Here is a 121,896-nt window from a genome sequence, read left to right as displayed (position 1 = left end):
GATTCGAGCCGTCCAAAAATTTTAAAATAAAAAACCGAGGGGCCTCGCGTAGGAATCAACGGCATCCGAGGTGTTTAGAGTGCTTGATTCGAGCACCCTTTTTTCGTGTATATACACGAAAAAAGGGTGCTTGTAGAGACCCGTATTAATTTGGTTTTTTAGGCTATATTTTTTTTTTTTGTTAATGTATAGCCCGTCGAGATAGACAGTGCGGATATTCGGTGTGACGTGTTCGTGGGAGGATATAAGGGTAATTGTGCGAAAGGTGCACGTGTGTGTGTGTGGGGTGGGAGCATGGGATTACTCCCCATGCCAATAATTTTCCCCAGGAGACTACTTTCTCCCATTTCTCTTTTCTCACTCTCTCGGCACTCTCTCCTCCGAAACTCTCCCTCCACTTCTCTCCTCGATTTCATCTACTTCGAGCGTGATTCCAAACAAAGCCCAAGAATTAAAGTCGTTATACGAAGCATGGGCTTTCCGAATATCCAAGAAAAATCATGATCGGACCGCGTGGGAGCTTGGTTGACTTGGTCAAAGGTTCGGGTTTTGCTCAAAACCCATGAGGTAGGGATCTCTTACTCTTGTTATGCGTTCATACGGTGTTTATGTACCTAGATCGTACTTTGTTTCGTTGTTTGAGGTTGGTTGTTCCATTTCCGAAATTCTGCAGAAACAGGGTCTTTGTTTTTGGGGTTTTACGCCTTCTTAAACTCATGATTGAATTTTGGTTCCTTCGTATGAAATAGAGTAGACTTAGAGCCCGTTCTAATGCCGCTGGAATCACTCGAAACCGTTGAGAATTGAATTTATGGTGATATCTAGAATACTGGTCTGCAATCTGTCTCGTTTTCTGGGTTTCAGCCCACTTCGAATGACCATAACTTCCTCGTCTGATGTCCGTTTTATGCAAACTTTATATCGGTTCGAAGATCTTGAAGTCAGCTTTCATTTGCCACTGGAATCGTCTTAAAACTCTTAGTACACAAAAAGTTATGATCGATTGAGTGGAGGTATGTCAATCTGTCAGGCAGATTCGTGTAGCCTCGGTAAACCCCTGTTTAACCACCCTTGGAGTGCAGATTTGACTAGGGTTCCTTTGCGTCTTTCAAAGTTCATTCAATCGCCCAAGTATTGGGACTGAAATCACTCAAAAATATTAAGAACTCGATTTATAGTGATTTTTAGAAGATTGAACTGAAATCTGGAAATTTGGGCAGCATACAGGGCTGCGGGTTTTTCATCGTTTGTTATAGCTAAATGATGCCATTGGTTATGGGTCCTTATGGGTTTTAAAGATTGGTAAGTTTGTGATCTTTTGGCGTTGGAATCATTGAAAAATATTGAATGTGGAATTTTTAATGAATTGTCGAACACTGACTGCTCTCTGGGACAGTTTTGGTCCGTTGATTCTCGTTCATTTGTTTTGACTCTCAATCACTTCTAACACCTTTTAAACATCGTTAAACCATCCCTAAGCTTGATTACTTGAGTTCCGATGAGTTAATGATCATTCAAATTCCTTCGATACCCATTAAGCGTAATCTTAGTGTTGTTGTAAATGGAATATGTGATTTAAGGTTGTTTAGGAGTACCGAAGGCTAAGTGAGACATTGTGGGAAGTATAGTTGGTGGACGCGAGCTTGTCTAGTGATCCGATGGGTAGTATTGTGACTCGTATTCTCGTGCTTCATCTTGTTGATCTTTCTAGGTTCTTTGGGCACCCATTCTAAAAGATTCTCGTTTAGAACCTAGCGGGTAGCGTGTCGTGGAGTCATTTGTGGTTTCGAGTTGTAACACGGATCGCTTTGAAACGTTATTGATCAATCGATATGTGGATATGACGAGATTGTGTGGCATGTTGTATGAATGATATAGATTGGTTATATATTATGCATGAGGTCATTAAGGAATGTGAAATGAGAAACAAGAAATAGAACGGTACCACGACTATAAAGAAAGCCACGGATCCACCGGGTGGTGCGATGCCGGAATGAACATGGGACGCATGGGGTTCCGAATGCCCGGACAAGGTTGAAAGAATTTTAGAGGACGCACGGGGTCCCGAATGCCCGGACATGAATGAAAGGATTTTAGAGGACGCACGGGGTCCCGAATGCCCGGACATAAATGTTAGAGGACGCACGGGGTCCCGAATGCCCGGACATAAATGAAAGGATTTTCGAGGACGCACGGGGTCCCGAATGCCCGGACATGAATGAAAAGATTTTAGAGGATGCACGGGGTCCCAAATGCCCGGACGTGAATGAAGGGTTTTTAGTGGACGCACGGATCCCAAATGCCTGAAATTGCATTGAAAAGGAAAATGGCTAACTCTTGAGAAATACAAGACAAATTAATTATGTCCTAAAAGAAAATTCAGTGATATGTCTGTATTGTTCTGCAGGGTGATATATTCATTAACACTAGCTCCTTTGGGTTCGTTGTACGCATTTATTGTTGCTCTTATGTTATGGTTGGTGCGTAATCATCATTTATACTTAATGATTGAGGCGGAATGGGTATCATACATGAATCTAAATTTGCATAGTGTTGGACAAGTGACGGTTAAGAAGAAACGGGAGTTCAATTAGAATGATTCGAGTTGGATCCTGCCCCTAGTTGACGTGTGAGTTATTGAGGATACTCTTATAAAATCTTGATTTCCTTTTTTTTTTTTTTGATTGCTCCTTCGTGGCGGAAGACATTTATTTCTGTGACATTCTATTGTATACTTTCACTCTAGATGCATAACTCATCATATTTTCTTATAACTTGCGTATAGATTTCTCTACTGGGCTCGTGTATGCTCAAACCCTATCATTTTCAGGTACAAAAATAAGGAAGTTAGGCATGGCGTGCATATCGTGCTTATTGATCATGTCTTTCAAAGGTATAAAAGAGGCGATTATTTGCATTTGATTCGAAAGGAGTATTTTTGGAAAGACATTTGTTAGAACTGTAATATTATTTTCTTCGGACATTGGTATTTCTATAACTTGGGTTCTCGAGCCAGGGATGTTCTCATTGAATTTTATTTGAGAACAGTGAACAGAAAGGTCTTTTGGGGTATTATTTGTATTACAGTGAGGACTTTATTTATTAAAAGTGTTTATTATCTATGTCGAAAATCGAGGGCGTGACAGTGCTCGGATCAAACACTCTAAACACCTTGCCGGAGACGGCCCTGCGCCGGTCGATATAATTTCCCTCCCTGGCCGTCGGTACCTATATCATTAGCTCAATATATTCGATGGATCAATATTTCTCCGATGACCGCTTGACTACTTTTGATGCTCTACCATAGTCTAGTATACTACAGGCCCGTTCCGCAACGAGAATTTTTTTTTTATTTTTTAAGAAGGCAATTTTGAGCTTAAAAATTATAAATTTATTAAAATCTAAAAATATGAAATATAGATCTTATTTGAAAGATCTCATCGAGATATTTTATACGATGAAATATGGATCTTATTTGCCTAACTTTTTACGGGTTTTTTTTTACACCTTTTGTTCTGTATTGTACTTATTTTTATAAATTTGGATCAAATATTTAAATAGTATCGTTTCGTGTTGACGGAAAAATATAAAAATACTTACCAAGGTTAAAAAAAACATATAAAATGAAGAAAAAGACATAGAAAGACTGATTTTTGGGGAAGCAAGTTTAATCCAAACAACTAGTCTTTTACTCCAACACAACTTTCACAAAATAATCAAACAAGTGTAAAATATAAATTAATATTAAAAAATGTCCACAAACCAAGTATACGTTAATCCTCCCTCTTAGCTAATTCCTCCTCACCGCATATCACCTCTTATCACCATTGTTTATTATCTATCCAAAATCTTATGTCGGACTAACGGGTCCTAAAAAAATATAAATGTTTTTAATATGGAAATTGAATTCTACACTCCCTTTTTTGACATCTACACTCTTTTTTTTGTCTTCTAGCAAAAAAATTACACACACTTTCAATACTAAAATCCAAAAAAAGGAGTGTAGATGTCAAAAATGGGAGTGTAGAATTCAATTTCCTTTAATAATTTTAGTATTTAATGATCTATTTTTAATTTTGCTTTCTGTTTTAAAACTTTTGATTCCTTTCGTCACAAACGAGAAATCCAATAAATTCAAACCTAATCTGTTAAAAATTACAGTACTAGAAAAAAACCCAAAAAACCTATGTTGAAAAAGTACACTAGTTTATTTCACTAACATTCACATTTTTTGGCCCAATAAAACTATAACCACACACAAACATACAAATACTTACACATACTCGCAAATGGGGTGGGTCCCACAATGTATGTGAGATCCATCCATTTGTGAGTGTATATGTGTGGGGTTCACCTTTTTTGTGAGTGTGTGTAAGTATATATGTGTGTTTATAAAATTATTGTTATGTGGCCTCCCTATGTATGGAGTATTTAAATAACAGAAAAGTTATGTGCATAGCATGTTGTGCACAGATTCTTTTTTCTCCCGCTTCGAGTAGCACAAAGATAATCGGAGTCGCTCATTTTGTTCAAAATATGTCGTTTAAGGTCTTTATAAAAAATGAGCTTCGTTCGATACCGTTAAAAGCGTTAACAAAATACTCAAAATCACTTTAAAATTTAGGCCAGCTGCTGTGCACAGCATGCTATGTACGTAGCACAACTTTTTAAATAAAGAAGCAAAATATTTCCGGACTTCAACCCAAAACTCCAATTCAACTTTGGAAACCCTCCCCAAAAATCTGCTTCTTCCCGCTTCAACTTCCCTTCTTCAAAACAACTTCAAAAACCCTTCCTCGCCCGCCACTCTCTCTCTCTCATTCCCGACCCGCTCGGAACCCTAAACTATCCTCTTCGCTACCCGCTACCCATATTCTCTCTCCGCCACGCTCTCTCTCCTCCCTCCACCACAATGCCTCACAAGCGCGAGTTGAGCTCGCCTTCGAAAGCAGCGTTGTCGTCCAACAAGAAGCTCAAGACAGATGAAGAAACTCAGACTCTCGAACATCCTGACGCGGCTGTTGCTCCGCAACCCAGTGAAAAGCCGGAAGAAGACTGTTGCCGGTTCGTAGGAGACCCGGTTCCCGACGATGAAGCCCGGCGTAGGTGGCCTCATCGGTACGCGGGGAAGGTATAAGTCGTAACTCTTTTGATGTGCTTAGATCTGATCCTATATACGCCAAGTAAATAGCTTTACCATTGTTTGTTAATACGCATAGACGTGAATATATAGTGTATATAGAAAGCTAAAATCAACTCCTTTGATGTGCTTAGATCTGATCCTATATACGCCAAGTAAATAGCTTTACCATTGTTTGTAAATACACATAGACGTGAATATATAGTGTATATACAAAGCCAAAATCAACGCAAAAACATGATGCAAAAGGGGCCGAAAAAACACCAATGTGCTACGGGGCCGAAAAAACACCAGTGATCTTTTCAGCCTTGTGCATTGAAAGGGCAAAACATTAGTACTCTAGAACCAAGAGAAATTGAGTACCTGAAGGTGATTTTTGAATTGTGTGTGCCCCGACCTCTAGTATTGTATAATTGGGCCCTTGAGTGTCGTGAGCTCCCTATTGTACAAATGATGGGGCACATTCGTCATCAAATGTCATCTTGGTTCGCCGAGCACCGTTATTTGGGAATGAGATGGAGGTCCGTTCTCTCACCGTCGCAATGAAGCAGTCCAGATTTTGTGGGTCCTGTTCTAGCATGGAAGGGGATGTCAAGTACAATAGCATCCCTGCCGTAGAAGCATTCAGCTCGTTAAATGATAATAATCTTAAACAATTACCTACGAAAAGCTGATTAGAGAAGCAACCATTTGGGGGTGATTGTAAAAGTCTAATTCTTCCATATAAGAAAGAGGATAGAGTTGATTAATGATTATGTTAATATCAGTGAAGAACTTTGGCAGTTGGCAGCTAAATTGCAAGTCAATTTGTAAAATAGCCGTAAAGATTTCTTAGGGCTTAATTTGGGAATGAAGCTTCAAGCAGAGTGCCGAATGGCATTCAGTTTCTCATGTTTGGGTACCATCTCATCTTCTCAATATATAGTGCAGTTTTACAATGTGGGGATCGTTGAATCCACATGTTGCATTAATGTGATCGTCATAGCATTTCTCTTCTTCGGCAAGCATGGGTAAGCAAGCTCAAGATTTTGGGCGAAAAACGGTGACAAAGTACCCAAATAAGTTCAATTGAAAGCATGGGTAACCAAGATCTAGTGTTTTTGGGCAAAAAACAGTGACAAAGTACCCAAGTAAGTTATGGAACATGGAGAAACAATTCTGATTAAAACAGAAAGAAAAGAAAAGAAAGTTGAAATTATGCTACCAACTGCTAATGTGGTGTAGGATTGAGAACAACAGATTTGAGAGAAAGAAATGGGTAATAGATGGAGCTTACCTTAATTAGGGCTTGCGATGCTAGAGAGAACATTGGGATAGTTTTGGGCGGGGTATAACAACAACAACAGTCGCCTCCTCACCATTCTATCTCTCTCTCAAGTTGTAGCCTTGAGGCCGGACCAGAGTTGGCCGAATGGAGATAAGCAAGCAAGTAAGGTGGGGCCCTGGGGGCATCGTTTGCTTTCCAAAGGCTGAGAGAGAGAGAGAGAGAGAGAGAGAGAGAGAGAGAGAGAGAGAGAGGTTCTTCCATGTGGCAGTTACGTGTGCATATGCAGTTATTGTGTTTTTGTTGCACGAATTTACCCTTGAGAGTTAGGTTAAGAGTTGTGGAACTGTAAGGATATTTAGGAAAGTACTTTTGTGACACAGCTTCAAAAAAGTGTTCACACCAAAGGCTCCTCTCCCTTTATATATTAGAATAGATGCTTTCATTCCACATTCTAAGGTTATTGAATGTTTTTTGGAGAAATCCCTACGTATGTAGTGCGGAAAACGAACAACATTGTTGATAGTAAAACTGAATGTGAAATATTTTTTATTTGCATGCGTTGTCCATGTAATAAATCTGTTATGTTGCAGGGCAAGGAGAAGGAAATTGCTGAGTCTAAATGCTCAAAGCTGTAAGTCTATTGTTTCCAATATGTTGAATACATCAAATCGAAAAAAAATTGAACTATTGAATGCATGCATGTGTGTTAACTTTTTCTTGATTTTATCTACTTTTAGCTTCGTTACTGCTCCTAAATTTGATTGTTTGTTTCCTATCTATTACATGAATTGACTTGGTACAGAAATGCGAATTCTGAAGAAATTGTACAAGCTAGATGCCATTACACAATGGCTGAGGTCGATGGGCGAGTAGTATTCAACCTAGAGGATGAAGCCCACGTTAAAGTAATATATTTTGAATTCTATTTGGCTTTTAAATCATCGTAAAAGTCACAAGAAATTGTAGTTCTTATGGGTTGGCTACTGCATTTGTCATTACTGCTGATGCATAGCAAACTAGATCAATAAGTTCATAAATATGAGCTCAAGTATAGAAGCAGGATGCACTTAATTCGATTTTTATGCACATTAATCGAATCTCAAACACATAGCTTACTTTAGCTAGTTATGCAAGTCATGCATGCATTACTTTTCTCCTCTTCAACTTGTTACCTTGTTTATATGAGTTCAACTGTCTTGTGCTATTTAGGCTGACGAAGGTAAAGAATACTTTATCTGTCGGATTATAGAAATGTTTGAAGGAGCTGACAACGGGCTATATTTTACTGCTCAATGGTACTACAGAGCAACGGATACGGTATAATATTCATATCTTGTAATGTGATATGGTCCATTATATTTTGGATTAAATGGTCTTCTTATGACACACTACCTTTTCTTTGCAGGTTATTCAAAATAGTTTGAAGTCCGTTCAGCTTATTGACGCTATAGATGAAAAGCGTGTATTCTTCTCCGAAGTCAAGGATGACAACCCTTTAAATTGCCTTATTGAAAGGATAAGAATTGTCAAAATGCCTTCAAATGTAAATCACTTTGGCTACTTGAAAAGTTGATGTATTTTTTTCTAGATCTCCACAAATATGGTAACTAAGTGGTAACATCTTTGCAGGTGGATTCATTGGCGAGGGAGGGTGAAATTTCAGATTGTGACTATTATTGCGACACAAAGTATCTAGTGCCATACTCTTCATTTGTTAACTTGGCACTTGGTATTTCTTCCCTTTGTGGCTTCACTTTAGATTATATACTAATTTTATTTATCTTGATAGAGAGAGATTATTCAATGCCCCTAGGGCATGACCAAGCCTCTCCTCCACCGTTGATGTGGGGTCCATTAACTAGGACTTAGGCCCTACACCAATATGTAGCATAGAAGGAACTTGGGGCACCACGTGGCGGTGCCCCAAGGCAATGAATAATTTTTCCTTTATTGGAATCATATTATGCATAATAAGTTGACAAAAATTGTTCCCACTGCAGATAATGTCATGAGTGGAAGTGAATCCGGTTCAACCCTTTCTAGTGACTCTGATGTTGCAGCAGTAGGGGGCGGAACCAAGATTGATTCTGAAGAGGTTTCAAAATATGAGAACAAGAAAGTGGAGATGACGCTTTTGGATCTCTATTGTGGATGTGGTGCGATGTCAACGGGCCTTTGCCTAGGTGCCAACATGGGTGGTGTTAATCTCGTTACTGTAAGTTTTGAGTTAATTGTTGCACAATTGGACTTTCTCTTCATATTGTTCCTCCAGTTAAAAATCACTTCTTGGTGTCTTCAAAATCAGCACGACTTTTGAATGACAAGGGCAAGCTTAAAACTAAGGCTAACCTATGAGATTTCGGAAGTATTGATAATTCAATTTGCTCTTCTTGCATGCAACAGATGAGAGTGTGCTGCATTTATGTTTAACTTCTCGTTATCCTAGATCAGAATAGAGCTCTATAATGCCTACCAAGCCTTGGCATTAATTCTTGGCATATTGAAATCAATTAAACTTCATTGGGATATTTGGTGGGAAACAATTCTCCAATCGCCTAAAGAATTGGGCCATGTCTTGCACGGTCTGCTCTTTTGTAGGAGAAGAACTTCAAAACTGGCAAAGGATGGATCACTGAATTTGCTTTGTGGTTCCAATTAGACACGCTGTTATGTTGGAGGTTTGCAGTTTTCACCTGTGGAAGCAACAAATGTTCCCTTTGTTTTGTGTCTTAATTGGCGCATCTCCAATTATTTTAGCACCACTTGAGTTGTTCTAGCTTTCTTTGCTTTGTTTCTATGGGTGAAAAATTTCTCCATCATATGTATCCTTTTGCTAGTTGTAAAATCTCGCATGTCAAAATAGGAAAAGGAATAATGGTTGATGTAGTCATCAACAACGAATTGGGATAAAGATGAATTGTTGGGAGTGCATCTGACATAAATGCTGCTGCAGCAGCTCATTAAGATTAAGATTTGTTGAATCCTTGAAGATTTAGTGCTGCAAGAAGCCAATCATCTTGCTCAATGGTGGAATTTTGCTCAATTCCAATTTGAATGTGATATGAAGGTTGACGAAAAGCTATCAAGAGAATGTGACATGTCTCCCTTTGCATAGCATTGTTGGTTCAAGAATATGGAATTACTCTTTAACAATGCACTTCTTATGCGTGTCAAGAAAGTGTTGTCTCTTCCAGTTGGATGGATAATTTTCCATCCTGTTGTTGTCAACTCTTGGACTATTGTTGCTGCTTTTGGGCTTACTAGTATTTTATGTTTTGTATTGGAAAATATAGCTGTTTTTCAATCTCTTTGTGCGTCATATTTACATATTATGGTTAAATTAGGGGTCATTTATTTTCTTTCTACACTGTCCTTAGTTCTTCCTGCTGAACTTCTGCCATTTCTTTCTTTGTGTAGAAATGGGCCATTGATCAGAACTCAAATGCATGTGAAAGCCTCAGATACAATCATCCTGAGACTGAGGTATAGCCTCTGAAATGATTTTTATCTTGTTCTTTTTGTCACTTCAAGTGGCTTTTTCTTGACTGATTATGGTCACTTCACAGGTGCGGAATGAGAATGCAGAAGATTTTCTGGCTCTTCTAAAAGAGTGGAAGAAGCTCTGCGACTTGTTCCCCTTGATAGATAACGAGTCTTCGAAACAAGACGATGATGACTGTCCAAATGAGGAAAGTGATGATGATGATGGATCTGATGATTCCGAAGAATATGAAGTTGAAAAAATTCTGGCCATATGTTATGGGGAACCAAAAGGGAGTAAGAAGCCGGGACTTCATTTTAAGGTGGCTGAACTTTCATTTCAAAACCCAGGTTTACATATGATTATCCCTGCATATGAAATAGAAGAAAGAAACTACTTTCATTCCGTAAGTGTGTGACGACAAATTAAGTTCAGTAGATGAATATTAGGTACATTTTGCATTTCTACATCAGTAGCACTGCACTAAAATTCTTTCACCTATAGAACAAAAGCTGTCAATATTTGTTAATTTGTTATGCTTTGCTTGGTTGTGCACCAGCCATTCAAAAGGTGTTGGAACTATGTAGATATAATGTCTTATGCATGCTGAAGCTTTGACAACTAAAGAATTGCTTTATATCATTGAATGTTGTCCGTATTCTACTATCCTTAGTACTTATGTAGCATTATACGGACAGAGACACATGATTTTCAAAAAAAAATGGAGACATGGTGCTTCATATCTAAGTACCATATGGTCAACAAAAATCTTGATTAGGTCACTTCAAAATGCGACCAGATTTGCAACTAATCAGTTTACAGGTCCCTTAGTTTCTAGTAACTGTCTTTTCTTTGGAAAAAGTAGTAGTTCCATCTTCAAGTTGTTTTACTCTTAAGTTCTTGATTTTATAATTTTTTGCTTGTTTTTATTGATTCTTTTTTGGTTTTGCATTTTCAGATCCACTGGAAGGGCTATGGGTCTGATGAAGACAGTTGGGAACCTCGAGATGGTTTGGGGTATGATAACACAAGCAAAAGCAACCTTAGCTAATTTTCATGTTGGTATTTTTTGTCATCTGACAATCAAATTCCTTACCAGTGCTTGTAAGGATGCGATGAAAGAGTTTGTACATAAAGGCTACCGCTCCAAGATTCTGCCTTTACCTGTAAGTTTCACATGTCTTAATTAATCTCGCTATTGATTAATCTTGCCTTACTCGATGGTTTAATTTTGATTCAAACATTTAACTATTTTTTTCCTTGAATGTAGGGTGATGTTGACGTAATATGTGGAGGTCCCCCATGTCAGGGAATTAGTGGATTTAATCGTTTCAGGAACAAAAATGATCCCTTACAAGACCCGAAAAATAAACAACTTACTGTTTTCATGGACTTTGTAAAATACTTGAAACCAAGATTTGTATTGATGGAAAATGTAGTTGACATGTTAAAGTTCGCTGGTGGATTTCTTGGACGATACGCTTTAGGACGTCTTGTTGGCATGAACTATCAAGCTCGATTAGGAATTATGGCAGCTGGTGCTTATGGACTTCCCCAATTCCGAATGCGTGTCTTCTTGTGGGGCGCTCATTCTTCAGAGGTGATTTAATAAGCCACCAACATATTACATACTTGCTCCTTATTTTTTACTTTTAAACTGAATAATTATATGTTTCGATGTGCAGAAATTGCCCCAATACCCCTTACCCACACACAATGTTATTTTGAGGGGTGGTGGTCCAACTGAATTTGAGGTAGATTATGTTATATCCAAGCGTTTCTTGCGATTTCAGAATATGTGCTGATGATTACTCCTAAAGTTTTAGTGTTTTACCTTTTCATTTATAGGGGAATGTTGTTGCATACGAAGAAGGTCGACGAGCTAAACTTGAGAAGGAACTTTTTCTCAAAGATGCCATTTCTGATCTCCCACCTGTATACAAACAAACCGATTGATATTTCTTGCTTTTATGTCATTATTGGTTGTGGCCTAGGCTTTTCAATTAATTTGTCTGTCTTCAATTTGTTCTTAAGGTTAAGAATGATGAAGAGAGGGATGAAATGCCATATCAGAGTGAAGCCATGACAGAATTTCAGCAATTTATTAGAATGGGGAAGGATGGTGAGCTTGCATAACTTTTGGCAAATTATGCTAACGAATATTAGTTTAATTTTTAAACTTTCTGTTAATCAAAAGTGTTTTTTTCGGTCATTCTCAACAACTTGACGTTCGAAAAAACGCTTCATGTGCTGCACTTTTTACCTTTCAGCTGTTTGTCTTGGTATCACTATCTGTGGTTTTAGTTACTCGTTAGTTGTTTTTCATTATCAATTCAAAAAACAATCCTGTTTGTTAAACTAGTTTCAAGGTTCAATTCACTTCTGGCACTAACATGTTATTCATCTTATGGGAAGGGTCAAAGGGGAGTTCCATTATCAGCATAGTTTGCTTAATTTAAATATCATGAGCAAATTCCATCCTTTTGATATTTATTCTTGGTTATTTGCTTATATTACTTGGTTTTCTTATTGTCCTTTGTAGAGCTTTTGAGCTGTTCAGCAGCGCGGTGTGAACCGTTGAACCGGAGTCTCTATGATCATCGTCCTCTTCGATTGAGTGTTGATGATTACCAACGTGTTTGTCAAATTCCAAAGAGAAAGGTTTTCTAACTATACTAAATACTATCCAGTAATATGTATCCTGTGAAAAACATTTGAAACATCGTATTGGTTTATTTCTTTGTTGTTTCAGGGTGCAAACTTCAGGCATTTGGAAGGTGTTAGGGTTTGCGCTGATAATAAAGTTGAATGGGACCCTGATGTTAAACGGGTGTATCTAGCTTCAGGAAAGCCTTTGGTAAGAGTGCTATTTTTTTGGTCATTCTTAACATTTCTACTAGTTGCTGCTTGGATTTGATTGCGTCAATGGTATTTACAGGTCCCTGATTATGCAATGACTTATGTCAAAGGGTATTCATCTAAGTAAGGGTTTCTTTGTTATTTGTTTTTATTTTTCACTTTTTCCTTTTGTTTCTTGAATACCCATGTTGCGAAATCATGCAGACCATTTGGCCGGTTATGGTGGGATGAGACGGTGCCGACAGTCGTCACGAGGGCAGAACCTCACAATCAGGTCACTTTCCTCCCCTTCTTGAAATGGATAGAGCTCGTTTGTTTCATCGGATAATATTAAGGGGATAAGTATTACTGGGATTGAGTAATGAGTCATATGTTTGGGAATTTATTGGATTAGATGGATGGCCTTGTGTCATCCTGTATAATCTAGTATCCCGTGTTTAATTTAAAAGACTCAAGAGAAAGTCAACCTGTGTTCAGATGGCTAAATTAAAAATCCAACTAGCAAAGAAAATCAAAATTGGTAAACAATTTAATGTTGTTGCTTGTATATTTATGGAGTTAAGAAAATTGAAACGATAAGAAGAGAAAGAAACTAATGTTGCTACATTTTCTACACGGAAATAAATCTTTGAAGGGTAATTAGAACTTTTTCCATGAGAATCCCATCATCCCATTTCCCGGATTAGAACTCCCAAGTCTCCGGCTGGGACTCAATAGATACTAACGAACATAGAACTATCATCTCGGAGTAACCTGTTAAATCCCTTGACCTAGATAATGCTCAGATATGAAAGTATCCGATTTCATTTCTTCTGATTAACTGAACAAAACCGGATACTTCAAACGAATATGTATCAAATTCATTTTCATCTAATTAAGCCAAATATGTGAGAAGATATTTAAGTTCTTCTAGTCACATGTTATTTTCGTTTCTTTTCTCTTCGCATTTATACACATCCTGGATACAAACATGCAAGAAATATGTAGGTACGTTTTCCATTTCTCTAACCCAACACCTTTTCTTGATTTTTTTGTCAGGTTATATTGCATCCGGAACAAGATAGGGTTCTCACAGTGCGTGAAAATGCTAGACTACAGGGTTTTCCAGACTACTACAAGCTATTTGGCGCTATCAAAGAAAGGTATCCTCTATCGTGGAGGGCTAACGAAACTAATTGCCCAATTTCATTGCCTTGCATAATTACATTAGACTTACCATAACTGCACTGTAACAAGGCCATGAAAAGTTTGGTATTTGATCTCTTTCTAGTCTGAAAACAATGCCATCCATGTTTTATGTGATGTCTGATTCCTTGACTAAGAAAAAGATGAGAAAAAGGTCAGATCAAAAAGAAAGAGGTGAATGTTTCTATCTGAGATGCATAGGGAAGCATGATAAAAGACACAGCTAAAGGTCGACCAGTTTTGACTTTTGTTGTGTCCGTGTCTGAAAGCATTGTAATCATATACTGTGATGGTGCTGCGTTCATGCTCTACGAGAGTCTCCAGCAGATGCATCGGATGTCAAATGTCAAAAAAGTTGAACATCTAGATTTTAGGTGCTCTAACATACTCTTTAATGAACATCACATCATCATAAATATTCTCTCTCTATCTCTCTCTTCAAATTTTAGAAACCAAATCATGCTACAAAAGGTGATTTGGTATTAGAAGAGTAAATCAGAGTCACAATGAAGGTAGCAAAATGTGAAAAAGTAGTAGAACAACCTAATTTTGTTGAGGGTTGTATAGTTTCTTATGTGTCTCCGCGGTAGCCTCATTTAATAAATATGCATCTTATAGAATTTTTTGCTTCAAATGTTGGACAAATATTAGTTGTATTCTAGATGAGTGCTTGAATAGATTTTGAGTAGTCCTAACAGTTTTATAAAATTGATGTGTGCTTTTTCTTTTTACTTGCCTGAAAGCACTGTAATCCTATTATGTTATATGAAGTGCCAAATTCATTGTCTTAAGGCACGAGGATATCGTAAAAATTTTAAGTTCTGTATATTCTTTTATTGTACTCTATATGATGTGAAATAAACGGCTTTTACATGCATGGAACAGTTATGCGTAGATGATTGTCTCCCTGTCTTGTGTATAGAACTTTTAATGTGTCCAACATGTGATGTGACACATTCCACTACATTTAAATGTTGAATTTGTGCATTTGAACGTTAGTGTAGCTATGGAAATTGAAAGCAAAGAAGCACAAACATGCACATATGACCTCACTTATCAATGCCAAAATGTGCTGGACATGTATTATACAACACTCCAGATATGTCTAAATGCCCATTGAATTATTTTTATTGTATCGTTTAGTTGATGCACCGGGGACATGTCAAAGCACGTTTAGAGAATGCTAGGACGAGTTGGGGACACATCCGGAGATTAGAATAACATTAAAAAGTTATGTAAGGTCAAAATAGCTATGGATCTTAGTCTATTAGTAAGTACTTATTCGGTCATTTTACAAATTCTGACTATTAACATTCATTTGTCACATTTCGTGTCCCTGTTTGTATGTGCTTTTTTTTAATGATAAATGACTTTTTTATTTAACTTTGTTTTTTTTCCTGGGCTAAATTAAAATTTATTTTTTCTTGAAATTACCATTGTTTTCCTGTCTTGTAAGTTTATAAAGAAAACAAAAAACAAAGCCTCCCTTATTTCCCTTTTTAATATTGTTCTTTACGTAATCTAACTCGTGGATGCTCCAGGTACATTCAAGTAGGGAATGCCGTTGCAGTTCCTGTTTCTCGGTCATTAGGATATGCCCTGGCTATGGCAGCCCAGGGCTTATCCGGGGAAGAACCTGTCTTTACTTTGCCGGAGATATTTTCAAGAATGTCAGCTGCGCTTCCAGTTGTTGAAGATTCTATTTAGTTTCTGTAATTCAGTACTTCATTCATTTATGTTCCCAGGGAAATCATTGAAAGTGGGTCAAATTTGGGGTTATTCTTGGAATTTACACCTTATTCTTGGCCTTTTGGCCTTTTAAGAAATATGGTTGCTGCTACTTCTCATGTATTCATCTTATTACCCATTTGATTCTCTTTCATAAACATCGTAGTGGGAAGTTCTGTTTTTATGCTACTATAAATATGTATTTCTTGGCTTATTTCTTCCATGTCTATTTTCTATGTTTGCTTACCCGATAAAAGAGGTGTGATTGAGTTTATTGTTGCAGATTTTAATTCCCATATGGTTTTCGCATAATGATTTGCTTCATGGTAGACATGCTTGATAGACGCTGCTTCAAACGCCTCTATTATTGAGCTACAATCAAGTAAAATATTATCAAGTGGATGATTTGTCATATGCTTATCATTCAGAAGCTGAAGTACACCGAATGCATCCATCTCTATTTCTAGATTCCTCACATTTTCAGCTTTTTCAAAAACGAGCCCGTCTCGCAAGGCCCAAACTTCAACCATCAGGCTCGAGTTCGCTATCACGGTTCTATGAAAACATCCTAACCTTCTACCAAAATGATCACGTAATAACACTGCTGTACATGTCATGTCATGCCCATTGTCGGTTTGAAAGCTCCATCCATATGTGTTGAGCTATACAAATTCTCCCTTGGAGGAACCCATCCCACCAGAATATCAATTTTGTGGCCGAAAGCTCTCTGTATACAATGTGTATCAGCTAGCCTAGAGGTCCTAATAGATGACGGGACCAAATTAAGCAATTGAAGCCCCATTACATTTTCCAATTAGTTGAAAAACTTCACGATCGAAACCAGACCCTCCCCTGTTTAACTCCAACTCCACTTTCGTTAACAAAATACAGAATTGAAACCATCAGGCCGAGGAGTTTTGTCCCCTTCTTATAGACTAATATGGTACTAGTTCTAGCCTTGTGAGCATTAATTCATTTTCAGATCAAAATGTTGGGCGGAAGCCAGGTGAACCAAGTTTAACATCCTGTCAGGCCAAAAGCTAGGTGGGCCAAGTCCCACCTGAGCCGTTGGCACTTGTCATTCTGCTGAGCGCTGGATTCTTGTCCATTGAAATATGTGAACCCCACCTTTTTTTTTGATCCGCACGTGAACCCCACCTCGTGACCTTATTATCTTCATACTTGTGGTCCTAATTTGGACTAGATTTGGGATTAATTGCACTTAATTATCTTGGGATTCTTCCCTTTTTAAGCCCAATATCACGAAACTGTTTTGTCTACAATTGCCACAACAATACATAAATTACTAAAGAAGTCCATTGAAAGTTTTTAAACATGGTTTCAAAAGGTCTCAGTCCATATATATATATATATATATATATATATATATATATATATGTGTGTGTGTGTGTGTGTGTGTGTGTGTGCGTGTGTGTGTGTGTACCAAATTTTAATCCCAACAATGGACAACTCTAATCAATAAGTTCGGATTAAATCCGTGTCGTCAGTGTCAAAATGGATGGCCAAGTTGGTCGCCTTACACACCCTGTAGTGCAACCCCCACTGCAGGATTTCCCAATCCAAATAATGTGAACCCCACCTTATCTTCACACTTGTGGTCTTGATCATTTGGACCGGACTTGGGATTTATTGCCAATTATGTTAAGAATCTTCTTTTTTTATCGCACAATAACGGATTATTCTTTTCTATATATGCCACACGAATAAATAAATTAAATAATCCTATCCCTAGCAATGCACAACCACAACCACTGCCGCACATCCATCTTGACCACCATACCCCATCTTCCTTGACACCTCCCAACTGGCAAATACCATAGTCGTCACCTGACCTCGATGTCTAAAGCTCTATTAATCAAAAGAAATTTAGATTCATGCAACATCCCTTTGAAACACAGAAAGTTGCCATATCTGCTCATTCTCACGTTGTCTATTCGCCATTGCTGTTTCGATGACCACCATTTTTGTCGGTTCAATCGTGTTTTGCTTGAATATGTGTGTGTCTGATGTGCGGGCGGCATCGAAAGGCAAGGGGAACAAGCATGGCAGCTGGTGTGAATGGGGAGTGATGACTGGTCGTGTGATGTCCTGGTAGCTGAAGGTGGAGAACATGCTGGAAAGTAGTGGCTGGTGGTAATGGTAGCCGAGATTGGGTTAGGATTTTGATTTGGATCCTAGGGGTTTTGCAAATGGAGAAAATAAGTGGTGTTTAGTAATTTGTTTGATAAAAAACGTGATTTGTATGTTGGGGACCAAATTAATATTTCGCTAATACTTTGAGGACCATTGGTAAAAATAACATTGAGGGTTTGACGATAATGCCCTTGTAATTGATGGTAAATGTGGATGGATGTAGCTCTGGGGATCATTTAAACGTGCATTGTAAACGTTGGGGATGCAATAGACACAATTTATATATTGAAGACTAAATTGATATTTCAAAAATACTTTGGAGACCGTCCGTACAAATAAGCCTCCTTTGAAATAATAAGATTCAAATACAACACGAGAATCAAGATGCAGCTTTAGAAATCAAGCTTGGAATATTAATAATATAGTTGCAAGATAAATAAAATTGTTCACGTCTTATTACGCACGACAATTATTCTAGTTGTTTAAATCAATCATTTCAATAGTGAAGGGTAGCAAAATAATACTCTAGGGTAGCATCATGGGAGGTGGCATTGAACTGGTACGTTTTCATGGTGACGATTCCTCGTGCAAGTCGAAAAACACCGGTCCCTTCGACAATGGACAATTCACGATACGGATGGAAGACCGGGTTCTGCCCCAAGAGGCTAAGAGTGCTGCTACTAGGGGTGTAAATGAGCCGAGCCGAACCAAGCTTCGGCGAGCTCGAGCTCGGCTCGTTTACTTAACGAGCCAAATACTCGAGCTCAGCTCGAGCCTTAAGAGCCGAGCCCTTAATAAGCCGAGCTTAGTCATTTACTAAACGAGCCTCTTTAATCGAGTCGAGCCTCCCTTAACGAGCCGAGTTTTTATCAAACGGCTCGTTTACCGAATACTCGAGTTCGAGCTCGACTCGTTCTCTAAACGAGCCGAGTCGAGCTGGACCAAGCCGAGCTCGCGAGCTGCTCAGTTTATTTACAGCGCTAGCTGCTACCCTTGTGGCTTGTACTCCTCGCTCGTGAAGACAAAGTTGAAGTTCATATTTAGAGAAAATTCCTCCAGCCCACCCGATAGATAAATTCCCTGGTCCCGGGCCATGACCGCAGAGTGGGGCTCGGGCCCAACTGTCAACGGATCGTCGATCACGACGATTGTCCCGAAAGGGGTGGGGTCTTGGAAGTGAAGTTGGCTCAGGCCACTACAACTGCAGTTGGGTTCTTGCCACTCACATGGTCATGCAAATACAATTTAAACGTTGCTAACTTTGCCTTCATATGGCCCAAGTTTTGGAACCATTTTGTCACCCCTTCAGGTCATTCATCGATGCAACTGACCGCCGCTGCCGGGACGGCCATAGCTATGACGATTGAGTAGAGGTAATATTTACACCTATTTTTGGCCAAATTCTAAAAAGGAATTTCTTAATGGATTAGTGGCCCAAAATAACATTTTGGGCCTTTGTTGAATTAGGCCTCGATTGATTTAGGCCTTTGGTCGAATATATAGTGTGCCTATTCTTAGGTTTGTTCGGCCCAATTGAGTTAAAGCCCAGATTAGGTTCAGGCCTTGGCCCAACTAATCAAAGCTCATACTAGTTTTTCCGGCCAATTTAGCCCAATCAGGCCTAAAAATAGAGAAGTCAAAAATGCCATAAGCTGCTTAGTCATGTTTGAGAAGCAAGTTGCTCACAAGCAGCTCAAAGGCCAAGCTGCTCACAAGCAGCTCAAAGGCCTAGAAGGTTATCTCTAGCAAGCTGCTCACAAGCAGCTTAAGGCTTGCAACCATTTTCTTTTAGCATGAAGCAAGGACACATGGCATTCATGCAACCCATGTGGCCCAAGCAGCTTAGTCAGGCCAAGAACGTGTGGCATGCATGCAAAGCCGCCAACACAAGCTGCTCACAAGCAACTCAACTAGGCCTGCTGTATGAAAGCTTAAAGAGAGCAAGTGGTAGGGCACAAGTCCCACGAAAATCTCCCTATTCCATATATAAATGTGTGTGTGTGTGTGTGGAAATACTTAAAATAGCAAGTGGGGAAAGAATCTAAAATGGCCATAAGACACATAAAGGTTACGTTTTTGGCCTTGGTGGGCCCAAATATCCCTTTTTACAAGCATCCCATGCACACAAATTGCTCACAAGCAGTTCAAAGGGCCTAGGTGTAACAACTCGTAATTTTTAACAATAATAATAGTATTTAAAAAGCTTTATTCTTAATAATAAAATTCTCTTTATTATTAAATATATACAATTATAATTAATTTATCCTAATTACCTTGTTTTTATTTTATTTCTTTCACTACAAATTACGTGCATGCATAATTCCGAAATTCCTTCCATCTCTCCCTCTCCTACTCGATCTCTACTTCCTCCCTAACCCTATTTTCCGTCCATCTCAGGCCCTAGAGTTTGATTCCTCTTGAAACTCAATTTTATCACTTTTATCAAATAAATTCTCTTATATATACCCCACTACTCCGACCCTAGGGCATACCACAAAATTCCCCACGCCCCACCAGTCCACAGAGAGAGAGAAATCGGAGAAAAATCGAACTCCAATCCATGGAGTTCTAGAGAGAGAAAGAAAGAGAGAGAAAAGTGGGTTTCCATTCCAAAGCCAATCGAAACCCGAATTGACCATTCCAATCTGTTTCTACCACTCCTAGCATCGCCAAACGTCGGTCAATTCGAGTCCAAGGTCCCCCGATCGCCAAAACCGAAGTTGTCTTCTCCAAAGTTTCAAAATTCGTTTTAAAATCAATTCGGCCCGAACCAAGGTATTATAATCCATTCCAAATACTCCTCTAAGTATATTTATTGTTTTTATGCGTAACCCAATAGCCCGAACGAACCCATGCATCGAAAACCGAGCCCAAAACAAAAAAATACGTTTCTGCCTTCAACCTTGCGGCCGCAACCTGCGGGCCGCAAGAACCAGGGTCAAGTATGCGGCAGAAGACTCCATCGCGAGGTTGACCGGTCAGACCTTGCGGTTTGACCTGTTTCGTTTCGAATCGACTTTTCGACCTTCCGAACATCGTTTTCAACCCCCGAACTATTTTTCCTAGCCTTTTCACACCTCAAAGATCATAACTTGTTAAGATCACATTTTTTTTATTTAATTATCTATTTATTAAATTATTTGTTCGTTATCTATCAAAGTTTACAAACGAAAAATATTTGCGACCTTTCAAATAATATTTTTAATACCCAAACTATTTTTCCTTGATTTCAACTTATCAATGGGCGGTATTATCAATTGGCGGTTGGAATTGCTGACGATATTTCTTCCACGATTTGCTATCAACGTGAATCTACATCCTCTCAATTGTGATGGGCTTTTCAAGGGATCCAGAAAAATCCTCTCAATTGTGATGGGCTTTTCAAGGGATCCAGAAAAATCAAGGTGTTGTTCAAGAGGCTGTCTTCCTCTTTGTTTTGTCTTCAGCACAGTTTCTGCTTTACAACCGGGTCTCCATTTTCCGTGGCGACGATGGATCGGACGAGTAATATTGGTCGTGTTTATTTCTGATGGGTTTTTTTTTTATGATCTCATGTTCTCATGTTCTTCTCTATTTCTTATATTTAGTACATACGTATATAGCGTATCGGTATCTGTTTCTTCTTTGTTATTTGTTTTACTGGATTATTTGTTTTAATGGAGAGAAATCTGAAGTAATAAAAACAAAAAATATAATATTATAAGAATGTTGATCCGGTCTTTTGTTTGTCCCGTGTCCGGTTATCATCAGATTTGAAGGTTTCTGAATAAATACATAAGGTTATATGTGTGTTTTTCCTAGGGTTAGAGATTTGAAGTTTTTTTAATAAATATATAAGGTTATATTTATGCTTTTCATCAATCACTTATTGATTTGGTCTGCGTAGCGGCCTCTTCAACTTGCTTCTGATATATTTGAAGTTTTTTGAATAAATATATAAGGTTATATGTTCTGATTTTTTTTTTTTGCGATATTTGGGTATTCAAAAATTCACATATAATGTTATATGTTTTGTATGGACCAACATATAATGTTAAAGACTAAAAACAAGAAAAATAAAAAAGAAGTGTTGCATGTTAGAAATTTTTTGCCACATATATAATGTTGTATGTTAGAAATTTTTTATCACTCATATAACTTTAAAAAATCAATACAAAAAAAAAAGGAAAAAACAAAAAGAGGTCACATATATAACGTTAAATGTTAAATGTTAAGTGTAGCGGGTTCAATAAAAAGAATTGAGAAAAATGAAAAAATACGTTTTTTGTTACACATATAACGTTATATGAGGCGTGATGGCAGCGGCGACGGTGGTGGCAGCGGCGGCCGCGGTGACAGTGGTGGCGGCGGCAGCGGCTTGATTGCAACATAAACGAAAAAAAATGAAAAATATATATTTTCGTGTTAGCCAAACAAGGCACATGTTTTTTAGGTGGGATATTTTTGTCATTAAAATTATTAGTGGACTTTAATGGGTTATGAAACTTAGAAGTGGACTAGATGGGTTTGGAAAGTGATATAGTGGACTTATGAAAAATTCTCCCATAAATAAATCCTTAAGGAAATCCCTCCACATTCTAAGCACAATCTTTTTCTCAATCCTTAAGGAAATCCCTCCACATTCTAAGCACAATCTTTTTCTCTTTTAACATACATTAATCCAAGCACAATCTTAAGGATCTACTTAAAAGAGAAGTTTATTGAATCACCAAATCTCATTGCCTTTCACAAGAATGGAAAAAAAATAAAAGCATTTTGTAAATTCATACCATCTTTTGATTTTCCTCGTTGCCATTTTTCATTTTCTTTTTCATTTTATTTTTGCATAGATAAGCTCCAAAGAAATGGATGCAGCGGTGTTAATTATCCTCTTATAAGAATTAAAACCTGTCATCGTAATTGATAACATTATTGTCTCATCATTATCGGCTATGATTTATATATTAATTAATCTTAATTAATCTTGTTGGAGTAATTTGTTACTCAATGAATTTCAAAGTTCATTTCTTGATATATTTTTCTACTCTATCTGTATTATTACTATTATTACTAAAAATAACATTCTGTATGATTGTATCCTCCCCTTAATAAAATGGATGGATTTTTTTTGGGATGTCAATTTTGGTTGATTTTTTCAATTGTGCCACTTGATTTTTATACATGCAGTGTTGGGTGTCTAGAATTGTAATTTTGTGTTCGGCTGTGATAGCGGACCAGCTGGTGTGATCTGGGTGTTTCGCGGGATACGTGTTGTGTTTTAGCCGTTGATTTGGGTGCTATCATTTCCTTCTCCTTATTACGCCAGCAGTTGGTACTCTTGAATATTGTGCTGCCTTTTGTTAGCATAAAAATATGCTAAAATTGGACATACGTTAATCTTTTAGAAGTAGTCAACCGTAATTACCCACTTAATTAATACTATCGTTAACCGCAAATTACTCAATAATTCCGGAGTATCATGTGGGGCTGTTTAAAAAAAAAAAGAAGATAACCACCACACAATATAGGTTGTTTCTTGTCTTCTAGTCGACCAACAAAAGTGAGTAATCGTACTCCTATCGCAAAATTTGTTGTAACGTAAATGGTTGGGAGTACCATGTAGACGGCGGGAGTGCTGAATAATTACTCACTGTTAACCCAAATTTGAAATGCGTCTAACACGCGTAATTAAAGAGTCCTCCTTCAGGGCCAATTCTCTCTCTCTCTCTCTCTCTCTCTCTCTCTCTCTCTCTCTCTCTATATATATATATATATATATATATATATATATATATACGAATCCAGATTTACCTCGTCGGTTTGATATACAGAGTCCCTCTTAATATACTCCCTCCGTCCCAGTTTGTTTGTCCCATTTTTGACTTTTTGAGAGCGTTTGACCTCTCAAAGAATTGGCTATAATTTTCAATTTGTAATGTTTTTAATATGCAATATGGATCTTGTTTAATAGATCTCAATTAGTTTTATTATACAAAATTTTCAAAAAAAAAAAACATTATAAAATGTAAGTTATAAGTATATTTTTGAAAGACACGTATTTCGACAATTGGACAAACAAATTGGGGCGGCGGGAGTATATATCTCGTCCTAGGGCTCAAATCAGTCGCAAGGAAAAATGGGAGGCGGAGGGGCCATGAGAGGAGCATCAAAGGTGGCCAGGAAGACCGTCGCCAACACCGGCCTTCACGGCGTCCCGTCGCTGCATCCGGCGGAGCATCCGTTTGGCGCTGCCTCTCGCAAAGCCACGCGTCCGGCGTCGTCGACCGTCTCGTTTTCTGACAAGGCGAATGAAAAGTTTTACGAGTAAATATAGACCGTGACCTATTTATGTGCCGACCTACACGTATCTCTTTCCTACGCATGGATTAAGGCACTTTTTTTTTTGTCCAAAACAATTTTTATAAATTTACGGCCGCTATGACTGATTACTGTTGCGTGCAGGGGCTGCTGCATGTTGCGGAAATAAGGATCAAACCAGAAACACACACACCCAATTGAACATAGAGACAACGGATTTACGTGGTTCCCCAAAATCGAGTACGTCCACGGGAGAGGGCCGACGAATTTCTATTATAGAGGAAGAGGAGGATTACAAAATCACTCAAACTCACACTCACTCATAGACTGATACAAATGCATACATATGCTGCTCTCAAACTCTCTCTGATTTTCAGATGCTCTATCATTCTCTTTTTGACAGAGCCTCATAGGATGAGCTCGGCTCCCTCCCGAAGGAGGAGCCCTCACGTTGCTCTACTCTCTCTACACTACCTCACTCTCCTCTCTGGTCTCTCACTCAAGAGAGATACAAACCCCAAGCAGAGGACTCCAATTTATAGCCAAAACCTGGAGCCCTATTCATGAGCCACGAGAGGCTCATTTACTGCAATCCCATGCCTGGGATTTTCAAGATTTAGGCAAATCTTTTGAAGTCTACAAAGGCTGCCAAGGCTGCCATCTTTGACCAATGAGAGAATTGGAGCCACACTTCAGCAGCCTATGTGCTGATTTCAACAATCTCCACCTTGACGACAATTCTCCAAAAAGTCCGATGCTGCCCCCAAATACAATCCAAAAACAGAACAAACAGACTCTCTACAAACTCGAACAAACAAAGAGAGACAAGAGAGCAAACTATAGAAGCAAACAACAGTGCTCTCAAAACAGAACAAACAAACAGACTGACTGCAGATAACAGATGCTCTTAACAAATTCAAAATACCGGAACAAACCAACAGAAGAGCCAGATTTCCGAAGTCTTCGAGTAAACTTCAGAACAGATTCGGACAAGTCGCGCGACAACTCAAAAGTCCCGGCAACAGATTCATATACAAATTCAGATGCTTGACCCACATCAAGCCAAATGCTCAACCTCGATTGAGCCAGGCGCCCCAGAGGCGCATGCACCCCGAAGGTGCTTAACATTGAATCAGGTGGACTGAGCTTGAACCACCATCAAACTCACTCCCAATAACTTCAGCGGACAGATCTGCAGTAGATTCAAAATCAAATTCCCCAATAACGGTGGCAGCTCCACCTTCAGCTTTACTCACACACACACAGTGCACACACTGCACTTTTCATATAACAAGGGGAAGTGATCCCCTGTGGTCACACCCCTGCCCCCTGGATGCTGTAATCCGCGTTCGTCAATCCCGTTCTGCCCCTCTAGTCAAGCGCCTGTGTCACTGCTAGCCATCAGAAGTTTCACCACCCCCACACCGGAAGTGTATCTACCAACTGACCGAGTGTCTCCTTGCAAGACCAGATCTTCCGCGACTGAACCCCGAACGCACCGTGCCCAATCACAGAGCACAAAATCCGATTGAACCAGACTGCTTCCGATCACTGTCAATCATCTCCGCAAACCAATGCACTAGTGAGCGCCTGTGTCACTACCAACCCGAGTGTATCCTTGCTCACTAGCTCCGCGCATGTTTGCCTCGATCAACCTCCGATCTCTGCAAGTCTGCTCCGCTAAGCGCTCGCACCGGCCTAGGAGCCCCCAATCCGAAAATGGAGCCCGCGGTTGCGTCCGGAACGTCGAGATAGTCAAAATCGACTAATCATACGCGAAAAACGGAGTCCGAATGGCCCCGAAATCGCAAAAAACCAAAACTGGCAGTTTGACCATTGACCAGCCACTGTACCGCTGACTGGACTGCCATGTCAGCGTTGACCTGCTGACGTGTCACCAAAATGGGACATTCCTGCTGACGTGGCACCGCCACGTGGTCGCTGACGTGGCTGCTTACTGGGCCGCTGACTCATCGCCTAGTCAGCGTTGACCGCCCATGTGGCGTTGACCGGCACACGCTCTCCACACGCCAGCGTGTGCTCTCCGCGTGCCAGCGTGCGCTATCCACGCGCGCGCGCAGATCTGACGCGCTTCGCACGCCCCACCTTTGACCGGCGCGTGCTCGCTCCTCCGGCCACCTCCGGCGACGTTCCGACCACCGTTGTGATCGTCTCTTCAAGCCCCATCCGACCCTGTGCTCCAACCTTCAATTCGAGCAACCACAATATCGGGCTTTTCAAAACAGCCTCTCTGCCCGTCGCCGACTTCGCCCACAGCGATCGAATGGCTCCCGAGCCTTCATCCGGTGACGAAACTCGACCCCGTCACCTCCTATAGACTCGTCTCAGTGAGGTGCACAACCCTTACTGGTCCGATTGAGTTTTCAGACGGCTCAACCGAGAACCCAGCTTAGGCCATGCTCCGTGCTTTCTTCCGATCGTGCTGTCCGTGCTCCTCCGGTGATGTCCGCAGCCCGAACCCGGCGCTTTGATACCAATTGTTGCGGAAATAAGGATCAAACCAGAAACACACACACCCAATTGAACATAGAGACAACGGATTTACGTGGTTCCCCAAAATCGAGTACGTCCACGGGAGAGGGCCGACGAATTTCTATTATAGAGGAAGAGGAGGATTACAAAATCACTCAAACTCACACTCACTCATAGACTGATACAAATGCATACATATGCTGCTCTCAAACTCTCTCTGATTTTCAGATGCTCTATCATTCTCTTTTTGACAGAGCCTCATAGGATGAGCTCGGCTCCCTCCCGAAGGAGGAGCCCTCACGTTGCTCTACTCTCTCTACACTACCTCACTCTCCTCTCTGGTCTCTCACTCAAGAGAGATACAAACCCCAAGCAGAGGACTCCAATTTATAGCCAAAACCTGGAGCCCTATTCATGAGCCACGAGAGGCTCATTTACTGCAATCCCATGCCTGGGATTTTCAAGATTTAGGCAAATCTTTTGAAGTCTACAAAGGCTGCCAAGGCTGCCATCTTTGACCAATGAGAGAATTGGAGCCACACTTCAGCAGCCTATGTGCTGATTTCAACAATCTCCACCTTGACGACAATTCTCCAAAAAGTCCGATGCTGCCCCCAAATACAATCCAAAAACAGAACAAACAGACTCTCTACAAACTCGAACAAACAAAGAGAGACAAGAGAGCAAACTATAGAAGCAAACAACAGTGCTCTCAAAACAGAACAAACAAACAGACTGACTGCAGATAACAGATGCTCTTAACAAATTCAAAATACCGGAACAAACCAACAGAAGAGCCAGATTTCCGAAGTCTTCGAGTAAACTTCAGAACAGATTCGGACAAGTCGCGCGACAACTCAAAAGTCCCGGCAACAGATTCATATACAAATTCAGATGCTTGACCCACATCAAGCCAAATGCTCAACCTCGATTGAGCCAGGCGCCCCAGAGGCGCATGCACCCCGAAGGTGCTTAACATTGAATCAGGTGGACTGAGCTTGAACCACCATCAAACTCACTCCCAATAACTTCAGCGGACAGATCTGCAGTAGATTCAAAATCAAATTCCCCAATAACGGTGGCAGCTCCACCTTCAGCTTTACTCACACACACACAGTGCACACACTGCACTTTTCATATAACAAGGGGAAGTGATCCCCTGTGGTCACACCCCTGCCCCCTGGATGCTGTAATCCGCGTTCGTCAATCCCGTTCTGCCCCTCTAGTCAAGCGCCTGTGTCACTGCTAGCCATCAGAAGTTTCACCACCCCCACACCGGAAGTGTATCTACCAACTGACCGAGTGTCTCCTTGCAAGACCAGATCTTCCGCGACTGAACCCCGAACGCACCGTGCCCAATCACAGAGCACAAAATCCGATTGAACCAGACTGCTTCCGATCACTGTCAATCATCTCCGCAAACCAATGCACTAGTGAGCGCCTGTGTCACTACCAACCCGAGTGTATCCTTGCTCACTAGCTCCGCGCATGTTTGCCTCGATCAACCTCCGATCTCTGCAAGTCTGCTCCGCTAAGCGCTCGCACCGGCCTAGGAGCCCCCAATCCGAAAATGGAGCCCGCGGTTGCGTCCGGAACGTCGAGATAGTCAAAATCGACTAATCATACGCGAAAAACGGAGTCCGAATGGCCCCGAAATCGCAAAAAACCAAAACTGGCAGTTTGACCATTGACCAGCCACTGTACCGCTGACTGGACTGCCATGTCAGCGTTGACCTGCTGACGTGTCACCAAAATGGGACATTCCTGCTGACGTGGCACCGCCACGTGGTCGCTGACGTGGCTGCTTACTGGGCCGCTGACTCATCGCCTAGTCAGCGTTGACCGCCCATGTGGCGTTGACCGGCACACGCTCTCCACACGCCAGCGTGTGCTCTCCGCGTGCCAGCGTGCGCTATCCACGCGCGCGCGCAGATCTGACGCGCTTCGCACGCCCCACCTTTGACCGGCGCGTGCTCGCTCCTCCGGCCACCTCCGGCGACGTTCCGACCACCGTTGTGATCGTCTCTTCAAGCCCCATCCGACCCTGTGCTCCAACCTTCAATTCGAGCAACCACAATATCGGGCTTTTCAAAACAGCCTCTCTGCCCGTCGCCGACTTCGCCCACAGCGATCGAATGGCTCCCGAGCCTTCATCCGGTGACGAAACTCGACCCCGTCACCTCCTATAGACTCGTCTCAGTGAGGTGCACAACCCTTACTGGTCCGATTGAGTTTTCAGACGGCTCAACCGAGAACCCAGCTTAGGCCATGCTCCGTGCTTTCTTCCGATCGTGCTGTCCGTGCTCCTCCGGTGATGTCCGCAGCCCGAACCCGGCGCTTTGATACCAATTGTTGCGGAAATAAGGATCAAACCAGAAACACACACACCCAATTGAACATAGAGACAACGGATTTACGTGGTTCCCCAAAATCGAGTACGTCCACGGGAGAGGGCCGACGAATTTCTATTATAGAGGAAGAGGAGGATTACAAAATCACTCAAACTCACACTCACTCATAGACTGATACAAATGCATACATATGCTGCTCTCAAACTCTCTCTGATTTTCAGATGCTCTATCATTCTCTTTTTGACAGAGCCTCATAGGATGAGCTCGGCTCCCTCCCGAAGGAGGAGCCCTCACGTTGCTCTACTCTCTCTACACTACCTCACTCTCCTCTCTGGTCTCTCACTCAAGAGAGATACAAACCCCAAGCAGAGGACTCCAATTTATAGCCAAAACCTGGAGCCCTATTCATGAGCCACGAGAGGCTCATTTACTGCAATCCCATGCCTGGGATTTTCAAGATTTAGGCAAATCTTTTGAAGTCTACAAAGGCTGCCAAGGCTGCCATCTTTGACCAATGAGAGAATTGGAGCCACACTTCAGCAGCCCATGTGCTGATTTCAACACTGCACTAGGTTCCGAGAGGGTTCAAGCGAATGTTCAGAAAATATACTTATTATTATTATTATTATTTCTTACTTCTCTTTCAATATAATTTGATTTTTCTTTAATATAGTACTGAATCATAAGTAAATGAAAATCACTTAATTTTATGGATTAATACTTCATATATCTTAACAAAACAAAATAAACTAGGCCTAATATGATTATCTTATATACAATCTTTCAATATTCTTGACAACCGCTAAACTAAAATCGTGGAGCCGCCCATTATTACTACGTGTCCCAATTTCCGTTGTGTAGTCACTGAATTGGAGATTCCTCACATGTTCTCAGAACAACTACCTGATCGAGGCGTCGGCTCAGAGGCCGTGTTGGGAGTTCGACGACTGGGAGTTCGCTGACGGCGAGCAAGAGGTGATCGGATGTCCCGGTGAGCCGATACCGAGGCTCGTGTTTGGTGCAGTGCCGACGATTGAAGAAGCTAGAGAAGCCACTAGTCAACTAAACGACGCTCTCGACAAGTATCATTTTTTTCTATCTCGAACTTGTGATTTTCATTAATATTTTCAAATTCCTATTGGTGTAATTTTGTGCTTATCAATGAGCTTCCATTCGTGGTTTTAGCCGTTACATATTACAGACCCGTTCACAACCATTACGGGTGATTTAGACACTTTAAACCTTCTATATTGTTTGATACTCTTGATACCATTCTACTGCGATAGTTACTGTACATATCCCGATACCATTATTGAAAGCCTGCCTTTCATTGTATTCTTACTTGGCTTGATATCTCTTTTGAGTTTTGTCTTTTGTCTTTTGATAAAAGAATTATCTGGAATGTTAGAACTTAGAACATGTAAGATATTGAATACGACAAGTCAAACAAGAGAGTATGAAAATCATAAGTAAGAAAGTGTAATAATAAGTGGCATGCTAAACATGAGTGGCATGCTAAACAGTGGCGGAACCAGAATTTTGACCCCAAGGAGGTCGGCTTAATAGACATATATTTTTTATCGAAACGTATGTTTATTATATATCATAAGGTTGTTGGAAGGAAAATAGTTATTTTGGTAACGAAAGTGATTACGTTGGTGCTTTGCAGATGATGGAGAGAAAGCTTCATTAATTATACCGTTGGTGTTTGCTTTGATCACTGTTAGTGTTCCTTCTGTGTTTCCATGAATGTATAAATTTGTTGACACGTTTACGGGAAAAAAATAGAGGTTTTGTTGAAGTAATCTTGAAAAAATAGCGGTTTTGCATTTGCTTTGATTCTTTGGGTAATATCTTCTATTGAGATTAAGCAGCTTTAGTGTTGAGGGTGCATGAAATTTTTTCATTATTTTATGTCAATGCTTTTGAATTAGTGCCTTCAGGTAGGGGCACACAATTGCACTCCTCAGATTTCAGATTGTAGAAGTTGATTCATTTTAGTCGTGTTCAAAAACGTGTTGCACTTCTTAGATGAAGTTAATTCATTTTAGTCGGGATCCAAAAGTGTTGCACTTCAGGCACGGACAATTTCTAGTACTTATTATATCATAAGATTTTTGCTTTCCAATTCATTACATTTGTATATTGAAACGATTCTTTAGGCTACTTCAACTATCACATACTTATTTTTTGATTCAGTACATTCTGGCATTGTAGATTACACCAGTAGTTCTTTTAGTTTCATTCAAACATTGTGACATTGTAATCTATGGAAGCCTACTTCTTCTGTACCATGATTTAGGACATGTGTTCATGTTTTCTACATGGGTCCGGAATATCTTACAGCCTAGAATTCCTCCTTTCAGTTATTGGTTGTTTGCTTTTCGCAGCTTGCTAATAACTGATAAGTTGGCTAGATAGCCTGGATAGGATTCTCCTGTAGCCGTATGACTTGAGTTTGCTAATAATTTTGTTGGATTGTTTCCTACTTTTTTTCAATCTTATATTAGTCCGCCTTCTGGGACTTGATGTATAAATTGTGGTTGTTATCTGTAACGAATTGTCGTTGATATGTAATGTTAGATCATTCTACTGGTTGTCAGTTGCCCATATTGTAGGACATGTTTCTTCGCAGTTGCTTAATGTTCCAAGGATAAACATGATAAGCGTGAGTTGGACTTCACAGGTGGTTTAGAAAGCATAGTGTACTGGGCTGAATCATCAGGTTCAATTGGGCCTAGCGGATTACCAGACATTTTGGGCTAAGCGTTCAGGCTGAACTGTGTATGACGGGCCGAAACAGGGCCAATCATATGGCCTGAACGTGTGATCCAAACTGAATCATGCTGGGTCGAGTCCAGTCCTACCTAAGCCACAGTTATATGATCCCCCCATCTCACGAACGGACCATTCGGCCATGTCAGCATAACTGCCTGGTTTACTATGTCATCCATGATGCCACACTAGACGGTTAGGGTATGTGCCTAGCTTAAGACAAATTACAGTCTCACAACCTAAAGAGGTATGCTGTTACTATTCACCTAAAAGCTCTATACTTCGCATTCTGAATCAAGGACTTACTTAACCATTGGTCCAGGTCGTCACCTGTGTTAGGCGCTGATGGTGGTTCTTTGCCTTGAAAGACAAGCGGACTAGGTTTGAAGGCGGAGCTCCGGCTAGATCCGAACCAGAGAACCAAATAGGGGATTCCTGAAGAACACCACCCCACACCTAGTGCTTAGTCCTCTTTTACGGATGTTATTTCTTCAGGATACCCTCTAATTTGTTCGGCTGATTTTTTTTTTTGCTCTCTTGTTTGGGATAACTTTCAGGGTCTATCTGTCCTCGCCTTATTCTACTGGCTCTGGTGATCCGTATGCTGGTGATCATGAGTCTGATTTGTTGCTTTGCAGTACAGGTTAGGCCAGAGCAAAGTCAGTTCCGAAAGATGCTATTAAAGCATTTAGGCTTCTCAATGAGAGTCAGGTAGCTCAGGTACTGAGAAGAAAATTTTCTTTTAACATCTCCTTCCGAAATGTAGCTTCTTAGTTACTCATGTTTATGCTATTTTCCCACAATGCTATGAAATCATCGAATTACATGTCCAGTGTATGTATGTGCTCTTAATTAGTTACACTGTGCTTGGGAGATTAATTTTTTTGTTCAACTTGTGTTATTAATGTATGTGTGCTATAGTATTGTACAACTTGCTATATATTCCACTCAATTTACTTTTTTGAGCAATTTACCTACTCGAGAGGTATCCATTTGGCCGGTTTATATACTTTATATTAAAGCTGGAGAGTATCTCAACTGGTAGCAAGTGTGACTGGCCATTTCAACTTCGAGCATGCAGTCATTTGTTTCTACTTCTTAGAAATCAACCGATAATAGGTCAAATATCACAAATGACAAGCGCGTGCTAATGATGTTCTTCACAACTTTCGAAATAGTTGGGGACATTTTGTGTGGTAGCTGATGTTTCTGACTTCATCATGTCATTTTTAAGATCTCTGTTATTGATTATTTGACTCCCATTTGTTCCATTCTTTGATCCACCTCCTAGTTTTATAACCTATAGAATTAAAAGATAATGTAACGGATACATCCAGATTGTGGTGCGTTCTGTAGTCTGTTGTTGATTCAATTGCTAGTGACCCAAAAATAGGGGATGATGTACTTGAAAACGAGTCGGTGGAGAAGTTTTTCAAGTCCCATAAGTATGGTTTCTGATGTTGGTGTTTTCTGTAGTCTGTTGTTGCTTCAATTGCTAGTGACCCGAAAATATGGGATGCTGTACTTGAAAACGAGGCACTGGTGGAGTTTTTCAAGTCCCAGAAAAGCAGTAAGAACTTTTCCGCCTTCCGTTCCTCTTTTTTTTTTTTTTGGGCATTTGTTACCACAAAGTTTCATGTTATTCATCTGTGCAAATAATGCCTTCTCAGATATGGATCCAGTCATGGAACAATATGCTGCCGATGCAAGTTTTCTTGATCGTCAATCATCAGAAATCGTCGATGATTCTTATGATTCCGCGCAATTTGCAGATTATGCATATGAGCATTATATGGATTATTTTCAGGGCGTGAAGAGTAAAGTGGTTGAAATGATGAACAAATTATCTGATTACTTTCAGGATCTATTTAGAAGCCCAACAGCAGAGACCGATGGAAGTGCCGGAACAACCTTTTCTGGTGGAGCTGTGGCGGCATCCTTCATGGGATTGGCAGTCATGGTTATTATGTTGGTTGTGATGAGGAGGGGTTAGGACTCATTCTCTCTGGATGAGTGCACTGATGGATTAGCTAAGCTTGTTAAAGTTTTTTTGTAACGGGATTTTGATGTTTCTTATAGAGTGCACAGATGGATTTGGGTAGTTGCCAAATAAAGAGTTATGATAACTTTCAGCAGATTTTAAGGAAACTAGTGAATTGAAATATTGAATTGCCAAAATCAAATTTCTGTTGGCCGTTGCACATCATTACAGGTTCGGATCAATGACATTCTCTTCACCGGTCTTCGCCCTAGCTTTTGGTGTTGGTAACAAACTTCCTGCCTTGCTTCAATACAAATATGTGCCACAGATTGTAGTCTTTAGAACAGGTATTTTATAGCAGCAACTGAGAAAACCAAATTTACATTGCATCAGTGTGATCATACATGGCATTGCACTGCGTGTCAATGGCTGTGTGAAATCCAAACCAACTACGGATTGGATTACTGCAATTGTACATACAACGTGATTTGCCCTGTCAATCTATAGCAAACTCCCTGAAATGCATCCAACACCGTTTGATTGTCTTCGGCTCAGGGTATTGCAACGCTTGATCAAATTTCAGTGCCAACAAAAATAACTTCTTCTTTGGATACATGGTATTGGCAACAAAAATTTATTTTTTGTTGACAACATTTATTAAGAAACACAAGAAATAGACAACATGCACCACAACGGATGAAATTGCAAAAACAAGGCCAAAAACAAAACAAACTATACGATCACCTCCACATCATTTATTTATCCAACAAAGCATAGAAAATGCATCAAGTTTTTCCATGAACTTGAAACCTAGATGGTCACTTGTATGGAATTTCGCTCTGTGGGTATTGCTTTTAATGGTACTAGCTTCCTCAATCCCATCCCCGCCCTTTCGGTCATGTCAATTTCTGTAGTCAGAGAGCTAACCTCCCAATCAAAAGAATGTATGAGGGAGGCCAGAGCAAGGTGAACCACCCGTTGAGCTAACGCACATTCTTCTCCCAGATCCAAACGGGATGAACTCTAAGTGTTGCCCTTTGTAGTCAATGTTCTTGCCCAGAAACCTCTCGGGCTTGAAAGACAAGGGGTCGTCCCAGGACTCTGGGTCTCTCCCGATTGCCCATGCATTCACAAGCACTTGTGTAGTCTTGGGTATTTGATACCCCATGTAGCTAGAATCGTGCATTGCATTCCGTGGTAGAAGTAATGGAACTGCAGGGTGTAATCGGAGGTTTTCCTTCACTACTACCTGCAAATAAGGGAGCTTATCCATATTCTTCTCTTCAACCTTCCCGTGGACTCCAACGACGCTATGGCCATTGATCCTTGGTTGTAGTTCCATGATGTCTGTGCATGGGGGACTCTTCGGTCGCAGAAGGTGGAGTCGTGGTTCTTGAACGATTCTGCAGCTGCCTTGGGTGATTGTATAACCATGGTATATACCGATCCGAGCTTTAACCAAAGTACTGGTCCATATTTGAATCTGAGCTTGGACAGGGTTATGCATGTGTGGCATAGTTCCAATATCAAACATATTTCCATCCACTGGCCATCCAGCTGGCCCTGGTGGTCTCTGTTTGGTTGCCTTGTTCTGCGTCCAAATGAGCAGAAGAGGAAGAAGAAGAAAAAGAGCAAGTGGTAGCGCGAAACGCGACTCAACCAGGTAAATGAAAACCAACTGGCCACCATTTTTTTGTGTTTGAGCTTTTGTTTTTTTGGTGTACTTTTCTCTTGAAACTTTGTGTTCAAAATACTGTATATATAAGAAATCAAACCAACTTCAAATCATCTGAGAGTTGGGTTCTTGGGAAAAGGGTTGAAATTAAGAAGTGTGTGTGTGTGTGTGTGTATATATATATATATATATCAGGCGGTTCCGGGGACCCTTATAAAAACCCCCAAGTTTTCGATCGAATTTTGATGATCCGAGCCGCTCAATGTAATCAGAACGTGATTTTAAGGGTACTCATGAGAAATCAGCAAAAAAAATGACCAGAAAGGGCTTCATCCGAATAATTTTTTATTAAACTTTATTGAACGGTTCAATAAAAAACTGCTCAAATTAAACCCTTCCCGGTTAGTGTTTTTGCCAGTTTCCCTTAAAATCACGTTCTGAACACATCTCCGGAACCGCCCCATATATATATATATATATATATAGTTCGTCTCCCGTAAGGAGTACCTCATTTTAATAAAATGCGGACCTCCCTTTCCCGATTGAATTTCGATAATCCGAGCCGCTCAATGTGTTCAGAACGTGATTTTAAGGGTATCCGCGAGAAATCAATAAAAAAAAATGACCGGGAAGGGCTTCATCCGAATAGTTTTTGTTTGTTTTTTATCGAACGGTTCAAACAAAAACTGCTCGGATGAACCCCTTCCCGGTCATTTTTTTTGCCGATTTCTAGCGGGTACCCTTAAAATCACGTTCTGAACACATTGAGCGGCTCGGATTATTGAAATTCGATTGAAAAATGGGAGAAATAAGGAGGTCCGCAATTTAACTAAAATAAAGACTCCCTCATTTGAGACTGACTGTATGTGTGTGTGTGTGTGTGTGTGTGTGTGTATATATATATATATATATATATATATATATATACACTCAGGTTCATATAAGGGATCCCTTAAATTAGGTTTCGTGCGGGACTTTCATCTCAGCCGTTGGATCTAATCCAACGGCTGGCGTTTTAAAGAAGGGATTCGCGGGTAATAGCCGGGCGGGTCACGGGTAAAGTTAACACGCGGGTCATTCCGCCACTGCATCGGATCCTTCTTTCCCCTTTTTTCATTTTGATACGCAGAAGAGAGAGAGAGAAGCGAGACAGGCGATTTGAAACCAGACGACGACCAGACGATTTCAAAGCCAGACGACGACGAAGAAGAAGAACACCACGCAAGGTCTCTCTCGATCTCTCATTCTCTCTCCCTCTGTCTCTCTCTCGTTCCGTACAGAACCGTAAACCCTAACCCCTTGTGTTCGAACACAGGAGAACGAAGAACGATTTTGATCCAACGACGAAGTCAGACGACGACGAAGAAGAAGAACACCTCAAGGTCTCTCTCTCTCTCTCTCTCTCTCTCTCTCTCTCTCTCTCTCTCTCTCTCTCTCTCTCTCTCTCTCTCTCTCTCTCTCTCTCTCTCTCTCTCTCTCTGCTCTAGATTTATGGCTTTTAGGGCTTTGCTTGATTTGAAGGGTTAGGGTTGTTGCTCCAAAAATTGTGCTTTATTTTTAAGCTGGTTTAGTGTTGAATTTTTGTTTTGCTTGATTTGAGTCTTGAATAAATCTTGAGTATGCTGAAAATTTCGTGGGTTATGGTAATCTGTCTTTTGGGAGCCCTTCTGCTAGGAATCAATTTTTGATGTATTCATAAACGTTAAAGTACGTTTCAATACGAAGATTTTGGTACCAAGATCATGAAAAACCGATAATCACACAATTAGTTATGAATTTTTGTATACCGGCTGTTTCCTGAATGTGCGAATCTGTGCGTGGTTGTCTTCTTTTACCTTTCTGGGCATGATGAACATTATGGGTGGCTTTGGGTATGCTGAAAATTTCGTGGGTTATGGTAATCTGTCTTTTGGGAGCCCTTCTGCTAGGAATCAATTTTTGATGTATTCATAAACGTTAAAGTACGTTTCAATACGAACATTTTGGTACCAAGATCATGAAAAACCGATAATCACACAATTAGTTATGAATTTTTGTATACCGGCTGTTTCCTGAATGTGCGAATCTGTGCGTGGTTGTCTTCTTTTACCTTTCTGGGCATGATGAACATTATGGGTGGCTTTGGGTATGCTGAAAATTTCGTGGGTTATGGTAATCTGTCTTTTGGGAGCCCTTCTGCTAGGAATCAATTTTTGATGTATTCATAAACGTTAAAGTACGTTTCAATACGAACATTTTGGTACCAAGATCATGAAAAACCGATAATCACAGAATTAGTTATGAATTTTTGTATACCGGCTGTTTCCCGGATGTGCAAATCTGTGCGTGGCTGTCTTCTTTTACCTTTCTGGGCATGATGAACATTATGGGTGGATTTGGGTATGCTGAAAATTTCGTGGGTTTTGGTAATCTGTCTTTTGGGAGCCCTTCTACTATGAATCAATTTTTTATGTCTTCATAACAGTTAAAGTACGTTTCAATACGAACATTTTGGTACCAAGATCATGAAAAACCGATAATCACAGAATTAGTTATGAATTTTTGTATACCGGCTGTTTCCTGGATGTGCAAATCTGTGCGTGGCTGTCTTCTTTTACCTTTCTGGGCATGATGAACATTATGGGTGGATTTGGGTATGCTGACAGGAGCTGCATATTTAAGTTAAGAAGGGATTGGCGTTGGAATCAAGTGATTCGGTTCGGTTAAGTATACAATTTTGGTGAATTTCTAAAGCGGGGTTGGTCGACTAGGGCGGAAGAGTTATGCTTTTTCAATCAATTTTACTTGTTTCCATCCTTGAATTCACGTTGTTTAAGTGGATATAGTCTAAGGTAAATGATTAACTTCACCAATTTGACATGTAGGGATGACTAGGCTATTTTTTGTTGCTTATAAATCGTAAACTATGCCCACTAGCTATGGAATAGGCATAGTAGTTTACTGAATATGAATCTTGCACTCTTGTACAGATCTTATATGTTTGAACCAGAAATGGAACATGAAGAAATTTCTAGCGTCAATGAAACCCCTATGTTTCAACCACCACCTCAAAGGTATATCTCTTTCTCTGGTGTAGACAAATAGTGTAGAACGTTGTTTTTCTAGTGTAGTTACCTAAATAGCTATTGTTGTCTTTTGGTGTGTAGAATGCTATCTTTGGATGATATACCACTAGTCTCACCATCACCATCCTCACCGTCACCATCTCAACCGTGTGTGGAGTCTGGTAATTCTACCCAACGACTTTTAACTCCTCAAGTGAAAGCCGAATTGATACCAAAAATTGGACAACAATTTGATAACTTAGACAAGGTTTTCAAGTTTTACAACAATTACGCTAAGGAAGCTGGTTTTAGTTTGCGAATCTTTTCTAGCAAGACGAATAAGAACAAGGAAACCATTAGGAAGGAGTATGTTTGTTTCAAAGAAGGGGTGAGGAAAAATTCTAAAGCCAATAATCGGCGTCGGGGTTTAACTAGAGAGGGTTGTCGTGCAAAACTGTCAGTCGTGAAAAATCGGTTAGGTGAAGGGTTTGTTGTGAAACAATTTGTTGAGGTGCATAACCACGAACTTACGACGCCAAAGAAGGTGCATTTGTTGAAATCTCACCGTCGAGTGTCGGATGCACAAAAATCATTATCACAACAACTTTCAGCTGCAAATGTGCCACCCTGTCAACAAATGAGTTTTTTTGAGGTGCAAGCCGGGGGTTTTGAAAATGTTGGATTTACACGACGAGACCTTTACAACTATGGGAGGGATAAGAAGGCATTTGTTGGTGGACATGACGCCAACATGTTGTACGAGCATTTTGAGAGGAAAAAAGCAAAGAATCCCGGTTTTATGTTTACATTCGAGAGAGATGATGAAGATAGAATGACTCATTGTTTTTGGGCCGATGCAACCTCTAGGAAGTTATACCAATATTTTGGGGACGTGGTGGTGTTCGATACAACATACAACACAAACAAATATTGTTTGATATTTGCACCTCTATTAGGGGTTAATCACCATGGGCAAACAACGCTTTTTGGGTGTGCATTCTTAAGCGACGAATCAAGTGATTCCTTTGAGTGGCTTTTGAAGGAATTCTTGAAAGCGATGCCTGGACCCCCGCCCAAAATCATCATTACTGATCAAGATCTAGCAATGACCAAAGCAATTGCTTGTGTTCTTCCAACTACGTTTCATAGATATTGCATTTGGCACATTGTTAGTAAATTTTCTGAAAAGATAGGTGCATTGGCATATAAACAATATTATGAGGAGTTCAAAAAATGTATTTGGAATTCCGAGAGCCCCGAAGAGTTTGAAGCAATATGGGTAGATCTTGTCGGAAAATCTATGCTGTCCAACAATGAATGGTTGCAGGGCAAGTACGAAATTCGTGAGAGATGGGTGCCAGCATTTACGAAACACATTTTCTCCGCTCACATGACAAGTAGTCAAAGAGCTGAAATTTCTCATTCATTCTTCAAGAGGTATGTGTCTTTGGATAATTCAATGTTGGATTTTGTGACACGGTTCAATAGTGCACTTTCACGTCTACGACATAATGAATTGGATTTGGATCACAAGGATGTAAATGAGAAGCCAATCTTGAAAACCTCGTATTTGATGGAAAAGAGAATGAGTGAAATATACACACTAGCTATATTTAAGAAATTTCAGGAGGAAATATTTCAAATTGGTGCCTATGTGCTTACGCTTACACATGAGGATGAACATCGATGTGTGTGGGAAGTTCAAAGGGAAGAAATGGAAAATTCGAGAGGTCGTAAGGTTTCGGTAGACAAGTTATCGAACCATGTGACTTGCAGTTGTAAGATGTTTGAATTCGATGGAATTCCATGTCGCCACATGTTGGCGTGCTTGTCTAGAATGCAGATTAGGGAACTCCCTACGGAGTACATTTTGCAGAGGTGGACTAAAACAGCAAAAGCGGGCAGAGTTATGGATGACTTGGGCAGTGCTGTGAAACAAATATGTGACCATTCGATTTTCGTGAGGCGAAAAGGTCTGTTTGAACAAGCTCATGATGTGATTGAATACGGTGTAATAGATGAAGAAGGAACTGAAGTGGTATCCAAGCACCTATCACTTGCGAAGAAGGAAATTGCTTTAATGAGGAGTGCTTACAATGGTAGTTCAACGAATCATACCCAAGTGCCTGTTTCTCTCGGCAGCCAATATTGTTTTAAAGAACCACTTAAAGTTAGGGCAAAGGGTTGTGGTAAGCGATTGAAAGGAGGAAAAGAGAAGACCGTGAAGAAAAGTAGAAAATGTAATGGTTGTGGGTTAACGGGACAGTCGCATGACAAAAGAAATTGTCCAAAACTTCTCAACATGTAGGTGGATGCATTTAAATATGTTCATTTATAAATTTAAATCGTTTCATAGTGGCCTTTTAATTTAATTGGTTATTTTTATTTTTTTTTTGCCTTAGCTCTTCGCAAGATGTTAGGTTGGACGACGGCGACGGCGACGGCGACGGCGACGACGACGACGGCGACGACGACGACGACGGCGACGACGACGACGACTTTGATGAAGAATGTAAGTGTTTTTTTTTATGTCAAATACGCACTCGAAATAGATATCGACAATGACTATGCATGGTTTGAATGCTAATTTTATTTGTGTTTCAGAAACTACATGGGTTTGTGGTTACGGAGATGGAAATGGCAAGGCAATATGGAGATACAAAGGTTGTGATGACTTGGAAGATCTTGAGTTAACGGGACTTGTGACCTTTTTTTTGTCTTATAATTGGGCTTGGTTAATGTAATGGTGTAGTAGTTTGACGTAGTAGTTTGATTGTGGCCAGCTTGTGTGTTCCAACATTTGTAGTAATTTGAACATTCGAAATCTTATTGACTACGAATTTCTGCTTCTGTTCTAAGTAATGTAGTTGATAATTGGAACTCAGGTGTTCTTTTTTGTAAGGGTTGTCTGGTGTTAATTTGATTTGTATCAGATCTAATTTTGTACGCACTACAACCTGAGTATTCTTTTTTTTTAAATTTCTTTGGTCGTAAGAAGTTTTTAATATGCCTCTTTGGTCATCAGAAATCTTTGCTCCATACTCCCTTGACACAGTGATATTTTATGGCAGCATCCCTCACAATATGGCTCTGTTTGTTTTGACGTAAAATATTTTTGCAGAAAATATTTTAACCATTTTACTTTGTTTGGTTAGATAAATAACAAGTAAAACAATTTTGGGTGTAAAATGATTTCCATCATAAGGCGTAAAATGACTTGCGCTTGTGATAGCCGTAAATCATTTTACGATACTGGATTGAGATGCCCGCTTCACCCAATCACCCATTGCTGACAATTGAGTGCACGAATGCCCACCGGCCCGCCAGGCATCATCTGAGACTTTTGCGTGATTCTACACGGAAGCAAACCAACACACACACACGGAAGCAAACCAACACACACACACTCATGTACCAAACAGCCACAAATAAAAGTTCAACTATCATTTTACTTGTAAATAACACAGTTTACTTTATAATTCCATTACTTATGTCATACTCCTACACTTGGTCACTGAAAGCAAAAGAGTGCTAAATATTTCCTTAAATGCGTTTCATCCATCAAACCGAATCCCAAAATAGTCAGAAGTTACTGGGTTAGGCCAAAAGCAAATCAACAACTAAGGCAAGTATTTCATATTCCTCGTGTTCGGAACAGTTTCAGTGTTCTTCATGAACCACACAACAATGCATAAAACTAATAACATAATAAAACACTTTGTTTTGTAGTCAAACAATTTAGCTTCAGCTTCTTGTAATTTCTTTCCCAGCTTCTCATTCTCTCTTGTAAGTTCATCCACCTCCTTGCTCAAAACTTGATTATCTCGTCTCAAATCCGAAATTTTTCTCTCCATATTCTTGTTGTCAACTTCCAACATTTGTTTTTCCGTGTCTTTTTCAGGGTCAATCCAATAGAAGAAACCACATCCATTATTAGGTAACTGGATAATTTTCAAAAAAAGGCCATCAGTTTCTAATGAACGGAATAAATAATAAATAAGAAAAACAAAATATTACCTTATAGTTTGCACAACCTAGGAATCTTCTTCCCCGATTAGCCTCTGTGTTTGCAGTTCTTATAGGTGATGGTATTCCACATTTGCAAGGAGGGCCTTCACTTATGCTATTGAAATGGGAAGAAGAAGATGAAGTGGACATCTTTGTACTGCAAAAGCAAATATTTGATTTAGTAACCGGTCAGCTACAAGATACCAATCTCTACTGTCGTGCATCTATACACCTGTTTTCTTTTTCTTCCAGACACACAAAATTTATTGAACATGGTAATTACTTCCTCAATTCATCCATGTTGGACAACCATTGAACATGGCCATGAAACAAAGAAATGGGGGTACCCCAGGCCAAATGTATAATCTATCACATTTCTTCTGAAAAGGAAAACACATTATCTACACAAACGATAAAATTACCCATAACTATTCAAGACAAAAGGGGCAAAAGCAGAATACTATACATATGAATATAACAACACACAAACCAAAGCCGATATCTGAAAAGCAGAACCACGTGCAGGGCTAGTTGGGGGTACCCCGGGCCTCCCCAGTTTCACAAGGAGTTTATTTTACTCTACTGGATTAGGCACTTACCAGGCTTAACTTTACACTTAATGTTTCTCTTCATAGTTACACTAAAAATATACAATATTAGAAGTGAACTCCTGTTAAACAACGCCAACTCCGAACCTATATCCTGGCTCTGTGGTTATCGGTTTTTCATGATCTTGGTACCAAAATGTTCGTATTGAAACGTACTTTAACTGTTATGAAGACATAAAAAATTGATTCATAGTAGAAGGGCTCCCAAAAGACAGATTACCAAAACCCACGAAATTTTCAGCATACCCAAATCCACCCATAATGTTCATCATGCCCAGAAAGGTAAAAGAAGACAGCCACGCACAGATTTGCACATCCGGGAAACAGCCGGTATACAAAAATTCATAACTAATTCTGTGATTATCGGTTTTTCATGATCTTGGTACCAAAATGTTCAAATTGAAACGTACTTTAACTGTTATGAAGACATAAAAAATTGATTCATAGCAGAAGGGCTCCCAAAAGACAGATTACCAAAACCCACGAAATTTTCAGCATACCCAAAGCCACCCATAATGTTCATCATGCCCAGAAAGGTAAAAGAAGACAACCACGCACAGATTCGCACATTCAGGAAACAGCCGGTATACAAAAATTCATAACTAATTGTGTGATTATCGGTTTTTCATGATCTTGGTACCAAAATCTTCGTATTGAAACGTACTTTAACGTTTATGAATACATCAAAAATTGATTCCTAGCAGAAGGGCTCCCAAAAGACAGATTACCATAACCCACGAAATTTTCAGCATACTCAAGATTTATTCAAGACTCAAATCAAGCAAAACAAAAATTCAACACTAAACCAGCTTAAAAATAAAGCACAATTTTTGGAGCAACAACCCTAACCCTTCAAATCAAGCAAAGCCCTAAAAGCCATAAATCTAGAGCAGAGAGAGAGAGAGAGAGAGAGAGAGAGAGAGAGAGAGAGAGAGAGAGAGAGAGAGAGAGAGAGAGAGAGAGAGAGAGAGAGAGAGACCTTGAGGTGTTCTTCTTCTTCGTCGTCGTCTGACTTCGTCGTTGGATCAAAATCGTTCTTCGTTCTCCTGTGTTCGAACACAAGGGGTTAGGGTTTACGGTTCTGTACGGAACGAGAGAGAGACAGAGGGAGAGAGAATGAGAGATCGAGAGAGACCTTGCGTGGTGTTCTTCTTCTTCGTCGTCGTCTGGCTTTGAAATCGTCTGGTCGTCGTCTGGTTTCAAATCGCCTGTCTCGCTTCTCTCTCTCTCTTCTGCGTATCAAAATGAAAAAAGGGGAAAGAAGGATCCGATGCAGTGGCGGAATGACCCGCGTGTTAACTTTACCCGTGACCCGCCCGGCTATTACCCGCGAATCCCTTCTTTAAAACGCCAGCCGTTGGATTAGATCCAACGGCTGAGATGAAAGTCCCGCACGAAACCTAATTTAAGGGATCCCTTATATGAACCTGAGTGTATATATATATATATATATATATATATATATATATATTCTTCTTCTCCTAAGGACCACATTTACTTAATAAAATAAGGAACTCCCTTTCCCGATAGAATTTCGATGATCCAAGCCGTTCAATGTATTCAGAACGTGATTTTAAGGGTAATCGCGAGAAATCAGCAAAAAAAAATAACCGGAAAGGCTTCATCTGAGCAATTTTTCTTTGTTTTTTATTGAACGGTTCAAATAAAAACTGCTCGGATGAAGCCCTTTCCGGTCATTTTTTTTGCTGATTCTTCGCGGGTACTCTTAATATTACATTCTAAACACATGAGCGGCTCGGATCATCTAAATTCGAACGGAAAATGGGAGGAATGGAGAGGTCCTTATTTAAACTAAAATAAGGATCTCCTGTCGGATCATCTGTCGGATCCGGATCGGATCTACCCATTGATAGGCCTACCCTGGAGAGTTTTGTCGGTTTGACAAACAAGATGACATACATAATGACGCGAGGTCCATTAAACGGCGGGAGCGCACACACTTACGTGACCGTGGGTATGTAAACGGATGTGTAATTTGGGTCATGTTTGTGTTGTGTACATGGATTAGCTTAGGCCTGTAAATGGACATGCCCCATACGGTGGGGCGCGGTTAGCTTAGGCCTGTAAATGTACCAGATGTGATTCGAAACTGACAGCGGTGGAGAATATGATAGCTTAGGTTGGGACGGCAATTTGGACCGAATCGATAACCGAAATTTCTCCGGAACCATAACCGAATTTTTTTCCGTGGATATTAGATGTGGTTGAGGCCTTGGTTCGGTTATGGTTCATCTACTACCAGAACCAAAATAACTGAAACTTTGAAATTACATAATTACCCCTTTATATATAATAACACGATGTTAGGGTTTGATCTCCACATATCATTATCCCTCCACTCCACGTAGCCAATAGGCCCAACACCTCAAAACCCACCCCCTCCTCTCGATCTACAATGACTCACGGCCTCACCCTTCTGCCGTCGACCATCATGGCCCTCCGCCATTCTCTCTCTCTCACACACACACTCAGTACACATAATCTCTTATTGGTTTTCTTTTATGTTTGTATGCCGCTTTTTGATTAATTGCGTCTATTTGTTCTGAGCTTAGATCAGTAGATAGTGGATTTTTGTTTATGGGTTTCACGCTCTTTTACTGAAGGATGACGGTTGTTATGAGCGAAGCAAGAGCAATGGGAAATGGTACAGTGAAGAATGGGGTTTGCTCGTTAGAATCTGTTAATGGTGGGGAAGATTTGTAGAGGGAAAGATTTGTGGAGTTGTGACAAATCCGCTACTGCTTCAGCTGATCATTTGGCCAAATCCTCTCTCTCTCTCTCTCTCTCTCTGGACCCATTCGGTTCGGGGTTTAATCCCGTTTGGTTCGGTTATGGTTCACCACTCCTCTACCTGTTCGGGTTTTGGGGTGGATTTGGGTAGCCATTCATTTCGGGAATTGGGCACGGATTCGCTAATATCTGGCCCGAATGCCATCCCTAAGCTTAGGCCTGTCGATAGATCAAACAATTTAGATCCGATTCAAATTCGACTTTTCTCAATCTGTTTGAGGTAATCTGAAGCGGAATCCGAAAAATTGGGTATCAATCTGAAAATTTTGTTCTGATCCGATTACTTTACATTACTGAAAAATTAAGCTTATGCATAAAAAAAAATCTAAATATAAAATTCTCCCAAACCTGATTCACCAATTTTGTACACAACACAAACACCTCTAATTTTTATAGATTTTTCTTTAGTTGCACCAAAATGAACATCTAAATCCACGATAACCATATTTGTGCCGTTAATTAGAAAACCTTGTCCGAGCATTCATCCCGCCGGTCAAGGAAGATTGGTGATGTTTCGATTTGTATGATTATTCATGAGTGTTATGGAACAATTCATTATTTTTTAAAAAAAAAAAACAATTCATTTATGAGGAATATGAAGTATAATAAATAATATGAGTTTCTTATTAATAATATTTTTGCCGTTTCAAAAAAAAAAAAGAGGATAAAATTTGCAATGGAAGTCCATGTAAATGACTCCTACTATTGTTCTGTAATGCTTCTATAGCTAATAGATAATTAATCCTTGGAAGCCGTCCATGGAAGAGAGAACCATTTGCTAGTTGATTTGTACAGGATTGATGATCACAGAGGTAATGTAGCCCTTGAGCTTGGTCTCGGGATTTGTGTAATTATCTTCATCCTTGTATAAAACATCTATCGCCCGGGCAAGGTTTAGAACTCTCATGAGGAGAGGGATTGGGGTTTCAATTGGGTGGAGGCATGCTACGTTCATATCTTTCCATGCATTTGTAACAAGCTTTCGAAGTTCAACAAGTGCCTCATCCTCTGTTACACCATGTTGTTTCATATAGCATTCAACTGCTGATGGTGCGTCCCCCCGCTGTTGCTCGACCTACAATTACAATATGAGATAATCTGCACGACTTTTAAACTCAGTGCATATTTTAGGTAATCTTATAAGAGAAGAGCTTATGTATGGAGGTCTAAAATACAATACTAGGGCCTTGTAATCTTTTAAGTTTACTATCATGGTATTTTTAAGCTTTTAGGCCCCGTTTAGTGGTACGGAAATGATGAAAAATGATGGAAATTTTATTTTAATGTAACTTTCTGTATGTTCAATTGTCAAGAAAGTTAAAAGTCCCACAATTTCAACTTTCTGTATGTTAAGACATTTATCTCACCTTGTGGCTAGCCATATCATCCATGAGTCTACAGATCACTGATGCAGCTTGAATAATTAAAGGATCACTTAAAACCCATTCAAAGGCCTCTTTGGTCGCCAACTCTCCCATCCCAAGGAAGGAAGTGGCTGCAAGCATTTCGTAACCCCCAGAAACTAGTGCAACACTCATATACTCTTCAACACTTGGAGCATAGCCACTATGAAACCATTTGGCTTCATTAAAGTATGATCTTGCTAAGTTCTTCATCTGCGATTTTGGAGAAAATATTGTATTTTTTTAGTTTTTGACTAAATAATATCCATATATACTGACTGACTCTTAACTAATCGAACACACAGTTTGAGGCTTACTGAAGTTTTTGCATAGTCGGTCGCATATGATTTTCCTTCATTAGCCATCTCATCATCGATCATATTATAAACATCTAAAAGGGCTTGATAGTATAGTTTCATATAGTCTGGAAGTTGATCCAAGGCTCTTATTTCCCACCTGAAAATCAAGTAGCCAATTTGAATGGAGGACTATCTTGCATTAGATGAAATCTGAATTATGATGGGGAAGGGAAAAGAACGAAACCTCTCAATCGCATCAGTGAAGAGCACAAGTTCATCGGAGGTACCATAGATATCATAAATGTCGTCCATAATTGAAGTCAAGGTAATCACTTTAGTTAGAATCATCCTAGCAAAGTAATATTGAGGCTCAAAGCATACACCCATCATCCAAAAGTAGCACTCCACCACTCTATCCCTTGCAAAAGGTAGTTTATTTACGAAGTCTAAATTTTTCCACCACCTGAAAAAGCAGAAGCAAAACTGATAGTACCATGAAACTAAATCAATATCTCATACTTGTAAGACCACTCTAATTCGACTTGATTAATGAAGTCGATCACCTTGTGATTTCGCATAGCTCCCTCTGGTGCAACTTCTGCAAGAGGTTGAAGTCCAATTTTGCAAAATCCAGTAGAGTTTTATTGTGGGAATCATCTTGTTCGTAGAAGAGGATGTAACATCGTGCCTCGAGCCTGGTCAAGCCCTTGTGGATGGGTTGATTCAGAGCATGAACTACTTGTGCTGCAAGAGGATTCTTGCTTAAGTTTGGTAGTGCAGAGTTGAGGTGAGTGGTGGTAAAAGTCAGTGCTTCATCTAATATATCTTCTCCATGTACCCTCAGATGTGTAGCTTCGAACAAGCTTAGCATTCCTCTTACATCACCAGCTACGGATTCTTGAAATTTTCCTTTGTTGTCCTTGTATTTGTTGAACACATCTATTTTACATGATTCAAGGCATGATGAACCATGTGAAATAAAACAAGAAATGACATGATCATAGATTCATATGCGCTTCAAAGTTTGACCGACACAAAAATAGTGATAAGGTAGAGGGGTTTAGTTGGGAAGGGCCAAATGCTAAACTTGGACAAAAAAATACTCAGGCCAGTGAAAGGTCTAAGTGAACCTTTTAACATGTTTGGAGTCACCCGGGTATATGCAAAATGATAAGAATGTAACAAACACTGCAACTTTGTTGACGACAAATCAACTACCGGCTGTCGGCTACAGCATTCATCTCTTAATTTACTGCTAATTCTATGATCAAAAGGTGTACCTGCTCCGCTATTCTATCTAATTCAGTTAGGTAGTTTGATTACATTTCGGTTTGGTGGAGTTTTTCGCCTGTAATCGGTGTCTTTTTTTTTTTGTTGCATCTTGTCAACTTGTTCTACTTCGGGTCTGTGATTGGACATGTGATGCCGCTCTCATGTGTTTCTATTTAAGCTTTGTTCTCCTTTCAAAGATTAATGAAATCCTTTTGGCCTTTCAAAAAAAGAACTATTCATTTTTCTCTCTCTGTCTGGAGCGGAAATAAGATTCACAATCGAACACCTAGTAATTTTGTAATATCTGATGTATGCTCATTCCAATTCCAATGTTTAACTTACCTTCAGGGAAACAATGATGTGGTTTTAAGTCTAAGAATCTAGCATTGCCACAATTTGGGAATGTTGATCTGTTCTTTTTCTTCAGTTCCGAACATAAAAATATCAAGAATATATCATCACATTCTCATTCTATTCTATCACAATGTTTCTGCCATCCAAACTAAGGTTGCAGTCGAAAAAATTTAAAAGAGATGTTGCTAGAGTATTTAAACCAATACCCACAAGACAAAGTGACTTTACCACAGGAGATAGGATGTCCATGTTGTCTAAGCAGCCGAAATGAGAGAGCCACAGTGTAAAGATCTTCATCGCCGGCCATTTCATGATAGGTTTCATAGATGTCCTGTAATGCAGTCTCAATCTCGGTTTCGAAATGGTAGGCCACACCTAGGCGTTGAATTGCATCAATCAAGTTCAGCTTCTGCAAAGGTTTATCAACTCTTGCTGTGATCATCTCTCTCACTTTTTCTTTGAGCTGCTCAATTCTTTGCTCCATTTTAACCTCCATTTCCTGCAAAAGCCACACAACTTAAAATAAGCTCATTTGGTACTAGCTTATGTACTAGTGAATATAGTGTCTAACATGACAATAACCACATAGCTTAATAATTTCCACGTAGTTCATGTGATTGGTCATTGTAACACGTTACGTCAAAGGGTGCCTAGAATATAGTACTCAAACATCCCAACTATGTTGCCATGCACCTAACCTCAAGATAATCATATGTCACTCCAAATCCAAACAAGAAGCCCACTCAAGGCAGAGTAGAATTCTAAAGAGAGGAAAGGCCCTCCAGAAGAGAAAACTACCGTGTTAGAAGCCTGTTTTGATCTTACACTTGTCATGAATGAAAAGAATAATGAAGGAGAAATAGATTTTTCTTAATTTCCTACATCCAACAAAAATATAAGAAACATTTAAAAAAAATCAGCAAAAATATATTTACTGCATTTGAGTTGACCACATTAAAAGGCTGAAATAACTATTCGTGTATTTTTTACGTCTATATGCATGATTTAATAAAACCTGAAGCAATTTTACCGTGACAGTAGAACCGTAGGCAAGGAAACGATCTCCCCAAATGCTAGGACGGTAATTTGCAGAGCGACGTTGTGTGACCTCGGGTACACTACTCTGGGTTAATGACAGAGTTGGACTAGTAGTTATTTCCATTTTTCTTGGATGGGTATGGGCTGTTTGCTGGCAATGAAAGTTAAGAGAAGAGGGACTAAACAACAAATTAAGAACACTCTTTAGTCTTTCCTTTCACTCCCTGGCTGGTTGGATAGACAGAATTAAGAGCTCTCGTACTTGCTATTTATAGAGTTTGGATGTCCTCCTATTCAAAAAAAAATTACTATAATAAAGATTGCTTGCGAATATAGGTGAAGAGTTCCCTTTTCTTGGCCAGGTACATTGTATTTCAACGGTTGATTAGATATTTTTTTTTTAAATCAGCGAAGAAAAGTTAATTATATACTCCACTAAGGCTGTGTTCTTATTAACTTAACTCAAACTTAACTTAAATTTGAAAATTATCCTTATTTGAATTTTTTTTTTTTGCATTTGTTAATTTTTTGCCAAATTTTTGTGGAATATTGATTCATCTCGACGAGAAGAATCGGAAAATTAAATTTTTTATTTTTTTTACTTTTATCCAAGTATTTTGAGAAATAACCACTTTTTAGCAAAAAAAAAAAAAGGTCACTTTTTGGCATAAGAAGTGATTATTTCTCAAAATACTTGGGTAGAAGTAAAAAAAATATTACTTTTCCGATTTCTCTCGTCAAGACGAATTAATAATCCACAAAAGTTTGGAGCAAAACTAACAAATACAAAAAAATAAATAAATAAGGACAATTTTCTGATTTAAGTTAAATTTAAATTAAGTTCATAAGAACGCAGCCTAAGTACATATTAGGTCAATTCAAATCTATGAACGGGTCAATGTTTGTGGAAATTAAATATTAGGCGGGTCAATGTTTGTGGAAATTAAATATTAGGTTCGTTTGTCTAAGCTCGTGCATGCAACTAATTAAGAGATTAACAATGCATGGCTGGTCGTATTTATTCGACTTGGCGCTTGTAGAAACTTTATATCCATCTCAAAATTAATTGGCAATGAGTGGAAAGGTCCCAGAACTTATTAAGTGATCACTCATTTCACTTCCAAGCAATGTGGGATTCATTTTATTAACATCCCCCTTCACGTGCAGCTGCTTTTGAGGTTTGTCACGTGTGGCCACTTTTGGGTCCTACCATTGCGTAGCCTGTTTGCTAGTCTATCATTGCGGGGTGTGGATTGTAATTTTTATTAAAATGTGGGGTGGAACGGATCACGCTCTGATACCATGTAAAAACTTAATATCCATCTCAAAATCAATTGGCAATGAGTAGAGAGGTCCCAGATGTTATTAAGTAATCACGCATTTCACTCCCAAGCAATGTGTGATTCATTTCATTAACACAGATTATACGTAGAAAAATCCGACTCCGACAGGGGTATCCGACAAATGGAAATCCGACTCCAAACGAATCGTAGAATTTTTACCCCTTGAGTATATTGTATTGGTGATTCTTAGGATATATAACCAAAATATTAATAGAAAATGCATATAGAATTAAAATTTTGGCATATCATTTCAAATCAAAAGAGAACACAGAGATGATCGGCTATTTAATTTATTCTAAAAAAAATTGCAGATTGCTTATAGTTCTAACTAATTTATGTCAAAAAGTTCTTTTTTTCGATGTATCCCTATTGGGCTAATACTAATATACATATTTTTGCGGATCACCAAATCTGTGTATCTAGAAGAACAATATTTTCCTTGCGAGGGACATTGTGCTTACACAATTCATTCTCTTGCCAGCGAAGAAAAGTTGGTCTCCAAGATATTTTTGACTTAGTATGTAAGGTGGGTTCAAATTAATCTTGGACTGGATCGACGTTGTTAATTTGCTTAGGTTTACACAGCAAATTTACTCCATCGAGTACGACATTTTATTTTGGAAAATATTGGCTTTCTGATTATGAGGTGCGTAGAGACTTTTTCTGTACTCCTTTGAGTACGACCTTTTATTGTGGAAAATATTGGCTTTCTGATTATTAGGTGCGTAGAGACTTTTTCTGTACTCCTTCGACCTTTATTGTGGAAAATATTGGGTTTTTTTATTATGAGGTGCGTAGAGACTTTTTCTGTTGTGTTTATTGGATCCTACACCCAATTTTGTGGAATTCTAATGATGTATAGAAATAAAAGAAGCTTTCTTGGTTACAAATTTAAGTAGAAAAACATATGGTACCCAACAATTATTATACCAGAACAAAGTCATGATTTAGAGGTGAATGTTATTGTTAAATTTTTTGAAGGGTTCCAATCTAAAATCCATTGGTAAAATGTGGAGTAACCTCTAAAATATATTAACCAAGCTTGTGTGGCTTAAATGAGCGATGTGTGGGGCAAGTCTAACACTCCCCCTCACGTGCAGTTTGGATGCATGTGGAGGTGACAGACCAAGAGACCAGGAGCTGAGCGATTGACTCAAGCAACAAATATAGACTTTTGGGCAAATTTTCGTAGTCATCCTTGTAGTTTTACGGTTGTCTCACTTTCGTCCTTCTAGTTTCAAAGTGCTCCAATTTCGTCCCTGTAATTTGTTTTACGTTTCAAATTGGTAAAATTGTTAACACCGTTAACGAAACTAACGGAAAAAAAAATAAGTGTTCCAATTTTCAATCCGTTTGAACCGGTGCGAATATTTTATTTTTCTGATCATTTTATCTTAGATGGTCATAATGGAATTTTGGCTATAAAGCCTTTCAATGAGCACCGTAAGAGACCCCTAAAACTAAATAAGGAGTCTTCAGATGCTCGTTGAAAGGCCTTAGAGCCAAAATTTCATTACGACCATTTAGGATAAAATGATCAAAAAAATAAGATCTTCGCACCAGTTCAAACGGATTGAAAATTGGAACACTTATATTTTTTTTTCGGTCATTACTCCTTTTCGGGTGTGATGGAAAAAAATCATCAGCTTCTTGCAAACGTCTCTTTTGAGTCTCTGGTAGCTCTTATTTGTCCTTGTTCCATTTAATCTTTGTTTTCTTTTTAGAGATTAATAAAATTTCTTTTGCCGGGAAAAAAAAAAGAAAAAGAAAACCTAAACCATGATATTGATATATGTAACACGGAAAATAAAAAGATTTCCATATTACCTATATAATTTCCTCCAAAGAAGAGGCCGAATTTTTCGAACCAGTTGTGGAATTTTTGTTTCTGCAACAGTAGCCTAGAGAACCTTTCAACCCAAGTACAACGTACGCGCCCTCGTAACCTCGTTTGGGCTCGGACCGGACAAAATGCCTATCAAGTGCACACTGTACGCATGCTTTGTTGAATATTATTCATGGCTGACAAGACTCTTCAACCTAACTTTGACGGAGTCGAGTTTCCAACAACCATATGATAAACATTTTCTTTTCACGTACTCTGTAGTGCAAGACTCTATCTACCGGTTGATTTCTAAAATTCCTACCAAACCCCTTATTGGTTATCTGATTACTTGTTCCCTTGAGTTAGCAATGCATGTACGTAATTTGACATTAAGAAATATTTTCGAATTTATTTTCCAATGAATTGTTGAAAGTTTTTTATAACACTGCACGTTATTATTGAAAAACATTGGTTATTATTACCTTTTCTTTTTTTTTAATCAACAAAAAGATTAGTATATGTTTGTACCATATTTCACCGCCTGTCGATCGACCGAAAGATGACGTTTATGGGAATGCTTCCTATTTTATTATTTCGTATTAATAATATAACTAGTTTTTATTTGTTTGTATTTTAATAAAGTGCAGGACACTTAGCATGCTCCTATACATTTGGAAGTTAAAAAGACATTTATTATTGTCCTACACACTTTGAAGTTGAAGAGAAGTTATTTGGACAAGTGGTATACTCCTACACACTTTGGAGTTTGTGGGAAGTTGTTTGGACACTTGGAAGATGATGAAGAGTAGTGAGAAGTTAGGAAGTTATTTCCTGCACATTTTATTTTCTATAAATAGCCTCGTTTGGCTTCATTGTAAACTCCTTCAACAAATCAACTTTGTTATAAATTTTTGTCTACCAACCCATTCGGGTTATAACTAGGAGTAGGAGTAGAATTAACTTAATTTTTTTACTTTCGATAGGGATCCGTCCTTTTTGATTGTAAACCTACCTTGAAAAAATAACACAAAGTCCATTTGTTATTTTTCTTCCGCTACACCCCACTTCACTAAACCATCAATCCACTCCGCCCAATCGATGGGTCGATTCCGTTCTTGAAGATTGGCGGGTGACAGTCTTCTTTTATGAGTCAATTCATCACCACCAAAAAAAATAGCATTTGATTCATTCGCCATTTCTTTTCCTGTGAAGTCCTGAAATACGGCAAGGAACCTCAAATCCGTTTGTGGAGACAAGCCGCATTCACCCTTATTTTTGTTGTTGGCATTGTTTCCTGAAATCTCTGTCGATTTTGATCGAGGGAAAAATTGGCAAACAATTTTGGCGCTAGAAGGAGGGCATCAGTACTAAATCGAAAGTAATGGTGAGATCAATGTGAAAATGGAAGCCTTGCATGTAAGGCTTGTACAATTTGCAGAAATGGAATAACGGCCATTTATTGGCCAACTCTTGGATCATTCTTAAAAAGAGAAGAAAAATAAGGTTTGAAAAGTTGGTTTTCGTAAACCATTCAATAAAAAATTTGGCCTCAAATTGGCCGAATGAATGGCGTTCTCAGTTGTTAAAGCACTTGCCTTGTTTTATTAAGGCGAAATCATATTCTAATTGGCACACCAGTGAATGTCGTGCTCAATTGATTATCAAGTTAATAATTTTATAGAAAAACGGCCATTGTTCAAGGCTGTTTAAAATCCAACACATTTGAAGACTAACGAAAAGTCTTCAAACCCAGAAGGGTTTGTTTCGACGTGTGCCGATTTGTTGGGTCATGCTCCATCTACATAGTTGATGGAAAGCCAACGTTTGTTGATGTGTACCGCTACACAGACAAAAAGATAGGCTAGCCCTAGTCAATTCTGGGGTTGAAAAACAGAGATCCAATGTGAATTGATTGAATTTTAAGCCTTGCATGGAGGTTTAAATTATTCATCAAAAGTAGGCCACTTGTAATTTGTCGATCCATACACGAAAAGTTTTCATCCTGATTTTATTAAGGATGAAAAGCAAATTATTGGCCCAATTATGGAATAAGAAATAGCCCTCTTTTGATATCAAATTTGCTTGGGGGGCAAACTCATCTTTCTCTTAGCCAAATTATGCAACTTGTCGATCTTCGACGTAAAGGATGTTCATGCCATTACTATTGGAGGTTGAACTCCATTGGCCTTCAAATCCAAAAGAAGTTATTGCTTTTGGCCCTTACTCTTGTTTCGACTTTGTTTTCCGAAATCTCGGATGAATTCGATAGAGGGAATGTTTGTCATTTGCTACACGCGTGTTTTGGCCTTTTCTTTATCGAAAGAATCTCAACTCCCATAATTTGTCAAGGGCATGTTTGTCGTATTGCTGCGCGCATGGGTTTGGCCATTTCTTTATCAAATGTTGGGGGAGAAATTAAATAAGCAAATGCTTGTGCTTGATTAAGGCTCATGGCATTAAATCCTCTTATCGATAGGCCATTCTTAGAGTTTTGATCGATAGGCCTTTATTCGATAGGCCATGTTTTGTTGTTTCTTGTTTGACGTGATTTGCCCTTGTCGAATCGACAGAGAAGCCACGAATTTACTAATATATAAAAGACAGAAGCCGTTTTGTTTTTGGGCCAGTCGATTGGCATGGATATCGACAGGCCATTTGTCATCTTTGGATGTTAGGCCTTTGGCTTTCTGTATACAAAAAGTGTACGTCCTAATGCCACTTGCTGGCACAAGATTTTTCTGTCGAGGACTATACAAATGGCCAACTATAATCTATAGTGTTTAAAATGGCTCACAGTGTAGCCTTTGATATTTGTTTGGCCAAAGTTTCCTTCAAGGAACTAATCGACAGGGGCAACGTTTTTCTCGACTGTGGATTTTAATTAAGCCTTGAAGGCTTTGCCACATCCGTCGAAAAGTAAAAAGGTTGGTGTGAAATTTATCTAAAACTCTTCGAGAGTTGGGGGGCATAATGTTTACACCACAATAAATTATCACCCGTCGATATTGACAAAGGGGTGATTTAAAACTAGTTGAATTATTCACTTGGGTTACGTTAGCACTTCACCCAAATGAATAAGGAGGGCATTGTTTGTACCATATTTCACCGCCTGTTGATCGACCGAAAGGTGGCGTTTATGGGAATGCTTCCTATTTTATTATTTCGTATTAATAATATAACTAGTTTTTATTTGTTTGTATTTTAATAAAGTGCAGGACACTTGGCATGCTCTTATACATTGGGAAGTTAAAAAGACACTTGTCGTGTCCTACACACTTTGAGGTTGAAGAGAAGTTATTTGGACAAGTGGCATGCTCCTACACACTTTGGAGTTTGTGGGAAGTTATTTGGACACTTGGAAGATGATGAAGAGTAGTGAGAAGTTCGGAAGTTATTTCCTGCACATTTTATTTTCTATAAATAGTCTCTTTTGGCTTCATTGTAAACTCCTTCAACAAATCAACTTTGTTATAAATTTTTGTCTACCAACCCATTCGGGTTATAACTAGGAGTAGAAGTAGAATTAACTTAATTTTCTTACTTTCGATGGGGATCCGTCCTTTTTGATTGTAAACCTACCTTCGAAAAATAACACAAAGTCCACCAATGCGATAGTGTAGGTCACACCAATGCAATACACTTTTTGGTAAGCATGACATCACTTTGTGGTGAGATTCATACCATTTCAACCAATAGGAAGGAGGGTAATGTTCACCCTCTTAAGTGGAGGGTGAACAAAACTCAACTCAATTTTTCCCGTACACATTGTATTTAAACCAATTGAAGGGACTAAATGGAGAATTAAGTTGATCCAATAGGTAGTAATAATCATCAAAAAAATGCTTACCCCAAGACGAAGAAAAAGAAGCAATATTGTCCGCTTGGTAATAATATTTCAATTTCGATTTTGTAAGTACTATTTAGAGGGTTATGTGTGTCGATTCATTTATGAGGAATATGAAGTGCAATACGATAAAATCTTCACTTGGAAGTGGAAATGACTTATATTATGCGTTGTCCGTGGCATGTAGACTACTATTAATTAGTAAATGGTGTGTTGTTTACACAAAAAAACAAGCTTGTACTAAAAATTCAAAAATTTCCAAATTACAACACAAATGGGAACTGAACTTGAGTGACTTGTGGGATTCGTTATACTCTGGATCACTCATCATCAGCAGAACAAAAAGAACAGTCAACACTTCTGTAGTTGCAATACTATCCACTCCACAAAACATGTGTTTAGCAATTTAATTTATGCATGCATTGACCAATTCCAAGAATACAATTAATGTGTAAACACCCCAATTTGAGACTCTCCGAACTATCTTAGATCTTCAATAATGATACAATACAAAACTATGAATTCGAAGGTTTGATCAATGACTCTTGAGCATCTCAAAACCACAAATCCAATAACAACTGCTCAACACAAGGCATCAAGTGCCCAGCACAAAGCATCAACTGTCCAGCATAAAGACAGTTCAACAAACTCACCAGCGCCGGACATCACCTCCCCAGCGCTGGGGAATCTTTTTCTGTTACTAATAGCTCTGACTACTGCAGGAATCTCATCATGACCCTACTAAACATGCAGCCAACTCTAAGCCAGCATAAATGTTCCTCCTCAATTTTTTCATATAAATAGAGATGCCTAGAGCCATTTCAAGACACACAAATACACACAGACTCCATCCCATAATACACAATACATCCTCCCTCTCTTTCTCTCTCTAGAATATATATTTTGGGTTTTTCTTCATATATACTTTAAGAAAAATCTGACATATCTTATATTAGAAGAGAAAAATCTCATTTCTATCTCAAAACTCTCCATTGCCTCAATCTCCACTATAAAAATTCCCTTCATCATTCACCAACTCAAAACATCCATCAAACCATCCAAATCAAAGTTCAAAGTCTCGATCAAGCACTCAAAAGGTAGTAAGCTACCAACTTTTCTAGTTTCTGTTCATTTGAGGAAATCAGGAACCCAAAGCAGGGTTACATGTAGGCCAACGCGATCGTGGGCTTTTCTTACGAAAAAAAATGTGATTGCGTGTACTTTGTGTTAGAGTCACTCCCCAACGCAAAACACATGCTCATGAACTTGCTGATTATTTCAATATCAGTGGAGTCCTGCTTGACGAATTCCTAGACCTAAAATAACTGGTTACCCCAAGTGTAGGGCTGGGACCGACGTAGCACAATATCCGATAAGACCGGAGTCGAATACACAGAGACGGTGATGTGTGCTGATTTAAAAACTCGGGTTGTTATAATTTGAATTGGCTTTTAGGTAGCCACACCTTGTCGTTTAATGCTGAGATTAACTAAAACCTAAGAAATTTTTTGGTTTTTTTCAAATAATTAAAAAGAGGTACGGTCGTAGGGTTCATAGCACTCGCAACTAGTCCTGGAATTATCTACTTCATTCGGTGTTTTTAAAAACGTTCAACTTTAGGAAGAAAAAGATACCCTAAAAGATGCGAATCTTTATGTTTGCTGTTTACCCATGCGCAATGGAGAATGAGTTTTCGATCCCGAATCTCCTATTCACGTGGGCTCCGACAATGCCTGAGTTTGTCTAACGGACGTACTTTATTAACCTAAAATTGCTTTTTCATTATTATTTGAAAATATAAGCAGTACTCGAACTGGTCACGATGTGCTAATTACCCCACGACCCTACCTAAATGACTACTCACTCATTACCAAGTGAAAAACGAAAAGAAATCCTAATTTGAATCATGCTTCTATTATGCGAGATGAAAAAAATAAACAAGAAATAACTACTAATTGAGAACAATTTTAATTAAGAACATAAATTAAAATGAATTATCAAAGTCGAGTAATTGAATAAAATTTCAAAACTTGAAAGGAAGAAGTGCACTCCAGAAAAACAATGTAAGTAAAAAAAAAAGGGGGAATTTTTAGGCTAGCCCCAAAAATTAGGTTGGGACTTAATTTAGTCTTGCACAATTATTTGTATTTTTTATTTCAACCATGCCCCTTCACGTGCATCCGCGCACGGAACTAGAGAGCATCTAATATAGAAAAATTATCCAATGCTCCATAAGCATTGGTGCACCATTAAAACATTGTTTAAATTTCAAAAAGTCATATCTTTTGTTGTTGATATTCATTTTTAAAAAAAAATTATATTTTTGAAACCTACTCGATGATATCTACAAAACAAGATTCATATTGAATATGAAATTATGTAAAATTAAAAAAATATCCTTTGTTATGAGAACTGTTTATATGAGAACTGTTTCGGACAAAAATAATCTTGGCTTTGTGAACTGGTTATGAGAACTGACAATTCTTATAGTCAATTCTCATAATCAGTTCTATGATAACTATATAAACTGAAAAATACACAGTTCAAATAACCTTACCACAAACTAATATACACAGTTCTCATAGAAAATATGTAGTTGTCATAGAAAATACACAGTTTTCAAGGACAATACTCAATTCTCATAGAAAATATACAGTTCTCATAGATAGTTGTCATGAAAAATACACAGTTCTCATAAAAAATACACAGTTCTCATAAAAAAATCCACCGTTCTTGTAGAAAATATTCAGTTATCATAAACAGTTCTTATGTATAATACACAATTCTCATAGAGTCTCATATAAAATACACAATTCTCATAAAAAGTACACAGTTCTCATAAAAAATACATAGTTCTTATAGACAGTTCTTATGGACAAATACACAAATCTCATAGAAAATACACAGTTTTCATAGAAAATATACACACGAACAAAAATTGAACAATTTTTTGAAGTACCAAAAAATTGAACAAAAATTGGACAAATTCGTAGCAATCAGCTAAAACCCAGCCAAGTGTAGTAGTAGTAGTAATAAAAAAGTAAAGCCGAAAACTGTATCTATGAGAACTGGGCACAGTTTTTGCCCAATTCTCATAGAAAATATACAGTTCACATAATTTCACCGCACATTAAAATACACAATTCTCATAGAAAATACACAGTTCTCATGGACAATATATAGTTCTCATAGAAAAATACACAGTTTTCATGAAAAATACATAGTTCTTATAGAAAAATACATAGTTCTCATAGAAAATACACAATTTTCATATATTATTATCATGAACAATACACAGTTCTCATAGAAAAATACACAATTTTCATAAAAAATATACAATTCTCATAAACTGTTCTCATAGAAAAAATATACAACCCACCTCACAATTCACATAGTCCAAATACATACTAAAATACACAGTTGATATACCTCTAACACACTAAAATATATAGTGATTACCCAACATTGGTTTTTCCGTGTTCAGCACTTACTTATTAAAGACATTTTAACTTCTAGATTTTGTTGATCGAAAAAACACACAAATGGAATTCAATTGACATCACAAAGTTCGAAGCACATTTCATGACAAACCTAAAAAATTACTTCGATTTCAAGCTCACTTGCGTTGTTCTAGGATTTAAAATCAACGGAGAGGTCGACGGCACCTCATACAATTCACATAATCTCACCACACACAGCTCACACCCATCATACAATTCACATAGCCTTCCACACATAAAAATACACAGTTCACATATGTGATGTGAACTTCACATAACCTCCGTAAAAAAAAAAAAAAACTTCATATAGCCTTAACACATATCAAAATACACAATTCACATAACTCATCGCACAATTCACATAGTATCACCGGCAGAGTTCACATACAGTTTTTCAAAATGGCAAACAAACAATGGGTAAAACAAATATACATACAACAATAGTCAGGTTTTTGTATTCACCATTTCCACCTCCTGTACATATTCATTCAAATAGGAACGAATAAAGAGGCACCCACCGATTAGGACTCTTTCTCCTATTTAGTTTGAAATGCAATTTGCAATGTGGGATTCCCTATGACAACATTGATCACCACCGCCGTCGATCGGCCGGAGCCCATCATCTTGAGCACTCCACTGCACCACTCCCTTTTGTGTCGATTTGTCACCACGTCGTCATCTCAAGAATAGAACTGGACATGTCCGTGGTGAATCGAATCGCCGCCGGAGAAGTGATCCAGCGGCCAGTCTCCGCCGTGAAGGAGCTGATCGAGAACAGCCTCGATGCCGGCTCCACCTCTGTCAATGCCGTCGTCAAGGACGGTGGCCTTAAACTCGACCAAGTCTCCGACGACGTCCATGACATCCATGTCTGTTAGTCGGCCACTGCCACGTCGTCGTCATCTTGAGCACCGAACTGGTATGGGCTTGGTTCGGCATGGTTGAAAATCTGTGTGGTTGAATTAGGGAATTCGATGATGGCGAGGGAAGTATTTGAGAGATAGAGAGAGAGGAGGGGTTTAATTTGATCCATTTGGGTATAAAAGTTATTATGTAACACTACGAAGCCAATATATGTTTGGAGAAAATATTTAGGGTTGGAATCAAACAAAATAAAAAAAGAGAATCAACCTCTTGTTTTCTATAAAAAAAAACTGCTATCATCAAAACCGAATTAATGCTCTCGATTTTCTTTGCAGTGCTGCTCCGCCTTTGCTCGTTGCCCTCCCTCCACTTTTTTACTGTATTGCCTCCTTTTATAACCTATTGTAGCTGACAACACCTCGGTAGTAGCAGCCAGCGCACTCCCTCCACTACTTGCAAAAACCCTCGTAAAAAATACTCCGTAATAAGTAATAAATAATTTGGGCCCCATCCTTAGTTATTGAGTGATGATATATGTACGGACAAAGAGAGAGAAATCGTACCGACAGCCGCCGGAGGGCCATCTTTGGCCACCAGACGGTCGATCCGACCTATCCAAAAATTCTAAAAAAAAAAAATCGATGGGGCCAACTCGAGAATCAACGGCATTCAAGATGTGTAAGGTGCTTGATCCGAGCCACTTTTTCGGATCAAGCACCCTATACACCTTAGATGCCGTTGATTCTCGAGTAGGTCTCATCGGTTTTTTTTTTTTTTTAATTTTTGGACGGCTCGAATCGACTGTCCGGTGGTCGGAGACGGCCCACTAGCGACAGTCGGTACGATTTCTCTCCTCCGTACTTATATCATTTTTGTTACTTATTTTGCCAGCCCAATTCTTAGTTAATAAAACATTTACTTTGGGCCCACCAAATACACGTGCGTTGGAGTATTTTCAGCAACCCATTTCACTTCAAACACCACTGAGTTGTGGAGGAAAAATTATATGGTGCAATTCACACTTCGATCGTTAACTAACGTAACACCTATAATACACAAACTAAGCATTAAGTTCCGATTAACAATATAAATAGACTTAACAAAGATAAATTAGGGAGCGTTAATGTAAACATTTACGCGCCTATCACACCCCCCAACTTACACTTTGCTAGTTCCGAGTAAAGAAAGCAAATAAGATAAATTTTAACTACGCCACTTTTGTAGGACTCACGATTGCACTTAGCCCATGCAACAAGCCTTTTAGACCCCTAGGCGATCTCAGATGACGAGTAGAGTCTCGGGAGAATTTACAACAATGAACACCAACGAACACTATGAATTCTTTTCACACAAAACCCGAAAACCTGTAAAATAGCTCAATAATATCTCAAGCAAAGAATATGAAGTCATCGCAAAGAGATAACAGACATAAGCAGTTTTAGATACTATCAAGTCATAAAAATTTGTCACGGCACCTAAACTTAACGTGTGTGAGCAAAGGCTTCGATCACAAGTGAAAAATAACTAAAGCTCTCTCCGGACCGAGTCTTGACTTCAAATCTCACCGTATCATGTACTCAACAAATGAAATCACTCGAAACAAGTTGCATATTACTCTAAAAAAGTGTAGGCATAAATTATGTAAATGAAAGCAAAGTATCCTGCATAAATTATCCACCAATCCACAGCCCATTGCCCTTAGAATCAAATAGGGCTTCAATTCCGGTTATAACATCAGATAGGAGAAAATATTTCAAGGTTAGGAAAAATATTCAAGTGTCCAAGAATGGTTCACAATAATTCGTATAGGGCAAATATAATAATGCATAAAGCTCAATTCTCACATATTCACTCTCTCTCTTCTGAATAATTTATCTTCACACAATTATCTAAGCATTCTCAAGACAAAATATAGATGAAGGAGCTGAACAAGAAAAGGGTATCATGCGAGAGGTTCAAATGGGCTCATAAGAGATAAATGTATGAAAGAAAAAAACGAACCGGCTCAAAATAGCAAAGATGACTTATAATCCTCTCCAATGGGTAATACAACCGTGCAACTTTCCAAACCCAAGATATAAGTAGACAATTCAAAACATTTCTGATAAGCACATAATAATGCATATTCTTGGTGCTTAAGTCCTTAATTTTATTATTTTTATGTTTATAAAGTTAGTGCTTTATGCGATATTACATGTAAGGTAGATTTTTGTGTGTTTCAGGTAATTCGTATAAATAACGTGCATTTGAACGTCAAGGAATGCTTCGGGTGCAACCAAGTACTCAAGGCCACATGCCACCCCATTGTGGTGCTCGAAAAGATGGTTTGGAGGTTGCTCGAGTCACCTAAGGGTCAAGGGAATTGAATGAGAAGTGAAGATTTTACCAAAACTACTCATTTTCCGACCAGCAGAGGGTAAAATTGTCATATCTTTTGATGTACAAAGTACTTTTGATCCAAACCACTTGGGTTAGAAAGTAGACTCGATAAACTTTTTCAACGGTCCAAAGAACACCCAAATCTGACTTCGAGAGTGTCCGGAGCGAACCCGCGAAGTTGCCAAAAAATCTACCTAGCGGGTACCAGTACTGGAAATTCCCCAGGACCGGTATTGGTAGTCGAGAAGTTGTCCGAAATGTCCAAAAACATTGGTATCGGTACTGAGGAAGCGTCAATACCGGTACTTCTTGAAAAATCTGCAAATTTTTGTTAACTTTTTTAGTCTTCTATTTACGAAAAGTTTCTACTTGTGGAATATTTTTGAGATTTAAGGACCTTTCAGTCTTTTGTAAGGAATATTTTGCAAGCCTTATAAATAGGCTTGTATGCCATTTATGGAAGGGATGGTCATATAACATAACTTTAGGCTCTTATGTATGGAGGTCTAAAATACAATAGTGGGGCCTTGTGATCTTTTAAGTTTACTATCACGGTATTTTTAAGCTTTTAGGCCCTATTCAGTTGCACGAAAATAATGAAAAATGATGAAAAATTTTACTTTAATGTAACTTTCTATATGTTCAGTTGCCAAAAAAGTTGAAAGTCCCACAATTTTAACTTTCTGTCTGAAGACATTTATCTCACCCTTGTGGCTAGCGATATCATCCATGGGTCTACAGATCATTGATGCAGCTTGAATAATTAAAGGATCACTTAAAATCCATTCAAAGGCCTCTTTGCATGGTCGCCAACTCTCCCATCCCAAGGAAGGAAGTGGCTGCAAGCATTTCGTAACCCCCGGAAACTAGTGCAACACTCATATACTCTTCAACACTTGGAGCACAGCCAATATGAAATCATTTGGCTTCATTAAAGTATGATCTTGCTAAGTTCTTCATCTGCGATTTCGGAGAAGATATTGTACTTTTTCAGTTTTTGACTAAATAATATCCATATATAGTGACTGATTGACTCTTAACTAATCGAACACACAGATTGAGGCTTACTGAAGTTTTTGCATAGTCGGTCGGTTATGATTTTCCTTCCTTAGCCATCTCATCATTGATCATATTATAAACATCTAAAAAGGCTTGATAATATAGCTTCATGTAGTCTGGACGTTGATCCAAGGCTCTTATTTCCCACCTGAAAATCAAGTAGCCAATTTGAATGGAGGACTGTCAACCCAAATTTGAAATGCGTCTAACACGCGTAATTAAAGAGTCCTCCTTCAGGGCCAATTCTCTCTCTCTCTCTCTCTCTATAAATACAAGAATCCAGATTTACCTCATCGGTTTGACATATATATCGTCCTAGGGCTCAAATCAGCCGCAAGGAAAAATGGGAGGCGGAGGGGCCATGAGACCAGCATCAAAGGTGGCCGGGATGACCGTAACCAACACTGGCCTTCGCGGCGTTCTGTCAATGCATCCGGGATCCGGCGGAGCATCCGTTTGGCGCGGCCTCTCGCAAAGCCACGCGTCCAGCGTCGTCGACTGTCTCGTTTTCTGACAAGGTGAATGAAAGGTTTTAGTAAATATCGACCGTGACCTATTTATGTGCCGACCTACACGTATCTCTTTCCTATGCATGGATTAAGGTACTTTTGTTTTTTTTGTCCAAAATAATTTTTACACATTTACGGCCACTATGACCGATTAGTGTTGCGTGCAGGGGCGGCTGCACTAAGTTTCGAGAAGGTTCATGCGAATGTTCAGAAAATATACTTAATTTTTTTTTTTTACTTCTCTTTTGATATAATTTGATTTTTCTTTAATATAGTACTGAATCATTCACAGGTACTCAAGTAAATGAAAATCACTTAATTTTGTGGATTAATACTTCATATATCTTAACAAGACAAAATAAACTAGGCTTAATATGATTATCTTATAGCAGTACAATCTTTCAATGTTCTTGAAAACAGCTAAACTAAAATCGTGGAGCCGCCCATTATTATTACTACGTGTCCCAATTTCCGTTACATATGGTGTAGTCACTAAATTGGAGATTCTTCAGATGTTCTCAGAACAACTACCTGATTGAGGCGTCGGCGCAGAGGCCGTGTTGGGGAGTTCGACGACTGGGAGTTCGACGGCGGTGAGCAAGAGGTGATTGGATGTTAAGGTGAGCCGATACCGAGGCTCGTGTTTGGTGCAGTGCCGACGATTGAAGAAGCTAGAGAAGCCGCTAGTCAACTAAAAGACGCTCTCGACAAGTATCATTTTTTTCTATCTCGAACTTGTGATTTTCATTAATATTTTTGAATTACTAATGGTGTAATTTTGTGCTTATCAATGAGCTTCCATTCGTGGTTTTAGATATTAGCAGTTACGTATTACAGGCCAGTTCACAACCGTTACGGATGATTTAAACACTTTAAACCTTCTATATTGTTCGATACTCTTGATACCATTGTACCGCGACAGTTACTGTACATATCCTGATACCATTATTAAAAACCTTCCTTCCATTGTATTCTTACTTGGCTTGATATCTCTATTGAATTTTGTCTTTTGGTAAAAGAATTATCCGGAATGTTAGAACTTAGAACATGTCAGATATTGAATACAACAAGTCAAACAAGAGAGTATGAAAATCATAAGTAAGATGTAATAATGAGTGGCATGCTAAGCAGTAGCGGAGCCAGAATTTTGACCCTAAGGGTGCTGGCTTTATAGACATATATTTTTTATCGGAACGTATACTTATTATATCATAAGATTGTTGGAAGGAAAATAGTTATTTTGGCTACGAAAGTGATTAAGTTGGTACTTTGAAGATGATGGAGAGGAAGCTTCATTATACCGTTGGTGTTTGCTTTGATCACTGTTAGTGTTCTTTCTGTGTTTCCTTGAATGTATAAATTTGTTAGACACGTTTATGGGAAAAAATAGAAGTTTTGTTGAAGTAATCTTGAAAAAATAGCGGTTTTGCATTTGCTTTGATTCTTTGGGTAATATCTTCTATCAAGATTAAGCAGCTTTAGTGTTGAGGGTGCATGGAAAATTTTCATTAGTTTATGTCAATGTTTTTGAATTAGTGACTTCAAGCAGGAGCACACAATTGCACTCCTCAGATTTCAGAATTTAGAAGTTCATTCATTTTAGTCGTGTTAAAAAACGTGTTGCACTCCTCATATTTCAAATTTTAGAAGTTAATTCATTTTAGTTGTGTTCCAAAAGTGTTGAGCTTCAGACACAAACAATTTCAAAGTACTTATCATATCGTAAGATTTTTGCTTTCCAATTCATTACATTTGTATATTGAAACGATTCTTTAGGCTACTTCAACTATCACATACTTATTTTTTATTTATGAAAGAAATTGAAAAATGAAAATGTAAAATAACCGATTTTTTATTAAATCGAATTGAAATTATTAAGATTTTTGTAGCTACATGCGAATAATTATCAAAAATATTCAAAATCAAGTATATAGAAAAATAAAATTTTAAAACCCGGACGCTTGGGGAGCTGGGGCCGGCCCCCCCCCCCCCCCGAGCCCCAACATAGCTCCGCCACTGCTGCTAAGAGCGTTGTATCAAGTCTAATATTCCTCCCATTGCGAAGGCATCTACCACTCAAAAGCGTTCATGACCACTGGAACGATTTAAACTAGTTTCGAACCGAATTGCCAAACGAATATCTCTCTCAGCATGTTTACCTTTAAATACAAGATCGATGTACCTCTGAAGCGGATTCCAATATATGGAGGTAATTTGGATTTTTAAGTATCCATTGAGTCAGTACATTCTGGCATTGTAGATTACACCAGCAGTTCTTTTAGTTTCATTCAAACATTGTGACATTCTGGCATGTTCTTTTAGCCTACTTCTTCTGTACCATAGTTTAGGACATGTGTTCATGTTTTCTACATGGGTCCGGAATACCTTACAGTCTAGAATTCCTCCTTTCAGTTATTGGTTGTTTGCTTTTCACATCTTGCTAATAACTGATAAGTTGGCTAGACCGCCTGGATAGGATTTTCCTGTAGCCTTATGACTTGAAGTTTGCTTATAATTTTGTTGGATTGTGTCCTACTTTTTTTCAATCTTATGTTAGTCCGCCTTCTGGGACTTGAGTTATAAATTGTGGTTGTTATCTGTAATGAATTGTCGTTGATATGGAATGTTAGATCATTCTACTGGTTGAGTTGCCCATATTGTAGGACATGTTTCTTCGCAGTTGCTTAATGTTCCAAGGATAAACATGAAAAGCGTGAGTTGGACTTCACAGGTGGTTTAGAAAGCATAGTGTACTGGGCTGAATCATCAGGTTCGATTGGGCCTAGCGGATTACCAGACATTTTGGGCTAAGCGTTCAGGCTGAACTGTGTATGACGGGCCGAAACAGGGCCGATCATATGGCCTGAACGTGTGATCCAAACTGAATCATGCTGGGTCGAGTCCAGTCCTACCCAAGCCACAGTTATATGATCCCTCTATCTCGCGAACGGACCATTCGGCCATGTCAGCATAACCGCCTGGTTTACTATGTCATCCATGATGCCACACTAGACAGTTAGGGTATGTGCCTTGCTTAAGACAAATTACAGTCTCACAACCTAAAGAGGTATGCTGTTACTATTCACCTAAAAGCTCTATGCTTTGCATTCTCAATCAAGGACTTACTTAACCATTGGTCTCGGTCGTCACCTGTGTTAGGCGCTGATGGTGGTTCTTTGCCTTGAAAGGCTAGCGAACTAGGTCTGAAGGCAGAGCTCTGGCTAGATCCGAACTAGAGAACCAAATAGGGGTTTCCTGAAGAACACCACCCCACACCTTGTGCTTAGTCCTCTTTTACGGATGTTATTTCTTCAGGATACCCTCTAATTTGTTTGGCTGATATTTTTTTTTGGTTCTCTTGTTTGTGTTTACACCCATTTTTGTCCAAAATTCAAAAAATCAATTTGTGGTTAGAAGAAGGCCTTGAATGAAGGTCTCAGGCGATAAAAAGCCTCATGATCGGCCATCCACGAAATCGGGCCAATTTGAACGCCACTGATCGAGTTGAGTTTTCAAAGGCCTGGGCCAAATTATGCCTAAGATTTCGTTATCACAAGCCCAAGCCCAAGATTGGCCGAAGACTTGGGTTGACCCACTAGATCTGAGTGTTTTATCCAGGCCTAGGCCAATTCTTAGAAATAATAAGGCCTTCTAAGTGGGCCTAAATCAGTTAAAGCCCAAGTTTTCTTTCCAAGCTTGGGCTCGCATGGCTTACAAAGAGAAGAGGCCTATGATGCTCCTCAAGTTTAGGCCCAAGTAATAGATGGGCCTACTTCCTTAGAAAGGTTACATATGGCCTGTTAACTGGCAGGGAAAAAGGCCTTAAGCTGCTCACAAGCAGCTCAAATGCCTAGAATGTTCCTGCTGGGTAAGTCCTGGCCAAGCTGCTCACAAGTAGCTCAAAGTCCTAGAATGTTCCTGTTAGACAGGTCTGGGTAAGCTGCTCACAAGCAGCTCAAGGTCTGAGCTGGTAGGACCCCATTCTTTAGCATGAAGCAAGGCTTGGGGCACGTGGCAGCCATGCATGAAGGCCTGTGGAAGCAGCTCAAGCCTGCATAAGCAGCTGCAAGCAGCTCAAAGGCCTAGAAGGTTCTCTCAAGCTGCTCACAAGAAGCTCAACTAGGCCTGCTGTATGAAAGCCTAAAGAAAGCAAGTGGTAAGGCACAAGTCCCACGAAATCTCTCTTTTCCATATATAAATGTATATGTATATATATGGAAATGCCTGATAATAGCAAATGGGCCCTCAAAAGAGGCTCAAGAGCCAATGAAATGGCTGAAAGGCCTGATAAAATTTTGGCCTTTGACCTTGGTGGGCCCAAGATCTTCCATTCAGGCATTCAAGCAGCTTACAAGCAGCTCAAAAGGCCTTCGTGATTCTGCACAGCCAATTCCTTTTGCCCTTTTACAAGTTTTTTATGCAGGAAAATAGAGCTTTTTCAGGCCTTTCAGGCCTTAGCTGAATTCTTGGAGTGAGGAGTAAGTCTTGGATAGGTGGCAATCGCTCATTGGAGGAAGTAGAAGCAGCTCAAAGCCTAAGCCTTTACCAGGAGGACACTTGGCAGCCAGGCATGAAGGCCTGTGGAAGCAGCTCAAGCAGCTCAAGGCCTGGAACATCTGCCTATAAATACCAGAGTTGAAGGCCTTGGCAAAGGTCCACGACCATCAAAGCCCATGGCTTATCCAAATTTCATTTCATTTATCTTTTAACTATTTTTATCTTTCGGTCCCCGACCAAACAAGCCCACGGCTTATCGTTCAATTAACTTTACTTTCTAGAATAGTTTGTACTCAATCTAGCCAAAGCCTAGATTTTATTTCATTTCCTTGTAATCAGACTTTGTTAAACCGTTAATAAAGTCCATTTATTTCTGTTTTAGGCCTTGCTCTACCTTTCTGTCCATTTTTCACACGATTAGGAAATTTTAAGTCCTTAGCCCGCAAAGGCAAACCACGAACCTCCTCATGGTCTCCACCCTTAGGCCGTGCACTTTCGTCCAGTTAGAAGTCAGATTAAGGCTTCCAGGCCTTGATATGAATTTGGGCAGCAATCCTGCCCTGGCACGCCCGCATCAGGTCTAGAACTGCACTACTCGCTGTTCCTATGCCGATTGTTACTTTTTGGAAACAATCATTGGCACGCCCGGTGGGACCCTAATCGTTTCAAGGGGTATGATCACGCTGATTCATGTCGATTCAATATGTTGAATTGGATGTTGAGATTCGGCGTCTTGAAGAAGAAATTAGTTGGCGCTATGATAAGGTCGATGAACTTGAAGATGAGATCAACCGTCTCAACATGGAGAAGTATCGACTCAATCCTACGGAGGGTTGGTTTCTCGACGCACAACACTACTACAACGATGCAGTTAGAAGGCTTGAAGACGAAATTGGCAGACTTGAAGATGACGAATGCCAATTACGCAATGAGGTAGCCTATCTCCTTAATGCTAAGTCACGTGGCTATTCAAGTATCATGCATTCAGGCCTGCCCGAACAGCCTGAATTCCAAAATGGTGGCTTTGGTGATCCTTATACTCTGACCTTTGGAGGCCAAGTTGAGGAAAATATGGGCATTCAGACCTATACCGTTACATCCAACGAAGAATTCTCGCGGGAGATTTCTCATCCCTTGGATGCATCTTTGCTTAAGATTGAGGAATGTCTAATCAACTGCAACAAGGCCACTATCAACTGCAATAAGGCCATTGACAACTTCGACAAGGCCATTGATAAAGCGATGGCTAAACTCAAGAATAAGTTGTCAACTCCTCCATCACCGGTATCACGGTTTGACACTTTAGGCTCGACTTCAGGCCTGAATGTGTCTAAACAAGCCTCTAACAACTACACCAGGCCTCCAGGCTTCTCTCAGGCCTTAGCTTCCGAAAGCCCTGCACTCGGGGGGCAAGGAGGCCAAGAAATTGCACTCGGGGGGCAAGATTCTCAGTTCAAGCCTTTGAGGATTCCCGACCAGCGGCAAGGCCTGGGTTACAACAGCTTCATGCCTGAACGCAGCAACGAACAGTCAGGAGTTTCTCAAAAACTTCTAGGTGAAAAGCTAGTTCCAGGCCTAGAGGAGCCAAACGACAGGCCTGTTTCGACGCAAGGGGAGCAAGATCTCAGGCCTGGAATAAGCCAGAACATGGGAACTCCAATTATGAGGCAAGATCAGCCCATTTTCTCCTCTCAAGAGCTTTCTGAAGTCTCTGAAGGGCTACCACATCCAGATTTAGTCCTAGGTGATGAGCAGATCATTGATGCAGGCCTAGAACGATCCAGGCTTGCCATAAGCCCTATAGGTAGGTCTGAATTGCATGTTGCAGCTGTTTTAGAAGAGGATGAACGACATGAAGAGGAGGAAAATGATGACACTCCAGGGCTTGATCACGATTCATTTGTGATTGGAGATCCCCCTCCTCCCCCGGTTAACGAAGGCCTTTTTGGCATTATCCGACCTGCCAAAAGGCATTTCAAGCGTAGGCCAGCTATAGGCCTTAAAGCTGTAGAATCGTGCCCACGTTGGATTTGTGGGGCACATCAAAAGCGAGTGTTATTCACTTGGCTTACGCAAAAATGTCGTGGTTGTAAAAAGGGCTAAGTAGAGGAAAGCCTTTCAAGGGCCGAACATGCATCTTTAAGATGTTCGGCCAAGGCCTACCAGTCATTGAGTAGGCCTTATTTTTAAGTTCATACCAGGCCTTTTCCGCAGAGGTGGAGGCCTTTTATTTCATTTAAATAGGTCTTTTTGCAAGAAATGAGGTCATTTAAGCTCTTTCTTTCGGCCTGAGCCACATTTTTAGGCCTTTCAACGTATTTCCAGGCCTTGTTGCAAACCTTTCATAGGTTTGGAGCTGCTCTGCAACCGGGACTGAAAAGAGGCCTCATATTGGTGTATGAAGGCCTTTTCCACAAAGATGAAGGCCCTTTGAGCTCTTTAAGTAGGCCTGAATCTTCATTATAAACACTCTAAGTGGAAGTTTAGGCCTTCCAAATATGGTTTCAGGCCTGAACGCATAGCCTCTATTGGCGTAAACATGGCTAATAAGAGGCAATGAGCTTTGAGATTCAACTCTAGTATAGGCATGATCATCATCCAATTGCTCTAAACAACCCTAAAGGATGCAGATTGAGGCCTTTTATCTTTAATAGAGGCCTTTCACAGGCCTGCCCAACAAAAATATGGTTGGCAAACTCATTCCAAGGTCGGAATTTAGAGAATATTGTCAGAAAGGCCTGAAAGCATGTTTGAAAAATGTCTAATGCCTACTAAGTCCATAGGAAAGGCAATCAAAAGAATACATGCAAAAATAGGAATCGAGGCCTGTTTGGATGCAAAAAATGGTTTTACTTTTTATACATGCCTTGATCCTAAACGTAAAGAATCAAGGCATGGGGGGGCAATGTTTACACCCATTTTTGTCCAAAATTCAAAAAATCAATTTGTGGTTAGAAGAAGGCCTTGAATGAAGGTCTCAGGCGCTAAAAAGCCTCATGATCGGTCATCCACGAAATCGGGCCAATTTGAACGCCACTGATCGAGTTGAGTTTTCAAAGGCCTGGGCCAAATTATGCCTAAGATTTCGTTATCACAAGCCCAAGCCCAAGATTGGCCGAAGACTTGGGTTGACCCACTAAATCTGAGTGTTTTATCCAGGCCTAGGCCAATTCTTAGAAATAATAAGGCCTTCTAAGTGGGCCTAAATCAGTTAAAGCCCAAGTTTTCTTTCCAAACTTGGGCTCGCATGGCTTACAAAGAGAAGAGGCCTATGATGCTCCTCAAGTTTAGGCCCAAGTAATAGATGGGCCTACTTCCTTAGAAAGGTTACATATGGCCTGTTAATTGGCAGGAAAAAAGGCCTTAAGCTGCTCACAAGCAGCTCAAATGTCTAGAATGTTCCTGCTGGGTAAGTCCTGGCCAAGCTGCTCACAAGCAGCTCAAAGTCCTAGAATGTTCCTGTTAGACAGGTCTGGGTAAGCTGCTCACAAGCAGCTCAAGGTTTGAGCTGGTAGGACCTCATTCTTTAGCATGAAGCAAGGCTTGGGGCATGTGGCAGCCATGCATGAAGGCCTGTGGAAGCAGCTCAAGCCTGCATAAGCAGCTGCAAGCAGCTCAAAGGCCTAGAAGGTTCTCTCAAGCTGCTCACAAGCAGCTCAACTAGGCCTGCTGTATGAAAGCCTAAAGAAAGCAAGTGGTAAGGCAGAAGTCCCACGAAATCTCTCTTTTCCATATATAAATGTATATGTATATATATGGAAATGCCTAATAATAGCAAGTGGGCCCTCAAAAGAGGCTCAAGAGCCAATGAAATGGCTGAAAGGCCTGATAAAATTTTGGCCTTTGACCTTGGTGGGCCCAAGATCTTCCATTCAGGCATTCAAGCAGCTTACAAGCAGCTCAAAAGGCCTTCATGATTCTGCACAGTCAATTCCTTTTGCCCTTTTACAAGTTTTTTATGCAGGAAAAGAGAGCTTTTTCAGGCCTTTCAGGCCTTAGCTGAATTCTTGGAGTGAGGAGTAAGTCTTGGATAGGTGGCAATCGCTCATTGGAGGAAGTAGAAGCAGCTCAAAGCCTAAGCCTTTACCAGGAGGACACTTGGCAGCCAGTCATGAAGGCCTGTGGAAGCAGCTCAAGCAGCTCAAGGCCTGGAACATCTGCCTATAAATACCAGAGTTGAAGGCCTTGGCAAAGGTCCACGACCATCAAAGCCCATGGCTTATCCAAATTTCATTTCATTTATCTTTTAACTATTTTTATCTTTCGGTCCCCGACCAAACAAGCCCACGGCTTATCGTTCAATTAATTTTACTTTCTAGAATAGTTTGTACTCAATCTAGCCAAGCCTAGATTTTATTTCATTTCCTTATAATCAGACTTTGTTAAACCGTTAATAAAGTCCATTTATTTCTGTTTTAGGCCTTGCTCTACCTTTCTGTCCATTTTTCACACGATTAGGAAATTTTAAGTCCTTAGCCCGCAAAGGCAAACCACGAACCTCCTCACGGTCTCCACCCTTAGGCCTTGATACAAATTTGGGCAGCAATCCTGCCCTGGCACGCCCGCATCAGGCCTAGAACTGCACTACTCGCTGTTCCTAGGCCAATTGTTACTTTTCGGAAACAATCAGTTTGGCAAAACTTTCACGGTCTATCTGTCCTCGCCTTATTCTACTGGCTCTGGTGATCCGTATGCTGGTGGTCATGAATCTGCTTTGTTGCTTTGCGGTACAGGTCAGGCCAGAGCAATGTCAGTTCCGAAAGATGCTATTATAGCATTTAGGCTTCTCAATGAGAGTCAGGTAGCTCAGGTACTGAGAAGAAAATTTTCTTTTAACATCTCCTTCCGAAATGTAGCTTCTTAGTTACTCATGTTTATGCTATTTTCCCACAATGCTATGAAATCATTGAATTACATGTCCAGTGTATGTATGTGCTCTTACTTAGTTACACTGTGCTTGGGAGATTAATTTTTTTTGTTCAACTTGTGTTATTAATGTATGTGTGCTATAGTATTGTACAACTTGCTATATATTCCACTCAATTTACTTTTTTGAGCAATTTACCTACTCGAGAGGTATCCATTTGGCCGGTTTATATACTTTATATTAAAGCTGGAGAGTATCTCAACTGGTAGCAAGTGTGACTGGCCATTTCAACTTCGAGCATGCAGTCATTTGTTTCTACTTCTTAGAAATCAACCGATAATAGGTCAAATATCACAAATGACAAGCGCGTGCTAATGATGTTCTTCACAACTTTCGAAATAGTTGGGGACATTTTGTGTGGTAGCTGATGTTTCTGACTTCGTCATGTCATTTTTCAGATCTCTGTTATTGATTATTTGACTCCCATTTGTTCCATTCTTTGATCCACCTCCTAGTTTTATAACCTATGGAATTAAAAGATAATGTAACGTATACGTCCAGATTGTGGTGTGTTCTGTAGTCTGTTGTTGATTCAATTGCTAGTGACCCAAAAATAGGGGATGATGTACTTGAAAACGAGTCGGTGGTGAAGTTTTTCAAGTCCCATAAGTATGGTTTCTGATGTTGGTGGTGGAGTTTTTCAAGTCCCAGGAAAGCAGTAAGAACTTTTCCGCCTTCCGTTCCTCTTTTTTTTTTTTTTGGGCATTTGTTACCACAAAGTTTCATGTTATTCATCTGTGCAAATAATGCCTTCTCAGATATGGATCCAGTCATGGAACAATATGCTGCCGATGCAAGTTTTCTTGATCGTCAATCATCAGAAATCGTTGATGATTCTTATGATTCCGCGCAATTTGCAGAATATGCATATGAGCATTATATGGATTATTTTTAGGGCGTGAAGAGTAAAGTTGTTGAGATGATGAAAAAATTATCTGATTACTTTCAGGATCTATTTAGAAGCCATACAGCAGAGACCGATGGAAGTGCCTGAACAACCTTTTCTGGTGGAGCTGTGGCGGCATCCTTCATGGGATTGGCAGTCATGTTTATTATGTTGGTTGTGATGAGGAGGGCTTAGGACTCATTCTCTCTTGATGAGTGCACAGACGGATTCGCTAAGCTTGTTAAAGTTTTTTTGTAACGGGATTTTGATGTTTCTTATAGAGTGCACAGATGGATTTGGGTAGTTGGCAAATAAAGAGTTATGATTTCAGCAGATTTTAAGGAAACTAGTGAATTGAAATATTGAATTGCCAAAATCAAATTTCTGTTGGCCGTTGCACATCATTACAGGTTCGGATCAATGACATTCTCTTCACCGGTCTTCGCCCTTGCTTTTGGTGGTGGTAACAAACTTCCTGCACTGCTTCAATACAAATATGCGCCACAGATTGTAGTCTTTAGAACAGGTATTTTATTAGCAGCAGCTGAGAAAACCAAATTTACATCGCATCAGTGTGATCATACATCACATTGCACCGCGTGTCAATGGCTTTGTGCAATCCAAACCAACCTCGGATTGCACTACTGCGATTGTACGTACAACCATGATTTGCCCTGTCAATCTATAGCGAACTCCCTGAAATGCATCCAACACCATTTGGTTGTCTTCGGCTCAGGGTATTGCAACGCTTGATCAAATTTCAGTGCCAACAAAAATAACTTCTTCTTTCGATACATGGTGTTGGTGACAAAAAATTATTTTTTGTTGACAACATTTATTAAGAAACACAAGAAACAGACAACATGCACCACAACAGATGAAATTGCAAAAACAAGGCCAAAAACAAAACAAACGATACAATCACCTCCACATCATTTATTTATCCAACAAAGCATAGAAAATGCATCAAGTTTTTCCGTGAACTAGAAACCTAGATGGTCACTTGTATGGAATTTCGCTTTGTGGGTATTGCTTTTAACGGTACTATAGCTTCCTCAATCCCATTCCCGCCCTTTCGGTCATGTCAATTTCTGTAGTCGGAGAGCTAACCTCCCAATCAAAAGAATGTACGAGGGAGGCCAGAGCTAGGTGAACCACCCGTTGAGCTAACGCAAATCCAACGCACATCCTTCTCCCAGATCCAAACGGGATGAACTCGAAGTGTTACCCTTTGTAGTCAATGTTCTTGCCCAGAAACCTCTCGGGCTTGAAAGACAAGGGGTCGTCCCAGGACTCTGGGTCCCTCCCGATTGCCCATGCATTCACAAGCACTTGTGTATTCTTGGGTATTTGATACCCCATGTAGCTAGAATCGTGCATTGCATTCCGTGCTAGAAGTAATGGAACTGCAGGGTGCAATCGGAGGTTTTCCTTCACTACTGCCTGCAAATAAGGGAGCTTATCCATATTCTTCTCTTCAACCTTCCCGTGGACTCCAACGACGCTATGGCCATTGATCCTTGGTTGAAGTTCCATGATGTCAGTGCATGGGGGACTCTTCGGTCGCAGAAGGTGGAGTCGTGGTTCTTGAACAATTCTGCAGCTGCCTTGGGTGATTGTATAACCATGGTGTATACTGATCCGAGCTTTAACCAAAGTACTGGTCCATATTTGAATCTGAGCTTGGACAGGGTTATGCATGTGTGGCATAGTTCCAAGATCAAACATATTTCCAACCACTGGCCATCCAGCTGGCCCTGGTGGTCTCTGTTTGGTTGCCTTGTTCCGCACCCCGGTCAAAATGAGCAGAAGAGGAAGAAGAAGAAGAAGAGCAAGTGGTAGCGCGAAACGCGACTCAACCAGGTAAATGAAAACCAACTGCCCACCATTTTTTTGTGTTTGAGCTTTTGTTTTTTTGGTGTACTTTTCCCTTGAAACTTTGTGTTCAAAATACTGTATATATAAGAAATCAAACCAACTTCAAATCATCTGAGAGTTGGGTTCTTGGGAAAAGGGTTGAAATTAAGAAGTAGAAAGATATATATATATCGGGCAGTTCCGGGGACCCTTAAAAAAATCTCCAAATTTCCGATCGAATTTTGATGATCCGATCATCCGAGCCGCTCAATGTAATCAGAACGTGATTTTAAGAGTGCCTGTGAGAAATCAGCAAAAAAAATGACTGAAAAGGGCTTCATCCGAACAGTTTTTTATTAAACTTTATTGAACGATTTAATAAAAAAACTGCTCAAATCAAGCCATTCCCAGTTAGTTTTTTTGTCAGTTTCTCGCGAGCAACCTTAAAATTATTTCTGAACACATCCCCGGAACCACCCTATATATATATATATAAGGGACTTTCATTTCCCGATCAAATTTTGAAAATCCGAACCGTTCAATGTGTGCGGAACGTAATTTTAAGGGTTCTCGCGAGAAATCAACAAAATAATGACCGGGAAGGGCGTCATCCGAGCAGTTTTTTTTGAACCGTTCAATGAAAACTGCTCGGATGAAGCCCTTCCCGGTCATTTTTTTTGCTGATTTCTCACGGGGACCCTTAAAATCACGTTCTGATCACTTTGAGCGGCTCGGATCATCAAAATTCAATCGGGAAGGGGAGTCCCGCATTTTAATAAAATGAGGGATCCCTCACCGGAACCTAACTCTCTCTCTCTCTCTCTCTCTCTATATATATATATATATTATTAGACTATTATTATGAATATCTCAATTAAGGAGCATTATTGTTTATTGTTTGAGAAATTGACGTCACAATTGACGCTCAAATGAATCTAGATCTGCACTTTGACTTTCTATTACTCCATATATAAGAATGAAACCCCTGGAGAGTTTTGTCGGTTTGACAAACAAGATGACATACATAATGATGCGAGGTCCATTAAACAGTGGGAGCGCACACACTTACGTGACCGTGGGTATATAAACGGATGTGTAATTTGGGTCATGCTTGTGTTGTGTACATGGATTAGCTTAGGCATGTAAATGGACATGCCCTATACGGTGGGGAGCAGGTTAGCTTAGGCCAGTAAATGTATCAGACATGATTCGAAATTGACAACGGTGGAGAATAAGACAACTTAGATTGTGACGGCAATTTGGACCGAACCGATAACCGAAATTTCTTCGGAACCATAACCGAAATTTTTTCCGTGGATATAGATATGGTTGATACCTTGGTTCGGTTATGGTTCATCTACTACCAGAATCGAAATAACCGAAACTTGAAAATTACATAATTACCCCTTTATATATAATAACACGATGTTAGGGTTAGATCTCCACACATCATTATCCCTCCACTCCACTCCACGTAGCCAACAGGCCCAACACCTCAAAACCCACCCCCTCCTCTCGATCTACAATGACACACGGCCTCACCCCTCCGCCGTCGACCATCATGGCCCTCCGCCATTCTCTCTCACACACACACACTCAGTACCCATAATCTCTTATTGGTTTTCTTTTATGTTTGTATGCCGCTTTTTGATTAATTGCGTCTATTTGTTCTGAGCTTAGATCAGTAGATAGTGGATTTTTGTTTATGGGTTTCACTCTCTTTTACTGAAGGATCACGGTTGTTATGAGCGAAGCAAGAGCAATGGGAAATGGTACAGTGAAGAATGGGGTTTGCTCGTTAGAATCCGTTAATGGTGGGGTAGATTTGTGGAGTTGTGACAAATCCGATGCTGCTTCAGCTGATCATCTGGCCAAATCCTCTCTCTCTCTCTCTCTCTGGGTTACCCATTCGGTTCGGGGTTTAACCCCTTTTGGTTCGGTTATGGTTCACCACTCCTCTACCTGTTTGGGTTTTGGGGTGGATTTGGATAGACATTCATTTCGGGGATCGGGCATGGATTAGCCAATATCTGGCCTGAATGCCATCCCTAAGCTTAGGCCTGTCGATAGATCAAAGAGTTTAAATCCGATTCGAATTCGACTTGTCTAAATCCGTTTGAGGTAATCAGAAGCGGAATCCAAAAAATCGGGTATCAATCTGAAAATTTCGATCTGATCCGATTACTTTACATTACTAAAAAATTAAGTTTATGCATAAAAAAAAAAAAATCTAAATATAAAATTCTCCCAAACCTGATTCACCAATTTTGTACACAACACAAACACCTCTAATTTTTACAGATTTTTTTTTAGTTGCACCAAAATGAATTAACATCTAAATCCACGATAACCATATTTGTGCCATTAATTAGAAAACCTTGTCCGAGCATTCATCCCACCGGTCAAGGAAGATTGGTGATGTTTCGATTTGTATAATTATTCATGAGTGTTATGTAACAATTCATTATTTTCAAAAAAATAAATAAATAATTCATTTATGAGGACTATGAAGTATAATAAATAATATGAGTTTCTTATTAATAATATTTTTGCCGTTTCAAAAAAAAAAGAGGATAAAATTTGCAATGGAAGTCCATGTAAATGACTCCTACTATTATTCTGTAATGCTTCTATAGCTAATAGATAATTAATCCTTGGAAGCCGTTCATGGAAGAGAGAACCATTTGCTAGTTGATTTGTAAAGGATTGATGATCACCGAGGTAATGTAGCCCTTGAGCTTGGTCTCGGGATTTGTGTAATTATCTTCATCCTTGTATAAAACATCTATCGCCCGGGCAAGGTTTAGAACTCTCATGATCAGGAGAGGGATTGGGGTTTCAATTGGGTGGAGGCATGCTACGTTCATGTCTTTCCATGCATTTGTAACAAGCTTTCGAAGTTCAACAAGTGCCTCATCCTCTGTTACACCATGTTGTTTCATATAGCATTCAACTGCTGATGGTGCATCCCCCGCTGTTGCTCGACCTACAATTACAATATGACATAATCTGCACGACTTTAAACTCAGTGCATATTTTAGGTAATCTTATAAGAGAAGAGCTTATGTATGGAGGTCTAAAATACAATACTGGGGCCTTGTGATCTTTTAAGTTTACTGTCACGGTAGTTTTAAGCTTTTAGGCCCCGTTTAGTTGCACGAAAATGATGAAAAATGATGGAAATTTTATTTTAATGTAACTTTCTGTATGTTCAATTCTCAAGAAAGTTAAAAGTCCCACAATTTCAACTTTCTGTATGTTAAGACATTTATCTCACCTTGTGGCTAGCCATATCATCCATGAGTCTACAGATCACTGATGCAGCTTGAATAATTAAATGATCACTTAAAACCCATTCAAAGGCCTCTTTGGTCGCCAACTCTCCCATCCCAAGGAAGGAAGTGGCTGCAAGCATTTCGTAACCCCCAGAAACTAGTGCAACACTCATATACTCTTCAACACTTGGAGCATAGCCGCTATGAAACCATTTGGCTTCATTAATGTATGATCTTGCTAAGTTCTTCATCTGCGATTTCAGAGAAAATATTGTATTTTTTCAGTTTTTGACTAAATAATATCCATATATACTGACTAACTCTTAACTAATCGAACACACAGTTTGAGGCTTACTGAAGTTTTTGCATAGTCGGTCGCACATGATTTTCCTTCCTTAGCCATCTCATCATCGATCATATTATAAACATCTAAAAGGGCTTGATAGTATAGTTTCATATAGTCTGGAAGTTGATCCAAGGCTCTTATTTCCCACCTGAAAATCAAGTAGCCAATTTGAATGGAGGACTATCTTGCATTAGATGAAATCTGAATTATGATGGGGAAGGGAAAAGAACGAAACCTCTCAATCGCATCAGTGAAGAGCACAAGTTCATCGAAGGTACCATAGATATCATAAATGTTGTCCATAATTGAAGTCAAGGTAATCACTTTAGTTAGACTCATCCTAGCAAAGTAATATTGAGGCTCAAAGCATACACCCATCATCCAAAAGTAGCACTCCACCACTCTATCCCTTGCAAAAGGTAGTTTATTTACGAAGTCTAAATTTTTCCACCACCTGAAAAAGCAGAAGCAAAAATGATAGTACCATGAAACTAAATCAATATCTCATACTTGTAAGACCTCTCTAATTCGACTTGATTAATGAAGTCGATCACCTTGTTATTTCGCATAGCTCCCTCTGGTGCAACTTCTGCAAGAGGTTGAAGTCCAATTTTTGCAAAATCCAGTAGAGTTTTATTGTGGGAATCATCTTGTTCGTAGAAGAGGATGTAACATCGTGCCTCGAGCCTAGTCAAGCCCTTGTGGATGGGTTGATTCAGAGCATGAACTACTTGTGCTGCAAGAGGATTCTTGCTTAAGTTTGGTAGTGCAGAGTTAAGGTGAGTGGTGGTAAAAGTCAGTGCTTCATCTAATATATCTTCTCCATGCACCCTCAAATGTGTAGCTTCGAACAAGCTTAGCATTCCTCTTACATCACCAGCTACGGATTCTTGAAATTTTCCTTTGTTGTCCTTGTATTTGTTGAACACATCTATTTTACATGATTCAAGGCATGATGAACCATGTGAAATAAAACAAGAAATGACATGATAAGGTAGAGGGGTTTAGTTAAATTTTTCCGAATTGGGAAGGGCCAAATGCTAAACTTGGACAAAAAAATACTCAAGCCAGTGAAAGGTCTAAGTGAACCTTTTGACATGTTTGGAGTCACCAGGGTATATGCAAAATGATAAGAATGTAACAAACACTGCAACTTTGTTGACGACAAATCAACTACCGGCTGTCGGCTACAGCATTCATCTCTTAATTTACTGCTAATTCTACGATCAAAAGGTGTACCTGCTCCGCTATTCTATCTAATTCAGTTAGGTAGTTTGATTACATTTCGGTTTGGTGGAGTTTTTCGCCTGTAATCGGTGTCTTTTTTTTTTGCTACATCTTTTCAACTTGTTCTACTTCGGGTCTGTGATTGGACATGTGATGCCGCTCTCATGTGTTTCCATTTAAGCTTTGTTCTCCTTTCAAAAAAAGATTAATGAAATTCTTCGGGTCTGTGGTTTTAAGTAAAAGAATCTAGCATTGCCACAATTTGGGAATGTTGATCTGTTCTTTTTCTTCAGTTCCGAATATAAAAATATCAAGAATATATCATCACATTCTCATTCTATTCTATCACAATGTTTCTGCCATCCAAACTAAGGTTGCCGTAGTAGTCGAAAAAATTTAAAAGAGATGTTGCTAGAGTATTTAAACCAATACCCACAAGACAAAGTGATTTTACCACAGGAGATGGGATGTCCATGTTGTCTAAGCAGCCGAAATGAGAGAGCCACAGTGTAAAGATCTTCATCGCCGGCCATTTCATGATAGGTTTCATAGATGTCCTGTAATGCAGTCTCAATCTCGGTTTTGAAATGGTAGGCCACACCTAGGCGTTGAATCGCATCAATCAAGTTCAGCTTCTGCGAAGGTTTATCAACTCTTGCTGCGATCATCTCTCTCACTTTTTCTTTGAGCTGCTCAATTCTTTGCTCCATTTTAACCTCCATTTCCTGCAAAAGCCACACAACTTAAAATAAACTCATTTGGTACTAGCTTATGTACTAGTGAATATAGTGTCTAACATGACAATAACCACATATAGCTTAATAATTTCCACCTAGTTCATGTGATTGGTCTATGTAACACGTTACGTCAAAGGGTGCCAGGAATATAGTACTCAAACATCCTAACTATGTTGCCATGCAACTAACCCCAAGATAATCATATGTCACTCCAAACCCAAACAAGAAGCCCACTTGGCAAGGTACCAATTAAGGCATAGCAGAATTCTAAAGAGAGGACAAGCCCTCCAGAAGTAAAAAACTACCGTGTGAAGCCCGTTTTGATCTTGCGCTTGTCAGGAGCGAAAAGAATAATGAAGGGGAAATAGATTTTTCTTAATTTCCAACATCCAACAAAAATATAAGAAACATTTAAAAAAAAGATCCGCAAAAATATATTTACCGCATTTAAGTTGCCACACTAAAAGGCTGAAATAACTATTCGTGTATTTTGTACGTCTATATGCATGATTTAATAAAACCTAAAGCAATTTTACCGTGGCAGCAGAACCATAGGCAAGGAAATGATCTCCCCAAATGCTAGGACGGTAATTTGCAGAGCGACGTCGTGTGACCTCGGGTACACTACTCTGGGTTAATGACAGAGTTGGACTAGTAGTTATTTCCATTTTTCTTGGATGGGTATGGGCTGTTTGGTGGCAATGAAAGTTAAGAGAAGAGGGAATACACAACAACAAATTAAAGAACACTCTTTAGTCTTTCCTTTCACTCCCTGGCTGATGCATGGGATAGAGAAAAATGCTCTTGCATGTGCTCGCAATTTATGAAGTGTTTTTCAAGTGAGAGAAATGTACGGTAGCCTTACTAAAATGTTAGTTAATTCCTTGCTATTTATAAAGTACTAATGCATGTCCGTGCTCGAAGGCATGACGCAACACGTTTCGGTCATACGCTTGGCGATAGGGGAGAGAGCGAGGGAAAGGAGTGTGCTGGTCCTAACATGATTTGATTTGATCAAACAATACCATTCAAACGAAAGAGGAACAAAGTCCACAACAAATAAACTCTCAATTGGAATTCTTTTTAAAAAGTATTGAATTCACTTTGTCGTGTCCCCAGCATTTCCCTAGACATGTCTCCACATGTTTTTACCGTCATGTCGCCTGTCCTCACAGTATCGGACCACAAAGTCTATCCTAAAATTAATTAAGAGAGTTACACAAAAGTGGGCATAAAGAATTAATTCACTCCCCGCTATTTTCACTCTGTCAAACATGCATTTTAACAAATACAAAGTGAGCATCTTTGAAAGACAAATAACAAAAGATATAGATAAAAAAATTTCTATCCTAAACAGCAAAATCGATTTTCTTTTTCTCAACAGCAAAAAAATTCTCATCCTAAACAACAATTTTTTTCCCTCGTAAGACTCCCATAAAAAAAATTCTCATCCTAAACAGCAATTTAGGCCACATTATTTTTTTTACAAGAAGACCCTAAGGATGATGGGAGTCGTACCGGAAAGGGAGAACCAAATCGATTTCGTGGACGGCTGATTGGTAGGTGTGCGGGACGACTGATTGGTGGAGGAGCTTTGTGGGCGCTTTTTTTTTTTTGGAGCGCTAAAGAGTGGATTTTGCGGGGAGAGAGAGAGAGAGAGAGTAGAGAGAGTAACTATGGAGAGAGAGAGGAGGGGAGAGAGGAGACACGATGGAGAAGAGGAGGAGACACGATGTAGAAGAGGAAAACTGTTTGGTAGACAAGCGTGAGAAATAGGATGGAATCAATGATTCAATTCAATGACTGTAACCTATTGAAATTGCAATCCAATGATTGGAAGGATGCTCATGTTTGTATGGATAGACAAAAGACCGCTTTATTTTATAATATAGATTAGCCAGTGGTTTGAGCCTTGCGCACAACTTAGGCCTATCTTAATGATGGCCGGGGTGCAATTTGTTTGCGAATTCAAAGCCTATTAGAATGAGCAATATTGGTTCATTATTAGGTTAGGTTTCCCTAAAAAGTTTTTTTTTAAGGCAAAAGGAAATTTTATTAATCTTTGCAGTTGTTACAAAGATTAAAAGTATCTCAACTATGTTGACACCCAAACTCTTGACAATCATATACCAAACAAGACCCAAAAAAGAGAATTACAGTTAACAGGGAGTCAACCGTTCACAGAGAGAAACAAAAATGGAAAACATTTTAGAAACAGAAACAAAGCAGAATTCGGATGATCCTCTTGAGGTTTCCCCTAAAAAGTTGACCTATAACTTAAGGACTTTAGACAAATTGTTTCCGCTAAAAAGACTTTTAGATGTTATATGTAGGGCTGTGCAAAAAATTCGATGAACTGTGAAACCGGTCCATACTGAATTGATCCGTACCTTTTGGATTTTGTCGTGCATTAATGGTCCGAGAACGAATTGAAAAATTAGACAACCATGACTCGCAGTTCGGTTCATGAATTTTCATTACGAAACCGTTGATTAACTGAACCGGACCGTGAGATATTTATTTTATATAAATAATTATAATATATATATATACACACACACTATATTGTGATGTAAGGTAGATTTGAGCTTAAGGGCCTGGATTTGAACCACTTGAGAACTGCAAAGCCCTATAGGCGTGTATCCGTTATCTTCATTCACACGTGATGCGGGAAGGCATTGAGATGCTTTGTTGTTCTTTTTTTTTTTTTTGCTAATTAAAATGGTGACACCAGGTTTATCGTTGTCGGTAATCAAATTACATCACTTACGAGCCTTTCTGAACTTCCTAATCCAGAGGTGAAAATTTAGGACTTCGGGTTGGTGCTGTGCAGTGAGATTCACAGCATCATACTGCACACCTCCAAGCCGGAGATCAACCCATAGACAACATAGGCCAACCTAACCCTTGGGACATAGGTCACACCTATTGCGCCGAAGAAGCTTGCACCCTATGGGCCTCAAAGCCCAGATTACAAGCAATTCAGCACAAGAAAACCCTAAGGCAAACAAGAGCTCGTTTTGTTAAAATATTTTTTTGTTTAAACCCATACCATTGCACGACACCATCCCCCAATTCGAAAATTTAGGATTGATTGCATTTTGCTAAATACTTTATTGTGTTTTGATGAAAGATCTTTTTTTGTGAAGTGTTTATTTTTGCTTGCTTATGTAGCCTAGCTAGTTCGGGAATAAAATCGTAACCGATTCGTGCTTCACAGATTAGATTGGAACCGGACAGTAGGACTATTGGTCCAGACACGAATTTCATTTTGTAAAAATCGTGACTAGCGGTTCGGTCCTCAAATTTCTAAAAGTCCGATCCGATCCGATCCGATCGAGACCGCCAACACCCCTAGTTGTATGTAAGAGAAATAACATGTCCCGAAATCTGTCATTTTGTTGACTTTAGCACATTTACTAGTATGTTTCGTTTAGACATGCTAGTCAAAATAACCATTCAAACTAGCATCTACGCCTAGTCGTTATAGCACATTTACTAAAATGTTAGGAGACTATCAATATCATCATAAATTCGCCGCTTCTTTTGATCAGTTCTACTCTATAGGGTAGTCTTTAATTTTTCCTTTTTGGAAAAGTACCAATATATCATACATTAATTGGCAACTTCTTTGAGCAGTTTTTAATTGCTCCATCTAAGTAGTCTGGAGTCTTCTACCAGTTTTAACTAGAATAAATTCCCTGCGGATCACCCGGCAATCCATAGCTTGTCCGGATAATCAATGGGAAGGCGCCACGCATCAAATTTGACGACGTAACAGTTCCAAAAACCAACAAATCATGTTGTCACCTCTTAACTTGGGTTAACGGTCTTCTTTTACCCGTTCGGACGAATAAGTCACAGTTATTTTTTGTCTTTATTCAAATTTTTTTTACATTTGTTAGTTTCTCGTCAATTTTTTGGGGATTATTGTTTCGTCATGACAAGAGGAATCTAAAAAGTAAAAAATTTCGATCAAAACCTAATTTTCTTGAATTAAGACAAAAAATAAGCCAATAAGCCAATTTTTTCATCTTTATTTAAAAAAAAATTAGATTTCGATCAAAATTTTTTACTTTTGAGATTCCTCGTCATGAGGATGCAATAATCCCCAAAAAATTGATAATAAGCCAAATGACACGAAAAAAATTTGAATAAGGACAAAAATAAGCCACTGTGGCTTATTTGTCCGAACATTAGTAGGACTTTTCGGTACTGTCTATATATGTTAAAAAATATAAATAAAAAATTAAATGTTCCAATTTTCAATCTATTTGAACCGGTGTAAAGATTTTATTTTTTAAATTATTTTATCCTTAAAGGTCACAATTAATTTTTTGGCTTTAAGGCTCTCATATGAGAGCCTTAAAATCAAATAAAGAGCAAATACTTAATTATGAAAGTCCTAAAGTCAAAAATTAGTTATGACCTTTTAGGATAAAATGATTAAAAAAATGAGATTTTCGCACCGGTTCAAATGTATTGAAAATTGGAGCACTTCAATTTGTTAGGCTGTTTATATATTAAAAAATAGTTTAAAATAAGTACTCCAATTTTCAATCTGTTTGAATCAGTATGAATATCTTATTTTTTAACATTTTATTGTAAAAGGTCATAATTAGTTTTCTACTCCAAGACTCTCATAATTAAGTATCTGCCCTTCATTTGGTTTTAGAGCTCTCATATGACAGTCATAAAACCAAAAATTAATTATAATTCTTTAGAATAAAATGATCAGTAAACTCCTCCGCAACAATTCAAACAAATTAAAAATTGAGCACTAAATTTTGTAATCATATATATATATATATATATATATATATATATATATATATATATATATATCGGAGCGGTTTCGGAGACCCTTAAAAAAACCTCTAAAAAAAACCACCCAAATCTTAATCTCAGAGTTTTCAATCAAATTTTGATGATCCGAGCCGCTTAATGTGTTCAAAATGTGATTTTAAGGGTGCCCACGAGAAATTGGAAAAAAAAATAACGGGGAAGGGCTTGATTTGAGTAGTTTTTTTATTGAACTGTTCGGTAAAATTCAATAAAAAACTGTTCGGATGAAGCTCTTCCCTGTCATTTTTTTTGCTGATTTCTTGCGGATACCCTTAAAATCACTTTTTGATTACATTGAACTGCTCATATAATCAAAATTTCTATCGGAAACTTGGGGGGGGGGGGGGGGGGGGGGGGGGCGGGGGGAGGGTGGGTTTAGAGATTTTTTTAAGGATCCCCGCAGCCGCCTATATATGTATGTGTGTGTGTGTGTATAAACAATACCTAAAAAGAACAATAATTCTACAACCACACCCACTCTAGACACCCAAATATACACCCACACACACAAATGTATGGGCTCCACACACACTGCACACTCTAGTGTGTGTGGAGCCCACACACGTGTGCGTGTGTGTGTGTATTTGGGTATGGTTCTAAAACTTCTCTTTAACTAAGTCGTGTTTGCTGAACAACATAGCATTCAAATGTTACAGCAATTAATAAGTGTGGGGCTTTAGATCTCCGGTTAGGTTACTTCTGTAGCTTTTGGTTCAGTTGGGTTCGAGCCTAACATCTCTGCCTAACTTGCACAAGGAAGCACGATTAACAGATCATAACGGAGGAACTCCGGAATGGTCCTCTAGCTTGAGGATCAGAAAGTGCATAGCAAGAGTAGGGAAAGTACAAGGGTTTTGAGGTAGAAGATAGTGTGTACATTTTAGGGTTGTCCTCGCTTCCTTTATGTAGATTGTCCTTGCTTGCTCTCCAAGTTTGGGTATGTGTTGTGCACGCTTCGGTTGACTTCACTTCTAACATACCATATAAGGCGGTTAATTAGCATTCTCGTGCGTGAGCTATCACTCCATGTGCGCTCATGATTACTTTGTTGTATAACCGCTTCGAATGATATCACATACGTCACTTAGAATAAGGGAGTTGCAGTGGGTGAGCTGGCGAAGACTCGTGGTCGAGCCAAGTGGCCATACACCTAGCTGACCAGCGGAGATCGTTAGGATTCATTTCACATCCCCAAATGAAGAGTTTACACCTTCCAAAAAGACATAATTCACACTGAAGAATTCACACTTTCAAAAAAGACACAATTCACACCCAAATTAAGAACTCACACTCAAATGAAGAATTCATATCTTCAAAAAAAGACAAAATTTATATCCCAAGTGAAGAATTCACACATTCGAAATAGATCACAACCCAATAATACACAATTCTCTACAATATATTACAATTCACACCCCCTTAACAAAAATTCGAGTAATTCAACGCAACTTTTGCTCTTGATTCCATCGCAAAGAGGCCGGATAAACCAAAGCTCGAAAACAGTAGAGTGGAGCAAATCTTGGCGATGTAGAGTTGTTTCCATATGCATTAATTTGATTCCAAAAATAATTTTCTAGGATGTTTCAGTTTTTGGTGACTCACTGAGTTGCTATACCAGAGAACCAGAGGTAAGAAAAAAAAAATGCAGTTTACTTTATTCTTCCTAGTCTTTCCCCATTACTAGTAGAGAATATCAATTCATTGAATCTTCTTTTTTCACATATCAGAATCGAAAAACATCACGAAGCCTCATAGAGAACTAGAGGGAGGTCAAAAAAAGGACACTAACAAAGTAACAAACAAGAACCCTAAAACAATAGATCTAGAACCCCACATGGCCACGGTCACCACCGTCGTTGTCAATTTCGTTTGATTCTTCGTCGTTCTCTTCTTCTTCATCTGCTCACGTCGTATTCTCTGCTTCTTCTTTGGGAGATTTGAAACTCTGCTACTACTTACTCTCGTACATTGTCGTTTCGGAGGTGGAGAGAGAGAGAGAGAGACCTCAGAAGAGGTCGAGTGAGGCGAGACGTGGAATGGAACCAACAGATGAATTATGTCTTGATGATCCAATAGATGAATAAAGGTGGGGTATTTTGGGTACTTCATTTAAAACGGGACTTATAAGGGTTGGGTTTGACGCGGGATGGATTTATACAGGTGGAGAGGGACAAAATGAGGCTGGCTTGTAGAGCCCGCGTTGCCCTCCTCTTACATGCATGGACTTTTCCTTTGTTTCTTTGTTTTTATCCGATTATAGGCTTATTTCTTGTAATACTCTTGTCGGCCTATTATGGTAGGGCTGTCTTGGTCTGACAAAGACCTACCCACGCCTAGGAAGAGAAAGCTCAATAACTCAACTGTTGAGTTTTGGGTTTGATTGTCACTCCCCTTTTTGTGTCTTTATTAGATAATTTGTTTTTTGAGAGAAAGATAGTGATATTAACAAAAAGGAGAGTGACAAAATCAATTCTCTATTATAAAGGTGCTAGGATTTGCTCGTGCCTGAAGGCACGGTGCAACGCATTTTGAACACAATTAAAATGAATTACGAAACTATTGACCACCTCGCCAACGAAACTGATTTATATGGGATTTTTTTTTCCAAGATTAGGTTCAAACAAAGTACTTTCAGTGCATGTTCGTGCCCAAAGACGTGGATCGAACAATCAACGTACATGCAAATCAACACTGTAACCATGAATAAAGTATCAACCTGTTCATGTAACATCGACGGATCGTTCAAAATTTCAAAATAGCATATAGACAGAAAGAGAATATGGAACATTTGGTTATTATTATTATTATTACTCCCCCTGTCCTTATTTAATTGTCCACTACGATTTTACGTGCATTTTTAACGGCTTATATCTCTCGACGTATATTATGTTTTATGTTTTTGAAATCATTGTCTTATAAAAAAAATTGAAATCTATTAAATAAGATCCATATTGCATATTTTAGCAATATACGTTGAGAGATATAAGCCGTTGAAAATGCACGCAAAACCGTAGTGGACATAGGGACGGAGGGAGTATTATTTTTTTGGGGAAGAAAATCATTGCAAAATCAAATCTCGACCCAAATGTAGACAATCCTATTACAGATTGGATAATGGTGGGAGCTTTGCAATCGAAATAACCATTTAAACGGAGAAAAAAATGGAGAGAGAGAGAGAGGAGGAGGAGGAGGAGGAGAAGGAGAGAGTGAGATATGAATTTTGAACTTGAGATCTAATAAGTGACAATTGTGCAATTACTATTGTTTGAGAGAGAGAGAGAGGGAGAGTCATAGGATTTATGGAGCAAATTAATGGTTAGGATTTATAGAGAGATAAGATTCAAAAATCGTTCTCCCTTATAATGTGTCCTAGCGAATGCTCGTGCCTGATGGCACGGCGCAACGTATTTTAAATAGAACTAAAATGAATTACAAAACTATTGACCACCCCCGCCAACGAAGTTGATTTATACAAGATGATTTTTTTTCTTAAATTAGGTTCATGCTTGTGCCTAAAGTCATGACTCAAATGATCGCACACACAAATAGACATTGGACTCACGTGCAATATATCAATCATTGTCCAACAAGCCCAACTACGCAAAAAAAAAAACCAAGCATATTCGTAGGAATTCCCCGTGCTTAAAGCCACAACACGACATAATAGCGAGACTAACAACAACCAAGTAAAAAAATGGTCCCGCCGCCTCAGACATGAACAACAACAAAAAAACCGGTCCCATCGCCTGAGATGATCAAAATAGATACCTCAGAACCGACAATATGATATTGTTGTGGCTTTCCTACATCACCCAATATGACTCCCTAACAACCCCTTGACTCTTGGAAAGCACCTTAGTGATTGCTCTGTCCAGAATTAAAGAGATTAATTTGCCCATCAGCTGAAAATTAACACAAATACAATTCCACAGTCATGTTGAACATATTAAATAGTAAGAGAGTTCAAATATCACAATTTTCATTAGGATTTCTAAAGAGCTAGCAAACAATTTTTTTGGGAAAATTAATTTCAGGAGATAAGCAACATGTACCAACCGATACATGACAAAGCAACATATACTCAAATGAGAAAAAGGTCCAACCTTGAAACTTTGCATATCTAACACATAAAATAGAAGTCGTCAAGATCACTGACCCTCTTTTCCCTTGTCAAAGTCATTGAGAGTCCACCTTCTGAGAGGCTTTTCGATGTCAGTCATTGAGAGTACACCTTCTTTTCTCCACGGTTGTTACCTTTGAAGAAGCCTGCAAACCATAATTAACAGCACACCCACAATCAGATTAATCTCGAAGGAGTTATGATCTGAACATATGAGCGAAGTAACTGAGAACGAAAAAAAGACTTGAGCACATATCTCGGAGGAGTTATGATCAGAACATATGGGCGAAGTAACTGTGAACTAAAAACAAATTATATTTGGTCTTAGACACCCATCAAAGATCTTATAACCTTCCGTATCATGGTTGTAGCTAAAAGTAGTACAAAACTACAAATTATGTAAGAAATTGGTTTTTAACTAATGGATATGTGCCTCAACTAATTGGGGTAAGCCTAGCTATAGGCATCAAAATCAAGAAGGATCTTGATAAACCCTCACTGGAAATCAAACTTCTCGTATGGACAATCTTACAAACACCTTGAATGCAATATAAAACTCTAAAGTACACAGCTACAGTCATGCTCCTAGTAACAGGAAACAGAATGAAAACAGAAGCAATTGTTTTTAAAAGGTATGCAGCTCTAGTGCCCCGCCCGCATTGGCGTCAGTATATTGTCCAATGCCCCATTAATCTTTTCAATCTAAACAGTGATAATGAAGTTTTAAAAATGAAGTTCCAGCACAATATAAGAACACCAATTGGTGATAAATTATAGGCATTGTAAACGACTACCAACTGATCAGCATCCCCATAAATGGTATCACTTCAAGAACAAAAAAAAAGGGCAACAGTTGAAGAGCAATTTACATTCAGAGAATACCAATGTGCTCAAAAATGTCTAAATCAGAAAGCAAAAATTAACTCACTTGACTGTAGCATTCAACTTATAGCTGTACTGCAGCTCCATATAGCCGGTATCCCCAATGTCCCTGTCACAACAATGTAGTACCTGAAACCTAAAATGTGAAAAAGCAAAGTAGTTTCCAGTAACATCAAAAAGAGGCTCAAGGCCTGAATCGTATCTATAAGTTTGTTTTGTGAGCTTAGATCAAATGCAACATGCAAGTGAAATCAAAAAATAAAGTGGGATTTATAGTGCAAGGCTGCAAGCAATATTTGAACCTATACGGGATTGAACTATGAAGGTTAAAAAGAGGAGCTTACATATCAGGTATTGAACCACATGTAGGCTTTAGAGCATTTTTATTGAGTCTTGGCGCATAGGGGGGCAATCAGAGAAAACACCAAAAAAATGAAAGTAAGGAGAAAAGAGGAAAAAACCAACTCTTTATATCCATGAGTGATGAGTGCATCAATAGTAGTGAAGAAATCCAACAGTTTTAAGTTGATTCTAGAAGCAAAATGGAATTGACACCCCATGTTAAAAAGAGTGGGTCCAGGAAAATCAAAACAACTAATCAGTTAAACCATCTATTTAAGGTTCACCGTCACAAAATAAACTAATCAATTCAATAACCAACCAAATAAACCATCTACAAAATACAACATCCAAGTATGGCTCATCTCGCACCCGACCACACTAATTTCTTGAATTTAGGAATACACCTATGCAAATGTAGATACAAAAGATATATCTCTCTGTGGCGTTCAGCGGTGGTAAAGTAAAGCAGGGATTTGAGACACCTTGAAACTTGGTAAGAAACTCCTTGTAATTTTCCTCGGTGAAAGAACTTCAACACCCACACCTTCAGAACTTCATCACCCATACATTCAGATACAAAACTCTTCAATTGGACTTCAACACAAACCCCAACTCGGACCCTCGTCCCAACTTTCAAAACCCATGCCGTTGGACCCGTTGATTTGGGAAGAATCGCTGACATCCATTAGTGTGCATCCCCGTCTACAGTAAGTTATCAAACTGTATAAAAATTCAAGCAAACAAAGAGGAGTTTGACAAAACTATACTAAGCGGTGACTGTCAATTTCAGAAACTAAAGATTATGTTTAACACTAAGTTTGACAGATTTTCAACTGCCGAGGAAGAGTATCAATGGGTTTAACAACATTCCACACTAAAAGCACATATTAGTTAAATTGTGATTATGCGTCAAGATGAACAATGTATGCTGAAGCAATGTATGTGAACCTTTTTCTTCCTGTATCAACAAACTGCAACACTAAAATTATTTTCATGCGCTACGCCCCTACTGCCTAGAAAAGAAAGTAGGGGAAAAAAAGCATTCAGCCAAGCCGTATGGAAAAAAAAGAAGGGAAGCACAATTCCTGAATCGACATTGGAACCTCGGCTCGGAACAATTTCTAAAACAGGAAACACAATACCCACTTACCATCAAATACAGAGAAACACATTTTAGCAGAGAAATGACACATCAAACGAAGAATTCCCCCATTTTTGGGTTTTTGAGGAACCCAATACTCACACATTTTACATGGCAAACCAAAAAAAATACATGAACTACTAAATCCCAGTTTCAGGATTTTGGATTTTGAACTACTGATCACACATTATTCGCCGCTGCCGTATGTCTCTGGTTGAGCAATAGAGGGAGGCGGTGATTGGCGGAGGAAGTTTAGCAAAAGCTTGAAACTCAGCAACTCAGAAGAGGATTAGTAGGTTCACTCACCTGTTATATCTAAAAACATATCTATAGGCCATAGCAAATGATACAACAACCCACCTCGACCATGAGTATAAAGAAACACAAAAAAATAAACTTGGCATATGCTCAGTCACCTCCTATTCATGTATCTCAGTCCAAAACTAACTATGCAGGTCTAACAGAAACATTTTGACATGCGAATAAATCTCAAATGTTATTATTCTATAAATCAACCATTCTTTGTATGGTTGTAAATTGAGTACAGGTGATTATACACTTAGCAAGTAGTCTCAAAAATCTTAGTAATACAATCACATCTAGCTTGAAGCTTTCTTCAGTAAGTCCAACTTTGAAAAACCTGTGATTCCAAGAAGTACATCCAAATCAAATCAATTGGGTAGAAGAGCGAGTACAACTGTACCTCTGTCATTTGTAAAAAATACACATCTGTTGATCGGAAAGTAATCATAAATATAAAAACACCACACAGATTTCGTATGTGGAAACTACATAATAGAGGAAAAGGGGGGAAAAATAACTCGATATAATCTTTTAAGGGAAGAGACAGAAAAAGTTGGACATAACTCTTGTGAGGGAAAAGGATGATGGACATTGGACATAAATAAATCTCCTCTCAACATAATTCCTTAAACTGATTGGATATGAGCAGTAAAAGGCTCACAGGGAAGTTGTAATGATTCAAACTGTGCTTTGGTCTATTTGGAATGCCCAACTTCACAGCTTGATTTTTTCTGTTTCTCCCTTCAAACGACGAAAAGATAGGGAAAAAGGGAGGTTAAATGGACACATGCATCACTAGAGCACTCATTCTCATGACAGAGCAAACAAATCTCTAGGGAGAAAAAAGGAGGTTATCTATTGTTCTCTTGAAATATGACAGAGCAATTTCAATCTCCCGTCTCAATTCCATTTGCATGAGGCATTTTTACAGACGCCTTGGATGCATTAAACTAAGGAACATGCTCTTACTAAGACTACCGCTCAAAGTATGAAAACAAGGAACGACCCACACTGCAAAGCGTCCCAACCAGCTCTACGATTTTTACGATTATGATCTCACATTTTTACAAACATCCTAGATGCATGAGAATACAACTTCGATAAAAAAAAATCAACAGATGTGTGTAAACTCATTGCTTAGATGCGTGTGTTGATCAACAGATCTGTTACACATTGACCAAACTCATTTGCTAGTTTTTTCGAGTCAAGGGCTTGCGCTAGGGCCTATACAACTTCTGGAATCGTTAGGTTATCTGGAATCAGATTAAAGCATGGAGAGAGTAGCGGCGGCGTGGCTAAGCTGGCGATTCGGCCGGCGCGGAGACAGCGGCGGTAGCGGCGGTCTCTGATTGCGTGATGTGGCGGAGGAGGAGGCGGTGGCGGAGGGGGGAGGCGGCAGAGAGAGAGAGAGAGAGGGCGACAGAGAGAGACAGGGAGATCAGAGGGAGGCATACATGGGGTATTTGTGTGATTGGAAATTGCTCAGAAAAGGTTAAGTATTTACGGGCCTGCCATTGTAGAATGGAGGGTATAGATTTATGCAGAAGACAAATCTGAGCGTTGGTTGTCTTTTGAATTCAAACTCAGTCCTATCTTATTATATAGACTAGCGAATGCCCGTGCCTGAAGGCACGACGCAACACATTTTGAAGACAACTAGAGCTACCGGTCGAGCAATGAGCAAAGAGATGACATGTTGAAAAAAATGGGTAGGAACAAAGTAAAATATGGTATATTTTTGTTGTTGCAAAACTTTGATATGCTAATTACCGATGCCTACAGCACTCTGCAACAAAAATTTTTATTTGTTAAGCTCCTACCGTGTGTACATCACTACCAATGATAATCCTAATCACATATACCGAGTTAATTGCATTGATAGGATACACACTGAACTATATTAATCCAAACCACAAAACTCAAAACCAATACCATGTTGCATTCATAGAATCCAATTTTAACATGCATAAAAAATCTAAAAATTTATATAGAGTCAAATCTGATACACTACATAGGGGAAAAAAAGGTGTTCAACATAGATCTTTTTGTCTTGAAATTTGTCTCTTCATCTGCCTCCCAAGAGTTTTTGTACCAATGCATATCTACTTCATCCAAAAAGCACAATTAGGAACATGAATAACAGCCTAAAAAAATAATTAATGAGCAAGAATCTCTTCTTGTAAAAGTAAAATAATGACTAATAATAGTTACCTTAATTCTAGATTTTGTTTATTCGTCTCTCAACACAATCATGGTACGATCATGACCTTTGTAGATGTATTTGTGGATATACTTAACAGATTTTATTCCAGGACAAACTTCCACATTGATATGAGAATTATATTTTCTCGAAATGTATGTATTGTATGGCACCATATCCCTTTTATCAATTCGTTGACCCCTAGCTTACAGTATAGAGGGAGTAATAATGATATTGGTAGGCATACCCCATGCATAAAAATACGGTTAACTTCTTGCTCATCATGAATCACTACAATTACATTTTTTTCTCGAAGAGACGTAACCTTTGTATTGAAAAAATAAAACAAAGCAAATATGAATCAAATATATAAAGTCAGATTAAGCAATGCAATTGAATAAATGGAGTAGTTCGTACATTTTCTGCAAGTTACCGTCGAGCTGCATAAGAAAATGAAGAATTCACCAAATGCATAGGAAACAATTAATTTGATTAGTACGACCAATGTATAAAATGAAACGATTCAACTCACATGACCATAGACACTGAGATTGTCCATGATTAGTTAAGTCCCAAGAAGTTATCTGAAATTTGAAAGAGAGTAATAGTCAAAAGTTATCATGGGAATAACAACAGAAAGCATTTTAAAGATATATATAGACTCCCATAATATTAAATGAGTGACAAAAAAAAATGGAACACAAAAATCCAGGTTGCGGTGTGTTTGATTAACATCATAATATTTTCATCGATGGATATATGGTAATGTTTAAAAGAGTGTAAATAACAACACATGTTCTAATGAAACAAAGTTTAAAAAAATGAGAAAAAAGGTTTACAATTACTCCATGTGTTAATCTTGCAAAAGAAATGTTGTTTTGACAACTATCAAGGGAAAAAAGAATAGGGTGTTGCTGTTAAAAAAAAAGAAAGAATAGGGCGTTAATTAGTTTTGCACTATTTCTTTTCCTATGTCAAAAAAAAAATAAAAATGAAAGGTTTGAAGTAGCTAACGTTTGATCTTACTGTTAAAAAAAAAAATGTTTGAAAACCACCCTAATTTTCGGCATTAATTCCCTGAATCATAGGGATCCATTCTTACCCGGAAATGTGGCTGCAAGCATTATTTTCCAATTTATGTGATAATCAATAGAAGTTTAAATGTCAATATTTGGTAAATGTGATAAAAAATTAAATCCCTGAATCACAGGGAATCAATCTTAGGCATCCTTTTAAATGTAGTAAAAAATTAAATCCCTGAATCACAGAAAATCAATCTTAGGGATCCTTTTTTTTTTTTTTTTGATTAGCCGGTTACCAAAATGTGATGATGATAACCCTTGAACAACCAACGGTCTATATTTATAGAGGGGACATTCTGGTCCGTTGGTTGTCTTTTGGATTCAAACACAGTCCTCCCTTATCGATTTTGTAAAGAATGATGAAGGAGTCAGCATGCATGTTCCAAACGATAAATAAAATTGGCCATGAACCTAATTAAAACGTTTATAAGTTTAATAACAAAATCATTATGAGTGCTCTATATGAAAAAGGATAGCAATCCAAAAAAAAATTGCAGTACCTCGAATTTAAGCTCAATGCAAGAATTCTCTAAATATATTTCTTGTGATCTTTCCTGCAGTAAAATAATAGAAAGTAAGAAGATGGTAGAATAAACAACAAAGTTAGGATTAACGCAAAAGACCCATGCAAGGTTGTCAAAAAAAAAAAAAACTATTCTCTCACACTCATATTTTTTCTTCCAATTTTCGGTAAAAGAAACCCAATGCGAAAATTGAACTTGCATGAGAAATGAAAAAAATCCTTCGATATTTGAATCCCTTGCAAGAAAACTGAAAAAAATTAGTCAAGAAACTCCTAATTTACGGCAAAAGAAACTCAATATGAGTAAAAATCGTCCATGAAAAAAATCAAACTTGCATGAGAACTGAAAAAATCGAACTTATATCACTATCGGTAATAGTCGTTCAGGAAGTTGTTTTTGACAAAAGAAACCCAATATGATTAAAAATCGTTCAAGAAAGAAATTGAACTTTAGTGAGTACTAAAAAAAATCGAACTTACCTCACTATAGGTAATGGTTGGAGGACATGGAAAACCTATGGATGTGACAAACAAACCCAAAAAATGTGGACTTCTAAATAGAATGTATCAATTGCATACAGTAGGTTGGTCTTCTAAGAAACGGGGACTTCTAAAACATAGTGACAAATTTAAATCTTCTAAAATTTAAATCTTATGTGATAAGGAAATCACAGGGAGCCAATCACTCACACATTCCTAAATAGAAGGTATATTCCTTTTAGGTTGTGGACTTCTTATATATTTTACCTAATGCCTAAATAGGAGGCGGAAATGACTCCTTATATACAGTTTTGTCTATATCCCAAGTGATATGTACGTAATTCTCCTTTTAAAAAGGCTAAATCAATTACCTATGGATTCCTTTTCACTTATCTATGGATTTAAAATAGACTAAATCAATTCCATATATATACGTATTCTCCTTTTCAGTTTATAACCGATCCCATAAATCATGGGATTTCAAATGTTTGGAGATAGATACAAATTGAATTTTAATTAGAAGGGCCAAATGTTTTCTTTTTAATCGGAAGGAGTATTTTAGGTTTCCTTTCATTAATTCTTTCCAAATATGTCGCTGGCTATACTACCCGTATATACGAATTCAAAAACTAATTCCGTTTAAAAAATATGTACCAATCTAATGGTCCAAAATATACGGATTCAAGGGATGAAATATTTACCCACCAAATCAAAGATTTAATAATTAAAAGAATTCGTTGAAAGATTTAAAAAAAATTTACTGTAATTAAGCAATTGTCTCCAATTAGCTTTTGCCACTAATTAAGCAATTACGTTTACTCCCCAAGTCACAGATTTGATACCAATTCTCTCTTTCCAAAAATGTGCTCTATTTTTTGTTATGAAAAAGCAAAGTATTAGCCAAAATGCCATATAGAATGGAGGGTGTAGATTTATAGAGGAGACAAATCTGACCGTTGGTTGTCTTCAAACCCAGACCTCTCTTATTATATAGATAGTAGTGCATCCCCGTGCCTAAAGGCACGGCTCCGAATCGATAGCCAAAAAATTATTAAGTTTTATCCCTCCAACCTCTTTAACACAATGGCAGAAAAAAATCAATAGAGCATCATTTTCTTCACTCATCAATGACTGTGCTAAAATATCCATGTTTAAAAACACATTGTAAATAAGGACCTTAAATATCTTCAAGTAAGGACTTTAAAATGAGGGACTTATATGCGAACTCTCACATTTCTCACATTTCTCGATCGGATTTCGATAATTCGAGCCGCTCAATGTGTTCAGAACGTGATTTTAAGGGTATCCTAGAGAAATCGGCAAAAAAAATGACCGGGAAGGGCTTGATTTGAACAGTTTTTATTTGAACCATTCGATAAAAAACAAACAAAAACTGCTCGGATGAAGCCCTTCCCGGTCTTTTTTTTCGCTGATTTCTCGCGAGTACTCTTAAAATCACGTTCTAAACACATTGAGCGGCTTGGATCATCGAAATTCGATCGGGAAAGGGAGGTCCGCAGTTTATTAAAATGAGGTGGTCCTTATAAGAATGGGACTCTCTCTCTGTGTCTCTCTCACATGATTTTAAGGGTACCCGTGAGAAATCAGCAAAAAAATGATCGGGAAGAGCTTGATCCGAACAGTTTTTTATTGAACGATTCAGTAAAAAACTGCTTCGATCAAGCTCTTCCCGATCATTTTTTTTACCAATTTCTTGCGGGTACCCTTAAAATCACGTTCTGAACACATTGAGCGGCTCAGATCGTCGCAATTCGATCAGGAAAGGGGAGTCCCGCACGGTAAGGCCGTGCGGGATCCCTCATTGGAAGTAAAGTGTGTGTGTGTATATATACAGTTATTTTCAAATAAGGAGGTCCTTATTTAAAATAAGGACCTCTCAATTCCTCCCATTTTTCGTTCGAATTTCGATGATCCGAACAGCTCAATGTGTTCAGAACGTGATTTTAAGAGTACCCTTGAGGAATCAGCAAAAAAAATGACCGGGAAGGATTTCATCCGAGCAGTTTTTATTTGAACCGTTCGATAAAAAATAAATAAAAACTGCTTGGATGAAGCATTTTCGGACATTTTTTTTTGCTGATTTCTTGCTGTTACCCTTAAAATCACGTTCTGAACACATTGAGCGGTTTGGATCATCGAAATTCTATCGAGAAAAGAAGGTCCTTATTTTATTAAGTTAAGGTGATACTTAGGAGAATGGGACTATATATATATATAGACCTCCCATTTCTCGCCTTTCCCGATTGGATTTCGATGATCCAAGCCGTTCAATGTGTTCAGAACGTGATTTTAGGGGTACCCGTGAGAAATCGGCAAAAAAAATAACCGGGAAGGGCTTGATTTGAGCAGTTGTTATTTGAACCGTTAGATAAAAAATAAACAAAAACTGCTCGGATGAAGCCCTTCCCGGTTTTTTTTTTTCTGATTTCTAGAGGGTACCCTTAAAATCACGTTCTGAACACATTGAGCGGCTCGGATTATCGAAATTCGATCGGGAAAGGAAGGTCTGCATTTTATTAAAATAAGGTAGTCCTTATAAGAAGGGGACTATATATATATATATATATATATATATATATATATATATATATATATATATACAGTCAGTCTCAAATGAGGGAGTCCTTATTTTAGTTAAAATGCGGACCTCCTCATTTCTCAAATTTTCGATTAAATTTCGATGATCCGAGCTGCTCAATGTGTTCCGAACGTCATTTTAAGGGTACCCGCGAGAAATCAGCAAAAAAAATGACCGGGAAGGGCTTCATCTGAGCAGTTTTTGTTTGAACCGTTCGATAAAAAACAAACAAATACTGCTCGGATGAAACCCTTTCCGGTCATTTTTTTTGCTAATTTCTCGCGGGTACTCTTAAAATCACGTTCTGAACACATTGAGCGGCTCGAATTATCGAAATTCAATCGGGAAAGGGAGGTCCGAATTTTATTGAAATGAGGTGGTCCTTACGAGAGACGGACTATATATATATATATAGTATTAGTATACATGATATGAATCCTGATTAATATTAGTTACTATTTATTTCATTGCCTGTTTTAACAAATCTTACCAATTACTACCTGTTATAAACTACTTGATCGATTCAAAATAGCAATAAGGATTGTGTTTCTAAAAAAAAACTCAAACAAACTAAGTTATTATTATTATTAGTAATATTTTTTGCATTTTTTTCTAAGTAATTATGCTTGCACTTTAATTTAATTCTTCTTTGTCTCGGAGGAAGAAGGCGACTTGGAGGATGAAGTGTCTCTCTCTGGATTTTTAATTTTGAGTTTTTGGTGGGTTTGGGGTGTGCTCCTTGTGTTCGGATTTGCCGAGTGTTTTATTTTTGGTGTTATTATTTTTTGGTGGTCGTCTGTTTGTTTGGGCTGCTTTGTGGCTTTAAACTTATGGGGGGAATTCTGGTTCAGTGGAGAGTGGGGCAAATAAGTCCCAACACATGGGACACTTTTTGGGAATTAAAAACCCATGAAAAGAGGAAAAATAATGCCCAACTCATGGTATTCATAATCTACTCAGACAAAAATATCCCTCTCTATTGTAACACACACTTAGGGAGCAATGAAAACATATTCAGGGAGCAATGTACACACACTCAGGGAGCAGTATTATATGATTGAAAAAGCAATATAATTTAATTAAAAGTGCAATATTATGTGATTAAAAGAGCAGTGAAGCTACATCCACCGATTCCCAAGTCGATGAACTTCCACCGATACCTTATACATGGTGCCGTTTTGGATTATTATTTTTTTGGAGTTGAAACATTTAGTTTTATCCTTCTCTTAGGACTATTCAACGAGAGCCCTTGAGCTAAAAATTAATTATGATCCTTTTGGATAAAATGATCAGAAAAATAATATCTTTGCACCGGTTCGAACGGATTGAAAATCGGAACGCTTAATTTTTTTCATTTGGTTTTATGGTTCTCTTAGGGCTTTTCAACGAGAGCCCTAGAGTTAAAAATTAATTATGATCCTTTAAGATAAAATGATGAAAAAAATAAGATCTTTGCACCAGTTTAAAATGATTGAAAAATTAGAACACTAATTTTTTTTCATTTGGTTTTATGATTTTCTTAAGGCTATTCAACCAGAGCCCTAGAGTTAAAAATTAATTATGATCCTTTAAGATAAAATGATAAAAAAAATAAAACTAATTTTTTTCTTAAATAATCATAATTAATTTTTAGCTTTAGGACTCTCGTTGAAAAACCATAAGAGAACCACAAAACCAAATGCAAAAATCTTATTTTTCTGATCATTTTATCAAAAATGATCATAATTAGTTTTTAACTATACGGCTCTCGTTGAAGAGCCCAAGAGAAGGATAAAACTAAATGTTTAAACAAAAAAAAATCCAAACCCATATTCAACTTAGATCTATATAAGGGGCAACTTAGATTTATAAAAGGAGTAATTTAGGTTCAAACCCAAATTCAACTACATATCGACTCATGATCTCATACAATGAACAACTTAGGTTCATAAAAGGAGCAACTTAGGTTCATAGAAGAGGCAGCTTAGGTCCAAACCTATATTTAACTTAGGCCCATTGAAGAGGCAACTTAAATTCATAGAAAAGACAATTTAGGTGTAAACTAATATTCAACTACATATCGACTCATGATTTCATAGAATGAGCAAATTAGGTTCATAGAATGGACAACTTAGGTTTATAGAAGGGGCAACTTAAGTACATAGAACGGGCAACTTAAGTCCAAACCTATATTCAACTAAGGTTCATAGAAAGGGCAACTTAGATTCATAGAAAGAGCAACTTAGGTCCAAACCCAGATTCAATTACATATCAACTCATGATCTCATACAAGGGGTAATTTAGGTTCATAAAATGGACAACTTAGATTTATAGAAGGGACAACTTAAGTCTATAGAAGGGGCAACTTAGACTTTTAGGGTTTCAAATGGGACGTGGAGGCTCTGCTGCGCCTCATGGCACAGTAACTCCTACCCACACCAAAAAAGGGTACCCTTTTTATAGGGAAAAAAATTTTAGGCTTTCTATTTGCAATTCTGTGGAGCAGAAATGTGATTATAAGAGTCTTAGAGATAAAATTTAATTATGTCTTTTTAGAATAATATGATCAGAATAATAAGATCTTCACATTGGTTCAAACGGATTGAAAATTGGAACAGATAATTTTTTAAACTGTATTTTTAATATATAAACAGTTTAAAAAAATTAAGTGCTATAATTTTTAATCCGTTTGAACAAGTGCGAATATCTTATTATTCTGAACATATTATTCTAAAAAGATATAATTAACTTTTGTCTTTAAGGCTCTAATAATCATGTTTCTACTCCACATGATTTTAAATAAACAGCAGATACTTAATTATGAGAGTTCTAGAAACAAAAGTTAATTATGATCCTTTAGAATAATATGTTCAGAATAATAAGATATTTGCACTTGTTCAAACAGATTAAAAATTGGAGCACTTAATTTTTTTAAACTGTTTATATATTAAAAATACAATTTAAAAAATTATCTGTTCCAATTTTCAATCCGTTTGAACCAGTGTGAAGATCTTATTATTCTGATCACATAATTCTAAAGAGACATAATTAAATTTTATCTCTAAGGCTTTTATAATCACGTTTCTGCTTCATAGGATTGCAAATAGAATGCCTAAAATTTTTTTCCCTCCACAAACGGTACCCTTTTTTGGTGTGGGTCCCTGTGCCATGAGGCACATCAGAGCCCAGCGTCCTTTCAAATGTGTATGGGTTATACTAGTCTTTTTACATCATCTTTCCATGTATGAGGAATTGTTTTTGTCCGTTTCATATCTGGGGCAATTTCCAGAAAACCTGTTCATGGGTTGACAATTTTTTTCCCCTGGTTCCACTGAACACGAATTCCCCCTAAACTTATTTTGGTTCTTTGGTTGTTTTTGATTTTTGGGGTTCTTGGCTGTTTTCAGTTTTTGGGGTCTGATTTGGCGTCTTGTCTGTCTTTAAGTCTCGGGTGACTTTTTATCGGTGTGCCCTTGATCTTTTTAATCTATGTAATCATTTATAAAGATTAATTTTTTTTTTATAAAAAAAAATAACAATAAAGATTGTGTTTCGGAAAAGAAATCTCTTGCCTATCAAAAAAGAAAAGAAAAAAATCTCAAACAATATTCTTAGTACGTAATTATGCTTCACACTTAAGTTTCATTCTTGACTTCTTAAATCTTTTTTGTTCGAATATGAGTATATTTGGGGAAACCCCAATCTCCACTGGAGGCGGATTTGGATCTTTATCTTATACTACATTCCCTATGGAAATCAGGGTGGGATGGTGAAAGACGCTGCAATTAGGGATTAGGGATGGAATAATAAGGTCCCCGATTCATATATACCCTACTTGTTGCCATCGACCCCTACTCACTTATTGCTTCTATCAACATTTCATTGGTGACAGAGCAATGTCCGTTTTTGCAAGTGCTCCAGTATTGCATTTTTTGTATTCAAATAACAAAAAAAAAAACATAATTAAAAACCTTACGGTTCTAATGTGGTAGTTTATCTCACAAACTGATACATTTAGCAAGTGTAGTGGTGTTTGACATGAAACACTCAATTGGGTTCTGATCAAATACAGGTCGCATTTGGATCGTTCGATTCGATAATTGTAACAATCCGGATTTTTGACCCAATTTTGTTTTAATACAAATTTATACTGTTAAATTCTTAATTCAATAATTAATTAGATTGAATAATTAAAATATATTATTATGTGTACAATTGATATTATTTGCACTATTGAATAAGATATGTATTTAAACTTTAGATATATAGGGAATCAGTGATGCATATTCATCTCTTATCTTTCCTATCTAAACCCTAAGTAGAACTCTATTCAAACTAACTCTCCACTTCTCTCTCTTATCCTATACATACACGCGTCCAGATACATTCTCACCATGTACATACATGCGTCCATATACATTAGAATTGAAAACCCCATATATTAGAATTGAAAACCCCCCCAAATGTGGCACTTGTCCCCTATCTTTTTATCATTATCAGTATCACTCTCCTTCCTCATTCCATCACTTCTACACTTATCCTCTCACATTCTCACTATCTTATTCTCTCTCATTATACATATCCACATAAATCCGAAAATTGAACACCAGTATATTATTTCACTCTCAATTCTATTGTTGAGTCTAAAATAGAGAGAGAGAAAGAGTTGTGGCCGTAGGTGTGTGCACACCGTGAGTTTCGTGGGCACACCGCTGCTGCAGGCCCTGTCGGAGTGCCACCGGACGTCGCATCGAGATTTCAGAACCACCACGGCGATCTACGGACACCGTACAACACTTATCCGGACTTAGAATCGCGTTTGAGGTAGTTTTCGGAAACCCGAAACTTTAATCTGCATTTTAATGGAGTTAAGACTTAGATTTAAAGTTTATTGAAGATGATGATCTGCTGTTAAATTGTTAATTTATTTTTAGTCCTATTTATATTAAAATTCAGTCTGGTTGTGCTGGAATGATTAGTGTTATACCCTGTGAAAATTTATGATCGTTTAACAAGTGTTTGATTGTGAATTTATTATTGATGATGTATTGTTAATTTGAATTTGAGTGGACGTTTACGTGTTTAATAAATTATTGAGGTAAATAAATGTTTATGAAATATTCACAAGAATATTTTACTAGTAAAAATTTATTTAGATTGTAAACAAGAAATATTTTAGATTATATATTAGTTAATCTTTAACTCTAATAAATATTTATTAGAATAGCCTCGCATAATTTTGTTCTTATGAAAATCTCATATTAATATTTAATATAGTTAGTAAATACTAAATTTAGCAATAAATATTTTTCAATAAAAATTAGTTTGTAAAATCTATGAATAATATAAGAGTTAAAGAAAATGTTTAAATAATAGAAATGTTTTATAAAATTTCTAAATGAGAGAAATAGACTTAATTTTAAGTGTAGTAATTAATTGTTTGACTGAATATTATTTTGTTACTCGCATGATTAATTCTATGACAGGATTAATTTTATCGCATGGTTATGTGTTGTTAGTACTTTTAGTTGAAATGTTTGAACTGTACGATATTTTGTTGTGGCTGTAGATTGGACAAATAGGTTCCTGGGGTGGTTACGAGTAGTGAATCATGTAGATGATAATAAGTAAATGGAAAATGATAAAGTGTTGAAAGTGCGAGTACTGTGTGGATTGTGAATTGAGTCATGGCGATGGCAAGGGTAACGTATGGGGCCCTGTGTTGAAATGGGTTACCTGAGGGGCCCGGTGTTGTGACACTAACGTATGATACGTCATGGGAAGTTTCTCTTCGAGGAAGAGAATGGGTCCCATAAGACGGTTATAGTTAGTGAGACGCTAACGTATGATACGTCATGGAAAGTTTCTCTTCGAGGAAGAGAATGGGTCCCATGAGACGGTTATAGTTAGTGAGACGTTAATGTATGATACGTCATGAAAAGTTTCTCTTTGAGTAAGAGAATGGGTCCCATGAGACGGTTATAGTTAGCGTAGGGTAGTGGATGCCCGACCCTAATGTACGATACGTCATGGGATGACTCGATCCTCCTGTACGTTATGGTCTTAAGTGAGAACATGCTCGGTACATAACTTAGGTGAGCTCACCTAGGACCTTGGTGTAGGATAATCAAGAGGAATGGTGGACCCATGAGACGATTGTAGTTAGTGGATGTGGGAGAAAAGGATCTCGCGGAGAGAATTCTTAGATTACATGTAAGATGATGGATAGTAAAAAAAAAGACGATGTGTTATTATTTTGTACCTTCGGTGTATTATGAATTATTATATTGTTGATTTGTTCTAGTCATTTTCTCAGGGAATACAATGTCCGAGCTGATCTGTATGTTATGAGCACAGATACTTGGGCGAAAATTAATTTTAATAAGATGTCATTGTTCTTGGTTGAGATGAATGAATGAGGGCTGTATGATAGCATCGTGCAAATCGGTGTATCTTCTGCTACAGCCTTGAATGGAGTTTTCTATTGGCCTGCACATGTACTCCCAACTGATCAAGTGGTTGTTATGTCCTTCGACATGGGTGATGAGGTGTTCAGAAGAATAACAACACAGAGTGTTTGCATAAGAAATGGAATCTAACTAACTGGCAGTTTAAAGAATTAATGATAAAATTGTTCTGCTTGTTTCTCCTGATGAAGGGGGCTTCGATGTGTGGGTGTTGGATGAAAACGAGAGTTTTTGGACTAAACATATTGAAGTTGGGCCTTTTCCGAGGATTGCAATTGATATGGGATACGATGTAGATGGTCATATTACAGTTGTGGGAGGTGGGAAAATGGTGAATTGTTAGTGACTGAGCATAAATATTCTGGTGAGCTAAAACTCTTTTCATATGATACAAAGACCCGGGAAACTATAGATCTTTATTGTGGTCATGTTCCGTATCTATCTTGTGTTTATTTGTGTGAGGGGACTCTATTTCCAGTCATGCAAGCCAATAAAATCGTGCTCAACAAGTAGAACAAGAATAGGAAAGCACTTAATTTGCTGAAGCAACTCATGTGTGACTAGTGTTGGGTTTCCCTTCTTATGTGAATTTTGTGGAGGCCTAAAATTTTTGCCTTGTTTGGATCATATCTTGAATCATCCAAACAAGGCATTTGTTTGCCCAATAACAATTTGTCCAATCATTACCTTTATCTCCAATCATTACACTAATTTCTCTCTACACTCATTACCCAAAAATCAAACTCAAAAATTTTTAAAACATCATCCAAACAAGGCTTTTGTTTGCCCAATAACAATTTGTGTGTGGCCCAAAAAGGATTTATTTGTGGGCTAGTTTTTGGGTATATGGAAGTTTCTACGCATGTTTGTTTTGCAGAACACATGATTTGCAGATGACCTTGGCACCACTTGGCTTCTCTTGGAAGCTAGATGAGTTTTTTTCTTTGGGGGAATGCAATCACAATTGGAACCTTCGTCCAAGATTTCTCAAGATTTTGCAACAAAATGTGACACCTGCTTAGAGTTTTCTCAATCAACAGCTCTCTCTGTTTTTCCCATGCAGTTAGAAGGAGCATTTTATTGTTCATTCTGCATTTTACACAATGTCTGGCAAATTTGTCGGATTGATCAGCTAGGGTTGTAAGCGAGGCAAGCCGAACTTTGTCGAGCTCGAGCTTGGTTTGTCAAATTTGTCGGATTGATCAGCTAGGGTTGTAAGCGAGGGAAGCCGAACATATTCGAGCTCGAGCTTGGTTCGTTTACTAAACGAGTCAAAAACTGGAATTTGAGCTCGGCGCGAGTTTTAACGAGCCGAGCATAGTCATTTATTAAACGAGTCTCTTTAATCGAGCCAATCCTCCATTAACGAGGCGAGCTTTTGTTGAACGACAAATTTTGAAAGTGGATTTCGAATATAAACTTTTCTTTTAGCAGCCAAGAGCAATTCGATGCTGCCAAATGTAATTCCATGCGGCCAAAAGCAATTCGATGCGGCCAAGTACAATTCGATGCGGCAAAGAGCAATTCGATGCGGCCAAGTGCAATTCGTAGCCGACAAGTGCAATTCGATGCGGCGAAGAATAATTCGTAGCGGCCCGGTGCAATTTGATATGGCCAAGTGTAATTTGATGCGGCCAAGAGTAATTCGTAGCGCACCAGTGCAATTCGACGCGGCATAGTGTAATTCCATACTTGCATTTATGGATCTCAGTGTCCGTTTATCCCGTCCGTTTTTAGGAGACGATAAACTGTTCTTCACGGCGGTGCACACCGATGTTTAGGACGTCCGACGACGTCGGCGTCTTCGGTATGGTTCTTAGATCCTCTGTCTTTCCCTCTCCCCTCTATTTTTTTCTGGCCCCCTCCTCTAGCCTTCTGCATTTTCTTCTTGTTCTGTTGTTTTATTTCCGGCAGTCCCCTCCCGGTTGTGTTTCATCCGTGCTTTGGATCCATTGTCAATCTTTCTCTTGGGTTTTCCAGTTGTTGGCTTAACAGCTAGGTGGATCTGGTGGTCTGGATATGGCTGGCGTCGGTCTCCGGCCGGTTGCATTGTTGGATGCATCGATCATTGCCTAAAGGCTCGGTGAGCTTCCGCGGCAGATGGGTGGTATGAGGATGGTGCCTTTTCTCGTGGTGGCCAATGGTGGCGCGGTGGTTTTATTTGTCAAAGTGATATTCGGGTTGTTTGGTGGTTCTATTGGTGGTCTAGTCGCCAGAGGTGGGGCAGCGCTACAGTGAAGAACCTCAGAAGTCTTGGGTAGGTTTTGGGTATTCTTGGGCAAGATCTAGCCCACTTTGGCGGGTTAGATGGCGGGTTATTTGGCATTTATTTTTGATCTGTCATTTGAAGGCCTTTGTATTTGTTTGATTTTTATTGTAGTATCTGGGCTTTGAGGCCTTTAGTTGTTTGGGCATCATGCCCTCTGGCTGTTGGGCTTTGCCCATTTATCCAACCTTGGTTGGATTCCCCTCCTTGTTCCCTGATCTTGATGTTACCATATCAATTTTCCTAAGAAATGGTACCTTTTGCCGATCAAAAAAGCTATATCAATTTGCAAGTCTCTAAAATGATGCTATATAACAGCAATGAAGGAAATTGCCTCTAAAACATTCAATTCCAATCTCAAAATCCATAACACAACTGAAAGAATATTCATAAGTGACCAACACAGGCTATAGTAGCCAATCAAACAAAAAAGGGGGGACTATAGTAAACATGTAATAGTACGTACCCCTCTGGAAAACAAATTAAAATACCTGTAATCAATTTAACACCAGCATCAGTTGCACTTGACATTCTGGAGTGGCCTTATCGCGATGTTGACGTCCATGGTGTAATCCAAATTAGTAGCTTTCTTCCTCTTGAAAATGAACATGAGGTCCACCTTTCTGGTCAAAGTCAATTGGTATTCCCAGCTTCGTAGTTAACCAGGTTTACTGAAACAATTATATTTTTGGTGGATCAAAGAAAGGCTTTTGAATTTGGGATTTTAGCACTCCAAACTGGCGTACCCTTATAGAAGAATTGACAGTGAAGTTTTCGTATTTATAAGGGCCAAAATTTGTGTTCTTGACCCCAAGTGCAGTGTTCATCGTTATGTTGAACGAAGGGGTGGTTGTTTGGACATTGGAAGCGCCGGATGTGGCAGAACTAACCCCGGAATCGAGGAGTTCGGACTTTCATAACCGTCATTGTGAAGAGTACGATGATTCCGGTTTGGAAAATGACAAAGGCCACGCCATATAACAACCATTTCTTACATTTCAAGCGTCGGAGATCGGATGAGGTTGCTTTGCCCGCTCTTGGTCGCTCCAGTAATAACCGTTGGCGGGTGCCAAGGGATACCCTGCTTTGTATTCCACTGCCATAGGACTTGTTTTGGGAAATTGGTTTTTGTTTTGCTGGTTGAATTAAGAGAGTAGTGAAGGGAATTCGGATTACTTGGCCGCGTCGAATTACATTTGGCCGCTACAATTGTAGTTGGCCGCGTCTATTTACAGTTGGCCGCCACGAATTGCACTTGGCCGCGTTTAATTGATATGGCCGCTATGAACTGCACTTGGCCGCTGATAATTGCACTTGGCCGCGTCGAATTGGATGCGGGCAAGTGCAATTTGAAGCGTCCAAGTGTAATTTGACGCGGCCAAGTGTAGTTCAACTCGGACAAGTGTCATTTGATGCGGCCAAGTACATTTTGATGTGGCCAAAAGGTATTCGATGTGACCAAGTCCAATTCGTAGTGGCCCCAAGTGCAATTCGATGCCAAGGAGCGACAAAGAAGCCACAACATTTGATGCCAAAGAGCTCCGTCGCCAAAAGCACAAGAAATGGCTACTCTATGGCGTAGCCTTCATCGTTTTCCAGTCTGGAATCATACTCCTCTTCTCCAAGACGGTCATGAAAGTGTGAAATCCCAAGTTCCAGGTCATATCCGCCACCTTCGACACATTTGATATCCCAACCACCAACACTTCCTTCAATTAATCTTAAAACCAACGTAGCACTTGGGATCAAGAACACAAATTTTGGCCCCTGCAAGTACGACAACAGCACAATGTATGTATTTTTGCTATGGCGAAGCTGAGGTTGGGAGTGTTATTATTCCCAAATCGAAAGCCCAATTTCGAAGGACCAAAATGTTTACCAAAATAGAAAATTTTGATTGTTCTTGTTCCAATAAGGAAATTTCAAATAATTCAAATAAGTACTTATTTAAACAAGTACTTATATTTTTTTGAATTAAAGGTAATGTATTGTGAGAGAATGATCTATCTCGTAAAAAAAAAAGTACTTAAAAAATAAGAATTTTAGCAGAACGGAGCTTGAGAGAGCTAGAACTAAATCTTCTTACTGTAGTTTTACCTTGCGTGTCTCTATCAATAGTATTTCCTACTATAATTGTATATAGGTAAAAGAAACGTGATAAATATTGCTAGTACTATTTTGGAAAAGCCCCATATGTATGTCCTAATCTCTCTTACTAGCCCGGTTTCTAGAAAAGAAGCTTCCAATAATGGGCGATTCTTGATAATCTCCACTTGACAGTCATCATCAATTTGTATTTCAAGTTGGCCAGAATAGCAAATTTTGATTGTTCCTCAGAGGTTGAGTTTGACATTTCCTACTAAAGCCCCTGTTTGGGGATTTCTTCATGTTTTACTTTACGTACTTGGGATTTGTACTACACATTTGCTCTTTGGTTTTTTGTTTTTTTTGTTTGTTTTTGTTTTTGTATGGAATGCCATAAAATTTCAATTCTTTGAATTAATTAGAGTTTATTTGAGGGAAACCCAGTACAAAAGTAAATGAAACTGTTAGGAGTCGAATATATCATGCTCCCTTTGTTTGATTGAGTTTTTCTCTAATTTTTCAAATCAAGTTAACCTAATATAAGGGCACTATTGGTATAATCAGATGGGGTTTTTCCCACCATTACAGTTATAATGCTTTTAGTTTTCATGGTAAATTATGTGTATCATTTACCATGAAATATGTTTGTTTGTTATTTTCATTCCATGATAAATAATTTGTACCATTTACCATGAATTATTTGTTTGAATTAAGGCTTATTTATCGAGTCCAAATATATTTGAGAGAGAGAGAGAGAGAGAGAGAGAGAGAGAGAGAGAGAGAGAGAGAGAGAGAGAGAGAGAGAGAGAGAGATTTGAATTCGTCCGTAGTAAATGGAAATAGAAATCATTGGGATTTCCTTATCTGAACATTTGAAAGTTCGAATGTTTGAAATCGGGGGCATTCGTAGAGACTGAGGGGGTTGAAGACCAAGAAGTGAGTTATTTATACTTAGCATTCTTCTTATGGCTTGATACAATCTCCTGGTCCTTGAGGAAAGGAAAAAAAATGAATCAGGCCGCCCCATGCCTTGAAAGAATTCACACCGGCTACCAGCTTTCACACTTTTCCTTTTGGGAAGGGAGGATTAGCAAAATCCTATTGATTGCAACTTTTTCATGACTTTCGGGAAAAGCATGAATCAAAATTGCTCGAATGGTACGATCCCAACGTCACCCCAGAATGAAAGGTGATCTCGTAATTCTTGGTAACAAAATGTATATATCTATAGTTAATTAGAGGCCGGTCCTCCTTTCTAGCCTCGGTATGATCCCAACCCTGAAATATTTTCCCAAAGCTGAAGGGCTCGGGTATGTTGGGTGATGGACGTTTTTGCCCTTTTCCGGGTTTACTATATATAGGCTTGTTTTCAAAAGAATATTGGCGGAGAGAGACGACAGATAGAGAGAGAGAGAGCACGCGATCGTGAGAGCGATCTCGAGAGAGAGAGAGAGATATCGAGATCTAGGGAGAGATCGCGATAGAGAGAACGATTGATGTCTAGCTTGAGCGATTGATGTTCGATTGAGAGGAGAAATTGCGTTGGATTGAGATTCAATCGATCTGTTGAGATATTTTTGAGTATGTTGTTAGATTTGATTAGTTATTCAGTTGATGTACTTTTCATTTAGTAGTGATGTATGTTGCTTTGTGATTCGTTGTAGCTTTGTGGTGCGTGAGGAGATGCAGGTTGATGGAGTCGAGCAGATGAGGTATTTAATGTCGTTTTTGTTGGTAGATTTGTTTATTTTCAGTGTTTATGTGATTGTTTTGATATATGAGAACTCTTTTTAGATCTATGAGAACTGGTTTCTGAATTACGAGAGCTGGTGTCTGAACTATGAGAACTGGTTTCTGAACTATGAGAACTGGTTTCTGAACTATGAGACCTGGTTTCTTAACTATGAGACCTGGTTTCTGAACTATGAGAACTGGTGTCTGAACTATGAGAGCTTGTTTCTGAACTATGAGAATTGGTTTCTGAACTATGAGAACTGGTGTCTGAACTATGAGAACTGGTTTCTGAACTATAGTTCTCATATGAATTTGATGTGAATTGTCGTTTTGTGTATTTTGCACGAGAACTGTTTAATTGTTGTTTACGTTGTTAGATTTTGATTTTTTTACTGTTTATGTGATTATTTTCATATTTTTATTATTTAAATGTCGTTTTTGTTGTTAGATTGAGGCCTAGCTTGAACTATCATTGTGTTTGTTTGTTATATTTTTATGTGAACTGTCTTTTTGTGTTTTTTGTATGAGAAGTGTTTATGAGAATTGTGTTTTTTAAATGAGAACTGTGTTATTTTATATGAGAACTGTGTTTTTTATAGGAGAACTGTGTTGGTTTATGAGAATTGTGTCGTTTTTCTTTGTGTGAATTGTTTGTTTTTTTTGTTAGGGAAACGGAGAAATCGTTGATTTTGTTTTGTAAATACAATGGATTGTGTGCTGGAATAAAGTTGTCTCGGTCGTCGAGAATTGGAGATTTTATGAAGATATTGTGTGGCAAGTTTAGTGATTTGAGAAGACACTCATTGCAACTCTTTTATGCTATACGTGATCATCCTAGTACCATGTTATATAATGATGAAGATTTAGAGGTGATGTTTGCTGTAGCTGATAGTATTGGATTGAATTGCATTGAAGTTACAGTAGTAGATAGTCGTGGTTTTGATAGTGGTATTAGTGGGTGTGGTGTTGATGTTGGTGCTAATAGTAGTGGGGTTTTCGATAGTGGTGGTGCTAGCACTAGTAAGGGCCTTTGTTTCAGTGGGCAAGGGTTAGTCGGCTGTCGGTTGGAATCAATGGAATATGTAGGTAAAGAGGATGATTTGGGAGCTATGTTTTGCCCGCATCAGCATCGGCCAAGGTTGTCCGATGCGTGGAAAGAGCTTATTAAAAGTGTTGGTCAGTTGTTTGTCGGGGGTTTGGAAGGTTTTCGTGATGCATTGTGTAAATATTCAATTGTTCATTCTTTTGAGTTTGACTTTGTAAAGAATGAAATAGAGAGAGTGACTGCAGTTTGTAAGGTAAAATCTTGCAAGTGGAATATCCATGCTAGACTTGACAAGGTCAGTGGTTGCTTTTGTTGCTGGGCATACGACAAAGAACTATCATGCTAATTCATCTCTGATTAGTCAATTGATAAAGGATGATGTTCGAGACAAGTCAAAGAAACGTCCTGTTGATGTTGTTGATGATTTGAAGGAGTATTATGGGATGGATGTGTCATATAATCGTGCTTGGTTAGCTGTCCAGAAAGCCAAGTCAAGTGCATTTGGAGATTATTCAGATTCTTTTAATCAACTTCAATGGTATCGTAATGTTGTTCTGAATTCGGATCCAAGAAGTGTTTTTGATGTTGAGTGGGATCAAACCACAAATCGTTTTTTTGAGGTTGTTTGTAGCGTTTGATGAATGTGTACAAGGATTTAAGCACTGCAGGCCTGTTTTATCCGTTGACGCAACGTTCTTGAAGGCAAGGCATATGGGATGCTTGATGTCTGCTTCAGCTAAAGATGATAATGCAGGTATGAAATAGATCACATATACAATTCTCATATGACTACTTACACACATTTCACATAGGCTACAATGCAGTATGAGAAATATGAGAACTGTTTTGAGAACTATGAGAACTGGTTTCTTATAGTCATATAGGATGCTTGATGTGTGATTGAGCTAAAGATGGTAATGCAGGAATGAAATAGATTACATATACAATTCTCATATGAATATAACATACAGTTCACATAGGCCATAATGCACTATGAGAAATATGAGAACTGTTTTCAAAATTATGAGAACTGGTTTCTGAAGTGTGAGAACTGATTTTGCCATATGTATGAACTGGTTACTGAATTATTTTTTCCTTCTCAGGTCTATTTCCATTGTGCTTTGGTGTGGTTGATTCTGAGAATAATGATAATTGGCTTTGGTTTATGGAGAAGTTGCATGGTATTTTGGATGAAGATAGAAGGGTTTTTGTTTTTATATCTGATCGTCACAGAGGAATAAAAGAGGGTATTGCTAAGGTGTTTCCTTCAAGCTTTCATGCTTATTGTCTCTATCATTTAAAGGGTAACTTGCGTACTACTTTGGCGTCCACAAATGTCAAGTATAAAGAGAGTTTGATCAGAGTGTTTTCAAAATGTGCTTATGCTCCCACTGTGGCAAAGTTTAATCAGCATATGGGTAATTTGCTGAAACACGGTGGTGCAGCTGTTGTTCATTTTCTGTCGGAGTTGCCTAATGAGCGTTGGGCAAATGTTTTTTTCCCGAGGCAACGTTATGGAGCAATGTCCTCTAGTCTAGCTGAGTGCTTTAACTCATGGATATTGAAAGAGCGTGAATTGCCCGTGGTGGATATGGTTGATCGTATAAGGAAGAAGATGATGAAATCAATGTGTTTGAGGAGAGAAAGGGCAAGTAAATGGGATCAGGTGATTTGTCCTTATGGGGAGTCTCGGTTGGAGAAGTTATATGATTTAGTTAAAACATGGAAAGTGATTCCTTCAAGTGCTGATATATTTGAAGTTGACACGGATCCATCTGTATGTGTTGATATTGGGAGGCGTACATGCAGTTGTTGTTGGTGGCAGTTGAATGCATTCCCTTGTTGCCACGCTGTCTGTGCTATCAAATATAGTGGTAAGGATTTGAACTTATATGTAAAGCGTTATTTTCATGTTGAGAGTTATCGTTGGGTGTATTCAAAACCAATTTACCCAGTTGCGTCATTGTTGAAAGGTGATGTGGTTGATTGTGGTACATGTATTCTGCCACCATTGTCAAAAAAGCCTCCAGGGTGGCCTAAGAAGAAGAGGATTCGTTCGAATGGGGAGAAGGTTAGAGAAATAAAGTGCGGTAGGTGTGGGAAGATGGGGAATCATAACAAACTTACTTGTAAGGAGGATTTGAGGCCTGGTTTTTAGGATTTAATAATTGAGATGTACAAAAAACAATGTTATACTATCTTTTGTACCAAAAAACAATGTTATTGGATTTGATTCATGAAATAATTGTTGAGAATAAGAAAATTTGTGTGTTTTTGTTACTAATTCTGTGTTTTGTTCTAAGACTTCGAATTATGTGAAGTATCTAAGCAACCTGTGTGTATAGCTCTATGAGAACTTTGTATTTTCTATGAGAAGTGTGTATTTTCTATGTGAAATGTATATCAAAACTGTGTTTTTACTATATGAGAACTTTGTATGACAAATGTTTATTTTTCTACGAGAAGTGTGTTTTTTTCTATGAGAAGTGTGTTTTTTCCTATGAGAAGTGTGTATTTTTCCATGAGAAGTGTGTTTTTTTCTACGAGAAGTGTGTTTTTTCTATGAGAAGCTTGTTTTTTCCTATGAGAAGTGTGTATTTTTTCATGAGAAGTGTGTTTTTTTCTATGAGAAGTGTGTTTTTTCCTATGAGAAGTGTGTATTTTTCCATGAGACGTGTTTTTTCCCCCTATGAGAAGTGTGTATTTTCGATGATAAGTTAAATTCTAACACAACATGCATCAAATTGACATACACCAAACCATACTAACAAATAGCAAACGATTGTTAACATAGATGAAATCCAGCTTAACATTCAAAAGATCCTAATTATCATCAGAGTCAGATAGCACTAATTACAGCATCAGTGGTTTAACGCAACTACAAACCCTAATTTTCATCGGAGTTAGATTCTTTAATCATTTGAGGAAGGAGCCAAAAAGTAGCGAAAAAATCCCCACGATGTTGATGAACCCCAACTAGAAACCCTAATTTTCCAAAAAGTAGTTGAGGCACCAAACCCTAACTTCTACTGTGCATCTTCCTCTTCCTCTTCCTCTTCCTCCTTGTTCCCTTCTGCTCTGTGAGCGTCCATCAATGCCTAGATTTCTAACCTGAGGCGGAGAAGATCGATGCTCTGTATCCTGTGCTGGCGATGCAGGCGTTCCACTTCAGCTTTGAGAGGAGCCACATGCTCATCAATGATCTTCTTCACCGCATCCTCCATGGTTGAGATTTTCGGAGCGTTGTTTGGTGGTGTGTCGTCCGGAGCGTTCTGATTTGGGGCTGCCATAGTAGTTTGCGTCAGAGATTTCTTCTTTCTCTCTCTCTCTGGAAATGAAAAGCCGTGCGCGGTGTTTAACCTCTCAGGTATTTAATGGAGTGAGAAGGTGGTAATGATACACGTGGTGAACGATTTAAAGTGCAACGATTGGGTATAAAAAACAAAATATAGAGATCTTTGTTTGAAAAATAATAAATAATAATAATAATAAATAAAACAAAAAAATAGAACTGTGTATGAGAATTGGTTATTTTCAAAAATACCCTTTAAATTTTTTATGAGAATTGGTTATTTTCTATGAGAATTGTGAAATTTCCTATGAGAACTGTGTATGAGAACTGTGTTTTTCTTCTATGCGAACTGCAAACTGTGAACAATGAAAAATGGAGTTTAGAGAAAGATGATTGAATATCTTCATTAACCACTAAACTAAACAAACTACAAAGGCCATTCTACAGATTCCACAGGTTTCATCTTGAGCATCTCAAGTCCATGAAGCAACAGCATGCCACCTACAATAGAAGAAAGGTGAATCTACCACAAACCATACCATAAGAAGTTCAAGAGACCATTCAACACACAAAAAAAGCTAAAGAGAACTTACTCTGTCCATAAGTCCAACAGTGTTTCACGAAGGACCAGGTTAAGAGAAAACTGAAGCTAGCAATAGACAACAAAATGGTATTGTAGCCATACTTCATTGGAAAAGTTTTGATTGACTAAAAGCAACTTATTAGCAAACAACCGGTGCCTAGACTAGAGATTGAGATTTCCTGAACACAACAAACTACAAAAGCCATGATTGCAAAGAGAAGAAGAAAGTACAACGTTTCTTCTAAGAAAAGCACATACCTAGATCCAAATACAAGGAGAAGAAGAAAGTACTAGATTTAAACAAGAGATTTACTAAGAAAGAAAGAAAGAAAAAAACATAGAACAGCCAAACTGAAAAATTAGATCCCTAGTTAGTTGGTGGTTGTCTTCTTGGTCGCACGTTTCTGCTAGTAGTGGCTTCTTCCGCTTCCGCTTCCTTTTGCCAAATTTTTGGCAAGTTTCCAATCTTTGAAGATCTGCACTTTTTTCTTGAGAAGGTTGATGTTGTCCTGGTTTTCGAAGAATCGGGCTTGGGTTTCATCAAGTTTTTCACTGGTCTCTTTGAGTGATGCATCTACGACATCTTTGATGAGTCTTGCCAAGTCTTCTGCCATTTTTTAGGATTTTTTTGTTGTAGTTGTGTTGAGGGTGGGAAATGAAGAAATGGGAAGAGGAAGAGGGGTATTTATAGGCCACATAAAATAGGGTTTCACGTTGAAGATGTAATTTACAAAAATACCCTTTAAATTTTTTATGAGAATTGGTTATTTTCTATGAGAATTGTGAAATTTCCTATGAGAACTGTGTATGAGAATTGTGTTTTTTCTATGAGAACTGTGTTTTTCTTCTATGCGAACTGCAAACTGTGAACAATGAAAAATGGAGTTTAGAGAAAGATGATTGTATATCTTCATTAACCACTAAACTAAACAACTCATTAACCAATATACATGTCATGAACAACACCTCCACCACGTCATTACCCATGTGCACTACTTTCACATTCAAAACTAGTCCACATCCGAAACTAATATTTTTGCAATAGTTAATGAGGTTTCTGCTATGTTAGGTTTCTATGAGAATCGTGAATTTTCGTATGAGAAGTGTGTATGAGAACTGTTTTTTTTCTATGCGAACTGCAAATTTTTGTATGAGAATTGTGTATGAGAACTACCTTTTTTCTCCAATGCGAACTGCAAACTTTGAACAATGAAAAATAGAGTTCAGAGAAAGATGATTGTATATTTTCATTAACCACTACACTGAACAGTACGCATTAACCACTATACAAGTCATGAATATCACCTCCACCATGTCATTACCCATCTGCACTACTTTCACTTCCAAAACTATTTTTGCAGTTTGAGATTGTATATCTTCATTTACCAGTAAACTAAACAACTCATTAACCACTATACAACTGATGAACAATACCACTACCAACTTTGATGAGTAAGTTGAATCTATGCCTTTTTTTTCTTCTCTTCAAGAAGCTCCTGGTCATCATAATATTTTTGCAGTCTGAGATTTTTCATCCTATTATGATAGATCTCTGGAGTCCATGATCTCTTCGGATCACTGACAAATGCTTGCACAATATCAGCTCTCATTTGAAGGCATTGTTGCTTTGTAAGGTCGCTTTGAATTGGTTTTTTCATTAGCTTTTGGCGAATGATGTAGGCAACAACAACTGCACAATCAACCCTGTGAATACAAGACTAATGTTAGGGGCTTATATAAGATGCAGTGACAAGTTTTGGTAGTTGAAGGATACTTACGAGCCTGGTTCTTGTTGTGGTGCATCGTCCACGAGCTTTGCAGAGGTTTTAATCTTCTTCTTGCATTGTTGGTTGATGTAGTTCGTGACATTCTTTCTCTGTTACAGAATATGATCATGGATACATTAACGATACACATTGCACATAGTTTGTTCACGTAGACTATAATACACAGTTGAAAGAGTTCATATATTTTTCTTAGAATAAGGAGGGATTATATTACCAGATTGGCAGTTGCTTCATAGTATTTATCTCTTCTCCCTTGTCTGTGGATGGAGTTGTAGAACCTCCATTCTTGGTCAATGGTGTCTAGCTCAAGCAAAGTATAATAGTTTGAACCAAATATTGGGATAAGGATTGTTCTGGTGTTCAAAATCTTTGAGCGAACGACATCAAGTGCTCTGTTAGCTGAGTTTTGATTACCTCCAAGGAAGGTCTGTTTGGAAAGAAGATAATTAGGCAACCTCTTAACTGTGAGTGTATGCTACATGAATTGTGAGAGAGGGCTTGCTTTTCTTACTGATGAAAAGCTGTTGAAGACAAATGGCATATCTTGTTGGGAATCTTCTATTCCCAATGAAAAGGACGGTCCAGATATTGGTGGTTGTAGTGTTGTAGTCAGCAAGTGGACGTAGGCATCTATTGGCTGTATCAGAATGTAAAAAGTATTTGTTTATCACGTACAGTTCTGATAGAAAAAACACAATTCTGAAAGAAAAAACACAGTTCTCATACAAAAGCACAGATCTCATATACACTTCTCTTAAAATACAGAAAGAGAGTTGCTTCTTTATTGTGTTACCTGGCCTGTTAATTCTCGATCACATAGCAGAAACCTCACATCTTCTTGAT

General features: G+C 38.6%; 11 protein-coding genes and 2 long non-coding RNA genes across 13 annotated transcripts in view; 5 read left to right on the top strand and 8 right to left on the bottom strand.

Annotated features, from left to right (window-relative positions):
* The first annotated feature begins 379 nt into the window (after positions 1-379).
* LOC131326001 (uncharacterized) lies at positions 380-3,108 on the top strand. Its single transcript, XR_009199892.1, has 2 exons — positions 380-586; positions 2,852-3,108. It is a non-coding gene; the product is annotated as an uncharacterized LOC131326001 (long non-coding RNA).
* A 1,663-nt stretch (positions 3,109-4,771) lies between these two features.
* LOC131326000 (DNA (cytosine-5)-methyltransferase CMT3-like) lies at positions 4,772-15,884 on the top strand. The gene is made up of 21 exons (XM_058358539.1): positions 4,772-5,131; positions 6,998-7,038; positions 7,210-7,312; positions 7,617-7,724; positions 7,813-7,950; positions 8,037-8,136; positions 8,408-8,622; positions 9,825-9,890; positions 9,974-10,210; positions 10,847-10,905; positions 10,988-11,054; positions 11,159-11,488; positions 11,574-11,642; positions 11,737-11,823; positions 11,923-12,010; positions 12,431-12,549; positions 12,641-12,745; positions 12,827-12,870; positions 12,952-13,021; positions 13,786-13,889; positions 15,474-15,884. The coding sequence occupies exons 1-21, from the start codon at positions 4,913-4,915 to the stop codon at positions 15,637-15,639; spliced, it is 2,535 nt and encodes an 844-aa protein (XP_058214522.1). The 5' UTR covers positions 4,772-4,912; the 3' UTR covers positions 15,640-15,884.
* Positions 15,885-18,310: 2,426 nt separating this feature from the next.
* On the bottom strand, positions 18,311-19,085 carry LOC131327938 (dirigent protein 15-like). The gene is given in 3 exon segments (XM_058361058.1): positions 18,311-18,488; positions 18,806-18,986; positions 18,989-19,085. Coding segments are annotated over 3 exon segments (456 nt in total).
* A 10,679-nt stretch (positions 19,086-29,764) lies between these two features.
* On the top strand, positions 29,765-33,931 carry LOC131325999 (uncharacterized). Its single transcript, XR_009199891.1, has 4 exons — positions 29,765-30,037; positions 32,288-32,450; positions 33,207-33,300; positions 33,401-33,931. It is a non-coding gene; the product is annotated as an uncharacterized LOC131325999 (long non-coding RNA).
* A 5-nt stretch (positions 33,932-33,936) lies between these two features.
* LOC131327937 (iridoid oxidase-like) lies at positions 33,937-35,053 on the bottom strand. Its single transcript, XM_058361057.1, has 3 exons — positions 34,704-35,053; positions 34,095-34,175; positions 33,937-34,015 (listed from the first exon to the last, which is right to left on the bottom strand). The coding sequence occupies exons 1-3, from the start codon at positions 35,051-35,053 to the stop codon at positions 33,937-33,939; spliced, it is 510 nt and encodes a 169-aa protein (XP_058217040.1).
* A 163-nt stretch (positions 35,054-35,216) lies between these two features.
* LOC131327936 (protein FAR1-RELATED SEQUENCE 5-like) lies at positions 35,217-41,174 on the top strand. Its single transcript, XM_058361056.1, has 5 exons — positions 35,217-35,374; positions 38,356-38,439; positions 38,533-40,734; positions 40,833-40,894; positions 41,035-41,174. The coding sequence occupies exons 1-5, from the start codon at positions 35,217-35,219 to the stop codon at positions 41,172-41,174; spliced, it is 2,646 nt and encodes an 881-aa protein (XP_058217039.1).
* Positions 41,175-41,989: 815 nt separating this feature from the next.
* Positions 41,990-42,671, bottom strand: LOC131325998 (uncharacterized). Its single transcript, XM_058358538.1, has 2 exons — positions 42,448-42,671; positions 41,990-42,371 (listed from the first exon to the last, which is right to left on the bottom strand). Exons 1-2 carry the CDS (start codon positions 42,586-42,588, stop codon positions 42,051-42,053), a joined length of 462 nt encoding a protein of 153 aa, XP_058214521.1. The 5' UTR covers positions 42,589-42,671; the 3' UTR covers positions 41,990-42,050.
* A 3,829-nt stretch (positions 42,672-46,500) lies between these two features.
* LOC131325996 ((-)-germacrene D synthase-like) lies at positions 46,501-50,483 on the bottom strand. The gene is made up of 7 exons (XM_058358537.1): positions 50,216-50,483; positions 49,414-49,684; positions 48,123-48,498; positions 47,804-48,022; positions 47,578-47,716; positions 47,225-47,473; positions 46,501-46,932 (listed from the first exon to the last, which is right to left on the bottom strand). The coding sequence occupies exons 1-7, from the start codon at positions 50,345-50,347 to the stop codon at positions 46,636-46,638; spliced, it is 1,683 nt and encodes a 560-aa protein (XP_058214520.1). The 5' UTR covers positions 50,348-50,483; the 3' UTR covers positions 46,501-46,635.
* A 25,777-nt stretch (positions 50,484-76,260) lies between these two features.
* On the bottom strand, positions 76,261-77,323 carry LOC131327935 (iridoid oxidase-like). The gene is made up of 2 exons (XM_058361055.1): positions 77,085-77,323; positions 76,261-76,339 (listed from the first exon to the last, which is right to left on the bottom strand). Exons 1-2 carry the CDS (start codon positions 77,321-77,323, stop codon positions 76,261-76,263), a joined length of 318 nt encoding a protein of 105 aa, XP_058217038.1.
* A 3,077-nt stretch (positions 77,324-80,400) lies between these two features.
* On the bottom strand, positions 80,401-81,832 carry LOC131327934 (sesquiterpene synthase Cop-like). The gene is made up of 4 exons (XM_058361054.1): positions 81,570-81,832; positions 81,344-81,482; positions 80,991-81,239; positions 80,401-80,730 (listed from the first exon to the last, which is right to left on the bottom strand). The coding sequence occupies exons 1-4, from the start codon at positions 81,713-81,715 to the stop codon at positions 80,401-80,403; spliced, it is 864 nt and encodes a 287-aa protein (XP_058217037.1). The 5' UTR covers positions 81,716-81,832.
* On the bottom strand, positions 81,831-84,097 carry LOC131327933 ((-)-germacrene D synthase-like). The gene is made up of 4 exons (XM_058361053.1): positions 83,835-84,097; positions 83,016-83,286; positions 81,889-82,265; positions 81,831-81,857 (listed from the first exon to the last, which is right to left on the bottom strand). The coding sequence occupies exons 1-4, from the start codon at positions 83,964-83,966 to the stop codon at positions 81,831-81,833; spliced, it is 807 nt and encodes a 268-aa protein (XP_058217036.1). The 5' UTR covers positions 83,967-84,097.
* Positions 84,098-113,445: 29,348 nt separating this feature from the next.
* LOC131327932 (uncharacterized) lies at positions 113,446-117,549 on the top strand. The gene is made up of 6 exons (XM_058361052.1): positions 113,446-113,498; positions 114,277-114,324; positions 115,014-115,686; positions 115,766-115,980; positions 116,060-116,145; positions 116,495-117,549. Exons 1-6 carry the CDS (start codon positions 113,446-113,448, stop codon positions 117,547-117,549), a joined length of 2,130 nt encoding a protein of 709 aa, XP_058217035.1.
* Positions 117,550-121,258: 3,709 nt separating this feature from the next.
* The window catches only part of LOC131327931 (uncharacterized), a 1,802-nt gene continuing 1,164 nt past the window's right edge, over positions 121,259-121,896 (bottom strand). The window contains exons 2-4 of the mRNA XM_058361050.1: positions 121,847-121,896; positions 121,565-121,690; positions 121,259-121,480 (exon numbers count right to left, since the gene is read on the bottom strand). The exon at positions 121,847-121,896 is cut by the window's right edge and continues 41 nt beyond it. Of these exons, the coding sequence (XP_058217033.1) occupies positions 121,259-121,480; positions 121,565-121,690; positions 121,847-121,896 (398 nt within the window). The remainder of the gene's footprint in view (positions 121,481-121,564; positions 121,691-121,846) is intronic.

This window comes from Rhododendron vialii, chromosome 5a (genome assembly GCF_030253575.1).
Source record: "Rhododendron vialii isolate Sample 1 chromosome 5a, ASM3025357v1".
Taxonomy (NCBI): Eukaryota; Viridiplantae; Streptophyta; class Magnoliopsida; order Ericales; family Ericaceae; genus Rhododendron; species Rhododendron vialii.
Note: the sequence above shows the minus strand (reverse complement) of the source record. Positions and strands in the feature narration are given on the sequence as shown.

What these genes read in the sequence shown, in the direction of transcription:
- LOC131327933 (XM_058361053.1), bottom strand. Translation starts at nt 83,966, where the DNA reads ATGGAAATAACTACTAGTCCAACTCTGTCATTAACCCAGAGTAGTGTA. An exon ending in CCTATGGTTCTGCTGCCACG is followed by an intron (nt 83,287 to 83,834) that starts GTAAAATTGCTT and finishes TGGCTTTTGCAG; the next exon opens with GAAATGGAGGTTAAAATGGA. An exon ending in GAGCTATGCGAAATAACAAG is followed by an intron (nt 81,858 to 81,888) that starts GTGATCGACTTC and finishes AAGTCGAATTAG; the next exon opens with AGAGGTCTTACAAGTATGAG.
- LOC131327934 (XM_058361054.1), bottom strand. Translation starts at nt 81,715, where the DNA reads ATGATGGGTGTATGCTTTGAGCCTCAATATTACTTTGCTAGGATGAGT. An exon ending in TTCACTGATGCGATTGAGAG is followed by an intron (nt 81,483 to 81,569) that starts GTTTCGTTCTTT and finishes CTTGATTTTCAG; the next exon opens with GTGGGAAATAAGAGCCTTGG. An exon ending in CCGACTATGCAAAAACTTCA is followed by an intron (nt 81,240 to 81,343) that starts GTAAGCCTCAAA and finishes CTGAAATCGCAG; the next exon opens with ATGAAGAACTTAGCAAGATC.
- LOC131327937 (XM_058361057.1), bottom strand. Translation starts at nt 35,053, where the DNA reads ATGGAACTACAACCAAGGATCAATGGCCATAGCGTCGTTGGAGTCCAC. An exon ending in TTTGGATCTGGGAGAAGAAT is followed by an intron (nt 34,176 to 34,703) that starts GTGCGTTAGCTC and finishes GTACAATTGCAG; the next exon opens with TAATCCAATCCGTAGTTGGT. An exon ending in TATGATCACACTGATGCAAT is followed by an intron (nt 34,016 to 34,094) that starts GTAAATTTGGTT and finishes TTTGTATTGAAG; the next exon opens with CAAGGCAGGAAGTTTGTTAC.
- LOC131327935 (XM_058361055.1), bottom strand. Translation starts at nt 77,323, where the DNA reads ATGGATAAGCTCCCTTATTTGCAGGCAGTAGTGAAGGAAAACCTCCGA. An exon ending in AAGAACATTGACTACAAAGG is followed by an intron (nt 76,340 to 77,084) that starts GTAACACTTCGA and finishes TTTGTATTGAAG; the next exon opens with CAGTGCAGGAAGTTTGTTAC.
- LOC131326000 (XM_058358539.1), top strand. Translation starts at nt 4,913, where the DNA reads ATGCCTCACAAGCGCGAGTTGAGCTCGCCTTCGAAAGCAGCGTTGTCG. An exon ending in GTGGTCCAACTGAATTTGAG is followed by an intron (nt 11,643 to 11,736) that starts GTAGATTATGTT and finishes TTTCATTTATAG; the next exon opens with GGGAATGTTGTTGCATACGA. An exon ending in GTCAAAGGGTATTCATCTAA is followed by an intron (nt 12,871 to 12,951) that starts GTAAGGGTTTCT and finishes GAAATCATGCAG; the next exon opens with ACCATTTGGCCGGTTATGGT.
- LOC131327932 (XM_058361052.1), top strand. Translation starts at nt 113,446, where the DNA reads ATGGAAATAGAAATCATTGGGATTTCCTTATCTGAACATTTGAAAGTT. An exon ending in GATGGAGTCGAGCAGATGAG is followed by an intron (nt 114,325 to 115,013) that starts GTATTTAATGTC and finishes TTTTTTTGTTAG; the next exon opens with GGAAACGGAGAAATCGTTGA. An exon ending in AGCTAAAGATGATAATGCAG is followed by an intron (nt 116,146 to 116,494) that starts GTATGAAATAGA and finishes TTTCCTTCTCAG; the next exon opens with GTCTATTTCCATTGTGCTTT.
- LOC131325998 (XM_058358538.1), bottom strand. Translation starts at nt 42,588, where the DNA reads ATGTCCACTTCATCTTCTTCTTCCCATTTCAATAGCATAAGTGAAGGC. An exon ending in TAGGTTGTGCAAACTATAAG is followed by an intron (nt 42,372 to 42,447) that starts GTAATATTTTGT and finishes AAAATTATCCAG; the next exon opens with TTACCTAATAATGGATGTGG.
- LOC131325996 (XM_058358537.1), bottom strand. Translation starts at nt 50,347, where the DNA reads ATGGAAATAACTACTAGTCCAACTCTGTCATTAACCCAGAGTAGTGTA. An exon ending in CCGACTATGCAAAAACTTCA is followed by an intron (nt 47,474 to 47,577) that starts GTAAGCCTCAAA and finishes CCAAAATCGCAG; the next exon opens with ATGAAGAACTTAGCAAGATC. An exon ending in ATGATATGGCTAGCCACAAG is followed by an intron (nt 46,933 to 47,224) that starts GTGAGATAAATG and finishes TTGTAATTGTAG; the next exon opens with GTCGAGCAACAGCGGGGGGA.
- LOC131327936 (XM_058361056.1), top strand. Translation starts at nt 35,217, where the DNA reads ATGTGTGGCATAGTTCCAATATCAAACATATTTCCATCCACTGGCCAT. An exon ending in TGTCCAAAACTTCTCAACAT is followed by an intron (nt 40,735 to 40,832) that starts GTAGGTGGATGC and finishes TTTTTGCCTTAG; the next exon opens with CTCTTCGCAAGATGTTAGGT. An exon ending in CGACGGCGACGACGACGACG is followed by an intron (nt 40,895 to 41,034) that starts GCGACGACGACG and finishes TTTGTGTTTCAG; the next exon opens with AAACTACATGGGTTTGTGGT.